Below are 142,715 nucleotides of genomic sequence, written 5' to 3' on the forward strand. Positions count from 1 at the left end.
CTGCCTCTGCTGGCTAACCAAGCAGCTCTTTATTTTCCTCCTCTCACTTGTGAAATCTCCCCACGCCATTTTCAGAGTCCCATTTCCTAGTGAGGCCATACTTGGTAAGGGAGACAGCACATCCCACCTTCACACTGGCAATGGGTCTGTGTGGGCCCCATGCTCTGGGCTGGTTCCCTGTGCACCCCACAGCAAGTGTTGTCAGCAAGCTGCAATCCCAGCACCCCAACACCCACCTTGCAGCAGGTAGACACCTTTTGTCTGCCTGTTCAGGGCACTCGCCCATCGCTCATCCTTCTCCCTCCAGCCCCTCCCAAAGCTTTGGCAAAGGCCCTTCAGCTTCCAGACCAAGGCTTTGACCACAGCAATTAGCAGCTGCCAACCAGCACCTGCAGCCAGGCTGGTCATCAGATAAATTGGATGGAGGTGAGCTGGGTATGGCAGTAGGGTTTGTGCTGCTGTGGGTAGAGTTGCCTGTGACTGCCTGGATTTGTGAGCTGCCATGGAGCCTCAGCTGGGTAAGGGGTCAGCAAGTGCTGTGGGGTCCCTCAGAGCTGGAGTTTGGCTCATGCTCTGGGCTAGGGTGGTTGTGCTCCCTGGGAGGGCTGCAGGGATGAGCAGGGCTGTGGCACCTTGGCTTCTGGGGGCTTTGAGGCTGCTGGGGGTGTGAGTGCCTCGGGACCAGGCTTCAGTCCCAAACAGTCCCTGTTCCAGCAGCCAAGGCCGCCGGCATCGCCCCGCGCTGCCAGGCCCCGCACCCTCCAACCCTGCAGATGGTCAAGGAGGCACTGCGGGCCCATGATGAGAAGAAGGGCGCCTCTGTCGTTGCCATCAAGCGTTTTATCCTGAACAAGTACCCCAGTGTGGACCCCATCCGCCTCAAGTATCTGCTGAAGCAGGCGCTGAGCAAGGGGCTGAGCTGCGGGGACCTGGTGCGGCCCCACAGGTCGACTGCTGTGGGGGCCACTGGCACCTTCAAGGTGAGCGAGGATGCTGGAGCCACGGGGCTGGGGACAGGTGCTGGCTGGCCCTGCTGACACCCCTCTCTCACCTCCAGTTAGCGCACAAGAAACCAGGGCACAAGCAGCAGCTGGGCCAGGCAGCTCCTGACAGAGGCCAGGCCCCAAAGCCAGGACAAAAAGTGAGCACCAAGGACCCCCAGGCCCCCGTGGCAGGAGCACAACCCGGAGGTAAAGGGCTGTGGGTGCTGTGAATGAGCTGGCACTGCCTGGCCGCCCCCGGACTCATCTGCTGCCCCTCCTCCCCAGGTGCCGCCAAGCAGCAGCCCAAGGTGAAGCCCGTGAAGGTGAGCTGGGGCCAGCGGCGGGGTGGGCTGGCTCGTGGCATAGCAGCACCCTGAGGCGCTCTCCTCTCTTCCCTCCAGGCCCAGCCACAAGCAGCAGAGAAGCCCAGGAGCAATAGAGCGAAGCATCCCCAAGCTGCTGACCAGCCCCAGGCTCGTGGCCCGGGGCCTTCAGGGCCCCCACAGGCTGCTGGCCACCGCCAGGCCCCCCAAAAAGGACGCTCAGGACCCAGCACAGCTCGGGCTGCTGAGAAGGCGGGAGGGAGCGACAGCGACAGCTCTGATAGTGCTGGGGCAAAGGCCCCCAGGGGAAAGAGCAAGGGGAAGGTGCCCAAGGGGGCACGGCAGGATGCCCCCAAGGCACAGGGAGGTCAAGACAAGGCAAAGAAACCCCGTGTGACTGCAAGAGCTGGGCAGGGGAAGGCTAGGATGAAGAAGGCAGCCCCCCTGGCAGCAGACAGAAAGGCTCCATAGGGAGTTAGCCCTACCTCAGTTGGACCCAGGCCCTTGGGGTCTGTGCTGGTTTCAGTCCCTAGGCCAGGTTTTAATTCTGCATTCACCTCATCCTAATAAAGGTTCTTTACTTGCCTCATGGAGCGGCATGACTGTTGTGACCCTGTCCCTGAGTTCCATCTCTCAGTGCCAAAATCCCTCAGCCCTGTCCTCAACCTGCTCGGCATGGTGGTAAGCTGATGCTGCAGGCAGCTACCTTGCTGCCTGTCTCCATGGAGAGGTTCTCTCTGTCCCCATGTGTCCCCAGCTGTGGTGCCAAGGGCTGCTGCGCTCGGGGGCTGTGTGTGTGTGCAGGCTGACAGTGTGCCAGGTAGTGGGCAGGGACCTGAGACCCATGGGACACAGAATGGTGACATCCCCAGGAGCAGAGAAGCTCAGGCTTGGCCAGTGCTGCTGTGGAGCCATGGTGCCCACAGGCTGTGTGAGGTGTCCAGCCCTCTGTTGTCCTGGCTGCCCTTGTGGTAATGCCTGGATGAGCTGGGATTACAGGAGCACCAGGGTGGCAGGTCTGGGTGCATGCCATGGGCAAGTGTCTCCCAGGAGAGGTGAAGCAGCCTGTGCTTTAACTACAGTAAGAGGAAGACAGAGGTGTCTTAGGGCTCAAAAATCAAGTTTGGGGTGCTACTGTGGGCTCCAGTGCAGCTCATGCTCTTATTACAGTCCTTGGCACAGTTCCCACCTACAAACTTGTCTTGTGAGCTCCTGTGGGTTGGTGTATCACTCTTCCATTTAATAGCTTCAATTGCCTGAATTTCTCTTGCTCTGCCCAGAGCCGAGCCCTTCTGAAGGTCATGCTGATCATGTAAAGGGTTACAGTCCTCCTGGGTGGGAGAAAATAAGTGGAAGTAAAACTCTTTCTAAAGAGGATTTTATTAATCTGCAACTGGCCTTGCCATTGCCCTCCAAGGCTCCCGGCCTTGCTTTGGGGCTTAAGCAAGAGCTGAGCAAACTAACTTCCCTTAAACTTCAGTCTTGGCTGTGTTGATCTGTCTTTAATGGAGCTGGAACTCGTGTCCCCCCAGGGACAGGGTGGGGAATGTGGCAGCAGTAACTGAGCAGAGTTCACTGGATTCTCAGATGGGGTGGCTCACAGAGCACCACTCAGCCGTGTGGCAGTGTCCCCAGCAGCGCCAGGCAGGGACTGTCCTCCCTCTCACCAGCCACCAGGTGTGAAATGCAAAGCTCCCTTGCTGTGAGAGAGGCCAAATAATTTAATGGCTGGATTTAGCTTTGCAAAGAATCAACTTCCTAGTGGAGGAAGAAAATCCCTCTGGTGTGTGGAAAGCACAGCTTTTACTGGGGCAGGGGGAAGATTTAGCAATGCCACAGTTATTAAAGGCCCTGGGCCACAGCTGGTGTTGGGGTGCTGAAGCTGCAGGCTCAAGTCTGGCGCAGAGAGGTGCCTGAGAGAGGTGAGGGTGCCTGGCAGCAGCTGCTTCTGTGGGGATACTGATCTTCATGTGCACTGGGCAGTTCAGGTGCTGCTGTCCTCATGCTGATTGTCCCCTCCCGTGCCTGGTCCAGGAAGGAGCTGGGGCAATGGCTGTGGGAGTGGTGTGTGTGAGGGGTACAAACCTGTTCCCACTGGGCTGCTGACCCCACACATGGTGTGTCTTGCATGTGCAAAACTTGTCTGTGCAGGTGTCATCCACGTGTGTCCTCCCTGTGTCCTTGGCATGAACTGCACTCCACAGGTTCAGCACCTTGTTTTATTACAAAGATAGGCTTTGCCAGGAGTCTGCCACTTCCACTACACAGCAGGTAAGGGCACTACACCCACAACACGTGCCAAAGTTTAAAAACATCTTACAAAGGGCTTGGAGGTTCAAGGCAACACTATAAACCCTCTGCTAAAGTTGTTTCTTTAAATGGTTGTAGCGACTACTTTTTATTCTTTTTTTTCCTTTTTTTTTTTTTTCCTCTGGAAAATAATTAAATAATAAAACAATAGCCCCAATACATGGCCCAGCCACAGCACCTGGAGGCAAACTCTACTTACTCTTGGCTCACCTGTATTCTTTCCCTGTAATAAACAACATGGGGCTATAGCTCCATGGCCCTTTCCCTGCCTCCAGCCAAACTCAACATTCTCTGCTACCTTGGTCCTTCTCACCCTGGCCTTTCTTGCGCTGGGCCTGCCTACGTCTCTGGCAGCTATTCACAGTTTCTAAGAGACAAAAACATCAAGAAATTTTTGTGAAATCACTTTCAAAATAAAATGTAGCCCAGCTACATTCTTAGAGTTTCTATTCTGAAGCCACATCCTCAGCAAAGACATTGAGACCTCCACAGTGTAAGTACTTTTTCTGTAGTTCTCTTTAAAAAAACCTGTGTTCTTCCCCTTTCCCTCCCCTCCCTCCCCACCTTTTATCATACTGGATAAAGTCTACTGTTTGTTTTAAAATAGATATCTATGTACACATACACAACTCTGATGTTCTGGTTTCTGACAGATGTGGCATTACTGGAAATGATGGAATGGAGACCAGCTGTCCATGGCAGTTAATCACCCAGGAGTTTTGGTGGACAAAGTCATCCAGTGCCAGAATGCATCCTAGCCAGCTGGATGACTACCAGAGGCTCCCTTACACCCTCCTGCAGTGAGGTAGTGACTGTGGTTTTTTTCCTGTGTGGCAGTTGGGGTGGTGGCTGTGGTGGTCAGCCTTGGGCAGGAGCCTTTGCCCGAGCAGGAATGCTGGTTTGAACACGTCCAGCCTCGCCGGGTGCTGTGTGGCACTGGACACAGCTCCCCGGGCTGCAGGAGGGACAACAGCCACCAGGCTGGATTGGTAGGGTGGCACTGGGGTGTCTAGTCTCGGGCAAGCTCCGTTTGTCTGCCACTGGGAGCCTCTCAGTGCCCCCAGCCTGAGCTGGGACACGCTCTGCTTAGTCTGCAGCTCTGGGTGCTGGAGATGCTCTGCTGGCCCGTGTCCCTGCCGGGCTGGCAGCAGCTGGGCCCAGCCCCTCTGCCCGTGAGGGCTGACAGCAGGCTGGCCATGCAGCCCAGCCCCACTGTCCTGGCTGCTCTCAGGTGCCAGCCACAGGGTTGGCCCAAAGCAAGCGGAATAAGCTGCTTTAGGAGACACCTCTGCAGGACTGGCCTCGTGTTTGGAGATGGTCCCAGGGAGAGGCAGAGACAACGCTCTCTGGTGTTTGCCCTGCGTGTGGCCTGAGGCCGCCGTCCAGGGCTGTCAGCAGGCCCCTGGCACGGGCACACACGGTGTTACAGGGGCTGCAGGGCCATGGGCACGTGTGGGGCCAGCGTGGCAGGACTCAGGGCCAGCTCCTTCCCCAGCTGGGGGCTGTGCAGAGCTCACCTCCCCCTGCACCCCAGCACACATGAGCCAGGAAAGGGGAACAGCCCGTCCCGTGCTAGCACACACTGGGCTCCCTGCAGCTCCCAAACAGCTGTCTCCACTAGGGATAAAGTGCTTTCACCTTGCCTTAGCTGCTTGGGAAGCCACTGCTTAGTCTCAGCCTCGAGTTCCCTGTGTTGTCCGAGTCTCAGATGGAGGAGTGGTTATGTTTACACATACAGTACAAAAATTAAAAGGCACAAATATACACAGAATGCAGCAGATAGTGAACAGCTGATAAGAGTCCCTGATGTTGGAAAAACAAGGATGTTGGAGGGATGGAGTGGGAGCTCAGGCTATGATGGTCTTTGCTGTGTGTGGTCATTAGTCCCTGAGGTGACCCTTCTGCTTTGTGTCTGTTGTTCCAGCCTCTGCAGCCCCGTCCTGAGGAACCACGCACAGGGATGCACAGAGTGCTGACGGCTTGGCTGCTGACCAAGGGGAAAGTGGTGAACTGAGCCTGCCACAAGCATCATGACTCCATTTCTGGCTGGCAAGAGCAAATAAATTATGGGTGCCACAGTCCAGACCAGAAGAGTTTTAGCTGCTCGGAAGGGTGTCTTGTGGTTTCCTGTGAAGTGAGGCAAACTTGTGGCCATGGCCAGGCCCACCCCCTCCACAAGGCTGGTTTGAGTATGACCAAGGTGTGCCTGCGGCTGAAGGCAGGGTCCCTTGCGGCACTGTGCTGCAAGAAAGGTCACTTCTAGGGCTGCAGCCAGCCTAGGCTTCACTGCAGGACTCATAGATGTTGTCCTCCATGAGAGCAATCACTTGCTCAAATTTGTGCTGGAGCTGGGTGCGCTTTGTCGTGGGGTTTGCGTCCAGGGCGGCCACGATCTGTGGGAGACACAGGCAGGCAGGGTGCTGAGGCAGTGTGGGGTGCCCACCTGCCAGCCCAGCTCACCCCACCAGACCTATGGAGCCCAAATTCCAGCCAGAGCTCCAAAGGCGAGAGCCCACCCAACCCCACAGCCCCTGTGCTCACACCCCTGCTCTCCTAGGGTCCCTGGTCAGCACGAGCAGTGCAGTGATACGTTTCAAAAGTGCACTGCTGTACTAGAGCTGAGGGTACAGCACCAGCCCGAGGTTGCAGGGGGGTAGGAGCCAGCCAGGCTCACTGGCTCAATGGGGTGGGGTGCAAGTTAATTTTGGGGTGGACCTTATCTGCATGTTTTGCCCTCCTGAAAGGGTCTATACATCTGGCAGCCCTTCTTCAGCCCAGCCAAATGCCATTAAGATCAGCTGGGAATAGCCAGCCTTCTCTTCCAAGAAGTTGCCAGCCAAGGTACAGAGAGTAGGTGCATCTGCATCTATTACATATGTACTGCAATTATGCACACCCCAACAATCCTGCTCTGTGGGACTGGATGCAGGTGTCTGCCTGTGGGGTTGCTGCAGCGATGGTTCCTCCCTTCCCAGGCAGGCCTGAGCCCCTGTGCTGTAATCCCCACTCACCTGGGAGCGGTATCTCTTGGCGTATTTGTATATCTCAGCCATGGCGACGTTGGTGTTGAACTCATTTCGGTATTTCTTTATAAAGACAAAAAAGAGAGGGGACCATATTAGCAGGATGGAGCTCGTGAGTTCCAGCCCAGCCAGCAGGCACTGACTATGGTAAAAACTGACTTTATGGTCACATTGGTACAGCTGGATTTTTAAGGAAGGTGCATTTGCTTGCATCAGGATGGGTTTTGGTCTTTTCAAAGCAAGCTGTAAATACCCACGCTGGGCAGCACACTGCATATCCCTCTGTGCCCAAAGCCATTTCACAGGAGGGGACAGTGCACCAGCTGTGCTGCAGAATATCAACAGAAAAATCCTGCTTGGTGCCCAAAGCTAAAACACCCTGGTGAGAAGGTTTGATTTTGAGGAACCTGTGGTGCATCGCTGGCAGGACTCTGATCTGGAATGTGGCTGCCAGCTCTTGAGGCTGGTACCAGGGCTGGCTGCCTGGGACTCAGGGCTGTCCCTGGCAGTTGTGCCTGGGAGCCAGCTGGCTGGGTGGCTGTGGGACTGCAAAAATCCTTATCCAGACTTCCTGGCTTTTTGGCACTGAGTTTTGCTCTCAATTCCCAGTGGTGCCAGAGCTAGTTAGGCTCAAGCAAACTCATGGGTGTTTACTGCAGTTCTGGCAGTAATTGAAGATGCTTGGAATTAGGTCAGATGAAGTTTGTGTGTGGAAGTTTCAGGCAAAATATCCTTTCTTGTGTGCTCCTTCCAGCATCTAAGCAGTAGCTGATTGTAGCCTATGTGCATTCCCTGCTGTTGCCAGGCTCCAGCAGGACACTGAGCCTGCAGACTCAACCCCATCCTCTCCACCCGCGTACCCGTGACTCCTCGGCGAGGTGGGCGTTCATCTCCTGCTCACTCAGAGGGGGCATGTCGTGGATTTGCTTGTAGTACCTCTGCACTATCTTCCGGTACTCCGGGATCTCCTTGGCATACAGCAATTTGTTGGTCGGGGAGTCCTGGAGTGAGGGTGAGACACAGAACTCAGGCACTGGGTTGCTCCCAGCTGAAAACCTTACCCTGTTTCCAGACCAAAGCACTGACACCAGACAGGGACCTCAGCTACAGCTGGGTGCAGGGAACAGCTTTGCCTTTGGTCCCAGCTGCCACCGGAGAGGACTGCGGTGCTGGCCAGCACTGAGGCACGGAGCAGCTCAGACACATCAGGGATCTGTGGACGGGCACCATGTGCCTGTGGAGACACAGCCCCATCCTGCTGCCCTTGCATGAGCTGAACATCCATCAGCTCAATGCCGGAGAAGAGGTGATGGATGTGTGTTTTAATTTGCACCAAGTGAAGGCTAAAAGCACGCCCGGGGTCAGGCAGGGTGGCTTACTGCTGGGGGGATGCTCTGCAGGTGAGGTAGCACACCTGTGCCAGATCAAACACCTGGGCTCTGTGCTGCTGTGTGTGGAAATTGGCAGCAAGGGAAGGGCTTCTGCATGTCTTCTGCTGGGGTTTCTTGAGCAGCCACATAGCTTTGTTCTTTAGCTTAAATCAATCTTACAAGTTGAACTTTGTCAGCTGAAATGCTGCTTTTGGATTTTTCATGTAGCTTTGATTTATTTTGCATTGGCTAATCCAGTCTGCCTGGCCTAAATTGATTGCACGTAAAGTAATTAACAGAGAATACTGAATTCTCTTGATTAATGTCAGCTTGGAGACAGCAGCCTTAACCTCCCAGCCACACAACTGGGTTGTACCAGTGGAGGCACAACCCTGCTGCCGTCCTTGCAAATACAGCATGAATAATTTTAACCTCAAGGCAATCCTGCCCTCCTGATTTCATTACCCCAGGAATGAACTTGGCTGATGAGCCTCGTGTTGCATCCCCAAGGGGAATGGTCCCAGGCCTGGGGACACCAAAGGGAGTGAGATCACCACGTCCTGTCCTGCCACCCCGACACTGGTGTGTGGGACTGCTCCCCAGAGCTCTGACAGGTGGAGAGGGGAGGGGACCTGCTGATGGCAGGGAGTGGTGGGTTCTGCCCACAGGCAGCATACTTGGCTCTGTCAGGCAGGAATAGGGGAGCCCAGGGTGGCTCCAATCTGCTGCTGCAATCTGTAGCTTGGCTAATACTGCAGAGGAAACAGGAAACGGGCACCAGATCCCACAGCAGTTTATTTTCAAACCCAGTGACAAGGCATTGTGAGACAATGGCCAACTTACAGAGAGCCTGCTCACAACATTATTTTTTTTCCTTGGAAACATGAAGGAAAACTATGCTGCCTCTTTTCTAAGTTATTTTTTAGTTTGTGCCTGATTTGTCTCTATGATGAAGAGATGGGCACTGGTTTCTTAACTGCTTGTGTGCTGTTGATGTATGGACTGAGTCTGCTCTCACATTTGCAGTATCAAGAGCAACGTGCTGAAACCAAGGGAAGAATCCAGTCCAGAAAATGCTCAGTTATACACTGCGTGTACATGCAAACTCATTTTTATGCTGAGGATTTATTCTTCCCACATTACTCAACAATTCATTCACTTATACTATTGTATTCCAGAGGAGTGTTTCCATCTGCTGTCTGACTCCAGCTGACCCCTCTTCCCCTCATCTGCCACTTGACAAGGACAAATTGTAGGTGTTTCGTAACACATGCAAAAAAAAAGACCAAAACCCAAACAAACAAAAAATCAAGCACTCATTAGATCTTCCTCCAGCATTAACCTCTCCCAACAAAGGCTTCCTGCAGCTCTGGGGCTGGGGGTGTAGCGCCCACCCCCTCACTGCAGGGTGTCCCCCAAGTCACACGCTGTCACCACCAGCCTCTGGGGTGGGGGGGCAGTGGGGGTGACTTACAGCATTTCTTAATAAAACTTTTTAATGTCAGGAAGTTTCCAATGTCAGCACTGTGCTCAGCCAAGGCAGTGGGAGAAAAGAGAATACGCACACAGGATGTCTTCCTGCCAGCCAGCCCTGCGGGACTGTGCGTGGGGCCCGAGGGCGGGAGATGGACCTGGCTCCTGCAGCCTTGTGCTTGCTTGGAGCAGGCTCAGCTCCCCCAGCGCTGTGCTGAGCCCAGCCCAGCCCCACGCTGCACACGGCCACTGTGGGCTGGTGCCCCCAGCCCGGGCCAGGCCCACGGCTGCCTGAGCAGGAGCCCTCGCTGGAGGTACCTTGCCCAGCTGCAGGTCGGAGAGCGAGCAGGCGTCGATGAAGGCCTGGGCGATCACAGACAGACAGGCATCGATGTGGTCTGTCTTGTCAATGTCGAACACAAACTGGGGGTTTTTCAGGATGTTGACCCAAAACCTCAGTGGTAGGCTGCAAAGGGAAGGATCCGGGGACACACACGAGATGAATTTTTGTGTACCAGAGGAAGAGGGGCAGAAATGCAGGAAAGATGGTGATAGAAAGGGAATAGTAGAGAGGAAAGCTGAGGAGATGGGTTCTGCCATTTAATCACCCCTGGTACAGACCCCTACCTTGACATAGGGGCAGGGACACACCTTCACCCTCCAGACATTTTTTCAGGCTGGAGGACGTGGCACACACAGCCTTCTCTAGGCACACACATGCTCCTGCTCCTTCGGCAGCTCCCAGCAGCTGCAGGCCCAGAGAGGCACCAGCAGCTTTGCCTGTGTGGGTCTGTTGAGTCAGGCTTCCCCACTTGCTGCTCTTTGGAGCAATGGTGTCACCTCCTTTTCCCTCTTTCCTGACACTAACCCAATCATCTGGTTCTGATAGTGAGCCCCACAAAATGCATTTCGTCTGTCTTTTTTTCTGTTCTCTCATAATTTTCTCCAGTTACTTCACTGGTGATTCACTGTCCACAACACAGCTTCAGTCTATTGCTCACCTTTCCTATCCTCCACAGCAGCTGAGAGGTGAAAACCACTGTAAGTCTTGGCTCTACAGGCCAGTGAAGGTAGTAAAGGGTAGGCAAATCTGTTGCCCAGTGGCTGTATCTGCATGCCTGCTTTCCCAGTAAAATTTGGTTTTAGTTTTCACACATTGGGCTGGAAACAGTTCCTGACTCCACAGTCTCCAATCTGCCGAGCCTCTCGACACTCTCTCCAAGCTCCCTGCTCTCTCCATTTAAATCCTCTGGCTTCTTTCCTGCACTATTTCCCCTTCACTTCAGCTCCTTCACCCCATTCCTGCTGCTCATGTCCCTCAGCACCTCGGCATCTGGTGCCACTGCTGTGGTGCTCACCAGCACTGTCCCCAGTACCTGCTCCCGGGGTCCCCTGACCGCCCTGGAGACTCAGCCTGGTTACAGACCTAAGCAGGAAAAGTGCCACTGAAGAGCTGAAAAGGCAGAAAAGCAAATGAAAAGGATCCAAATATGTGGGTTTTAAAATTTCCATGGCAATTTTAAGACCTGACATGGTCTTGGACTCTGTCTCAGATCTCCAGTGTTTGCAGCTGACACCATTGCTGTCTGCCATCATCCTATTTCTCCTTTCGTTATTTGTGTGTGCCAGTTCTTTTGGCCCTTTGTCTGCCCATGCCTTCTCTTTCAGCTCACTGTTTCCCTGGGCTTCACTTCATATTTGTTCAAAGCTCTCCTATCCTGTGTTTGGCTTCATCTTCCACAGCCCTCTCTGCCACCCTCCCTGTTTTCCAAGTCCCTCTTCTACTTTTAGCAATCTAATGATTAGTGCAGGACACAAGGGTTTTGCAACTGCTGCTCCCAAGAGATGGAAGGAAGAAAAGAAGGATTTCCTTTTCCAAACCTGTTGGTCTTCCAGATGTGCAGAGTGTCAGGGTCTGTGATCCCTCTCTTCTCTGCCTGTTCCTCTAGGAAGTCAAAGAAATACTTCACAGCCACGGGTGGTTTATCGTCTCGGATACTGAGAATGGCTTTGAACAAGTCATCCAGGAACTTCTGGAGTGTCCCCTGCAGGACAAGGACACAGTGGACCCTGGGGAGAGCAGCAGCACCCAAGCCCAGGAGAACAGCAGAGGGGCTGTGACTGCTGCACACCAGGGGAAACCCTTTGCTGCCAGCTGGATAAGTCAGAAGAGAGAGGGGACTCCGAAGCAGGGAGAGAACAGTTTGTTTGTGGATAGTAATATAATAAATTTGTATTTGGGGTTAATTTCTTTTGGCATCGAGATTTTCTTTCTCACTGCTGGGATCTCACATCTGTGCTTGGTCTGTTCACCACAGACAGAGAAGACCAGAGACTGCTGGCCATCCCAGAGACTGCTGGCCATCCCTGTGATCTTTGATCAGTGAGGCACCATGCTGGGATTAAAGATGGGCCAGATCTGACCTCAGATCACACAGACATTTCTCTTGCTCCCACAGCTGAGCCTCTCCATCTCCTGTCCCAGCAGCATCTCCTTCTGGGGAGATGGTCTCAGGTCTCAGCTATGCATCTCAAGCCCTGAGGCAGCCAGAATCCATTTTGTCTGCACAGACCCCAGTCCATTGCAGGGAGATCATGCAGGGCATCACACAGCAGCAAGGATGCACTGGGAAGCTGGAGGGACCCCAAGGAGCCTGACAGCCTTCCTAAACATGCTCCAGCCACCCAGGAGAGGAGTCTCACTGCCTTTGGGGAGCAACCAGCCCTGCAGTGCTCCTTCCCTGGAGCAGGCTTCTCCCTGCAGACCACAAACAATCCCACCTGCCAAGAACAGGGGCAGCCCAGCTCCTACCTTGGTGGAAAGCAGCCGTGTCAGGTAGATCTCTGGAAGAACCTTCTTCCTATGGCTCTGTCTGTGGGACTTCTTATGTTCCACAGACTCGTCAGTTGGGAGAACCTGGTTCCAGAGAAAGCACATGGTCAGAGCACTCTTCCCTGAAAGCGTCCCACTACATTTTCCTTTAGGCATAGAATTTCAACCGCATATAAAATTCAATTAAAAAGCAGTTACTGCTTTATAAACACACCCTTATATGGCTTTTAAAAAGTGATCCATAACACTAATTTTTTATGACATTTGTTTCTCCTGTGCTCTTTATTGCTTCTCTCACCCTAGATGAAGGAAATGAACCCATCCATCTTCCTCTGCATGCTGGCCTGCTTGACCCCCGGGCTGGGCTGCACCTTGGGCTCCCAGCAGCAGTGCACTTGGCTTCTGCAGAAACCAGCTTTGCTTGGATTTGGAAAAAGTATGTAGGAATGCTGGCTTTTTCAAAACAAAAATGAATATTCCACTGGTTAGGTCAGTGAATTATTCTCTATAATGACAAAGCAAGCAACTGACATCCATCTTGGCATTGTTTCACGTGTGAACAGTTGGTTTCCCATCCCTTCTCCCTCCCTGCTCTGCATGTGTGTGTGTGCATGTGTGCTTCTACTTGAGCATGGAAATGCTTGCGGAGAAAAAAAGCCTCAAAGCAGGCTATAAAATATTGTTGTTGTCCATGACACCTTTTTTCATAACAGCTTTTAGCAGCATTTAGCACTTGGCACTTCCAGCACGGTGAAGCAGCAGGAGCCCACGGACCTGCTCAGCCCGGGAAGCAGGCGGGATGCCAGGAGCTCCCAGCAGGTGACAGCCGAGGTGTCAGGACACCTCCACTGACACTGTGCCACGCTCTGACCTCGCCCCTGAGCTCTCTGTGGCTGCCAGCAGCTCGACTGGACACAGCAACTTCTCTGCCATCCCAGCAATTCTTTATCATGTCCCTCAGTTTATCTACAGATAAAGCTTATCTACAGATCACCTTTCTGCGCCTCTTTGAACCCTGCTGAAGAGAACTAATGAGCCCTGATGCAGCTTGTTCATCACATCTGGCACTACAGCCCACAGACATAATTTAAGTTAATATCTGCAGCCCCCACATGCAGCCATCATCCCTGCAGCCAGGAGAGGGATACTTACCAAGTGGAAGTACTTTTCAGTGTCCAAATCCTTCACTGTGAAAAAGAAGAGAGACACAGTGGCTCAGTCAGGGGGGCCCAAACTGAAATCCACCTGTACTGGTGACCTCCATGTCAAGGGACATCTGAACCCCAAGAATCCAAACACCAAGCTGGTGTTCTCAACCACAAGAGATCTCAGCGTTTCTCCTTGTTTTGGGGTTGTTTATGGCATTATCAGGCTCGTGACAAAGTATCCTAGGAGGTACTTTAAGGGGGACCTGAGGTGTCACAAGGGATGTTTTAAGAGAGACTCAAGAGGGCACAAGAGCAGGGTGAGCACAGGGGCACTCCTGCACTGCTGTGCCCCGCTGTGCCCCACACTCCCAGGATTATTCCGAGCCACAGCATCAGGGCAGCTCGGTCCTGAGCAGCTCCTTGCCACAGCAGGCAAAGGACTCCTGGAGAGCCAGGCTCTCTGGAGGCAGCCTGGAAACAGGGTTTGAAATTCCTTGTTTAATGTGGATTTTTGTCTCACTCGGTCTGTTTTCACTCTGCACAGCCTGAAACCTAGAAATGCACTGAATATATGGGACTGAATATATGTAACTGGGAGGGAGAGGACTTTTTCAACCAAGTGATTTCAGATTCTTCCTTTTTCTCACTCTGTCAGCACAGATTGCATGCCAACTCCCAGTGAGGGGGTGAGATGGAAGGTGCAAACACCTTGAGGGCTGGGAGAGCACCCTCCACCCAGTGAGGCAGAGGGAGGAGATTGGATAGCACATGTTTAGAGCCACCACATCCACGGCGCCCAGAACGGGGGCTGGCAGCATCTTCCAGCATCCCCAGCCAGGGACAACCCTCTGGCAATGCAACCATTCCTGCCCAGTCATCACCAGCAGGGAAGAGGTGTGAGATGTTACCTCTGCTCAGCGTGGTGTCCTTCTTGTCCGTCAAACTCATGGCCAGGGATGCCCCTTCAGGGATCTGTGGAGGAAGGGAAGAGCACACATTGATGACAGGGGCCTTATCAGTGCCTCCCTAGACCTGTGGGCATCCCAGGAGCTGGGGGATGCTGGTGCAATCATAGTTCTGCCACAAACACCCCCTGAACCTGCCCTGCCCCATCCCCCATTATGTGGAAAGGGAATTTTCAATGCAATTACAAGACAGTGAGGTTCTCAAACCCGATGGGAATTGGGCAAAGACGTGTATCTAAGGTACATTTTCGGATGTCACCACCAGGTAATTTGAAAAGGAAGGAGAGTTTGGCTGTGCAGGGGCTGGTTTGCCATTCCCAAAGGGGAGAAGGGGGTGGTGGCAGCCGTGGGGCTGGCGCAGCCGCTGCGCTCGGGGCCGTGTGCCAGCGGCACGGCTGCTGCCCCGATAACCACGCCCGTGAGCACTCAGCTCCACTTCTGTTTTCCAGGCACGGCTACACACCAGGGAGGATTACGCTTCCAGGCATACCAGGGAATATGAAAATTGTTAAGTATTTCTGGTTTCATTTAATTTTAAACAGAAAAACAGTCAAGAAAACAACCCGATTCACCATGTTTCCTCATATTTTTGGCCTCACCTCCTCAATGTTATCCCCAGCCCCTGCTCTCAGAGCAGGCACTGACAGTTGTAGCTGCAATTTCAGCAGGAGTGCGGATCAAGAGCACAGTGATACTAATCAGCCAGGCTGGTGGCCCTTGGGAATAAGAGCTTTTTCCCCCCCTCTTTCTGTTGTCAGTAATAACTTGTTTTGCATGAAGAGTGTTAATTAGTTTCTGTGTGTTGCAATATTAACGAGATTCTCGCCAGGGCAGATGTCTATTCCCTGGAAGCTCTCACGGAGCTATGGCAACCTCTCTGCTTGTTCCTGATGATCCCGTTTTGGAGGGGAACCACGGCTCGCCCCGGAGGCCCGGCAGGCTCCGAGGAGGCAGGGCTCCCCTGAGGGGTCTAGCTTTACCTTGTAATGTGCCAGCGTGTTGAGTTTCTTCCTGCCGTCCTCCACCACCGAGGTGTCATCGAGGTCCCGCAGGATGTAGCTGTCAGTGCTGGTGGCGAACCACTCTGAACACAGAGAGGGGAGAGGTGAGCCCCAGCCCGAAGGAGGCAGGGGCCAGGGGGTCTGGGACACAGTGGCTGCCCTGATGTCTGCCCTCCTGTCCGTGCTGCTCCACCCACTGCTCTGACAGGCACCAACAGCTGCTGCACAACTTCAGGCGCTTCAGGTGTTTTCAGAGGGTGGCTGGTCCCCTGCACCTGGTCCTTACCAAGGTCAACGTCTTCCACCCTTGGCCACTGGGAGTAGGGGACATTCTTGCAGAAGGCCTCCAGAATTTTCTCTTTCACTTGACTCAGTGTGTCTGTGTCCATGGCTCTGACACTCAGGGAGTCCATCCCACAGCCTTGGAAGGAGACGTTGAGGTTCTGCAGGGAGAGGCCGTGTTAGGGACAACCTGCCTGGTTCTGCTGGTACCCAAGAATGCTTGGAAGCTGTGGGGTCTGCACAGCTCTGGCTGGCGTGCCCTGGGCCCCGTGCTGATGGAAATCAGGCTGAACTAATGTGGCCATCAATGCTTTACAGCATGGGAAGTAGTGATTTACAGCCCCAGGGGCTGAGGGCTCTGTTGACCAAGCTGGGAGAACACAGGGAGCAACACAGGGCAGCCCCCTCTCGTGTTGTCTTGGTAATGGGGTTTGACCACCACGAGGCAGGAGGAAGGGTCAGCCCCCATTACCAGCTGTGTCCTCAGCTCCTTGGCTCCAACTGGTGATTAACAGGAGCACCAAAGCTCATTGCTCAGCCTCTGAGTGATGCAACGGGCCAAGCTCCACTGCTTAAACCAGCTCTAAGCTTGCTGCAGGATGGATCTGCTGCAGTGCATGGAGCCCTTGAGAGCTCCTGGACAGCGGGACAGGCAGCTGTGAGGGCCTACAGGCTGCCACAGACCCACTCAGAGACCAGGGAAGCACAGCTACTGCCTCAGTTGCAGCCCAAAGCTGCAGAGCCAGGAGAGCAACTCTTTCTATAAGAAACCCTCTCCTCTTTTTGTCTGGGTGTGTCCTCCTCTCACCAGCTGTGCAGACCCAAAGGCTGTGAGCATGGCATCTCCCTGTCACCCCAGCTCTGGGGAAGCCCCAGCACATGGCTACTCACCCTCGGCTTTGCCTCTATGTTCTCCCTCAGCAGCCACTCCTCGTTGAGGGTGTACCTGGCCTTCCCTGTAATGGCATCGATGGAACCCTTGTTAATCTGCTGTTTGATGGCACAGATCAGCAGGAAGAAGGGCTCTCCAACTGTCTCCTGGGGAAAGGAAAGAAGACCAAGTCAGCAAACCAGACCTGGTCGTGACAGGTCCATCAGCAGCACGGCAGGGACAGGCTCTGTGTGGACAGTGAAGGTGCCTCTGCACACCAGGGAGCAGGACTAGTCCACCCCAGGTGCTGCAAACACCTGGTGGGGGCCACTGCCTCCCAACTCCCACTTGCCTCTCTCTGAGGCTGCTCAGAAGTTTTCAGACTTGTGGCAACATGACAGCGCAGATGGGGAAGAGGACACAACAGCAACAACAGCCGCAGGCCGTTTTTGGGGATGCTGTAGCTGTCAGCAGCAACATACCCCGTCCCAGGTCTGCAGCAAGCACTGGAGCTGTGGAATGCCACCGGGGGCTGAGCCAGCCTGTGCTGTCTCAGGGGCAGAGCTGGGGTGCTGCTCAGAAGGCAGGGGCATATGCATGGCTGTGCTGAGCAGGGACCTGCACACATGATACTCAGCAAAATGCAAATGTGCATTAATTTACATGTGAATTACATAGGAGCAGGGAGAATCTAGCATACTGTGCTACAGAGATGCTTCCTGCAATCTGACAGGGTGCAGACTGTACAACATGCTGCACTCAGCAGGACAAGATAGGGCTGGTGTGCACAAAAATCCAAGAACAGTAATGTTTGGGCATCCAGCTTTCTCATGAGCATGTCAGGCAAACCCCTCATTGCACAGCCTGGTTTGAACTGAACTCCATGGAGTGAGCCCACAGACTGGGCCTGTGGCTCTGGGAACCAGTGTTCATACTTCTCATACCACAGCAGAGCCCTCATCACAGCAAAACAGAGGATCAAGGTCAACAAGCTGCTCCCATGTGACAGCAAGCAAACACACCATTTAACTCCTTACATTCATCAAACCTAAGTTCATGGGAGAGAGGTGAACTGTGGCACTCCTGCAGCAAGAACGAAAAATGTAACAGGGAGGATCTATTTCTGATGTAATTCAGCTATGCAGTTTAATGCCAAATTTCTGAGCCACTTCTGCCTGCTGCACTGATGTGCAAGGAAAACATAAGCTATTTTCTTAAGGAACTCTTCAGTGTTAGAGTACATCCCATTCTCCCTAATGTTCACATTCAATTTCCTTCCAAAGAGGCAAGTGCAAATTCTGCACATTTATGTGTTCTGAGCCTCCCCCCTGCACACACAGGCCTGCCATCTGAGAGCCTGCTCAAGACAACAGATACCCCACGGTTTTGATATTTCTCAGCTAGGAACTGCTAAATCCTGTTCAATCTGCTTCTTAATTAAAACTTGGTGATTCTTTTATTCTAATTGCCCTATAAAATTGCTAATTGCTGAAGCAATTAGTTCGATGTCAATTTGGATGCGCTGCATTTGGTGCGGTTGATGATAGGGTGATACAGCAGGGCTGTCAGTGGGCACACGCTGCCTGTGCCAGCAGGGCACTCACTTCCTTGTCAAGGGTAACTTCATGAACACTGGGAAGCTCCCTGCTGCAGGGGTCTAATGATTCCTGCAATGCTCCTGTGAGCGGGCAGCACAAAGTGGGCTCAGAGCAGGGCTGCGGGTGCTGGAGTGCAGGAAGGCATGGCTTTCAGATTGCAGAGAAGGTGGGCAGTCAGGAAGTGGAGAAGCTGAGGATTGCAAGGAGTGAAGAATGTGCAGATGACACAAAGAGAGAGAAAGGCAGAAGCAAGATATAACAAGGGGACAACATTGACATGGAGACCTCCTCGGGCTGCAGCACCACTGCCCTCATACTGCAAATTGCAAGACACCACTGGCTGGCCCTGCACATGGGGTCATCAGTCTCTGACACTGGCCATGCTACCAACAGGAACCCTGTTTGTGTCCCATGTGAGCAGGGACAAACCTGAGGCTAAACTCAGAGCTGGGCTCTGGAGCCTTCCCATCCCTGCCATGGGCAGCTCCAGCCACAGGGAGACTGCAGAGTCTCCAAAAACATTAAAAAAGGGCGAGTCCTACTGATATGGGAGCTGTTATGGGCTGAAATGAGCATGGGCTGCGTGGGTCTGACCCTGGGGCCCCTTCCTGCTCACATGAGGCTGCCCTGGAAGCAGAGGAGCTGGGGGTCTCTCAGCCCACTGCAGGGTGCAGGGGCAGGACTGGCCCAGGCCAGCCCACAGGGGACACAGCTCCACTGCACACAGCGCTCCACTGCCGAGATGCTATTTCTGTTTGGCTTTTTGGCTTTCAGGCTCAGGAACTGTGGGATGTTATGGAAATCTGCAAAAGTGCTAATCAGACAGCGAATTTCAAAGTGGGGAAAGAAGGGCTGGCAGGCAGGGACTAGAGATAAAATGGCAAACTTGTGAAACCTCCAGCATTGTTCGGAAAACTCATCTGGAAAGGAATCAAAACTGTCTTTGGACTTGGCTGGTTAGGAGAAAGGAAGTTTAACCAGAAGAGATCAGTGCTGATTCAGGACAAAAAAAAAACTTAAAAAAACACAGTCTGGGGCCTTTTTTTCCTCCTATTGTGAATGTATTTTAATGAGACTTCATTTTCATTTTTGACTGAACTGTTATGAGCCCTTAAAGCCACCCAGGGCACTGAAATAACTGCAGTAATGGAAAGCACAGTTCAGGCTGGCAGGACTTGAACTGTTCCACGCACACGGAGCGTGGGAGGGCTTCATTTTTATATGCTTGGGAAAACAAAAAGGTTTAGAGCACAGACTGGATTCACATGCTGCTGCCCTATTAACACAACTCTGACAAGTTATTATAGATGTCCTCCCAGGAACACACTACAGCCGTTTCCAAAATGTTTTGGTGAGCCTAGGGCAGGAACAGCACAGAAAACAGCTGCTTATCCCAAGTGCCTGCTAATTTTGGGCCAATTATCTGTTTGCATTCTGTGAAGAACCAAACCTCCATCCCACGTGCAAAACTGGGGTAAGCTTGGACCCAGACATAAAGCTGAATTCCAGAACCCTACTTTTCCTTTAACTCCCCAACCCTGTTAGGAGCCAGGCACAATGGTACCATGGTAGCTCATGAAGAAGGCTTTCTTTTAAAGCTTTTTCCACCAAAATTGTAGCACAAAGTAGAGACGTGGACCATTTCATCTATGGTTCTCATTCAGTTCTGCAGCCACAGAGTTCTGCACTGACTGTGCAAATGCTGCAAGTCACCTCTGAGCCCCCGTGCCTCGCAGCAAGCCCCTGCCAGCTCATCCCAACCCCTCACACACTGAGCCAGCCCCTGCCAGAGAACTCCTTCAGGTCGCCTTCAGGTGCCCTCCACATGTGCAGGCCACGAATGCCTGTGGCCAGCAGCTCTTTCCCAGCTGAAGACAGCTCCTTCAAATCATTTTCCCCCAAAACACAAATGGACGGGCTGTTAGGCAGAGCATTAATGTGAAACAAATGTTTAGAGCATGTAGCGTTGACTTACAAGGGAAAATACAAGCACTTGGAATTTTTCCACTGCACAACGGCGGGGACTTTCACAGCAGCTGTTTCAAATAGACATTGTGATTAATGGGGATAATTCAGGAATGAAAACCAGGCCCATCATCACATGTCTGACAGAGCAGAGCTACAGGCAGGCAGGCAAGCCTTCTTTTTAACCAAGAAATGCCTCTCCGAAGGCAGCAGAGTTTGATCCTTAGGAACACAAGGCACATGGGAGGCCTTTGGCCATCACTGCCATTAACATCACAGCCCTGAGCCGACACCAGCCGTGTGGAAGGAGGTGCTGTCTGTAACACCACAGCAGCTCCATCCTCATTTGTGTGGTGGGGAAGATGCCAGCTCTGCTGATCTGGATCAAGCTCCTGTCCCTTTGCACAGCTGGCTTTGTGTCACCTCGGACAAATTTTCTCTCCAGACACTCCTGTCTGATCAATTATTTTCCCTTTTCATATTGCAGGAGCAGCTCAGTGTCACCTCTGATCCCACCCTCACTGCAGAGCATGTGAGATATCAGAGTCTCCTGGAAATCAACTTCACCTTCATTGTGCATTTGCTTTCAGAGATGGGAAAGAGGCTGCAGCAGTGCTCTGCACTGCCATGGCTGCAGGCTGGACATGGGAGCCCTGGGGGGGACTGCAAACCCAGTGTGTAGCCTTAGCCCCTGCCAAGAACCTGCTGCAGGTGGATGGAAATAGATATTCAGCCACAGCCCAGCAGCTCTGCAAAGGACCCAGTCACCTCACAGGACCTCACAGTCCTGGTCCCACCACATCGTGTTCTCATCCTCCCTCTGCGGGCTGAGAGAAGACAGCTCACAGCTCACAGCAACACTGCCTGGCCCTGGGCATGGCCACAGCCCTCTGGGCATGGCCACAGCCCCCCTGGGCATGGCCACAGACCCCCTGGGCATGGCCACAGCCCCCCTGGGCATGGCCACAGCCCCCCTGGGCATGGCCACAGCCCCCCTGGGCATGGCCACAGCCCCCCTGGGCATGGCCACAGCCCTCTGGGCATGGCCACAGCCCCCCTGGGCATGGCCACAGCCCCCCTGGGCATGGCCACAGACCCCCTGGGCATGGCCACAGACTCCCTGGGAATGGCCACAGACCCCCGGGCATGGCCACAGCCCCCTGGGCATGGCCACAGACCCCCTGAGCATGGCCACAGACCCCTGGGCATGGCCACAGCCCCCCCGGGCATGGCCACAGCCCCCCTGGGCATGGCCACAGCCCCCCTGGGCATGGCCACAGACCCCCTGGGCATGGCCACAGACCCCCTGGGCATGGCCACAGACTCCCTGGGAATGGCCACAGCCCCCCTGGGCATGGCCACAGACCCCCTGGGCATGGCCACAGACCCCCTGGGCATGGCCACAGACCTTCAGGCATGGCCACAGCCCCCTGAGCATGGCCACAGACCCCCTGGGCATGGCCACAGACCTTCAGGCATGGCCACAGACCCCCGGGCATGGCCACAGCCCCCCTGGGCATGGCCACAGACCACCTGAGCATGGCCACAGCCCCCCTGGGCATGGCCACAGACCCCCTGGGCATGGCCACAGACCCCTGGGCATGGCCACAGACCCCCGGGCATGGCCACAGACCCCTGGGCATGGCCACAGCCCCTGGGCATGGCCACAGCCCCCCTGGGCATGGCCACAGACCCCCTGGGCATGGCCACAGACCCCCTGGGCATGGCCACAGACCCCCTGGGCATGGCCACAGACCCCCTGGGCATGGCCACAGCCCCCTGGGCATGGCCACAGACCCCCGACCCCAGACCAGCCTGTGGGAATGGGCAGCTCCCACCCAGTGCTGAGTGTGCAGCTCCTCTCCATTAGTGAGGCGTGTAATGTGCTCAAGCCTTCAGGCCCATGTGATAAGGCTCCACTTTCCTCTTTTTTCTTTTTTCCCTGAGAAAGCCTTCTTGCACAATGTCCATTTTTAGCACAAGCTGGAGCTGGATCAGATGCCTCACATGTGGTCTCCCCTCCCCAAAAGGGAAAATCAGCACTTTTTTTTCTCCAGTGGTTAACTACAGGCACAAAATCGGAAGATTAAAAAAATTTTACTAATTTCCACTTTTCTATCCTTACAGGCTGGATAGCTGGGCTACACTGGCACAGTCATCCTCATCCACTCCTCTAACTCTTCTACTATCAGTTCTACTATTAGATTGGCTAACTGTGTCGGCTTGAATGAAAGATTATGAACTACAAAACCACTGGCTTTAGGACAAAAAGTGATCATCTGGGATCAGAAGACATCACAATATGTATGAAGACAATACAGAATCACTTCTGTGGATGTAGACAACACTTTGGGAAAAGAGATTTTTTCAAAGGCTTTTTCAAGGCTCTTCCCGTGGGCATAATGGGGTATCCTCCAATTAACTGCTGTGGAATCAATTAAGTTATTGCTCAATTCTTCTGGGGAATTCCAAACAGAACTGGCAAAGGCTGGAGATAAAGCACTGAGCAGATGGACTGCTGATGGCTCTGAGATGCCAAACATTTTCCTGCTCATTACCGAGAGAAGACCTCAGCCTTCTGGGACAGACACCCCACCTCTCCTGCTCAGATCTGTGCAGAACCACGGGGATGCCTCTGCCTAAGAGGCCCCACACACCAACGGAGGGGGCACCGGCACAGAGCAGCCCCTGCCGCGGTGCCCTCGGCCCTTCTGAGCCTCGTGGCTCCCGAGGCAGACACTGACTGGTCAGCACGGCTGGTCACAGAAACAGCACACCACCACGGGGGCCCCAAAACCTCCAGCCACTCTGCTTATTTTTCAGTCCCCTATGGCTCCTCTCAAGCACAGGGAAAATGTTGATCCGTGCTCTGGCCTGCCATGAAGACTAAGCTCACCAAAATCCTGGGCAGCAGTGGAGAAGCAACTGAACTTCAGGTTGCTTTCCTACACCTGAATAATTCAGTTTGCCAAGTGTTAGTGACCATCTGACTGGCACTGCTAGCAAGTGTCAGTCCTAGGCTATCCCCCGCATCCCTCATCCCTGCTGCACACAGAGGGGACCCTGCTCCCACCACAGCAGGGACTGGTTCTCTTACTCTGAGATAGCTGTACATGCAGATGGACATCCAGTTGGTGAGCATCTTCTCCACCACAGATTCTGTCCTCCTCAGCATAAGCTTGGGGTTTTTGGAAGCTGAAGCATCTATGAGATCCACCAAGAGGTCCTTCATGATGCTGGTGTAATACTCCAGTTTCCCATGCAATGCAATAGTAAGCAGGGAGGCCAGGTTACACCTGAAACACAGAATGATACAGGACTCAAGCCCCAATCCAATGAGACTGAAGTGCTCACTGGGACTAAAATACTCAACACACAAAGGCAGTCTTTCAGACAATTTTCACGAGCCTTTTTAATGGTGTTAGAAATTTCAACCCTCATTCAGTGCTGCAGGACCTCAGGTCAGCTTGCACACTCTTACTGGTAAGCCAAATCAGTGAGTGCTCTTCAGGGTTTATGGCCACCCATCTCTAGCAGAAATGTGTAGGCAAGTGTGACTCGACCATCCACTGAAACACACAGTCCCAGACAAGTCTTTGGTTCTGAAGCTTGTACCTGTCTCTGACAGCAAAGTCCTTCTGTTGCTCGAGGGCATGGACAAATACGATGAGAAAGTGCTTGTTGTTGAGTAAGGTGGAGAACAGAGCAATTCCTTCTTCCATGTTGGGTCTGCAGTTCTCAGGGATCTGAAGAAAAATTGAGAAGGCCGACTAAGAAAACTCTGCTTGTTGTTTTCCTCCACATTTTATCCCTCCTGATGGCAGGGACACCCCTACTGAGCAAAGAGATACTAAGTAGAAGAGCCCTTCTTCCCTCTACCAGACACAGCCAGCAGCTTTGCTGGCAAGGAACACCAGCTGGGTTGGTGGCAGTGGCCATTCCTTTCTGTTCAGCACACCTGAGGCTACCTGGAGCACTGTGGCCAGTCTGGGGCTGCCCACCATGAGACAGATGGAGCAGATGCAGCTGAGGGCTAACAAAAACTTAGTGGGTGTACAAGGAGAGGTGAAGAGGGCTGGGTTTGGTCAGCTTTCAGAAGCTCTAGAGGGAGACCTTAGTGCAGCCTCAGGGTTACAGAGCCAGGAAGGATCCCAGGCCAACGCCCCTCCACACAAGAGCAGATTCACAGATCTGCCTTCTTCAGCCAGCCAAAGCCGATGCAGTGCTGGTCTGTGTCAATGGTTAGCCACAGCCAAAAGAGTTTGTTTTGTTAGTGGGTTACTCACCTTCCACTCCCCCACCAGGAGAGGATGTGTCTCCTGGACCTGGGAGCCCACCTGCGAGCTGAGCTGCTGGGATGGCAGGATGTAGCACTCCTCGTAGAGAGAGGAACACTGGAACCAAGCACAGCGTCAGGGGAGGGCACCTGGGGGCTGTGCACTCAGGGGAATAAGATGGGGAGACGTGTCACTGGGACTAAAGCCACCCAAAGACATGCACGGGGCTTATGGAGCCTTGGAACACTTTGCAAGAGCCTGAATGAGCAAACACCACAAGGATGGGGGGAGGCAGACGTCTGCTCAGACACAAGGCTGTGAGGGCAGGGAGACTGCAAATAGAGTAATGTGACAGCTAGAAAACTCCCAGAAGAGAAAGCTTTACAGAAGACTATATCAAAATAGAGGAGTTCTGGGTGTTTCAACATATGTAACTTTTAAAACAGATGGGATAAATGTTTAAATATCTAGCATTCATATACCAGCCTGAATCTTAAAGCCTCTAGTGTGCAGAGATATGGAGACTGGGTAACTGAAAAACCTGAGTAATAGCTACTAATGAAACACTCTGCAGTCATAAATCATCATCTCAGTCCTCAGCACTGACACACAACTGCCTCGGGGGTGAAATACAGCCGCAGTGAAGGGCACACAGCCACAGGGCCGAGCAGCCGGGGACGAGAACGGCGGCACCAGCTCGTCTGCTGCAGGACCCCGGGCAGACAGACTGGGACTGGGTGCCCAAGGGACATCTCACTGGGAGCACCACGCACACAGCCTTGGGCAGGGAGGAAGGGAGAGACAGCGGCATCCAAAGAACTCCTGAGGACTGGCCGAGCTGCTGGGAATGCTTGGGGGCACCCTGTATGGGACAAAAAGCCCCTCTCCTGATTGCCAATTCACCCTTCAGCCTCTGCTGAATGGAGTGGGGTGACACTGGAGCCCTTGGGGAGGAGACCCCAGCACTGTGCTTGTGTGAGAGCTCTTTCAGAGGAGGTGTGCAATGGCCCCTAACAGGCAAGCCAGAGCAAATCCTAGGACAGCTGCCGCCAGCTTCTGTCATGTGCGAGCAAGCCCGATCTTGTATGACACCCCAGGAGGTGCGGCTCCACTTTTGATGATAATTAAGGTTGAAATATGTGACAAGTAAATATATAACAGTGGAATGATTTTGTGACACCGTAAAAGCCCTTTAGCAGAGCCCTAAACTGGGTGGGACATATGTGGGAGCACTGAGGTGCCCGTGACACGCGCTGCCTCCTTACTTTGGGGAAGAATGTCCTGGTGACAAAGTGCTTGTACTCCAGGAAGGGGATCCCCTGGCTGCGGTTGAGCTCCTTGGTCAGGTCTGTCATGTCTGTCTGCAGCTCTGCAAAACCTTATACAAAGAGACCCACAGATGGTGAGAGCCCAGTCCTCCACCAGGCGAGAGAGGCTGGCACTGGAAAGCAGGGCACGTCCCATCTCTGCCCCCTCACGCCGTGCCCTCGCGGGGCTGAAGCCGTTTGCTCTGAGCAGCACATTCCCATTGGGGCTTAACCATCAGACTGTACACCCTGCCCCAGCTTGACAGAACATTCTCTGCCCCAGGAGCCCCAGTGCCCTCAGCACAGGATGTCTGTCGATGTGGCAGGATCATGGACCGTGGGGTGGTGGGTGCCAACACCTGGAACACTTCTCCCATTGCTCTACAAGGAGCCTGCTGCAGTTTCTGTTGCACCCAGGGGAAACCACACTGAAGGTTAGCATGACCTTCAAGTAACCCTCTGACACGGCCAAGGGCCATTAGCCCCAGGGCAGAGAAGCTGGTGGCACTGGAGATCAGTGGCTTGCCCAAGCCAGGCAGCAGGACAGTGGCAGGGCCACACTTCCAGCCACTGAGCCTCATTCCCTAACCCTGTCAAAACCCACAGGCAATCACAGAAATTCTCCTACAAATAGTTCTATAAACTTCTACACAGCACAAGGTGGATTGCTTCAAGCCTGCTAACTGACATCTCGCTCCTAGTCGTGGCTCCTCGGCACCCAGGCAGTGACTTACCTTTGCGGATTTCCTCGCGGATCTGCGACTCCATCTCCTCCATCTGGAGCAGGGTTTTCTGCCAGTAGCGCTCAGCTCTGCGGCTCTTTGTGCAGAACACAAAGAGAGCTGGAAAAGAGGGAGAGAACAAGCCTTTTGGACCCGGGCTTAGGACCAGCTGCAGCTGGGATCAGAGCAGTTCCCCCTGACACAAGTGCAGAAAGCTAAATCCAGAGTTGGTTTCACACCTACCAGCAGACTGGTATCTGCTCAGGCAGTTGTCGATTATCTGTAAATAAGTAGAACCAGCTGGAATTTAATGATCGTGCTGTAACTGTCGCCTTCAATTTAGGTCTGGGCTGTCTGTATTCAGCTTAACTGCGTATTAATGTGTTCCAGCTGATTAATGAATACAGAATTGAGGACCTTTACCACCTGTATTACAGTGTTCATATCTGACAGTCTTCCCATGCCTCCAGAAATATGTTCCTAATGATGGGTGATGCATCTAGTAAATAGGGTGCATTACAGCCTTTGTTAAAAATAAATTAAATCCTTACTCTAAAGCCCTCATTTGTGTGAACTGGCAGGTTTCTTGCTGCGCAGTCATTCTGGGCGTGTGACAAGCAGGGACCCTAGCTCAAGGACAAAGGTGTGCAGCACGGCTTCCAGCCAGGTACATACACTAATGTGCCTGCTTCAGATTTGCAGCTAAGGATGCTGGCTCTGCTCTTCCTAGCCGGCCAGGCACCTGTCACTGCTTGCTCCTGATGACAGGATCTTGGCCTAAGAGCACCTTTAGAATGGTGGGACAATCATGCCTGTGACCAAGATCAGTTTCTCACTTCCTTCTTTCTTTTGTATTATAGTAACTACTGAGTATTCGGGGAAAAGGGTAAGTTTATAAATATCACAGGTTCAAGTAATAGAGCTGAGCTGTGGTTTCAGCCAGGAAAAGCTCTGTGCTTCAGGGAGCTGTGGTCCTGGCACTAGCTGTGTGCCATACCTGCTGCACCCAGACGAGCTTCAGGTACTGCACAGCTGCAGCACTCAGAGGTCACACCTCCACTGTAGAGAGAAAAACTTGCCACAGCCTGGAAACACGTTGTTCTTTCCCTTACCTACAACAGAGAGGACCAGCAGGATGCTGCAGATAACGATGGAGACAATGATGGCGGTTTCTCCTCCCCCAAGGTGCAGCATGGCAATTGTGTAGTTGAACTTTCCAACTTGGATCTGAGGAAGGAGAAGGAGGCAGGAAAAGCAGGAGCTGAGCAGCAGGTTGCCAAAGGGCTGGGAGCAGGGAGGGACACAGGGCAGCACTCAGCAGACCTTCACCTGAGGACTCTGAGAGAGCTGGCACAGCCTCCCAGGCTCGGAGGGAGGGAGGCCGGGCTGTGCCTTTCACTGCCAGACCCAGGGCACTCTGTGCTCCTCCAGGGAACCCAGTTCCCTTCCTGTGCTCTGGGGGATGCCACGGCCACACCCAGCAGGCTGTGATGCTGCAGTGGTGCCCATCCCAGCGCCAGAACAGGGCTCTGGTGGCAGAACTGCAGGCCCCATGGCCCCACTGCACCTGCCCCAGAAGAGACAGCCCTTTCCTAGAGAGCCCATGGCACTGTACAAGGCTGCCTGTGCTGCTCTTACTAGAAAATCACTTCCTTTAATCATCAGCTTCTTTATGGCTCTGAAGAGCCTTTGGAGCCCTGCTGCACTTGCCTTTCTCCTCCAAAATCGGAACGGCTGCCACCCAGAAGAGGTAGGGTTAAGAAACTTTAAAGTCCTTGAAATACAAATAAACTAAGGGAATAAAAATAAATGAGACCATAGACGAGTAATGATCTTGTGGCTAAAGCAGTGAAAGGGGTGTCAGAAGGTGCTGGCTCTGCTCCCAGCCTGTACTTCTTGTGACAACAAGCACAAACCCCTAGAGCTCAGTCCTTGGGTCTCCTGATCTCCAGAAGGGAAGAGGCCAGCACACATCACAGGCTGGCAAGTTATTGGGTGCCGTTTACAAACAGCTCTTTGGGCCCTTGGGATGAAAGGATTCCACAGCATCATCTGATAAGGAAAACTCATGACCACACAAGGCTTTCGCTTCTGGAAAAGAGTTTCACTTCTCCCAAGGAACAAGAAGTGAAAGAAACTTGAGAAAAAAACCTTGGATTAGGAAGGGAAGAGCTCCAATAATCTTATGACTTTGATTAATCATTTGATTAATCATTTGATTAATCAAAATTAATCTTGATTTCCCGTGTCATGGAACACCTCTGGGAAAGGTGCCCACTGGGGTGAAATTCCAGCAGCTCTCAGCTGGACCAAAGCCATCCCACAAGCAGGATCTTCCCACCACCTCCACCACCAGACACACAGCTCCATCCTGAGGGAAATCCAGCCCTAGCTCTGGGAGCATTGGTGAGGGCATGGCTACTGCCAGGGGAAGGCTCCAGGCACTGAGAGCTTTGGTCTCTACCCTGGCACATTGTCCAAGAGCCATGGTGATGGCCAGGGACAGGAGCCACAGCACTGAAAGAGCACCTGGGCAGGTTTTCTCAGCAGCCTCACAGCCACACGCCCAGCCTCAGGATCTCCACTTTTTCCTTCTGAAATGCTGCAATGAGGCAGCTCCTTAAGGTGTTTTGAGTCTTTTTTCCCTCACCAGCTCAGCCTTTTGCATTTTTTGGAGAATAAAAATCCCTCGGCTGCTGTTTAATTCAATGCCTAAACTGTTTGGTCATAAACAAAGATCAGCCTGAATGTCTTGACAAGTCTCTCTAGTGTAGCTGGACAGCTCTACTCAACACTCAGTGTGACCCAGGCAAGGCCCCTGCAGATCCTGCCCTGTGTCACCAAAGCCATTTCTCACGTGACAAAGCAGCGGTCACTCGTGGAATGGCAGGCAAGGGCCCCAGCCACGCCTGTAGGTTTAGTAAGGGTGCACAAGAGTGAATATAAGCAGATTAATTAGCTGCACTTTCATTGCTGGTGCACTCTGAACACCCTTGTGATATTTAGGGCTGAGTATCACTCTCCTGCTGCCTGGGGACTTGCTGTGGTTGGTTAATGTCACACCAAGACCAGCAAACTCAAAAATTCCTTTTCTTCCACAAAGGAATTCCCCTGTTTCTCAGTTCTTACCAAAAAAAAAAATTTTTTTAAATTACCCTGTTTAAAATTCCTGTTAAGATGACTCAAGAAATTCTGTTACTTCTGCATTTCCATGTTTCCAGTTTACAACAGAATTTCTTACACCGCAGATTGTTGGCAGTAAACTGGACAATCCTGTCAGTGAACTGGTAGTGCACTGTGCCCTTCTCCTGGGCAGCCCAGCTCCAGAGCTCTGCAGTTGCCTCCAGCTCTCCTTGCCCTCCGTGCCCATGCCCCAGGCTCCCATCCATCCCCTGCCAACACACAGACTGGGAGAGGGCAGGGGGGTCTCCCACGGAGGTGGAGGCATTTTCTCTGCAGATACAAAGAGCCACGGTCACACCCTGCGTGGCCAGGGCTGTGTATGACATGAGGGAAACTGAGGCAAGCACAGCAGTTCAGTCCAGCCCTCTGGAAAAGAGGACAGTGACAAAGGGTGGGCATTTGCAGACATAAAGAGAAACAGCAGCCCTGTGCACTGAACTCTGCAGGGAGAAAGCAGCAGCCTTTGGAAGCCCTGAGTGCTGCTCCCACCCTCCTGGTCAGGGACCCAGTTGGGTCAAGGCTGGGCTCTCATGGCCACTCATAGTGCTCCTGCTGGTGGGAGCAGAGCCGATGGCTTAAAGCTGCAAGGAAATCCCCAAACACATCTCACGAGGAGCAGGGAGTCGGTGCAGTGACAAAACCTCACATGCCTGAGACCTCCGTGTGCCTTTCAGAGCCGAGCAGCCTCCGCGGGCACAGCGCCGGAGCTCAGCGGGCAGTGCTGGCTTGGAGCAGCCCTCCACACAGCTCGGGGCAGCCCCTGGCCCGGCCCTGCAGCCTGCTGACCGCTGCCCCGCCACAGCACGGCCTGCTGTGGCCACTCTTCCCCTGGGCAGGCTCCTGCAGGGTGAGCTGGGGCGGGCAGGAGCACGGTGCCCCCCTGCCCGCAGAGCCCCCACTCACCGTCACCGGCAGCTGCCTCTCCGAGGAGCTCAGCGACTCGTTGATGGAGCAGTGGATGACTTTGTCTGAAACAATCTGGATCTCACACGAGATCAGGCCGATTTTCACCTGGTATTCATTGCTCTCCAGGCCCAGGCTGTCAGGCTCTTTCTAAAGGCAGGAAAAAAATCAGGATGTCAGGCTGCAGCACAGCAGTTAGAATGGCAATCGATCTTCCTGCTTTACTTTCCATATTCCCTGCTGTTTTGCAGACCTGGGAAGACTCTTCCTCACCAAGGACATTTTTCCAGCACGCCACAGGAAAGCCAAAACCAGGCCGTTCCCCATTTTCCTGTTCCCCATTCTTCACTCAGCATGGGGCATAGGATGAACAAGCCCCTCATGGAACCTGGAAAAATCTGCTTTTGATCGGGCCTGCTGTGCATGGAAGATAAGGATGTAAGCACCCATCTGGGAGGGGGGAAGGATGTACAACGGAGGGGACAGCCAGGGGATGCGCCTGCAAAGCCTGAGAAAGGGGGAGCACATTTCTGGAGCATGTTGCAAACCATTAGGATATCCTGCAGCAAACAATGGCCTTTGAATTACTGTTGCTCATTGTCCAGGCCAATCAGCTTCTGCACCCCAACCTCCTTGTGAGCTAAGCTGAATTCAGTAGCCAAAAGAGAAGAATGAATGATATGTTTCTGCAGGAATAAACACCTATTGTCAGGCCCTTCTGCAGCACCTGCCTGGTTTCAGGCCAGGGCACTGTAGCTCTTTCCCACATGTCCAGTATTTCATTTAGCCCCTGGCTACAGCACCCTCCCCAGGCAGGTCTCTGGCATCGTGCCGCAGAAGGCATCCCCACACCAGGCTGCATTTCCTGGGGTGGAGAGATGCAGAAGCTGCAGGCTGAGCCAAAATCACCTGCTCCTGCCTCCCCAGTTCTCATCCAACCCCTTCTCTGTCCTGAGTCTGTGGACAGTCCCTGTGCTGGTGCTGAGGACTGAGGAGCTGCCCAGGGTGGAGACGGCAGCACGCAGAGAGGAGCAGAGAGAACCACCACCCTCTTACATGTATGACCAGCGTTAAGGGCTCGCCAGGATGGTGCTTGATCCACTTCTCCTTCTTGGCTGTGGAGAACTGGGGGTCAGCGTAGTAGCCCAGGCTGAATTTGCTGATGTGCAGGGCCTCCTCGGGGTACATCTCCTCATCCAGGGCCGAGCGCTCGTCAGTGTAGAGGCGCCCGTTGAGGTAGAAATCCACAGGGGCTGGCTTGCTCCCCACAGTGACGTTGGAGGCAGCTGGAGAGGGGCAGGTGATGGCCGTGTCAGTGTGCACCTTGCAGCGCTGAAAGCAGGAGCATGAGCACGTCAGAACCCAGCACCAGAGCGCTCCCAGCCCACCCTGCAGCACGGCCCGGGCCCCACCTTCACAGCTGCACCACAGCTGGGGGCCACAGCTGGCTGAGACACCCACCGTGTGCTCCCTGCCGATGCCGCGCACAGCCATGGACACGTTCTGCACCAGCCCAAAGCCTCTTCCTTCCAGCGTGATGATCCTGCCCCCGCTTTCAGAAGGGAAGAAAGAGAGGGTGACTGCACAGGACAGTGCAGCAGTGGGATGTGAGGGCTGCACCTTCCTCCTGTCATTTTCTCAGAGATGTTTCCAAGCTGCCTGAGCAGAAAATGTGACCCAACAGCCAAAATCTTCTTGCTACTTACAGCAGAAGTAGGAAGCTACCTACACAGCTACCACAATATCATGGAAGAAAGGAAGTAAGGAGGAGTAGATGCTCTGGTGGAAAGGGGGGAGCCTCTTCCAGCATCAGTCAGCTTACTTCCCACTGTCCAGAAGAGCAGCCTCTGCATGCCAGGGTATGCACCAGCATCCTGGCCACTGGACATGTAAGTGAAACTGTAAAGTGATGGCCAGGACACATCCCCTGCCCTTGCCCCTGCCCCTGCCCTGCAGCAACCCACACAGGACTGTGAGACCTGGAGAGGGAAACATCCCTCCTCCTGCATCTTCCAGGAAGTTATGATTTAGATCAAAATGTGAAAATTGCTGTGATTTGAATATGCTTGGGGGGAATGCAACACATGAGCTTCCCACTGTGCAGTCAACTAACAAGAATAAAGAGCAGCCCCAATGTGCACAAGGCAGAGCAACAGCTGGAGAACCATCACCACTCATCTGCACCCTAGATCAACCTTTCCCATATCACATTTGACTTGTTTGGAGTATTTGCCAGGGAGCAGGCAAGACTCACAAGTCCTGTTATCTGAAGAGTGCTCCAGGCACAGTGACTTTGGGCACGAGGCCCCACGGTTCTCTGAAGCCTGGAGTATCACTGGGAAGTTATGATCCAAGTTTCTCACTAGCCTCTCACATCTGCGGACTAGTGCACAATTTTGAACTGGTTTAGATTTTGGTTATATGGATTATTTTATCAATATGGTAAGAGAAATCAGAACCAGCTAAATTTTTACACAAGTTATTGGCACCTCATGGTCAATAGCCCAGCAACATGCTGAAGCAGTCAGAGAGCATGAGCCACGCCAGAGGCTGAAGAGAGGGGCTGCAGTTACCATCCCCGTTCTCTGAAATTTGGGAATGGCTCTAAGTACCAAGGAAGCAGATTAAGGTGACTGAGAAAGACCCCAGTGGTTTCCTTTGTGACTGCAGGCAGGACATTCTTCCCTTGTCTCTTTTTAGACACTGCTCCCGCCACTCAGCAGTTGGAAGCTGGCTGAGTCATGGCTCTGCCTCTGCCCTAACATTCCCAGAGCTTGCAGCCTTGGCATTGTGCTTGGGAACAGAGAGGCAGCTTTGTTCCAAGAGGGTCAGACCACCAGAGCCTGCTCCTGCTCGCCCCTGGCCGTGTTTTCAGTGATGTCTCGCGGCACAGCTGCTGCCCTCCCAGATTTCCTAGTCAGCCCTGGTTTTTCAGCCTCCACAGGTGAGGAGGGTGGTATTTCACCATGGTATCCAAAGGAACAGAAGTCTGAGAACTCCACAGAGATGTGAAGCAAAAAGCAACACACTTTAAAAATTAAATACTGTGACCTCGGGGAAGGTTGAGATCCAAAATTACAAATCTCATCTTATCCTCCAGCAGTTTTACTGCCAAGAAAAATCCTCAGGGTCTCATAGAGCCCCCAGCTGGGCCTCCCCAAAACACTCACCAGGTGTGCACAGCATCCTTACCAAGGCTGACATTTTTCCACTCCTAAATGCATCAAAACAAGCTATGGACAGTCCTGGTGTGTGAGACCTCCTTTTCTCCCGTGCTGGGGTTAGCCTGGAGCACCCCAAGAGGCACCCTCCACACCTGTCCAGCCCAGGGCTGAGAAGCTCCTTTCTCCTGGCAGGACCCTCTCCCACCCTCTCCCACCTGGAGCTGACCTTCTCTTTTCCAGGCTGCCTCAGCTAGGGCAGGATCTCACCTGATCTGGCTCTTTTTGGGGTTGATGTCTGATATAACCGGGTTCTTCTCATACTTGAAAGTGATGTTGTGGCTGGCACAAGACTTGTTCTCGAACTGCACGCAGACTGGCACAGCCGTGGTGAGCTCCACGGCGGGCATGGTGCAGGTGATGCTGCTGTCCGTGCGGCTGCGTGGGGACAGGAGGGGTGAGCTGCAGGGAGCGGCAGGCTGCAGCCTGGCCTGAGCACCCTGACAGGCAGCTGGCAGCACAGATGACAAGGAGCTTTCAGTGACATGCTAACCAGCTGCTCCTAGGCCTGCTAAGGGCAGCTCCCAGCACCCGCTGCTGGGCCCATTCCCCTGCACACAGAGGGGAAGGGCAGGCAGGGGGATGCCATGCCAGCATGCAGTGGTGCCCCCCATCAAAACCCTCACTCTGCTGACTTCCTGGGGGACAATACCAGCCTTCCTAACGCTTTGGCTCTCATCACTACTCCAGTGCCAGCCCCAAGCCCTGCTCCCACCTGAGGTCCATGCACTGCTTGGAGGAGTTGATGAGGACACGGAGCTCTGAGCCGACGTCCAGCCTGCTGCCTCTGATGGTCACTCTTGTTCCTCCTGCCTTCGGGCCATTCAGAGGAGCTATGGACTGCACCACGGGAAGCTAAAAACAAAGGGGAAAATCTGTTTTCTAGTCTGGTAAATCTGCAGCTGGATATTCCACACTGTACATGGGAATTGATTCAGAACTTTGAGTAAGAGTCCAGCATTGTGAGGCTCAAACAGCAGCACAGCAAAAGCTTTTGCTGGCAAGGTTTCAGAAAAAGAGAAGTGATACAAACGCTAAGGAGTAGATCATATAAAACCTCTGTGACTCTCAGAGGTCCCTAAATACTTGCTGTAAATGAAACATGGGGCCAAACGGGAGCCCAGGTTCCCACCATTCCCTTCAGATTTCCAGCAGGAGGTCCAGAGCCAACAACAGCACAAGGTCCATCAAGAATAGGAAATTTCTCACTCATTCCCTCCCTCACCATCTCAGCCCTTCTAGATCCATGTCCTCCTAAATGCAAGGATAATGCTAAAGACCCACTGGAGTTTGGCCTTGAGATCAGTAAAATGACCACCTGGGTTTAGATAATTGAATATCAGACCCCTGCTAAGGAAGCTTCAAATCTGCATCTCTTGAGGCAACAGGAACTGAGGGGGAAGTTACTTTGCCTCTTGCCATTTGCAGCAAATTAGCATGTATGTTATCTGTGTTTGCAGCCCCTGGAAATCTTCCTGAGATTCATGAGCTGGAGGCTTTGATAACTCACGTGGCGCTGAGCCCTCCTGTCTGCTCACAGGCACCCCAGGAGAGGCTGCTGGCAACATCCCTGCTCCAGCTGAGCAGGACAGCCAGGGCAGAGCAAATCATGATCTAGAGACCCTTCCAAAGGGCACTGGTGACTCCCTCTCAGACAGACCCACGGGGGCTGGCCCTGCTCACCCCCAGCCCATCCCTTGCTCGTGCAGAGCAGACCCTTGATCCCTGCAGGTAGGCAGTGGAGTGCAGGCTGAGCCTGCTGTTAATGCCTTGCCTGGCAGTCTCTGCCACGCAAATCTGTATGTTAACATCTACCCTTGCCCTTGTCCTACGCTCAGATGGCTTTGCTCCTCTACTGTCATTTCCTCTGTCTGACCGTCACCCATTTCCACCGTATCCGTTTTGCAAATTTCTGTTTCTCTGGTGTCTGCAGGCAGCTGTCTCCTGGCCTCAGCCCTTAACTCACATATTCATAAGTGCAGCTACAGCACCAGCAGAGAGGATTATTCCTGTTCCCCAAAGCCCTTCCCCATAGCCAGAGCCAGGGGCTGCTGCTCTTGGTGCACTGCCAGCACCAATCACCTCCATTGCAGCTTTGGCAAACCCAGCTCATCCATAGCCTGCTATACTGTCCTGAAGAAGCCTCTCCCTCCTCCTCAGTACAATTACAGCTGAATTCTGTCTCTTCTAGGCATGTATAATGGGGACTTTGAAAGATGAAGCACACAAACAGTATGTGGTATTTCATGAAGTACCTTCTTTGGAAGGGCAGTTCTGAAAGCCTTTTAAACTTTTCCAGGCAACTGTACCAGTGCCCAAGCTCAGGCCTCACCAAGACCAGCCTTGCATGGTATAGGCTACTCCATTTGCATGCCATCAGATGGGAGAGGAGAACCAAGAAAACAAGAGTGCTGCTTGGTCTGCAAATGGTGTGAAAGCTACTTTCAGTGTGACACACCTCCATCATGCAGTGTCCCTCCCCAACACGTGCACAAGGCAGGGCACTCCCTCATATCTGCTCCAAGCTTTGCTAAGACAAACAAGACAAACAGAGACAGACAGAGAGAGCAGTTTTCTACTGTGCCACCCAAGCAGGAACAGCTCCTCTCCCACTCCAGGGAGGAGCCTGCTCCCTAAGCTTGCCCAGGAGCTGCCAGCACAGGGCTGCCATGGACCCAGGCTGAGGTCAGGGCCTGGCTTTGTTCAGCATTGGTGCTTCCACAGGTGTTTCCTGAGAGGCTTTTCCTGGCATGTTAAGAGCTGGTGAAGGAGCTGCCCAGCCCTGTTCCACGGTCGGGGCCCCTCTCCCCCCTCTCAGCCAGCAGCCAGCAGTGGGGGATGTGCCAGCTCAGCACACACATCCTGAGAATCCCCAAACCAAGGGGGGCTGTTGGGATGTGAACCTGGACACCTGGAAACTGTGGAAATGGGATCTGGGAAATCCTGCTGAGACTGGCCTGGCTGTGCCATCACCTCACCAGCCTCTCCCCATGCAGTGTCAGGCCTGGCTCTGCTGGGTGCTGGGGCGTGCCATGCCTGTGCTGGCTGCATGCTCTCAACACCCTGAACTAAACACCCAATCTGTCATTGGCTTCAGGCTGGGAGAATCGCACTCCACGAGCTGCCCCAAATTCTTCACAATGGCCACCAGGCATCAAAGTGTTTTCTGGGGCTCCAAGTCTCCTCCCAGGCCAGCAACTTGCAGCACGGACTGTCCTGCCCCAGCTGAAGCTGCCGTGGAGGCACAAAGGCTCCAAGCACTCCACGTGCCCTCAGCACCCACCCAGCACGGCTGTCCATGAATACTGTCCAAGAAGAAGGTTCATGTTGGGAAGAGAAAAAAAAGCATGGATTTATCTCCAGGTTTAGGGAGATGAAAGCTATCTTTGTGAAACAGCACAGCACAAAGTTATAAAGGGCTTTTCATTGCACAGTGGCATGGGGTTAGCGTCAGTCTAATCCCTACACATTATTTCGTGCAAAAACTAATACAATCTCTGCAGCAAAAATACCAGTTCTAAACAATGTGAGTTTATGGAATGTAACTTACAGAGCACAAAGGGGCTTCACAAGTCTCAAAAAATCTCACAGGTTGTAACAACACTTCAGCAGAAGAGGTAGAAGAAAACTGAGTTCCTTTTTATAACAGGAGAATTGCCAATAGAGGTGGAATGAGACAGACCCCTGCAGGAGCTGAGTCTGGGAGTGTGGCTGTGCTGCCAGCATCCTGCTGTGGTCCTGCCACACCCCACACAGGTAACCACAGGTGAGGTGACACCTCAGCAGCTCCTTAAGGACCCCAAGATGCAGTGGTAGATCCTGTTTCTCAGCCAGCTGGGGAAGGCGTGGGGAGCTGCACACCCACTTTAAGGAGCCCAGGATCACCAAAGAACACTCAGGAGGCAGCCACTCACCACATAGGAGTACCGCTCCCTGGACCTCCCCTCCCGGCTCACGTTGACCGTGACCACGTCCGAAAACGCCTCGGGAGCCGCTCCGGTCTGGCACACCACTCTGTGGATGGACGAGGCAGATGGCAGCGGTGCCAGCGGCCAAGGGCAGCAGCAGCTGGCCTCTGCCTGGCCACAGGGACAGGGAGGGACGGCCACGGGCCAGGCACATGCAGGGCCGTGGTCCCTCCTCCCCGGCTCCCCCAACTCACGTCTCAGAGACGACGTATCGGTGGGGCAGCGGGGCGCAGCGCACGGCGCCCACGCGCACGGCGCCCAGGATGTCGCTGAAGCGGCGGCCCAGGTTCCTCCCGTGGATGGTCAGCAGCGTGCCCCCCTCCAGGGGCCCCCGCAGCGGCTCGATCTGCAGCACCAAGGGGCAGCGCATAAAGTCAGAGCATCACAGGGTCCCAGAACGGTTGGCTTGGAAGAGACCTCAAAGATCATTATGATTCATGTCATTGGCAGGGACACCTTCCACTAGACCAGGTCAGGGGAGAACCAGGAGCTTCTGGCCTTCATCCCTGAGCCAATCCTGGTGCCCAAGCACCACCTGAGCAGACAGAATCACTCCTCACACTCCTGCTTGCCCAGTGCACCCAACAGAAGAGTCTCCTCACTCCGGCTTGGCAGAGGAGAAACCATCACACTTCTCTGCTGTGCTGGGCAGTGGGGTTTAGTCAAGGATCACTTCAGGTGCAAAGACATCTGAGAAGAAACATGCTTTTGAAGAAGACCACCTTTGAACCCACTCCTACACCACTGGTTTCACCTGACAGCTGCTGCCCCCAGCACTGTGAGGGGACAGAGTACTGGTCATGACAACATCCCAGTGCTGCGAGAGGACAGGGGAGGGGACTGGCTGTGATTGGGCTGCTGTTGTTTTTCCCTCTAACATGATGAAGACTGGATCCTGTCACTAGCGAGATGTCCTTGGCACCAGGTGACTTGACAGCATAGAAAGTAGTGAATAATTCAGTGCTGGTCTTGACCCCATGCTGTGTCAGGGACAATGTGCAGATCCTCCTCTGCTCCAGGCAGCACAGTGCAGCCAGTCCCAGCCAGTCCCAGCCCTTGGCACCACCCGCCACCTCACGGCACACTGCCAGCACCCTCTGAGCTGCCTTCGGGTCTTACCTTGCGAATCTCAGGAGGTGGGCAGTCCTCAGAGGCCTGTGGAGGCTCGGTTTGCAGCCTGCAGCTGGAGCTGCTCTCACTCCAGAGGCAGCGGTGCCCCAGGTCCTCCCTCCCCAGGCACTGGGAGCAGTCGGCACTGCCGGTCGCACAGTTGTACACCTCCACTGAACCACCAGAGACAAAGACAGCGTGAGCTCCAGGCCTGAGGCTCTACAGCTTTGCTTAGCCTGAGGCAATCCAACCCACACGCCCCCTCCCCGCTCCCACCACCTGCCTGCTGCGGTAATCCCAGGACAATCTGAAATCCAGCGGATGAGCAGAGCAGCCTGCGCTCACAGCGAGGTGAGGCGGCGCTTGGCTACCATCCTGCAGATTTCCCACAGGGCCTGGGCGCCTGTTCTCACTACAATATAATTTAGCACTTTCTTTTCCTTTTTCTCCCCCTTGAAAAACAAGCAACACCCAAACTTGGAACCGTTTGTCAATTAATGCTACATGTTTCCAAATCTCAGCATCCACATGGGAAGCTGCTTGGCAAAGCTGGCTCCATCCTCCCAGGAAAGCAATCTCATTGCTTCCACACTGACAAAAAATGGGGTAGTTTGTGCTTTGTACAGTGTTTACAGTTCTTTCCTTCCCCCTGTGACCACAGACCCCTTTCATTGACTTCTCCCTTCAGATCTGCTCAGCTCAACTTCCATGTTTTTCTTATACTGCCTTCACATCTGCAGTAGCTGGTGCCCTGAGTTACATTTCCTCTCCAGCCTCAAGACTTCTGCCACTGAAGTGGGGGTATCCATGGAGGTAGCAGTCAGAAATGCTCAGGAAACATGGCTTTCACACCCTTTTCCCCACAGGAGACTTTGCAGGAGCACATAAAACACAGAAACAGACACATTTGGCACTTCTGCTCACAGGAGCATCTTAAGGCACTTCCTGAGCAACTAATGAGTCCCTCAGCCTCAACGCTCTGCTGTGCTGTGCTAATGAAACTTCATCAGCCCCAACACTCTGCCTGTGCCATGCTAACAAAACATCACTGGTACTGGGGGTCTCTCCTATTCTCCACAAGAAAAAGCTCATTCCATGTCATCTGCCATCTCCCCAGGGGATTACACTGGGTGGTTTTCCAGCCAATAGCAGAGCTTGTATTCCTTCAATGGACTATCAAAACAGAGTGTAAAATAAAAGCTAATAAACATTGAAATAATAAACAATAACATCAGTGATTTCATTAAAGACATTTTAAAAGATGCCCATGTTTGTCTAGCAGATCTCTGATGCAAGGCAGTCTCTCTAATGTGACTCACACCAGCCTGAGCAAAGTGAGGAGGAGCCAGAGCAGCATAACAGTCCCGTGGGAACTCCAAATATTCTGGCCAATTCCGATGGATGCAAACATGGCCTATGTAAACGAGCTCCTTCTCCATGCAGGAGGAGGGGAATTCCACCACGCTTTTTCTGCTGTGGTTCCTGCTCCCAGTGCCACCCACACAGAGAACTGAGTCTTCTAGACAGCCAAAACCCCATGTCCCACCCCCCTCCTCAGGGTTACCACTGCATTGCAAAATTATGCCCTCTTCTTTCTGCAGAGAAAACAGCTCTCACTCCTGCCCATGCTGGTACTTCCAGGTATTTTCACTTTGCAAGATAATCCTCCTCCATTCACAGGGGTTTATCATGGGGAAACCTTTCTATCCTGGTCACTGGTTGCTGGTGCTCGTGTCTTTGTCCCCGTCACAGCTATCCTCCAAAGGAAAACTCTCTTTGGGCTCTCCTCCTCCTCTGCACCTCAGATAAATCAGCCCCTTCTGCCACAGCTGCTGACACAGTGTTGAGAGGCAAAGGAGCTCGAGAGTGCTGCCTCCAGCCAGAGCCCTTGGCAAGGGGCACTGCCAGACCTGTGGGCACGCTGCTGTGCCAGCCTCGCTCCCTGGCCGACCCCTGGGCTCGTCCTGCCTGCCCACCGTGTCTGTCTGACTCATTTCGAGTCTGCCTGCCTGCCTTCCTCAGTTTGCTGATGTAGCAAGGGCTTTTTTGGGAATCCAGCCACTCTTTGCAGAGACAGAGAACAGGCCAGGGCTGAAATGTGCTTACACATTTTATTCCTTCTCAGCAGAGGAAGCAAAAAGAAGGACTCAATTTCCACAGCACGTGGAACCTCGATGCCATGCTCCTGTGAGAGCTGAGGGAAGAGCCCTGCCCCATGCCTTCTCTCCCTGGGAGGAACTCCTCTCTAGCTCATACCCTGGCTGGGAGCACCAGGTAACCTGAGCCATGCACCGCTGGCAGGTGACACCTGAGCTGCCTGCACTTGTGGGCAGGGCTTGACTCTGGCTGGCTGTAACAGGGATGTGTGGGTGCCAGTCTGGGCTCTGGGCTCACGTTCATGGAGTGACTCTGGGTAAATACGCTTTTGGCATGTGCCTGAGAGAAGGATCTGCAATGTGCCCACTGGAGCCGTGGTGCTTCTCCTGCAGCCATAAACTCTGCCCAGGTTTGAGAGTCATTCAAGCCAATCAGATGAGAGAAGCATAAAAATATTTTCAACTCAGACCTGTCATCATCTCCGGACTGTCGATAAATCTGTCTGGTTTGTCCTTCAGCTGGAGGTTCACTGGGAAGCGATGGCTTTTCTCTGATGTGTGGAGCTGCACACAAAGAACAAACAAAAACTTATGAAATTTAGTAAAATAGGAGGTTACATACACACACACCCCCCCCCATGGATTGACCTTTCTTGTGAGCATCTTTGACCACTGCTCCTCCAGACACAAGGGTCTTATCCTTAGCAGAAGAAGTGGGACAGCTGTTTTGTTTTAATCATTTTGCTGAAGTCCCAGTAAAGGGCACCAGGACACAGGGCATGTTGTGGTGAGCACAGAGCCCTGGGTTGCTGCTATTTTTAGCAGAAATGGACAGGAAAACGAGCAGCCTGGACTGTCTGCACATTCTCAGTGTGGGGCTGTGATACAGGTGACGTGATGGGAAAATGCTCTTCTCCAGCTTCCACTTGCAATGTTCCTACTGGTGAAAGCCCAAATGTTTGCTGCATTTTGCAGGTGCAGTTTGCCCTCCAACAACCACACGCTGCTTTCCAGTGAGCAGCACAGCATTTTCTCAGGCCAATTCCTTGTTCAAAATAAAAGCTACGGAAACAGCAATCCTGAAAGGTGGCCAAATTTTTTGTCTGAACTAAACTCTTCCCATCTAGAAAGGTAAACAAGCAGCTCTTTCCCAAGCCCCAGGGGGACCAAAGCCACTGCACGGAGCTGGGAGCACAGCCCTGGTGACGTGTGTGTGCCCTGCCAGCACCAGCACACGCAGAGAGCCCAGAGGGGCAAATGCAGGAGGGAGAGATGGAGGGAAGAGAGCAAGTGGTGTCCCACTGCCAGGTGGGAGGTTGGGGGTGAGACCCTGGCTGCCCTCAGGCAGCACCTGATCCTCAGCCTGGGGGAAGCAGGGCTGGCAGCCTCAGCTCTGGACTCACCAGCACATGTACACACTCCACGGCAGAGGAGTTCACCCACCGGGCTTCAAACGTCCCGTCTGTCCCAAAGTGGCACTCCAGAGCTGTCTCCTAGGAGAGGGAAGACAAGGGCAGAATGGCTGCAACAACCAGTTCTCTGTCTGTCAGTCCATCAGCAGGGTCCATGTCCCACCTTGATTCTGCCACTGGCACCTGAACTCTGCCCAAGTCAAACAGGAGATCAGTACCTGACACTTAAGGTGCACACCAGGAGCTGGGCCTGGCCCACAGCACACACAGACCAGGTGTGCCTGGCTGGCCTCTTGTAACCCCAACAGCTCCTCTGGGCCCAGGTGTGTAGAACTCATGCTGCAGCACAGACTGAGAGCCAACGTTGTCCCAGGCCACCTTGTCCAAAACAGCCCAAACCAGTCAGTGATTTGGGCTCAAAGTCACCTTCCTCCTCCTCCTCCCAACACCTACACTGAGCAAATCTCTAATTCAATCAAGGACCCAGCCGAGAACAGGTTCAAAGACAGACTTCTGTGCTGTTTTCCTGATAACACAAGGATGATAATCCCACACCAAATTATTGCCGTGCCTGCATCCTGCAGGAAAAAATCCCATCTCCAAGCAGTTGATGCTACAGCACTACTAAGGTCTAACTATCCTTTGAAAACTGGCAGATCTGATAAAAGACATGGAAGGAAGCACCAGGCTCCTGGCAGGCAGCTGCTGGCTCAGCAAACACACAGCAGAATCTTGCCCAGAGCATCACCTGTGCCCAAGCAGCCCTGGCTCTGCAGGCTGCCCACAGCCCTAGCCTCATGTCCCTGCCCCTGCAGTGCCCCTGCTGCAGCAAAGGGGTTGGGGCACAGGTCTCTGAGGCTCCCAGCTTCAGCAGCACTCATGAGTTCCTCCAGAGAGGGAAGGAGAAGAAATCCTACCCGGCACCCTGGGACAATGAGCAGAAGGTGAGGGAAGGAAGTCAGACTGCCAGAGCCTCTCCTGCTGCCCCTTTCCTGCTGACTCCATTTCCTGTGGGTTCCATGCACTATTGCTTCCTCCTCAGCCACCTCCAGCATCCAGACAGGAAGAAGGATTTCTCACCCTGTTTTGCTGATTGCAGAGGTCACAGCCTCCTTCCTGGAGGCTGGAGCTGTGCAGGAAAAGGCCACCCCATACAGGCACGAGGGTCTGCTCTGCCCCTGTGCTAAAGGCAAGGAGGTGTGGTGGGAGTGGTGCCTCCACAGCCTCCAGCACCCTCCAGCACACCAGAACAGCTCCACCAGCACTTCCAGAATTCTCCTCTCCTGAAGAACAAGGATGCTTGGCTGCCCAGGATGCTGGAATCATCAGCAGGGGCAAGGCAAACCTGGCCCCATGAGCCCTGTTGGTCTGAGCCAAGTTACTCAGGGCAGCTTTCTACAAACACCAGAGCTTACTCAAGCACTTTCCCAGTGCTCAGCCTCTTCGCCCCAAATTCCTCTGGTTCTTTCTGGCATGCAGCACATCTCCAAAGGCAACATTTGATGTCCACTCCTGCTTTTTGCTGTTAGAATTAGCATGTCAGAAAATTTCACAAAAAATACTTTTTCACATAAAAACAAGCTCTGTAGTGATGTCCTGAAGGATATTTTCACACCAAATGAGCCCTGCAGTGACAATCTGATGTTAAACAATGCTTCCATGCTGTACTCAAACACTGTGGCTCAGACAGGGCTCCCTGCCTGCCACTCAGAGCTGTGTCCTTCACTCCTCAGTGCGGGCACTGGGGCAGGCTGGATGTGGGGTTGGGAGAGCTGACACCAGCATGCTCTGTGGGGGAGCAAACACCCACAAGGGAACAGGGAGTTTTATTTCCCCCAAACACCTGTCCAAACCTTCCCAATGCCTTCAGGAACTCATTTACCTCAGAGAAAGTTGCATTGGCCAGTGAGATCATGATGTTCCGAGATACACCCGTGGGCATTGGCTCCAAAGGGGCAGGTACTATTTGAGGACAGTCAATTTTCTTCTGCTAGGTACAAAAATAAGGAGAAAAAAGGGGTTAGGTGGGTGCATGCTGAGCATCCTCAGCAACAAGGGAAGAGGAACCATCAAAGTCCTTGATAAGATTCACTGCACCGGGAAGTGGGTACTGCCAGGTGCACAGTGACCGTGTACCTGCACCTCAGCTGCCACTCTGGCTGTGACAGGGCCAGAATAACTCTGAAAGGAGGCACTGCCTCCTCCAATGGCAGATGCACCAGTGTGACCCTCTCCCTGCCCCTGTGAGCCGCGCTGCACCCTCTGCCTGGCTCACTCCTGGCAGCACCTGCAGGGTCTGTGCCCCAGGGTCTCCATCCTGCACAGGGCACAGGCTGCGTGTGCCCGGACAGAGGCTGCCTGGCAGGGCCTTCAGTGAGGGGCTGCAGTAGCAGGGCAGCTGCAGGGAAAGGCTTAAATGAAGCTGAAAAATTATTTTAAAAGGTCATCTGTCTCCTTACTTTTGTTCTTGTTTTAAATTGATGTCTCAGACACTGGAGCTGACTCAGAATTCCAGTCTATGTGACAAACCCGTCCTGTTCTCTCATGAGACGTAAATCACACTGCCAAACTACAGCAAAAATGGAGCCAGATTGTGCATGGCCCCAGGGTACATCCAGAGTAATGCCTGTGACAGTGGAGCCATTGGGGTAAAAGACAACAAAATACTTGGTCCATTATGCAGAATCATTTGCAGCAGGCAAGATTTCCTCTCGCTTGCATTAAAGGTTATTCTGCCGTGGCTCCACTGATGCCAGTGCTGCTGCTGCTCCAAGGAGAGGCTGAGCCTGCCCTCCCAGTGCTAGGATGCCTGTTCAGACACATCCCTGCAGCTGGACACATCCCTGGGACCGGACATGCAGTGACGGGGAGATTTCTCTCCCGCCCTCCAGAGACCTAGACAGGGATCAGGGAACTACCTGGAAGTGCCTGTTTGACTGTGGAAAAAAATACTTCACTTCTGTCAGGACACTCATCTAACCAAGCACAGTTGGTGCTGCCTAAACAAGGAGACTAAATAACAGAGATGAACGTGATAAGGGAAGAAAAACAGCAAAGCAAACAACTGGAAAGAAATTTCAGTCCCAAGCCTCTTCCAAGGAAATAAAAAGAGTTAAAATAAAACCAGCACAGCTACAATTTCAAGCAAAACCTCCCCTGGCATGATGAGTCCTTGCATGTCACCAGAGCTGGCACAGCTTCCCAGAGAAATACACTTTAGAGGACTGATAAACTTGTCATCTTGCAGCCCCTTCTCCTGCTGTTCACCAGCCACCAGAAATAGAGCTTCTGGCTGACTATATCCTTCACATCTGGATCAGAGGAAAAGGGCAGAATGTCCAAGATGCTGCAGATGGAGGCGGTGGGATGCAGCTTTCCCTGCAGAGCCATGCTCAGGTGCAGCTGCACCAGCGATGGTTTGTTTACCAAAAGCTCCAACTGCACGATGAAAGCACCGTGTTTCCAGGGCTACAGAGCCCCTCTGCTGCTCACGAGATCAGCAGGAGGCTCAGAGAGAAAACAAACATGCCCAAGCAGGTCAGCATCCAGCCCAACTGCACCTCTGGAGCAGGGGATCCAAGGAAGCTAGTCCTTTGTTAACCCAGGACTAACCCAGGGCAGTCCCCAGGTGACCCCACAGCCCTGATGTCACCCAGTGTCACTGCTGGAACCGACACCCCCAAGTCCCTGGCATGAGCAGCACAGCAGTGCCCAGCAGCACACTCAGCATGAGCACCCACTGCCCCCACAGCCAGTGTGTGCCAGACCCCTGCAGGGCTCCCCAGGCTCTGGCACAGGACAGACACCCAGCAGGGCACAAGCCACGGCCAGCGGGTGCTGGCCACTGCTGGAGGAGGCTCGGGGCCCGAGCAGCCCTGAGCAATGCTCACCTCCATCTGCAGAGCATCCTCACACTGCGAGTGGTTAGAGACACAGCTGTAGGTGGAGGGGCACCAGTGACACTTCCACCTGGCTGAGAGGCAGCTGGTGCACCTGAAATGGCAAAGGCAGGGTGAGGAAAGCAGAGTATAGGTTGCTCAGAGAGGCCACACCTCAGCCCTGCAACCCATCTTCACACTGTTCACTTTTTAATGGTGCCTAGAAAAACCCATGGCAAGTGCTGGATTATCCTCCCCTCTCCCTGGCAGCTGGCAGGGAATGTGGTGAGAGCCCATCACCCCCGGGCATCCCTGCCTGCCCTCAGGCACGGCAGACTGAGAGCCACCTTCCTCTGCTTAGCGAAAAACATTTTTCCCAAAAAAATGCTCTTTCCCCTCATCTGTCTCTCTGAGGAGCCTGGCATGCTGGACCTGACTAAGACTCTCCCTGCTGTTTACACAGACATGGGAGTGCTGGCAGGCCGTGTGGTCAGGTCCTGGTGTCATGATCCTGAGAGGTGGATGAGTTTGGGTGTGCGCCACCAGAGCCCCCTCAAGCTGATGGGGGCATGTGACTGCTCCCACCCAGGGCTGGAAGGAGCAAGAGAGCATGACCCTCCCTTCCCCAGTGCCCACAGATTGCTGGGGAGGCCACCTCTGCTGCTGAAGGGTTAACAGAACAAGCTTTACATAAAAATATCATTTATGTTTAAAAGAAACCCAACATGTCCAGATGGCTTGAGGACCCTCCTCTGGCACCACATCTCCCACAATCCTGCCAAATCCTGCCCAGGCCCCAGCCGCCTACTCTCAGGAGCTGAGCTCCCCCACTAGCCCCACACAGGAGAGCTCTGTGCTGGCACCCTCCCAGCTCCAAACTGCCCCACCATTGTCACCCCTGTGCCACCCACACCCTGCCACCACCTGCCCATGGCGGCTCCCTGCCTGCACAGTGGGGCACTTACGCTCTCTTGGGGTAAATGTTCCCAATCCTTTTGCAATCATAGATGGTGAAATTGGCCCGGATGATGTTTTTGTTGTTGACCCGGAGAGAAGTTTCGACAACCACATGGTCTGAGAAAATCAAGCCAAAGAATATTGGGTTGCAACAGCCCCTTGCTCGCACTCACACAGCAGACAAGAGAGACCCTTGGGAAAACAGGGGCTAAATATGATTTGTTTTCTCTAGGGCTTCCTCCGAGCTGCATGTCAGAACTTGGACCAGTCATCCTTTCTCCTCTGACATTCAGCTCTCCCCTCCGAAATCAGCACTTCACATTACTCTCACAAAAAAGAACATGGTGACTTCCAGCACAAAATTCCAGCATGTTATGCAAGTGTTAATTAGCAGATTTAATTATTGTCTTCACGTACAGTGGGTGCTAAACTATAATTTTTAAAATGTGGTAATTAAAACATGTTAGTTATCATGTTTTAAAATCCCGCTCACTTTCCCTGTGCCAGCAAACCTGCAGAGAGCGGAAATCCCTTTTTTGGCTGCTCAACACACCACATTACCTTCCCTCCCCCCAAAATTGCCTATTTTTTTTTTCATTGCAATTTTGCCATATAAGCACCAGAGAGAAGAAACAATGCCTCTTTCAGAATACAGACAATAAATCAGTGCACTGGATTCCAGAAATTCATTTGGACGTTGCTGAAACCAACAATACAGAACAGTTAATGATCTCCCATTCTTTGGATAGTTTGGGAGGAAAGCAATGCAGCTTTATGGGCCTAGGAAAAGTGGAATTTTCAAAAGGACTAGCTAATTCTGCCCTTACTGAAGTCAGCCCTCTTCAATAGCACATTCACTCCAGGCTTGAAGGATGAAAACTTCACAAGCACTCAAGCCTGGACTAAAGCATCAAACTTCTCCAAAGGCACTGAGAGGGGCTGACTGCATCACTGAGTGGCCAGCTCAGGTCTGGTCAGCTCAGCCAGCAGCTCAGCTGACTTCAGCCTCCTCCGCAGGTGCTCATCTCCTCTGGAGGCTGCCCCATGGAGCCCCTTTGGCTCCTCTGGCTGGCTTTTGATTGCAAAATGGGCCTGAGAGTTCCTGAGCTCCTTTAGGTACCCACTCGCTCTTCCCTCAGAACTTCTCCTGAAAGGCAGCATGTGTTTTGGGGGGAAATTGAACAAAGCAGTTGAAAATATCAAGATAAAAACTGCATTATTTGACCAGGGCTAGAACATTTTTGGCTTAGTACATACTAAATCTAAAGCAGAAGCTCAAACCAGATAAAAATAAGTATGTGAACTGGCATTTAAATTCTGATGTTTAAAACAAAAATTGATAGATCTGAAATACTATCAATTCATGTAAAGACAGTGGAACTCCTACACTTCAGAGTCATATGCCCTGTAAAACAGATGCACCTTCAGGCTTTTCTTCCCTGTATGTCTTAACTGCACATACAACTGAAAAAATAAATAAAGCCTATTAAAAACTATGTCCACAAAAGTGGTTAGAAGGAACGTATCTTGTTTGCCTTTGCATACCTTGGTCATCAGGAAATGCTGGATATTTCTCGTGTGGAAGCAAATTGCAATAAATAAATTGGTTTACATAATCCCCAGCGACTCTGGCTACCGTGTGGATGTTGTTTCCATAGTCACATGAAATATTTGTTCCATTCAAGTTCGGGATAGTTCCATTTATTTGTATTATTAGGGCCTACATTAGACAAAAAAGTCAGCTATTATCACAGAAAATTACATTTAGAAATTGTCAACATTTTAGAAGCTTTTCAGAGCAACTCCAAAACAAGCCCACAGACAGGGTCTGTCTTGAAACAAATAATATTTTGATAAAAAATCCTTTAAAATATAATTAAAATACTTTAAAATAGTAACAATACAAAACCAGGAAATGAGTTGATTCAGCTGTCTGCAGCTGATTGTGTTTGAAATTTTGCGGCCCTCCCCTGTGTGTTTGGTGCAGCAGCTCTGGGTGGGTTTTGCCTGCAGGCTCAGCTCTGGGTGCTGCTTTCCTGGAGCTGGCCTCCAGCTGGCTCGGGCTCCGCGGTGCAGCAGGTCACCCCGAGAGCCTTGGCCTGATGCAGCAGCATGCAGCAGAGCTCAGCACCAGCACCAGGAGCCGTGCTGCCCACGGGAGGAGCAGGGGTGGTTCCCTGCCCTGGGAGCAGGCAGGGGCTCTGCAGGGGACTGATTTGTAACTGGCAGCAAACGCACCGGGTTCTCCTTGTCAATATTGATCTCGGGCTCCAGGATGGTCATGGAAGGGCACTGCTGCGCTCCGCCACTCACACTCGCCCAGAAGTTGGCCCCTGTGAAGTTGGTGCACTCATGCTGCAGAGAACACCTGCAACGAACAGAGGAACAGCTCGTGGTTGATGAGTTTTAAAACAGGTGATAAAAATGTTAAATTCCTTGTGAGGGAAGCTCCTGAGAAAATCTTGTGTCTGTATCTCTCTCCTTCATTCATGCAGCTAAGCCTTAACATTTGCTGCTATGGTTAAAGTGTTTGCTTGCCATGTTAAAAACATGTACTCCCACAGCACCAGTGGAGCAGCCCGATTGAGGAAGGCAGGAAAAGGCCAGGCTGAACCCAAACTCACGAGGAGAGGATGACATTTTGTCCAACATCTTCAGTTTGCAAATGTGGAATCTAATTTTGAATATTCCCTTTTGCATGTGATTGTCTTCTACTGATAGATGAGATCTGCAGGGGCAAATGGACTTTCACAGGGTGTGGGTTCTCCCAGTCCCATGGTTTGACACCTGCAAGAGATTCTTTGCACTGGCAGCTGCCTGTGGCATGACAATGCTGCTGTGGTGAAATCTTGGCAGCCAAGGACATCCCAACCCTTTGGGCCAGATGCAGTAGTTTCTAACAGCACGTATTTTGTAAGGAATGGAAAAAGACTGCTGATAGCGTGACTGTGGGGAAATACAGAGGGCACCAGAAACTCTTGCCCAGGCTGAGGGCCAAGGACTGAAGCGCAGCGGGGCACGGCTGGGGCTGGTCCTACCTGGTCTCCATGGTGCACCACCCGCAGTAGGCGTCGGCGGCGGCCAGGCACTCCGCGCACGTCGAGTACTGGCTGCAGGCAGCCACCTTCACCCGAGTCATCTGCACAACAACAGCACAGCTGCTCCCAAACGTGGCACAGCCCCACGGGACCCCCGCCCGGCCACGTGCAGCTGGACACAGGACACCAGCACCTCGGGCTGCCACCCCTTCCCCTGGAGCAAGCACGCCCAGCACGCCACAGGAGCAATCCCTGGCATGGCTGGGAAGCTGGAGCTGTTCCTTGGCCACCTGGCGTGGGGACGGGACCAAGAAGCCACCTGCTGCCCACTGGGGGCCCCTGGAGCCTGTCCAAGCCCGGGGCTGCGAGCCCCAAGACAGGAATGATGCCCCAGGGCTCGGGAAACCGCAGGGTTTCAGCCAGAGCTGAGCTGGGCTAGGCTGGGCTGCTCCTTTTCAGCTGGTGCCATGGTAGGAGCCATGTGAGACCAGGCTACAGAATGTGACACTGCACCTTTCAGAGGTGTCAGATGGACATAGCTTTACAGCTTGTCCCTCTCTTGTGAAAAGCCCTCACCCAGACCTGCAGAAAGCTCCTCTCAAGACACAGCCCAGCACTCTCTGGCTGTTTACACAAAGATCAGAAAGCAGCACCACTCTAGAAACCTTGATTTGTGAAAAAATCAAAGTACCTCTGGGGACTCACTTGGCAGGAGCAGTTGGAAGGGAAAGCATGTGTTGGTTTCTGCTCTCTCCTCCTTTGATCTCTAAACATTTGGGAAGGAAACCTGAGTGGTTTGGAAGAGTGGGGACTGAAAATGTGAGGTGCCAAGAGCCCTGAGCTCCCGCCAGGCAAGCACACTCCAGGCTGTAGGCTCCTTGGCCAGAGCCCCACTTCACTCACAGCACCTTGCTGTTCCCCAGCCCTGCAGGGCTCAGCAATCCCACCCCAACCCTGTCAAGCTCCTGGGGAGCTTCCCAGGATGCTCTCTCCACCAAAGAGAAACTAACTCATCAGATACATTGGAAAAGAAGCAGTCAGAGGAGGCACCATGAGCACCTCACCAGTTGTTGCATCAGCCCAAGCGGAGGGCACAGCGCAGCCAGGGGCTGAGATGAGACAGTCAGAGCCATCAGCTAAAGAGGCTTCCTGGGAGGGGTCTGTGAAATGCTAATGACCTATCTGCAGGGAATTAGAGCTCGGAAAATACAAATGCAACATGTAACATTTGGGGTTGTGCATCTGTTTTGACAGATTAAAATGTAATTCAGGACAAACCCTCAGTGCCTGGAGCGCTCAGCTCTCATCTTCCTACTCTGTTAACTTGATGGAGATGGGACCGTCTGTCTGTACCTGCTGCATCTCTCCAGGTCTCTGCAGAGCCCTCCTGCCAAGCACTGAGCAGAAACCTCCCCAGGGACCACTTCTGACAGGCAGACTTTTTGTCTGTAGGATCTCCTAAAAGCCTCCCTAAAAACCATGTACCGTCATTTTGGGGTTTTTCTACAGGAACAACCTTTGCCTATTTCTGTGCTTATTTCTGCACTCCCATAAGTGCAATCCATTTCAGTATCTTTCACTCTTCTTTTTACCTGGCCACCACAAAGACCTGATAAGCTGGGCTGCATGGTGTTGTCACCCAGCACAGGAGAATGGATAGGCACCTCCCCAGAAAGCCCAGTGACAGCCAAAGCTCTGAACATCTCGGCTCTCACCATTAAAGAAAACATTACTGTCCCTTTCTGCTCCCAGCTCTGAGCTAAATCAAATGCATGCTGTGCTCCAATAACTGGTTTGTTGAGGACTGAAGATCTCACCTGGTAAGAGGTCATCAGGTAGAGGTAAGTGGAATCAGAAGGGTCAAACTGCATGATGGGGTGGACAGGCTCTCCGTAAGCCACCGAAATGGATCTCCTGCTAATAACCTTCATCGTGCTGTCCAGGTTTATCTGTAGAGACAAGAGGCCACTCACTGAGATCATTTTCAAACACTAAGGGCAGAAGATTATTTCTCCTTGGTTATAAATAAAAACCAGAGTGGTATTCAGTGGTGCCCCAAGTTGTCAAGCACTGTGAATCTCTGCACACTTTGCAGGCTTGCACACGCAGAGCTTTCCTGGGAAGTCAGCTCTGTGTCACTGGGCAGACACGGCCCAGAAAGGCCCAGCCCTGCTCAGTGGTGCAGGACCCTCACTGTCCCTGGTCCTTCTGAGGGGCTGCCTCTGGAAAGTGTCTGATTGGAGGCTCTACCCCTGCACAGCTTCATCCAACAGGCACAGCAGTGTTTGTGTTACCCTCACGCAAGTGGCACCAGCCTTCAGGCCTCAGCACATACACACTCACATTCTGTACAGAGAACACTGAGTTCCCAAAACTTAATGAAAAACAGTGAAAATCAGCAACAGGGCTGTACAGCATGGCATCTCCTGCTCCCTGCATATTTGAAAAATAAGTGTTGTCACTCCCAGCCAGAAGAAGCTTCTATCCCTGCTGACTCCAGAAGACCACGGCAGCTGCCACGAGGGTGCCAAGTCCTACCTTGCCTCATGAATCACCAGCTGAAGTGCTGGCAGTGATGGAAGAGGCTGCACAGCATCAGCCTGCCTTTCAGTTCTCTGAATGTCTTGGCATTTGACTTGAAAATTCAGTAAATTAAATGTGGCATTGCTGAGAGGAAATAACAATGGGGCTACACAATTTCTCGTGACAGTCACTTTTCAGCTTAAAACAGAAAGGGAGTGAGGAAAATTCTGGCCTTCTTACTAGCAAGGGAAGGCAATAATTGTAATGACCAAGTGTGCCTCTCTTCTCTAAATGTGGATTAATTAATTAACATAGGTTAATTAATTCTTACACTAGAGCAGCACTGACACACCCCAGTATGACAGCACAGGTTCAGGCTTCTCTCTGCCAAGAAACATAGCACAGAGAGCTATGCAGAAAAAGGGTACTATTGCTGTGTCCATTTTAAAAGCTCACTAGCCAGAAGCTAAATTATTTCCCTGGTGTCACCCAAGTAGTCCATGAACCGAGCCCTGACATTCCCCACTGCATCCTCTCTCCCTCGCTACTGAGATGTGCACCCCGTGGCTGTTTACAGACACCTGTGTCTGCCTCCCTCTGCCTCCTGGGCACGCTCACCCTACACCCTCTTCACACAGGCAATTTCCCTGGATTCCAGGGGGCTGCAGGCTCTGGGGGAGAGCCCCCACAGCAGCACAGAGGGGCAGCAACCACCAGTCCTCTTGCAGCAGGGGAGTAGGCTGGGGTGGGCTGGAGGGAGCAGAGCATGTGCGGGGTAATACCACAGCACTCGTCTGCTTCCACATCTGCACACATCAGGAGAGACCCCTCCCTTGCTCATCTGCTCATCTGCTTGCACACTGCACTTCCACATCTGCACACATCAGGAGAGACCCCTCCCTCCCACCGTGGCCCTTGAGGGCACTGCACCCTGGCACGCCTGTGCTGCCCAAGCACTGCTGACCCTCTCATGATGGCTAGACTGGTCCTCACCAAATGCCTGTCTGCAGCCAGAATTGCATTGATTCGCCATACATGCCCCTGGTAGCCCTAACTGCTGCTGGCAGGAGCTGGGCAAGCACTGTTTCTACCCCTCTGCTGTCTTTTCTCAGGCAACAAATCTGAATGATTTGCTCACGCCAAGCACCTCGTGTCCTGTGCCAAAGAGCAAGGAGCCCCAAAGGTAGAAGGGCTTCTGGTTATGCAGCTGTGTTGTGGAATTAGATTACAGCTATCTGAGCAAATTATCCCAGCACAGGGTAGCCAGGAGCCTCTCCCTAATGGAGGCACTGCAGATAAGGCTGGTCTCTCCGAGATGATAATGGAGCAGAGCTGTTAATGCCGTGTGAACAGGCTGCTCTGCGTGTGGCATGTGCCCCCCAGCCTGCTGCGCCTGGCCCAGCGCCAGCTCCCTCCCACCCTCACAAATTACCTGCCCCTGGGGGCAAAACTCAAAGCAGGGAGCCTCTCTGTGATTGTTCCCACATTTCTGCCAGAAGCACTGAGATGCAAGGGAAAAAACTGGGTAAGTTTTCTTCTATCCAAGTATTTTGATCCAGTATTCCACATTATGCATCAGTCCCCCCAGGCAGAGGTAAAGCAGGTATCAGCTGTCACTGCTCCAGGCCTCTTCCCCCTCTTCTCTATGGACTTTTGATATTGGCAGTTTACCAGACTGCTGCGGCTGCCTGCAATCAAAACTTTCTCTGGCAAATTACAAGCACTAAGGTTACTGAGAGCTTGGCCTTGTGTCCTGTCTTCAGAACTGGGGCATTGCATCACCCTGCATCACCTCTTACATGTTATTTAGAACAGACTCCTCCATGGCTTCACACCTGCTTTGGATTCAGCTGTGAAGAAAAATCTCTCTGTGATTCCCCTGTCTACATGGAGTCTTCAAAAGCCAGCACCTCAGAGGGAGAATTTATCAGAAGAGCTTTTAATAATTTTAATAACTTCAACAATTAAAATGATAACAAAACATTGTAATTAAAATTATATTACGTTGTGCATATAACCATATTGTTTTAATATTATATTAATAAAATTAATAAAATAGTTTAATAAAATTAATTTATAATTCAATACTGCACAAAAGCATTTTCAGCTTAGGGTTTATCAAAAACATCCTGCTCACATGGCAGCCCTGAGCAGTGATTAACAGCCACCAGTCATCAGGCAGCGTGTATCACTGCCCAGGCCACGGCAGTACCCCATGACTTCTTCATCGCCTGAATGAAGCAGGTGCTCAAACCAAGGAGACAAGATGTCATCCTCTGGGCAGAGCAGAGGTGCTGGAAGGGGAGCCCCGACACCCACCCACCCCAGCTGTGCTGCCCCATGCTGCTGCTGCTGGACCCCACTTGCCTTCAGGAGTCCTCCACTGGCCGTGCCCAGGAACACGACTGTGTAGTTGTTGACACTGGCCACTGCCACGGCGGTCAGGCCGCTGTAGGTGAAGATGGGGGTGGCTGTGACAGGGCTCAGGATGGCCAGCGGGTGCTGCAGGTGCGCGGCTCCACAGTCCAGCTGCTCCGGCTGCAGCTGGGGAGAGACACAGACATCAACAGGCTGCACAAACACCAGCGTGCTCCCTTGCCACCCCCTCAGCAGCAGAGACAGACTGCTCAGAGCCCACTCTGCCTTCCTAGAGCCCTTCCTAGAGCCCCTCGCTGCTGAGACACGGAAAATGCAGCTGGCCCTGGCTGCTGAGCTGACCCACGAGGGCTGGCACGTGGGGCACGACGCTGACAGCAGGGCTCCCACATCCATTCCCTGCCAGGGGCCAAGGCAAAGGCAGTGGTTAAGGACTTGTCATTGACCTGTGTCTGTGAGCAGGCATTTGACTTGTTTGGCCAAAAGCAAGACAACAGACTTGACTCTCCTGTGCTAAACTAATTAGTGCATTTGCTGCATGACAGCCTCATTTGCAAGTGGAACTGATGCCTCATATTCCTACTAAGATTCCTGCCAAGATGCACCCAAGATTTATGACACCCTCACTCCAAATCCTCTGAGATTCTCATGTAACTTCGGCTCAGACAACTTGGATGGATTCAACAATGCCTGAACACCACAACAGTCTCACTGCCAACAATTCACCTGCAGTCACCCCTGCAGCAGCTTTTCTGAGCTGCAGCAGGTGCAGCTGGAGCCCCCCAAATGATGAGCACGTTTCAAGGGCCATGACCATGTCATCCACAGTGCCACCCCAGGTTTAGCCCAGGGGACACCGTGACCCCACTGTCACACTCCTCGGCAGGGCTGGCATTCCAGCAGCAGCAGGCACCCGCAGGGCACCTGGGCACCATCCAAGCCCCAGCTGCGGGAAGTGCCTGTACAAAATTCCAGAAAGAGATGCCTGCAAGGTTGCAGCCCACACCCCAAGGACAAGGCGCGCTTGTGCCTTTCTGAATCCATTCATAAGGCAGATAGCACTGCCACAGCAGCTGACAGAATTCTGAATTTAAGCAGAATAAACACAGGGATTTGTGGCTGTATCTGTAAGGGAATGGGAATGCGGTTTCCACCAGGCAGAAGGTGACCACCAGCCTGTTCAGCACAGTCCTTCCTCCCTGGGCTACACCAGGGCCTGGATACTAATTCACTAGTCATCATCACTATTTCATTAATAGAACCAGGCTAGAGATTGGGCTCTCTCCAGAAAAGAAGAAGATTAAGCAAATCTTTAGGCTTTGCAACAGGAGAGTGAGACTGGGCAAGGTCTCTCTGCAGGGTCATCCCACTTTGGGGTGCAGCTCTTGCCTCATGCCCATCTGCCCCCAAGCCACCACCGTGCCTTGGGTTGGTGCCACACCACAGCAACACATTCCTGGGGAGAAGTGGGGAAGAAACAAGCTAAAGCCCAAAGGGAATGCAAAGCGATGGGGCTTTGTGTGCATAAGCAAGGGATGGTGCCCCTGCACCAGCAAAAGAAACGAAGCCCCAGGCAGACACCCACAGGGGGTCAGTGACCTCCCGGTCATGGCCACGACTGGTCCAGAGAGCAGTCAGCAAGGGGACTGCAGGCCATGGCACTGCCCACTCCTCTTCCTTGCAGGGCAGAGGACAGCAGCAAACCTCACCAGGAGCTGTGGGTGCCAGCCAGCCCTTGGTGTGTTGTAGCAGCTGGTCAGCAAACAGCTTGGGCTGCCCAGCAGAGCAGTCACACCCTGCAGCAAGCTCTGCACGAGAGCACGCACCCCTGATAGGGACAGGGATCCTGCTGCTGCAGGCACAGCCAGGACTCATATCTCTGCTGCTGGGCCAGCACAGCCACAGTGCCACTAGAGACAGGGCTGGGTCTTCTCCAAAAAACCACCCTGACCTTGGTCCCCTGTGCCTCCCCAGAGCCCATGGCCACCGCTGGCTGCGCCAGACACGGAGTAACAAAAGCCTGATGTGAAAAACTTCCTCTGCTCAGATGAGTGCCAAATGGGGCAGCACATTCAACGCTGTACCTCTGATCTTAGGGGACCAAGACGAAAGGATCAAGTTTGTGGATGCAATGCTAAATGCATTTTGCAGTTTTACTGCATCTCATTCTAGTAAAATCACAGCCCAAGTTCTTAAATGTGTATGTTTTCTCTGTAACTGGGCCACACAACTTTTTTTATACTATACAGAGGACATGGCAAGCCATTCATGCTTCTGATTTACTGACTCCTTCCCTTCACAAACAGCTATTTAAAAATTCGCTTAGGGTTATTTACTTCTCTTAGGGATGATTATTTCTGGCTCTTCTTCATTACTCTTTAAGAATATCACCACCTGAAGCTTACAAGGATCTTTCCTGCAGGGAAACGGAGGCACAGAGGCACCTCTGGCCACCTGGGACCTCAAGGGATGATCAGCACCTTCTCTCTACGGCAGCTGCACAGGAGCTGGGACTAGCATCACTGCCTGCCAGCCTGAAAGACTTGGCCCTTCCTTCTCACAGGTGGCCAAAAATCACAGGAAGTCCCTTATCTGCAGCGCCTGCCTGCGTATAAATCATGTATTTCAGAGCTCATATCAGTGCAAAGTGTTTTCCATAGTAAACAGGATGTAACTATTCTAACCCAGGCCGAGCTTTATTTTGGCTGCACACATCCTCCCTCTGAAACACCTTTCTTCAAATGACATCAGATCTTCCAACAAACGGATGGGTAGGAGACATATGGTATTTCCCTCTCCCGGGTCCAAAGAAGGGATGACATGCTGTGCTGCTGCTACCCGTACCCCACAGCACCAAGAGGACAGCTAACTCCATCACGTTACAGTAAACAGGATACAGCCAAGTCACATCCTTCTGCAGGCACCAGGCAATCACCACAGCTGGGGAATTGCACTGGAAGAATGGAATAGGCCATCTACAAGTGGAAGGGGTTAAATCTCACTCCTTCCTAAATCAAGCTGCCCTATCCTGGAGTGGAAAAAGAACAAATGTTAAGTTTTCTTCCAAATCCAATCTCTTTCTATAATCTGCATTTTAAAGCGCCCCGTGGGCATTTACTGTATTGCCTCTATTTTTCTTTGACACGCTCTGGGTACTCAGTAACTCACAGGACTGTGGGCTGATTCCAGATCAAAACCTCCTGCCCACAAGACTCTGCCCCTCTGTCGCTGATGAGGAGCCTCTTGGGCAAGGCTGGGGACAGCCACGGCCAGCACCAGCTGAGCAGCTCTGCCACCCCCATGGCCAGCACCAGCTGAGCAGCTCTGCCAGCCCCCATGGCCAGCACCAGCTGAGCAGCTCTGCCACCCCCATGGCCAGCACCAGCTGAGCAGCTCTGCCAGCCCCCATGGCCAGCACCAGCTGAGCAGCTCTGCCAGCCCCCATGCCCTGCCAGGACAGGGGAACACGCTGCTGTGCCCCTGCACACTGCAATTTTCGCTATTGCTGCAAAACTTCACAAGTGATGCAAATGAATTCAAATCAAGGGGCCACAGCTAAGAGGATGGTAACTCAGATTAACCCCTGAGTGTGACTGCAGAAACAAAATGGGACAGAGATAAAAGATTTCCAGCCACATCAGAGCTCAAGAGTTCAGCTGTCTTCACAGTGTGAGTTCAGTTCTTTATCCCAGGCCTATAAGGAGCATAAAAAGCGATTTCCCAGAATTTCCATTACAGCTCCCCAGCCCTGGGCATGCAGGATGTCCCTTCGGGAAGGAAGTCTGTTGGAAACAGAAGGAGGAAGAGGAGTGGTGAGGCAGCTCTCAGGAAAACCATGAAATGCACTGATTTCTGCATCCTGTGTTTGTGACCTTAAAAATAGTTCCCAAGCAAAGCTGGAGCTAATTGGTGACTCCGAAGCTGCGGCACAAGGGAAGCCCAGAGCCCCTGCCCTCCACGAGGCCACGCTGGCTGCGCTGCAGCAGCTCCAGAGCTCGGGAGCAAGGAGGGGAGCCCGGCCCCTCTCTGACTTCGTATCAGAGAGGATTAAAGTGTTGGCTTCCAGCATGCCTGGAGTCCTGGGAAAATGACACAGCCAGCATCGGATAATCCGCTCCAAACTTGTTGATTTGTGGGACTTAGCCATCATCTTCATAGGCTCAAAATTTGGCAGCTGCTCCCACACAACTGACATTTTCAGGCCATTAAAGGCTGTGATAAAAGGGCTCTAGTTTTATCTCTTGCCTTCCTCAACATAAACCATTAGGCTTTTATTAACATTTAGGTATGACTCAGGGAAATTTCTGACTGCAGAGCGAATATTCAGAATAATTAGGATACTGTCTGAAGAGAATAGCAGGACACAGACTTGCACTGAACAGTAGGGACAGGCTGAAAACCAGTGGGGAAATATTGCACAGGAGAATGGACACGGCCAGTGACGCCAAGCCAGCCTGGCTGCATTATGCTAAGGGAGAGTACAAGCCCTGCTCTGTGTCGGGCAGAGCCCAGACCAAGCACACACCCCCAGCAGTTTGTCCACACAATCACTCGTTTATCTGCTGCAGTGTCGCAACCAGACCTGTCAAAACCAGGCTTTTTGGAATGCCTGGAGGAAAATGTCATCCTCAGAAGAGGACTCCACTGTTGAGGCACTTGAGATGTAAGCAGTCTCCAGCTGCAGTGCTGCTCTAGGGCAGGCATTAGCACAGAGCTCCTCAGACTTCCCATCATAATTTTTAGGCAACAGGAGGCAAATCAATGTGCACTTGTGGCCAGTCAAGGCACTCAGGCTGAGAATCTCTGGCAAAATAAATATGGACAATTTTTTCTCAAGAATTACCAACAGTACAGTATCCACGCAGCAGAGCAGACATTCCTAAAAAAGATCAAAAAAAGGCTTAAAGTGAGACTTGCAACCTGGTTTCACTGTTTGTTTAGACAAGTTCCTCAAGCAAGGAGGTGGGGGTTTTGCTGTGTTTTGCCCACAATGCCAGCCCTGGGCTAGGGTACTTTGTGAGTCACTACTGTGACACCAGTAATGGTCTATCCCAACAGCCCTCTGCTCCCAGCAGCCACCTAGACCTCGTGCCTGCAGGGAGCTATCACTCCTAGAAAACTTATTCTTCCCTCTCTCTCCTCTTGACTTCAAACTTTTCTTTCCTGCCAGCTCCTACATTTCACTCTTGGCAGCCTCACATGGGACTGTGGCTGAGGTAAGGAAGGGGACAGAGCACAGAGGACTGCTAGAAGGCAGGACACAGCAAGCACAGGACTGATGGCTGGGCAAAGGCACAGCTGGGTCAGACCAAAGCCCTGCAGCTCAGCAGCAGCAGCCACGCTCACGTCCACCGCAGCCACAGACCTCAAACCACCAGAGGTGTGAGACTGTGAGTGCTGGAGGAGGCTCTCAGCATCTCAGATCATCTCAGAGGGCAAAACCCAAGCTCCATTGCTGCTCTGGCAGAGGCAGCCCTGGGCAGGCAGCACGAACACCCTCCTGGCTGCTGCCTGCCAGAGCCCACGGCAGCAGGAGGACACAGAGACTGGGACAGCACCAGGGCACTGCAGGGCTGCAGGCACAGCCAGTCTGCTACAGTGAGGCCAAGGCCTGACAACAGCTTCAACAACCACAGGTTGCCATCCAACCATCTGCTGCTGGGGGTCCTCAGAGGCTCCAGCCTCAGCTCCAGCAGGGGCACCAAGGCTGGATGCCTGCAGCTGACAGTGTGATTCCCCTCCAAATCTCCTCTGCTCCCTCCTCCAGCCCCAACTGGCCCAGCTCCTGGCCACCATCACTTCCAGCCCCAACTGGAAAAGAAAGCTGAAGGCAATGTGGATGGGTGACTGGCAGACCTGCACAGCCCTCCCCCAAAACGCCCATCCCAGCCCTGGCAGCCCAGCATGGGACCCCCTTCCTTGCTCCACACAAGTCCAGGGTCTGGCACCCACCAGTGCTTCCCCCAGCAGGGCACTGAAACAGCAAGCACAGCAGCATGGGGAGCTGCTCAAAGTGGAGAAACATGAAAAAGAAGCACTTTTTAAACTAAAATTGCACATCCTTCATGCCACCAGGAAGACTGGTCAAGCTTATTATGTTAGCCTTCACCGTGCATTACATACAATGCTTCAGATTATACAATCAAATCCACCAGAAATGGGCAAGCAGAGGGATTAACAAACAGGCTCCAGAGGGGTTGTCACAGTCAGAACAGCAAGTGTTTGAGCAGCAAGAGCTTGTATGTCCTTTAAATTCACCCCTCTAGGAAACTCAGCTCCTCTTCCCACTCCCTGGGGACAAGGGGCTGAGCAGATCAGTGTGCCTCATCTCAAGGACACCCACTTCTGCTCAGAAGCCCAAGAGACGCTCCCCCCATCAAAACTGCTCAGAGAAAGATGCTTGGTTTATTTAGACTGCACTTTCTTGGCTGTGCTTTCCTTGTTACGCCTCCACCACTCAACCTGTGTTTCTCATTTTTGTTAAGCTGTGGCCTCTGTAACCAACCCCAGACCATTCAAACTCTCTTCCACAGGGAAGAGTCCCTGATGAACCATGAGTCTGGCTCCTCGATCTTTGGTCGTTACTATTTTATTATTGCTAGACTAACACTTAGCACTTCACATGCTCAAAGTGCTCTGAAGGCATATCTGTGCAAGTCAGGGCTGAAAAAAGCATCCATTAAAGTAACAGCTTCTTACCTAGCACAACTGGTCTTTTGCATGTGTCAGTTCAAATCTATTTCATTTAGGAATAGTTTATAGTAAATGTTTTCCTGTATTTTCCTCATTAGTTCTGCTGAATCCATCAAGCCCCGAGATAATGAGCACAACTCTACCCTTCTTTTACACATCCTAAGTAAAACCTGCCTCTGAGAAGCAACACTGTGCTGCAGTGCTGTCCCCCTCTGGGTACGCCCCACACATCACCTGCTCCACAGCCTCAGCACCAGAGTCCAAAAAACAAACCACCACCACTTGCTCGAGCACCCAGCCCGCAGAAGAAGCTTGCCACAGAAAGCTTAATAAAACCCTTTTTGCTCATTAACTGAGCACTCCAAATGCAGATGCAACCAAGCTACACAGATGTAGTGTACAGGAGACACACTTCCCTGGATCACCAGTGCAGCCTTCCTCCACTCTAACCCCTGTCCTCATTCTGGGGGCAGAAGAAATTCAAGCAAAGAGAATTATCAGTGCAAAGGAAGTGCAAAGGATGAAGGTGTAAGCCAGGCTCCTCTGGCCTGTGGCCAGCCCTCACACTCACAGCCTGTCTCCTCCGGCAGACAGCACCTGAACAAAGCAAAAGGTTTTCAATAGCTCCTTTAATTTAGGGGACCCACCAGAGACAGCAGTGGCCACAAGCAGCTCACAGCCTGCTGGAGGTTGGCAGCACGCAGCAGACAGGGGATGAAAACCAAATAACCAATGGGCTCCTGCTCCAGAAGGGAGCCGTACACAGCAGCAAAATACCTTAAACACAGATGAGACAGAAATGGAAAGGTAAGTTCCAGACTTCCTTCAAATAATAAATGTACATGTTTTCAAAATCCAGACTTTCAGGCAATTTTGCTTCTGGGTTAGAATTGAAAGATTTGTATTCCAGTTCCACTTAGAATACATAACCTGCAGACATTTTGTAGCAGCAGCAGCCCTCCAATGGTTCAGGCCCTAAATAGGCAGCCTTGTTCCAGTAGCTGGCACAGCATCAGCTAGGTTCTGTGGCTGCAGATGCAAACGTGAGCCTGCAGCTTCACTGGACACTGGGACTTGCACTGGGGTTTGTGCCTGGGCTCAAGCACTCCACCAGAGCTCCACAGCTCCCACAGCAGCACTCCTGGGAGCCTGGCAGCAAACCCATGATTGTGGCTCTGGCCATGTTGCCTTCAAAGGAGGGGCACAGCAGAACAAGCCCCCTAACATGGAAAAGAGCTTAACTATCCAAGCTGACACCTATCACGTTGCCCACTGGAGAAAAAGCCCATGCTGAGGAACCTCTTGTCCCACCTTGCAAGGCTGTGCTCATCCACAGGTCTGATAAACGGGAGAGGGAGGTACAGGAATCAGCAACACAGGTCAGAGCATGTGCCATCCCTGTGGCTGCAGGATGCCTCAGCCAGCACATCCCACTCCTTGGAGACATCCTGGTCCCAGCTCCCACAGGCCTGCACAAGGAGCCAGCATGCACTCTCTGTGCTGGACAAGCCCTGCTGACACTCAGCAGGTATCAGGGCAAGATCACCGTGGGCTTTGCTGCCCACCCAGCTCACCAGCACATCACATCTGACAAGGGCTCATCTGGGCCCAGTCTGATCTGGGCTTTCCCAGGCACAAGTCCTCCCACGCCCCTGCAGCCTCGCTCTGTCAGAAGAGCAGAGCTGCTCTCCAGATGTCAGCAGTAAGTTCTGCTCCCTCTGCTCGAATACCTCAATCAATTCTACTGGCCTCTCAAGTGAGAGAATGCCATAGACAGTCTGCCACCTCCTCCACCTGCTGCAGGGTGTTACAGCCCAACTTGAAAACAACAACTTAAAACCATTTCTTTACCAGCCCCACAGGAATCAAAACAAACAAACAAACAACAAAAAAAAAACCAACAAAAAAAACCCACAACAACAAAAAGCCAAAACCCACAACCAAAAACACTCAATCAAACAAAAAAAAAAGAAATAGCAACGCGGATCCCTCATGTTGATCCCCTGTAACACTGTGGCCCCAGGGATGTGTGCTGGGGGCAGTCACATAGAAACACTTGGGACCTCAATTCAAATCCTGACACTGCCCCTCTTCTGACCAGAGACATCCCTCAGGGGACCTGAGCACCCACGTCCCCACCAGGAAACAAGGACAACGATGCTGCCCCAACACAGCAGCTGCACTGTACCCAGGGCTCACCAAGGCAAAGGGACCTTGAGTGCATGGGGTTGCTGAACACTGCCCTGTGGCAGGGCACTGGGGACAGCGTCACCAAGCCGCAGTCACCCACCCCTGGAGCCATTTTTCTTCCTCCTGTCAAGAATGCCAACCCCCATCCAGGCCATGCCTGATACAGAGGAGCAGTCACACCCCAAACTATCCCATTCCCAGCACAGAGTAGCAGCCACATGCCCCATCCATCCCTCCTCCCTGGTGCAGCTGAGGGGCTCAGACCCTGCAGCTGGGAGCTGCTGGCAGCCACGCTCCACCCTGGCACACGCCGGGCACAGGCCTGGCAGGAGGCACAGCCATGCTGGGCCAGGCAGGTGTGCTGGCACTCAGGTGCTGCAGGCAGTGTATGGTGGCACTCGGGTGCTGCAGGCAGTGTATGGTGGCACTCAGGTGCTGCAGGCAGGTGTGCTGGCACTCGGGTGCTGCAGGCAATGTATGGTGGCACTCAGGTGCTGCAGGCAGGTGTGCTGGCACTCGGGTGCTGCAGGCAGTGTATGGTGACACTCAGGTGCTGCAGGCAGGTGTGCTGGCACTCAGGTGCTGCAGGCAGGTGTGCTGGCACTCGGGTGCTGCAGGCAGTGTATGGTGGCACTCGGGTGCTGCAGGCAGGTGTGCTGGCACTCGGGTGGTTAGAACATTGTTTCCAACCACCGCAGGTTCCAGTTTGCCTGGTGCTTGCATTAAACCACCGCAGCCAGGGGCTCAGACAGTTTCCAACCCCTCGCTGGGAGAGGACATCAGAGTGTCCCAGCAGTGCCACTCAACAGACACCTGCTGGGATTTACAAGGTGTAGTAAGGTGTTTCTACAGCATCCCTGGGCATCCACACACATCTCATGGTGCCTTATTCACTTCTCCAGGTGCCCTCAGTCCCATTTGCCGTAAATGAAAATTTGAAACACCAGAAAAGAGATGGCAAATCCCTTCATTTCCAGCCACCGAGACCCTGCAGCTGAGCCTGCAACCACTGTGGCTCCTGGGGAGTGGGTTCACATTCACATGAAGGAGTCAAACACCTGCCCTGGAAAACCCTTGGCTTTAGCCAAAACGACCCTTTTCCTGTTTCCCACCTAAACTGTTATTTAGTTACAGGGGATTTGATGAGCTCAATGGATCAAATCTAGTCTGAGCATCCAGGTACCAGGAGTTAGCAGATCTGTACAGCCAGCCGCTGGCAGAGCTCTCCAGAAACCAGCAGCATGCCCGTGACCCCCCTGCCTGCCGAGGGATGGCAAACACTCTGCCTGCCCAGCCAGCAGCACTGGGCCCCCAGAGCAGGCAGGCACGGTCAGGAGCCAGTTTCTGTTCCCTAAAGCAGCACAACTTCCCATTTCCAGGCACAGAACCTTTTGCCACTTTGGCCGAATTTCCCTTTGCAATTTGGGACCTGTTTGAGCTTGAGATGCAAAGCAGGGATGAGCCCTGGGGCCCCCAGGAAAACATTCCCACCACCCACCCTCAGCTCGGGGGCACCGACCTGCTGCTCAGGAGACCCCCCTGCCTGGCACGGAGCACAAAGGCCATGCCAGCCCTGGCAGTGGGAGAGCCCCCGGGCACTGGCAGCCCACAGAGCTGAGCCTGCCTTCCCAGGAAGGATGGTGTTCTCACAGCTAGCTGCCTGTGTGCACCCTGACACAGCTGCAGGTTGTACTTTCACATAAATTCCCAAGGAAACCTAACAACAGCTGACCACAATGCACTAGTACCAGGTGAGAGACAGAACAGGAAGACAGCGCTCTGGTCTGGATCCAAAGCCAGGCAAAGCTCACACTGTGGCTTAAACCTCTCACCAGGGCACCCTGGGTTCCACTGGCCCCTCCACGAGGGTCCCACCTGAGCCCTCACCCCCAGCCCTGGCAGGGCAGCTGAGGGACACCGACCTCCCACCGTGTGGATTGCCACACCCCAGAGCAGAGCAGGTGATGGTGACAGCCATGGTACAGCTCTACAGTACCTGGGCAGTGACACCTCAGGGGGCTGCCAGCAACTCCAAACTGCCTGCACTGCAAAGCACAGAAATTAGGCATGCTACAAGAACTCCTGCCTCATTTTTAATGAAGAAATTAAGTGTAAATTCCCAGTTTCCTTTCTGTGGCTAATCCTCTGGATTTATTTGAGTAGATGTAGGGTTAGAGCACATTTAGTTTCATGTTTGGAATTTCTAAATTAGTATAAACCAGCACTTCAAAGTAACTCAGCTCCTATAAAACCCAATCCCATGGAGATGCCACAGTATATTTGGACAGTAAGTAGATGCTTTGTCATATTCCCACGTGTATATGAGATTTTTTTCTTTGGGAACATTTTCTGACTGGTTTTAAACCACATTTCCATGCCCAGGAACACACATATACAGAGATTGTTTACATAGTCTACCCAAGGAGTTCATTTTATTTAACAACCCATTATAGTACAGCTCACTGGTGGGTATCTCATCATTACACCCCCAAACACAGTGTTCAGTGACCATGCAGGATCTGACACAAAGCCACGAGAGCCAGAATCTTGAGAATTAATGCTGAAACATTTCATTATCCCGTGCCACTATGCCTATGGTTTTCAGCAGAGGAAACAAACTGGATTTTCAGCCTTTTTTGAGTTGCAGGCCCCAAAATATTTCCCAAGAGGGATGTAGTTCCCTGGCCAGCAAATCTAGGCCTAATGAATATATCTGCTTTCTGTACCTCTCCAGGAGATTTTAGGAGACCATGGGGCTCATGCAGAACCCACAGGAGACACTGAGTTTGGTGCAGCTGTGAGCATGGGATGGGGCTTCCAGTGCAGCTTTTCCTCAAATGAGCTTGTTCATCACAGCAAAATGTGCACACAAAGGTCCCTGACTGTGTCCCCTGCCAAAATAGCCATTGAGAGATGGAGCAGTGGCAAGAGGACACTGTGGGGGCATTGCTACACTGGGACGTGGCTGTGATGCCCAGCTGCTCCTTTGTGACCAAAGGAACAGCCAGGCAGACCTTTGTTTTCAGTGGCACTGAGGGGGACACTCCTGGGATCTCCCACTGCTCTCGAGCCAGCCAGAAGCTGGGGATGGGCTCTTGCCTGCTTTGCTTTCTTATGAAATGTCTATGTGGGATGCCTTCAGCATCCCACAGCTGTGTCACACTCCAGCCATGCAGCCAGCATAACCTTCAAACCCACTGGGCCACGATCCTCCCGGGGTAGAATAGCTCAAATAGGAGGTATCAACCCACACAGCGTCCCAAGAATTTGATAAGCTCTGTCAGCACACTGCTGCAAATGCCGTTACAGGCAGTTTGCTCCAGGGAGCTCCTACTCCTCTTCCCCTTCTGGGGGCTTGAGTCCAAATTCCACATGGGCTTTGAGTGGGCAAAACACCACAGTGGTTCCATGCAAGTATTCCAATTTAGCTGCATTTGACACAAAATTCATTATGAAAAACTATTTCTGTTGAGGGGAAGCAATCCTAGAGCTCACCCACTCACTATCGGTGCAAGAAGCCAACCAACCTAAATCCTTCCCTCACATATCCTCCTTCCCCTCAGCTGCCACTGTGAATTCATCTCCTGGTACGTGACTTTTCAGCAACCCTCATTGAGAAGAACCAACAGCCCCCACGCCTGACCTAGACCATCCTCCTCTGCACATTTTCTCCTCGTCTGACACAAAGCTGTTAAGCATGTGCTTAATTGCAAGTAAGCATTTCCATCGAAGACAGGGCTGTTTCCAGGCTGAGCTGGTGGCTCCACTTCCCCAGCCTGGGGAATGCAGGCCAGCAGGGCAGCTGGCAGATCCACCTGCCTCATCCACCCTTTACAGCCCTCTCTGTGCCCAATCCCACCTGGTCAAAACGGGAGCCAAACAAGTGGCTGCCACCACCTCGATGTCCCCGTCCCATGCACATGGACAAAGCCCCTCGCTCTGTGCCAGCCTGCCTCAGACCTCACAGCACTGAGTGGTGAGAAACCGTGCCTGGGCTTCAGCCAGCTCTGAGCAGAAATGCTGTGGGACTGACAGGGATGGCTGGCATGCTGAGTGCCCACTCCCCAAACCCCTCACGGGTGGGTGAGTGCTGGAGCTCCCTGGATGAGTCAAAGCAAGCGCTGCTGGAGAGGAGCATTCAATTAGACTGGGAGCACACAAGGGGTCAATGATTTTCCTTTCACACTGCATTACACCTAACAGCCCATGGTCCAGACTTGTAACAACTGACTACTTCAGCTGAACACATGCTTGGAATGAATCAGGCCAATATCAGGGTTTTTTCCTTCCAAAAGGAGATTAAACCCCAAGTATTTGGTCCTCAGGAAGAGCTAACAAGCCACACTTACTAAAACCAGAGCCCCTATCAGTGATGCACGGGATGCAATGGGAAAACTGGAAACCCACTAAGAGATACTGATCTGCTCTGCCAGAACAGCTGCTGCTTTAATACATTTTCCTGCTGCCTTTCCATGTCTGGGACACAAAACATATTAGAATAGTTCACTGTCTTGAAGGTGGAAACTGATGTTAGATTTTTATAGCACAAAGAAACACCCTATTACAACTCTTCTCTTGACACTGCCACTCTGGGACTTGAAAATAAAAACAGCTTGATGTTAACTTGTTGGCAATTCTAACAATTAAGGAAAAGGCAAAAAAAAAAATTAAAAATAAAGGCTCTCCTGACTAGCAGGATGGCTTCCCAGCAGGCTCGATCAGCGGTTTTAGAGGAATATGCTTCAAATAAGTGGGAAGTGTAGAAATATTAGGCATGAACGAATATTAATGTTATGCTTCATTTATATCCTGCTGTACTTGACATCAAAGGATCTCAAAGCAGCTTTACAAATGCAATCTGACACTACACGACTTGGGCTTCTGAATAACAATAAATACGTGGGAACGTGGGAAACTGAGGTACCTCAGGTTCAACGACTGGTTCAAGGCCAGTAACACAGCAGCAATGTCAGCTGGTACTAGAACCCATCTCCCTGTCCATCTTATATCACCACTGGCCTTACTGCTGTCTCCACATGAACAAATTTTCTCGCAGCCTGATCTTGCCACGGTTGCAAACACGGAGGGTTCCCACTGACTCCCAATGGCTTGGCAGTGCTCAGTTATTTTAGCTCATTCCCCTGACCCTCATATCCTGTTGCTCATCCCTTCAAGAACACAGCATCCTTCTCAGCCTTTATGGCAACAGTGACAACAGGCTCCTGGTCGCCCTCCCTGCCTACCCAGGTACTTGGAGAGGAAGGTGCTACCAGGAACACACATTACAGTGGAACAGTGTGACAAGCCAGGACCAAAGATGGAGTGAAATCTCATCTGTGCATAGTCTCCTTTGAGTCACTCATTAACTAGCTGTCTAAATACCTTACTGGATACAGCACTTGATACTTGCCACATCAGCACACTGGTGATAGTCATGATTATTTTCTTTACTGAACAGAAGTTAGAAAAAACTGTACCTCCACAGCAGTCCTGGAGTCCAGGGGAAGCTCTGCCACTATGTTTCAGTTATGACCAGGCTGTTTGTTCACTTCCCAAGCGCCTACAGCAGCCCCAACCCCGATGCTGCTGCTTGACCCGCCCTGGCAGAAACAGCTCAATGCCGCCCGGGGCTGAGGGGCTGCTCCACAAGGATGCTGAGCATCAGCCACAGCCAACAAGAACTACGGGTGCCTTCACATCCTGTAAATAGGATTCCTGACTCCCAGTGAGTCCTCTGAGAGCCGTGACCATGCCAAGATGTCAGGACTGAGCTCCCACTGTTTAACACACCCAGTCTTTGTGGAATTAGAGCCAGCTACTAGATTTGCTGGCTGTCAGGCAGCTTGTACTTTGCCACCAGGGAAAAACTGTTCAACTTTGCTAGAGGAGGTCTATGAACCAAGTGCATTAAGACTACATATTTTACCACAGAGTGGAGATGCCACACTAAACACTCCGGTTACCATGGGAAACCTTTCTCTCTTTGCCACTGGCATTGCACAGGGAAGCCCAAGCCCAAATGCTCTATCTCGCCTCAAATCAAACAGATGTTTTTACAATCTTTGATGGAGCCGAGCTGTGCACTCGTCCCAGAGGAAGGGAAAAAATGTAGCGTTAAAGCAGCCCTTTCCTCTCTCTTCTTTCCCAAGCATCGTATGTTATTAGTGAAAAGGGAAACAGGCGACTCTGTCTCGCGCTAACATTTACGGCCACTCGGCAAGAAATTGTGACAATAGCAAACTTCTGCCACGAACGCGGGGAGACAAGGCTGCCTGTGTGCCGCCCCCGGCAGGGCTGTGCGCCGCGGGACAAGGGGCGAGCGATGAGGGCGCGCAGGGCAACCCACGAGAAGTGGGGCACCGACGACCAGGTTAGGGGAACGATGCTGTCCCCGAGCAGGCGGGAGGGTCTCCGGGGAGAGCAGGGAGGGCAGCCGGGTGTGAGGCTCAGCCTCCCGCCCGCGGGAAGCGGGGGATGCGCTCCAGCTCGGGAGAGGTGGCGACAGCAGCGGCTACGGGACGGGACACGACGAGATGGGGCCGCTGCCCACCGCCGGCTACCGCGTCCCCGCGCCCCCTCGTCCCGGCAGGTGCCCGCCGCCCACCGTACCTGTATATTTCTTTTCTCGCAGGCCGGGCCGGTGCCCTGCACCACGCTGTCCAGCACGGTAACCATGCCGGCGGCCGGGCTGACGAGGCAGGAGTTGCGGGCGGCCCGGATCGTCTCCTCGATCTCTGCGAAGCGGAAGACGCAGAGCGCGGACTGCGGCCGCCCCCGGCCGCCGCCGGCCCCGGCCCGCTCGAAGACGCCGAAGAGCAGCTCCTCGGGGGGCGGCGGGGCCGGGGCCGGGCCGTCAGGAGCGGCGGGGCTGCGCCAAGCTGCCCGCGCCGGGAAGACGGAGACGAGGCGGGTGAAGGCGTCGGCGGCGCCGCCGCAGCGCAGCCCCAGCTGGATGTAGGACTCGGTCAGCTTCTTGGTCTCGCCGCTGCCGTTGAGGGTGGCCTCGGCTGGCTCGCCCAGGCAGATGCGGGCCAGCAGGCTGTGCGCCGGGCTCTCCTTGTCGCCCGCGTTGGCCTCACTGTTGAGCGCCAGGTAGGCATACGGGCGGCGGGCGGGCGGCGTGGCCCCGTGCTGCAAGAAGGCGCGGACGAAGCTGAGCTTGTGCCGCGCCTTGTCGCCCGCCTTGATCTTGAGGATGTTGTCGTCGGAGGGGTTGATGTCGAAGGTGAAGAGCTTGGCCAGGTCGCCGCGGGCGTTGAGGGCACGGATAGCGATCTCGGGCGTGTTCTCGAAGCGGTGGTCCTCCAGGCTGTTGTTGCGGGGGAAGAAGGGGCTACCGAAGCCAGTGTAGGTGGCGGCCACCAGCAGCCGCGCCCCGCCGCCGCCGCCGCGGCGCAGCACCAGCCCCACGGTGGAGGCGTTGGGGTGGTTGGCCGCGACGTTCAGCATGCTAGGGAAGACAGCGACCGAGTCGCTCCCGCCCGGCGGGAAGCGCACGGCCACTGCCGAGATGTTTGCCATGCTGCGCAGCTGGCAGAGGCCCTGGTAAATGGAGCCGCAGACGACAAGGACGCCCTGTTCCGGGTCGGGCTGCAGGATCTTGTTGTAGTTGTTGGTGAGCACCCTGGGGTGCTCACAGGAGGCCTGCGGCAGCTGCGGTGCGTGGCACAGCGGGCTGTCCAGGACCGGCCCCACCGCCGCCTCCGCCTCCAGTGCCAGCTCGCCCCCCGACAGCTGGAACAGCCGGTTGACGGCCGCCAGGTAAACGCGGGAGCCGGGGCCGTCCAGCGCAAAGTTGTTGGTGAGGGTGGGCGAGAGGAACTTGCGCTGCACCTCCAGGCCGGCGGCTCGGCTGGGCAGCAGCAGCGGCAGCAGCGGCAGCAGCAGCGGCAGCAGCGCGGGGGGCCGCGGCTCAGCGCCTGCCGCCGGAGCCGGGACCGGAGCCGGAGCCATCCCGCCGCCGCGCCGCACAGTGCATGTGCCCGTCGCCGGGCGCGGGAGGGGCGGGCGCGGGGCCGCTTCCTGCGGAGGCAGCGCCCGCCGCCGAGCGACGCCCGCGGGAAGTGGCGGCCGCGGCGGGGGGCGGCGGGGGGCGGCGGGGCGCGCGGCCGCGCCCCCTCCCTGCCCCCGCCCTCCGCCCGCCCCCGCGCCCGCCCCCGCCCCGGTTCTCGCCGCGTCCCGGTGCCGCGGGCCGTCTTGTGCGTGCGGTGAAGTTACCGATGTCTCCCGCGCCGCCGACCGGGCGGCACCGAGCGGCTCCGGGGGGCTCCCCACAAGGCATCCCCCCGCCGCGTGAGGGGCTGCTTCGGGCTGTCCCCCTCCTCTCCTCTGCCTCCTTCGCGTTTTCGAGCAGGACAGGCCGGGGGGAAAGGGGTGGGGGAAGAAGCACTTTTCCCAGCTGCAGAGCAGCACGGCGAGCCGGAACAGGCCCCCCCCAGAGCCCCCTCGCCACCCCCCGCAGCCCACACATCCCCCCCGCAACACCCGCTCTCTCGCTCCGCGGGGACCGGGCGGGGGACGAGGCCCCACCCCTGCAGCGGCTCTGCCCGCACGACTCGTCAAAAGCGGAGCACCGAGCGGCCTGCGCGTCTCCTCTGCCCTCCAACGGGCGCCGCTTTAAAGACCCAAAGTGATTTCCCAAATTACCCACGGGGATGATGTAGAGGACAGCCCCTGAACCACCACCCCATCCCTTGGGGTCGCTCCACCTGAGCGGGTTCGCTCCTGCTGCCTTCCTCCCCGTCTGCAGGTGTGTCAGCTGACTCCTCGTCGCGAGGGGACACGTCCGAGACTGAGGAGCCCTCCTGGGCAAGGCTGTACGGAGAGCCAGGGTCCGTCCCGGGATGGGGGTAGACGGGGCCACGCATCCTGCAGCAGATACTTTGCCCATGTATCTGACGTCCCTGCAGGCTTCATGAACCAGCCCTGAGCAATTAACCAGCCCATTACCCAGCTGGCCTCCTGCCATAGTATCGTGACATAGGGCACAGCCATAGGTCGCCCAGGGTCTTGAATCCCTGGGCAACACAGCCCGGTCCCCATGCAGGAGGGGACGCGGGTGTGCTGCAGCGCATGGCAAATAGCAAGGTCATGACATGCTCAGCGCTATGTGCATGCTTCAAGCTGAAGCATTGGCAGAGCTAACAGGCAAGAGGAGTGGCTGTGGGATGTGGGCACAGCATCCTTGCCTCCAGCCTGGGTTTCCGCCACAAGCAGAGCACCTGGCTGGAGGAAAGTCAGCGCTTGGTTTTGCAGTGCAGCTGCAGCGGTTGTATCACATAAGGGCGAGGGTCGAGCATGGAGGCATCGCACCATCCACAAATAGCCAGCAGCCTCTAAAACAAGGGTGGGAAATGGAGGCTGGTGTTGGTCACAGCTGCCTGGAAATGCTGCACAGGCGAGCCCTGGAGAGCTGTCCTCCCTCTCCCCCTTCCCAGGCTGTGCCTTAGTCCCCTGCCCATTCTTGTGGCATGGAACTTCAGTTGTACAAAACATGTTAGCGAGGCTGATGGGGATTCTGCACGACTTCTGTTCTGGAGAGAAAAATCCTCTGTTATTGTCTAATCTCATTTCTATACCTGCCAATTTTCCTTTCCCCTTCCTGTCTCCTCACCCTCTTCAGAGCACTAATTAATATACAACTGCCTTGGCCATGCCATGTCCACTGAAAATCTGCATTGAATTAAATGCTGTGCTTTCTTGCTATCTAACTCATTGTCTCTGCTAATCATATCCTTAATTAAGAATTATTAGCTGTTTTTAAATGTGGGACTCCCAGTTGTTAGTGGCTTTTTTTCCTTAAACTACAAGTTAGCAATTTTTAAATGTGATCATGTCTTTAATTGCATAGAAATAAACCCACATGATCCCAAACCCTTAATCTGCCTATTTTAGGATTTCTTATGGCTGCTTACCCTGATAGCAGAGCATCTTCCATGTGAAATCAGCCTTTTAAGGCATATCAAATTACGTTTCAGATTACAGCGAATTAAAAAAAAAATAGGCCAAAGAACATTGAAAAATGTGTGACTTACCCAAAGGTATCCAGTACTGGCTCTGTCAGAAAAAATTCCCCAGGAATTCTGACTCCTATTGCCTATGCCAAACATTTGTCTACACTGATACAATTAAAGACAAAATATTTGTGGTATTGAAGGATTATTTGACAAAGATTTTATTGCTATTGTTGTTGTTAGGAAACAATTTTCTGGTAAGATGCTTTGAGGGGAATATTTTCCAGAAATGATTTCCCACCCCTATTATCTGGGCTGTTATAAGCTCCAGTGAGTATTTCAGGATAATGCTCCTAATGGAGTAGTAGAGGTTTTTAAATCTCTCATACACAGATCTCAACATTATTTTTTGCTCAGGAAGAGAAAAAGGTCAAAATTAAACCACAAGCCTCTTGTCATAGAGCAAAACCCCCTGACAAAATCCCTTCCTCTTTGACTCCTGTGCAGGTTTGAGGATACCAACCTCTCAGCTGGGGCAGGGGGAGAGGGGCTGTGCACACAAGAACTCAAAACTGCCTTAATTATTGATAAATATATTTACACAAGAACACTTTCCCTTTAGGGGAAACATGAGTTACTCATGCAATTACTCAGGTTATATTGACTCAACACTGTCAAGCCCCTGGATTTCATCCCTTTAATACAGAGAGTATAAACACCTGTTTATTTAGCAGGGGATATCTGTGAAGTGCCCATAAGGTGCCCTGTGGATTTGGGAAGGACATCCACCCTCGCAGGCAGGCGTGGCCAGGTTTGCCTCAGCAGCTCTTGGCCCAGCACAAGCAGCCCAGGGCAGGGCAGAGGTGCTGCTCACAGGGCAGGCATGCAGGACCACCTGGATGCCTGGGGTGACAGGGACCCCCAGGGACCTGGGAGTAGAGCAGCGTGCTCCATGCCTTTGTGTCTGACACTGAGTGCATGGGGAAGGCCTGGTCAGGCAGCACATGCTGGCACACGGGGCAGCTGCTCCTCTCTGCCCCGCATGGCATGCAGAGAGAAGCCCAGGCTCAGTCACCACAGAAGGCCTACAGGGCACCCTGGCAGAGGAGCTGCCACCCCAGAGCTGCTGTGGGAGAGCCCTGGCAGTGCAGTGGATCAGAAGGTGCTCTGACTCAGGCAGCCAGTCCCCTTTTTCTCATTTCCTTCACTCCCTGCCCCTGTGTGCAATTTGGGTTGCAGAGCAGATGGGCAGTCGACCGCAAGGTGAATTCACAAACACTTACAGACAATTTTTGAGTCTCTTTAGCCACTTGCTTTCCATCTCAGAAACCTGTACTGATGGCAAATGGCCACTGGATAGCTGTATTGCATCAGAGCAAGGGTCCAGTCCTTGTCTTCTCCCCATCCTGCCAGAGACCATGAGGGGTTATCCTACAGGAGAAAGTAACAGGTAGGAGAAAGTGGAGTGGTCCCAGCCCAGAGACAGCCAGAACAAGGCTGTCCCCAGAGCAGCATTTCTGAACAAAGAGCCATTCACCAGGGAAACACAAGGCAAGATGAGGAGGAGCCGAGAAGCACTTGGGCACAGAGAAAGCGTGGCCTGAATTAGAGCTGTTCCCTGACCACCACACTTCCCAGATTCTCTCCAGCCATGCCTGTTACCCTGCCCTGATGCTCTCAGTTGTTAGTCTCCTGAATCATCAGGCTGGATACATCAGCAAGTGCTCCCTCAGGCGTTTCAGGGCACTCAGAAATAACAGTGGGCTTGGAAATAGACTGATTAGCAATCCTCCATGTATTTTTGGATGAGCGTGGACCGAGACCCCATTTTATTGTTACTAATCTGTGTTGCAGGAACTGCTCATAGATGAGGCCAGACTGTCATTACTGTTTTTACTAATGATTTAGCACACTGGGAGTCTGCTAGGTGCTTAGCAGAAAGACTAAGGCAAGGTCACTTCCCCAGCGTCCTTTAATCCAAACACACGCTCCGGTGTGGTCCCGGGCTCCGCTGCAGACGGCTGCAACAGAACTGCAGGGGCACAGCACGCTCTGCTGCCACCGTGCTGCTGGCCTCCAGCCCTGCCTGAGGAAGGCTGAGAGGGATTTATGGGGACCTCAGCCACTTTCTGAGTAAAACCAGCCTTTTCTTCCTCGAGCCTCTTTGTTTTCAAAGATGAGCCTTTCCCAGTGTAATATAGAGCCGTGCTCTCCTCAGAATGTGTAATGCAGTCATAACCTTGTCTGCAGCATGCAGCCAGCTGACGTGTTCACCATGAGGGATTTGCCTCCTGAGAGGAGCTGTGCAGACAGAGGTTGTGAGCACAAAAAGGTTTCTTTCTGGGTTAATGACAGATTTGGTGATGGTGAAAGTTCACACACACAATAATGCCAGGACTTTCTGGACTGGGAGGTTTATCACAAGGCAATCAAGATATGTCTTTGGTAGCCTGTGCTGGGTTTGAACTGGGCCCTGTGGGAGGACAGAAGGTCCTTCACCACCTGGACCCTCACTGGATGCAAGAGTAGCAAGTTTCCCAGTTTTCCCCAGACCTCCTTGGTGACCTGTTGCTTTTATTTTCCTTAGAGGCTTAGGGAGGACTCAGCACTCGCTTATCCCAGCTTCACATTGGTCAGGGCTGGAGATGTGGCTCACGAGTTCAAATGCAGCTCCAGTTCTGATCCATGGGAAGCTCAGCCTGTGCTGAGGGGGTGGCCAGGTGAAGCACAGTCCCTCCACCCCAGCTACACTGACAGTCTCTCCTCCATACCTGTCTCTTGTAAACAGGGGCATCATAGGCAGGCATGGGTGCAGGTGGGCATGGCAGAGGAGGGCCCTGGCCCCAGCCAGCACCAGCCTCAGGGGGTTTCTCTAAGTAGCAATGGTGTTCACACCGTTTTGCCTGGGCTGGCTGAGCAGGGGCTTGCTAAGCCCCCCAGAGCTGCGGGGCGCTGCTCACAGCTCTGTGGCACAACGGGGGCCATCCACGTCCCACCCGTGCCGGGCCCTGCGTGTCCTGACGGCCTGCCAGCCATGCAGGGTGCAGGACTTGGCTCCCAGCAAAGGAAACACATTCAACATAAAGCAGAGCATCCCTTCATGGGAATCCCAGCAGAGGCCAGTGCTGATTGCTCAAAACAAAGCTCTGCTGCCTTGGGAGGCAGCTCGACTCCTACCCCAGGGTTCACACATGGAAGCCCCAGCTGACCCATACAGCAAAGCCCTGCGACAACAACCAGCAAGGCTGATCCTACCAGCTTTGTTCAAACATTCTCCACCAAAGCCTGGAGGAAGTTTTCCTTATGAAGTCAGGCAGGATCGTGCTGCATGCTCTGCAATATGCTAACTTCCCCGTGAGCAGTTGCTCAATACGTGTTTAAGTAGACAGGCCACCACCACTCGTTAACCAAAACAAATGGGAAAAGGGGAAAGCTTACAACACAACAATTGCTTTCAATTAGAGGATATATCTATTGCCAAAATATGTCAGTGGGATTTGACAGACTACATTTTTAACTGTGTACTACTGAAGAACAGGCTGCACTAAAATGCAGCCTAAACTAAACAGGAATTTAATCCCCTTTCCTTCCTTCCCACAGCATAATCATCAGCCTGTAAATATATTATTACAGCCCATAGTACCCTTGTTAATTCCAACCAATTTGACTTACCTCAGTGGCTTCAGTGTTATTCTCTCCCATGTTCACTGAGCTTATTGAGCCATCAGTGTTGATGCTCATTTTGAGCTTTGAAGTGAAAGGGTTAACTGTGGTTAATTGTAAATTTATTGTTTGTTTTGCATGGCTTAATACAATCCTAAGCATTTTGGTTAACATTTCATGTTGCTTTAAAAGATATACCATGTTGCACTGAGCTGGCTTGTATGATTTTGGATGTGTTGTATGCAGACAGTGTGATCTTGCTCCCAACACTTCCCTGGTGACCCCAACAGTTTTAAAGGCTTCCACATTGTTTAGGTGCAGGAAACATATCCATTAATTTTAGAGATAAGTAAAAGTCAAACACACACACGCATGTCCTGTGCCCACACACACATTTAAAATGCTGGCAAGCCCCATGCTGGACTTGGTTGCATTTTGAATTTTTAGGACAGAAGGAGAGTTCCAAGACAGTTCCAGTTCAGCTTGCAAAGATGTGGTCCCTGCACAATCCACATGTTTCTGTGAACAGATATGTATTGGTGCTTGAATTCATCACAAATTCAAGAATGTAAAATTCATTATGTTAGAAGTGTGCTGATGGAAACAGTTACATGAATCCGTACACACTTGAAACCAGTTTTTTATCCAGATATCCCAGTGGAATGGGCACCCAAAGTATTTTACCCACCAGTGAATGTGATCCTGAAACTAAGCAGAAGTAGTGGTAAAGCAAAGGGAGATGAAGCAACCTCAGCTGATATACCTGAGGAGAGTGGAAAAGGCAATCAGACTACCTAAGTAGTAAAAATGACCTTTTAACACTGTTTTAAAATATAGAAACCACCCAGTTAGAGACTGGGGTACTTTTATCACTTGAATGCCAGCTCAGCTGTTCCATCTGTCTAAGCAGTAGTGCTTGTGCTATTTCACATCTATGTATTACACTGTACCCAGCTGTGCCATGTATTTCAGGAGTCGTGGGTGTCCCTGGTGTCCCTTTTCTCAGCCTACTCTGTTCCACAGGGGTAGAAGGACTCATACAAGTCACTCTGCAATCCTGCCGAGCTCTGTGCAAGTGAGTCTGCTTACACAGGGTGCAGAATGATGTCTCCAGTGAACAAAATGACCCATTAGCCCTGCAAAGGCTGGGCAACAGCAGCAACCCTTTGCTTCGTGGTGCTTGTCTGGAGAGCAGTGATGAGTTCTAGTAAGCAACAAGGACTGATGAGCTGCAGGTGCTGCACTGCAGGTGACAGCCTGGGTGCTGAGCTCCTCTGTGGATTGGCAGGATTTGTTCACCAAAAGCTGGAAGGAGGCAAATCCTGTGACACACCGTCAGGTCAGATTTGGGCTCTGTCAGCTTTTGTCTCCTCCAAGACCCAAACCTGGGATCCCCACCTCCTGCACTCACCAGCATAACCTCCAGCCAGGGCAGGACTGGGGTCATCCCAGCCCAGGGCTGTTTAACTTCTCCCTGGTAAATGCTGGCCAGGGGAGATGGCCAGGAATCTGTCAGGGGTCACAACGGGAAAACACACATTTCACTAGGTGCCTTTAGGATGAAATATGGGATCTTTCTCCTCCCTAAGAATAGTCCTTTCAGGCCAGGCAGCTAAATACCAAAGATTTGTTCACAAAAAGAGAGCCACTGGCATGCAGGAATTAGCTGAAAGGCTTGGGTCAGTTCTTGGAGAAAGGGTATGAGCAGCACCACAGCCAGCAGTCATTAGCCTCTCCCCTGCAACCCATGCAGAGGTGCCCCAGATGGACAGAGCCACACAGCCTACAGAGATGTCTGTAGCCTGGAATCTGACCTCCTAATCTTCTCATGTCCCTCTTGGTGCTCTCTGTCAATGTTCCTCTTCTAAGTGATGTCTTTTAAGCCTAGGATTAAAAAACCCCAGCAAAACTTACTTCCAGTTTCAGTCAAATCTGTCGATCCATCACCTTGCACATTGCAGCCTTGCTTAGCAGCATTCAGACTTCCTTCTGCAGCACTCACAAAGCAGTCTGGGGGCCAGTCTCTGAGATCCTGGCACACATGGAGGCACTTCCTAGCTCACAAACGACCCCACTGACTTTATCAAGCTCTTTGCTCAGCAGTTCTGTAACCACTCCTGGTAGGCACACAGAGCATGGCCCATAGCAAACTGCATCTTTGTTCTAGCTTGTTCCTGGGACTAAAAAAGGGTGTGCATATGGTTTCCAACACCTCTCACTGTTCTGGGTCTCTCAGTCGGACATCCACATGAGTCAGCCACCAATTCTGCTTTGCAAAACGAACCACAGTAGCAGGTCCTGGCCTTGCTCCTCTCTCACTTGCAGGAAACTTGCAGAGCAAGCATGGCAGCTAGAGTGCAGGATCTAGCCACGGGGCTGTTCAGATGCAGAAGGTTGAATAAATATTAGTAATTAAACTAGTAGTTAACCCACCAGCTGAAATAACCAATAAATTCTGTGTTTTTCTCGCAGTTGATGCAAATGAGAGTTGATTGTAAACATCTCATGCCTAAATTATACCTTAGGGAATCCCAGTGACACAGTTGGCCTTGCCTGAATTATTTCAATGCCAACAAGGCAGACAAATGAGTGTAATTGTCCAACTCCTTTGACTTGCTGGCTTTCACCCTGCTTGGAAACTCTTGCAGCTGGGCAATAGTGCAAGTTTTGGAACATAAAAACACCTCGGCTCCCGCTCTGGGATTTTGAACAAACCTGTTCTCCTTTCATTCTTTTTAAGATAGAAAGAAGTGGGGTTGTTTAAAAATGAGAAGACCCTGTTTGTGGTCTTTATTTCAAAAGAATATTCCACTCCAGCTCCAGAATGACCATTAAGAAACTGGTAGCCAACGCTTTTGTTATTGTGCTGGGTCTCATTTGCTACAGATCTAGCAGCTCTGATCCCATGCAAGAGATGGGGAACAACAGCATGTAAAAACTCATCAGTTTCCATGTGCCACTTCACTTGTCACATGAAACTTTGCATCTGTTTCATCCTGAGACCTAACCAGACCAGCTCCTGGCTGGAGCTTTTTTGTTTCAGAATTGGACAAAAAATAAAAAGTACCAATGCCTACTTCCTCCCTAAGAGGCCAACTCTTCCTTCCTTTCATGTGTGCATCCTCCACACAGTCTTTGGAGGAAGGGGGGAGGGAAGCATCAGAGAAACCAACGGAAGAGTGGATGGATTCAGGAAATACAAAAAAAGCGAGGAAGTTGGTCCTTTGGGCAGCAGTAGATGTGTATGGCACGTCTAAATGCCTGCTGCACACAGGCAGGCGAGCACAGCAGCCCTCAGCACGAGGTGCACAGGTAGCACAGGTGCGCTGTGCCGCGGCAGGAGCCGCCCCGGCGCCACTCGCAGCTCCGGCCCCTTGCGGGGTGACGTTATTCCAGTTGAGGGGTGATGTTATTCCAGTTGAGGGGTGATGTTGAGCGGTGTTGTTATTCCAGTTGCAGGGTGATGCTGCAGGGTGATGTTATTCCAGTTGCAGAGTGTTGTTATTCCAGTTGAGGGGTGATGCTGAGTGGTGATGTTATTCCAGTTGAGGGGTGATGTTGAGGGGTGTTGTTATTCCAGTTGCAGGGTGATGTTATTCCAGTTGAGGGGTGTTGTTATTCCAGTTGCAGGGTGATGTTGAGGGGTGTTGTTATTCCAGTTGAGGGGTGATGTTGAGGGGTGTTGTTATTCCAGTTGCAGGGTGATGTTATTCCAGTTGAGGGGTGTTGTTATTCCAGTTGAGGGGTGTTGTTATTCCAGTTGCAGGGTGATGCTGAGGGGTGTTGTTATTCCAGTTGCAGGGTGATGTTATTCCAGTTGAGGGGTGATGCTGAGGGGTGTTGTTATTCCAGTTGCAGGGTGATGTTGAGGGGTGTTGTTATTCCAGGGCCCGTTCGCGCCGCCGGGCGCTGGGCTCTGCTCACTCCAACAGCAGGCCTGTGGCTGGTGGGGGAGCCAGAATCTGGAAGAAGCAAAAGTCTTCACAGCAGCTCCAGCAGCTCGTTCTCACATATGCTGTTTACCAGGACTGCAGCTCACATGAACAGCATGCTGGCCAGAGCTGAGGGCTTGGCTGCCTGGATGACCAGGACGAGATGCAGCTCCTTTTTCAGCCTGATGTTGCCAGGTGCCCCCAGAGCCACAAACCAGGCTCTACAGCAGCCACACAGGTCCCTGGCTCTGGACACACCTGGAGAGGAGAGGCAGCCTGCTGGAGAGGAGAAGGGGAGCACTGGAAAAGGCATTTGGTGCTTGGATTGCACCTTTGCACTCACTGCCCCTCTCTAGGGAGCAGCTGTCTCTCAAGATGTCTAAGATGGCACCACTCTATTGAAGAAAACAAGTAATTTTTTAATTTCAGGAGATCTTATTGTGAGCTTAAAGCTAAAACAGACAACCAAACACTTTTCTGATTTGAGAAAGGAAGAGATCAGGGCATTCATTTTCCAGCATCATAATGTGGGACCCTTTCCACTTAGGAAAAACAAATCTCTGTCTCCTTATCTTTTCCTTTGCTGCAGATTCATTGACTAATGAATTCTTACCAGCTGTAACATTCATTTGCATGCCTAAAAATCAACCTTGTAAAAGGCTACTTGCCCACAGTGAGTAATTCTTTTGGTGGGTGAATAATTTATCTCCATAGAGGGGCTTCTGTTTGGTTTATGCTTTTGCTGCTTTGGATAACATGCAGTGGGAATCTACATGTTTTGTAAAATTCTGAACTTTACCTTAGTGTGGAGGGAACTCAGTCAGGAGGGGGTAATTTTATTTTTATTGTCCTTAACAGCAACTGAATAAATAAAAACAAAATAAAGGAAAAATAAAATTATTATCTGAGTCTTTGATTTTTCTCAGCATTACCCCAATAAAGGATGCAGGAGACAATGGGATGGCCAGGATGGGAAATTTCCATGGCAGATTTTCAGGTGCTTCCTAAAATGTTTTCCATTAAGTGTCCCTAGAGGCCCAGTATTTGTGTAATTATCTGAAGAAAGAGGTCTTGACTTTTTTCGCCTTCTTTGGTTTCCTTCATCTAATGGCTCCTTAAGGCTCTGCAACTCACATTTTTCTTTACAGAACACCAGAAACAACATCCCTTATTTTCACACTTCAGAGAAGAGACAAAAGAGACCTTTTGGCAAAATGTCAGATTGTGTGACTGATAACACCCCCCATCATTACAGACTATGACTTGTGGCCACCTTAGGCTCAGAAGTGAAAACAAAACACATACATTTTATATTGGCCACTTCTCTCCATGTTATTAATTTAGGACTAGTCATTAGCTGCTGGAGAGGGAAAATAATTTCCATCAAGAACCTGGTGGGGGTGGGGGGGGGGGGTGGGTGTAGAAGAGTAGGGTAGCATCTGACATTCCCCCTCTTCTCCCTCCCCCAGTTTTCCAGCATTTTCCCTCCAGAGATGCTGGTGTGAAACCTGCTCACATAACAAATTAAAGTGATTCATAACCCAGCTGCAGTCCCTGCTGACAAGCCCCAATGCAGAGCAATCATGCAGATTTTATGCACCTAGAGCCCAGGGAAGGGCCTAGGTCATGGCACACGCCACACTTCAGAGCAGTCTGACACAACTTGGCTGAATTCATCCACAGCACATGAAGGCCAAATGGCCTTCACTTGACAGCAGTTAATAAAGTGGTTTTAGAAGGGATATTTTCTCTGCTAAATTAAATTTTCAAGACACCATCCTGCATCTTCAGCCCTTATCTTTTTGTCCGGATTTTTTTTTTTTTTTTTTTTGGCACTCCTGTCAGTCTTTAAACACACAAACAGGGATTACACAGATAAGCCTGCAGTGTGGCTCGTTCTGGCAGTGGCTTATTAATCACAGGTAATTTACTCGGGGATCCATAAACTGGACAATTCAGCTGTGATTCTCTTGTCACCAGAATAAAGTTAGAAGCAGCTCAGGGCCCATTTCAGAGGTGGAACTGCAGCCCCAGGTGGCACCATGGCAAGTGGAGGAGAACAGCAAATCCCTCCCACACAGAGCAGGGAGAGCAGCACTGGTGCCCCCACACTGGCACAGCCAAGGTCCAGGGGAGCCCTCAGGAGCAAAAGCAGATGGGTCCATTGACCACAGGCTGCTGAGTAACAGAGACCTGGCTGTCCCACGTGGTGACCAGCAGCCACAAGAGACACAGGATAGAAAGTGCTGTGAGCCTTGACCCTTAGGGAACGATTGTGGAAAGATTGAGGCCTGGCCAGACCTGCTAGTTGAAGTTTTATCCAACCTGGGATACTGGTGCTTCTGCTCACACCACAGGAAGGTCTAAACTCTGGGGAACACCTTGTCTGGACCTCAGTCATCCAGGTCACGCTGACTGCGTGATGGTTGCTCTGGGAAAGCCCCTCAGAAAGAAATATTTGGAGGTGTTTCCACTGATGCCTCTTATGAGGGAGAAAAGCTGCAGCAAAAATGCAGAGCAGGAAAATGAGGGATTTCAAAATAATGACCTAGGCTGATTTCAACTAAGAAGTAGACGGAAGGAATGGAGCTGGGATCCGCTCCCATCAGATGGAAACAAATTGGACAATTTCCCAGACAGCTTGGCCCCAGCTGGGAAAGAGAAAGAAGGCAAAGAGGGAAGATGGTCCAAGTAGGAAAACAGAAGCTCTCATATATTGGGCATTTTCAAGAAAGTCAGATTAGATATATTATCAAATCAACAGCATTAGATTCAGCTGGCAGTATCCTGGGAGCTAGGAGACAAAGCTTGTCAAAGCTGATAGTAATTCAAGGTGGAAAAGCAACCATGCTTTGTGATTTTTTTTTTTCTGACCATGACAAAAACTGATCTGCCCCTCACAGGACAGAGGGGCTGCAGTGGAGGACGGCAGGTGCTCCAACATCTCTCCCAGCTTGCCAAGAGACCTTAGGGAATACCATCAGAGACCTTGTCATTTCACCTCCCCACGCCTGGCTGGATGAGGGCTGGCCTCCCAGGCTGCTTGGCAGGAACCCTGAGTATTGATTAACACATTCTTAGCCAGAGTTCCAAGCCTGTGCTAGAAACTTATTTGATGAAAATCTTCAGCCCTTCACAGAACCTCCCCTGAAAGGACAGAGATGGGGTGTCACAGTCTGGATGTTGTGACAACTTACCTGCACAGGCAGAAATTCTCTGGAGTTCCAGATGCTCCAGGAAAAAAACCAAACCAAATCTGGGAAAGAGCCCCCAAGCTGAAAGCCAACAATAAACAAAACAAACTCAATCACTGATTAGCGTTGGCTCACTGCTGCTCAGGAGGCCATGGGGGGAACAGTGATTAGGGGAGCCTGAACCTCAACCTGTGCTGTGACCTGAAGAGTTACTGACACTGCTTGTGCTGAAGGAAACAGAGCAAAGCACAGCAGTCCTTGCTTTGCCAGCCTCCAGGATGGGAACAGAAGGACATCCTTCAGCATTCCCAATGGCCCAGCAGTGGGAAAGGAAGTGAGTCAGGGCTGGAGCAGGCTAACAGAGAAGCAAAACCAGCACCCTTTAAAACCATGGTCTGGTCTCAGACAGGAGGGATGGCCACAGGCAGTGGAAACAGGAAGCATGGCAAGAAAAGCCCAGCCAGTTCCTGCTCTGTTCTGCCCCCTCTCCCTCCCCAAAGCCTGCACCAGACCTCCCACCTCTGGGAGCAAACGGGAGCTCCCCCGGGGGGCCTCGAAGTGCTGCTGCCAGTGGAGCTGGCAGTGAGTCTTAGGGCCCCCACTGGCCATCAGAACTTTCCTGATGCTCAGTGTATGCCTGCAGCCTGGATGTGGCCTGGTGTCACTGGGGAACCGGCACTATCCACCCCACTCCTGCACTGGCTCTCTGAGCTGCTGGAGGCTGACACAGCACTGGGGCTGCTGGCTCCCTGACTATGCAGGGGTACCCTGGACTGACCTCGTCCCACTCTCTCCCCAGTCTCAGGAGATCTCAGCAAGGGGAAACCCCAGTGTGATGCCTCTGGTCTGAGTGGTGTAGCCAGGAGGATCATTACAGTCCTGGCTGGCCTTGGCTGTCTCTGGGCCTGTGACCTTTCCCAATGCCTCCATCTCAGAGGGAGGCAGTGGTCTACCAGCAGCTGGGACAGCACTGCCATGATAAGATCTGCAGGGACAGCAGATACTCCATGCACATGCTCCAAGGGGAATCCTAAAAACAGAGGGCAGCAGAGTGTGGACCATCTCTGTCAGGTGCCACAGGCACAATCAAACCAGCAAGAGGTGTGAGCCAAGCCATCTCGGAGGGCCTTCACTCACCCACTGTCCCCTGGAAGCTGGTTGTCATGTGAGGAGCCCTTCCTCACTTCTGTACTGAGCTTGGGCTTGATGCCTGCAATGACTCTGCCCCAACCACCCCAGGGTGGTACCTGGGCAGCTCTCCGGGGTGCAGGCACCTGCTGCCTTGCTGGTGCCTTGGGGCTGTGGGCACTGGCGAGCCCTGCACCAGAGCAGGAATTCAGTCAGGGAAAGAAAATTGAGCATAATTAAATACAAGCCCTTCGTAATGCAGATAGCAGCAATCCATCTACCCCACTGCCATTATCACACCTGCTCACCGGTACATCCGTGTGCAAAGCACGCTCAGGTTAGCCTAGCGAGGGCGATTGTCCGGACCTACCAACCGTGCCTGGCGTGTTTCTGTATCAGGCAGGGGGTCCCGGCAAGGCCAGCTTCGCTGCGGCTTTGCACACACCAGGTGCGCATCAGCCGGCAGAGAGGAAAAGCCGAGGCTGCCCCGGTGTATCAACCCTCCCGAGCAGCTGGCTCCGGGCTCGCTGCGAACACCGCGGCAGGAACGGCTTCGCTCACTGGGTGATCCTCTGTGCCCCCAGCCCGCAGGTGCCTCGCACACCGCCGTGCCCGGCCCCGGCCCCGGGCTCCTCCGCCGTGCCCGGCCCCGGCCCCGGGCTCCTCCGCCGTGCCCGGCCCCGGCCCCGGGCTCCTCCGCCGTGCCCGGCCCCGGCCCCGGGCTCCTCCGCCGTGCCCGGCCCCGGCCCCGGGCTCCTCCGCCGTGCCCGGCCCCGGCCCCGGGCTCCTCCGCCGTGCCCGGCCCCGGCCCCGGGCTCCTCCGCCGTGCCCGGCCCCGGCCCCGGGCTCCTCCGCCGTGCCCGGCCCCGGCCCCGGGCTCCTCCGCCGTGCCCGGCCCCGGCCCCGGGCTCCTCCGCCGTGCCCGGCCCCGGCCCCGGGCTCCTCCGCCGTGCCCGGCCCCGGCCCCGGGCTCCTCCGCCGTGCCCGGCCCCGGCCCCGGGCTCCTCCGCCGTGCCCGGCCCCGGCCCCGGGCTCCTCCGCCGTGCCCGGCCCCGGCCCCGGGCTCCTCCGCCGTGCCCGGCCCCGGCCCCGGGCTCCTCCGCCGTGCCCGGCCCCGGCCCCGGGCTCCTCCGCCGTGCCCGGCCCCGGCCCCGGGCTCCTCCGCCGTGCCCGGCCCCGGCCCCGGGCTCCTCCGCCGTGCGGGCAACCCGCGGTGGGGCTGAGCTTTCCCCGCTCAAGGACCTGACTCACCGGCTCACTCACCTCTTACATTCCTTGAATTCCCGCACGGGGGCCCACCAGCAGCTCCCACAGCTGTCCATACACCAGAGCAAAACAAAATATTATCTTGGACAGCAGAACCCCCAATTTCATTCTGTTGATGGGGAGAGGGGGAAGGATTTCAGCAGCTCAATTAAAAGCCCATTCCCAGACAATTCCCTGCATTTCCCAACTCACAGTTGTACCCTGACCCCACAGCCCTCACGCCACAGCCTCCCCATTTTCAGATGGAGCCACACCTTGCCCCCAGTAATTAACGATGTAGGTAACACCTGGGAAAAGGTGCAGCTCTTGGCAACTTCTCGAAGGGGAATGTGGCACAAGGATGATGGGCATTTTGCTAAGTGGAGGGAACACCTTCAGGCTGAAAATCTGCAGGTTTATCTTTCCCCGGGGCCACAAGCAGCTTGTGCTTGCCAGCTCTGTTTGCACTACCATGTGCTTGCTGAGCTGGCCGGTCTGCCACCTCCAGCCCTCATCACTCTGCAGTCCTGCCACTGCAGGGGTCCCTCCTTCCCAGCCTCTGTCAGGAAATGGGGAATTTATCAATTTAGCCATTGCTGTTATGTCCTCTCTGTCCTGTTCTCAAAGAACCTCAAAATTTCATATGATTTTTCAATTTCCTTTTCTCTTAGGAAGCTACCCTGCATCCAAGAAAAAGTTCCTTTGTGTGTGAGCTTTGTAGGTGGGGACACCACTCCAATAGAGCAGGGCTGAGGCTGGTGCTTGGGGAGCCTTGATCAGCATGGTTTCCCCTTTTTTTCTGGGACAAGCCAACAAACAGGACAGCACGTTTCCTGGGAGCCAGAGGAGACACCAAGCCTCTAGAGCCAGAACTGCAAGCAAAGACATCACAAATGGGAACAGGAATGGGAACAGAGGAGCCAACAGCAAGAGATCAGGTCTGTGTGCTCAGCAGAGCTGCAGTGGATGAAGCAGGGAGGAGTTTCTCAGCAAATCTTTATAAACTCCAGCTCCACTTTGAGGAGAAGAGAGGAAAGGTCCAGATTAAACAAATGACTAATTTTCACTGCAATCACAGACCTAGCCATGCTTAACAATAGAAGCAGAGCATTCAGCCTTATGTGACTGCTGGTTTGAGAGCTGTCAAGCACGTCCCATGAACAGTTACCCCTCGGAATGGCTCACTTCAGAGCAGGGAGCATGAGGCATTGCAGAGATGCAGTCTGTGTCTGCCTATTCCCTTTCCGGGTGGACAGCGGAGCCGAGCACCCGCCTGGCTGCCCTGTGCAGGATCGGGAGAGGGCCTCCAAGGCCTGAGCAGGGGGGGAGAGGCTCTTCCTCATCTGAGCCAACACCATGCAGGATTGCATCCAAGCAGTAATGACCACTGAGTTACTGCTGTAATGATGCTGAGCCATGGGGGAGAGGGGTCTTGCCCAACAGAACCGGTACAGGGACTTCGGTGTGCTGCTGCAGCTGCTGCCCGTGGCCCGGTGGTGGAGCGGCCGGGACATTTGCATGACAAGGCCGTTTGTACTCCCGGGATGCCCCGGAGCCCGGGATAGCCTCGGCGAGCTTTTTGTGTGAGCGAGCAGGTCCGGGTCTGCCGTGCCCTCCCGCTGCACAACGCTGCCCCGGGATGCGACAGCACCGACCGAGCAGTCAGCGGCACAGCGGGGGCGCTCCGGCAGCGCCTGCAAGTGGGCGGGCTGAGTTGTGCCAGCTGCCCCGCTCCCGGTGCCCGTTCCCATGCCCTCTGCGGGCCTTCCCGCCGCTGCCGGGTGCAGCCGGGCCCCGCGGGGTGCAGGGGCACGGCGCTCAAGCCGCAGCCGCCGCGGGCAGAGCGCCGCGGGTCCCGGGCCCGGCCCGCTGCCCGAGGGCTCCGCCCGCGCTGCCGGACGTGGCCGCCAGGGGTCGCCTGAGACCGCGGGCGGCGCGCACGTGCAGTGCCAGGCACCGCCGCCAGGCGGCCTCAGAGCCGAGGGGGTCGCGAGTTCCCTCAGGGCACGGCGGGACCCGCGTGGGTCACTCGGGCCGGAGCCGTCGAAGCCGTCAGGGCCCCTCCGTTAACTCCGAGATCAAAAGGGTTCCCATCAGCCGGTCCAGATCCCGTCCCTATAACTTCGCGGCAGCAGCGCCCCAGTGCCGTGCAGGCGGTCCTGCTCCTTCCCGGCCGCCCCAGCCGCTGCTCCGGCGGAGAGCACGGGTCTCCCCCGCCGTTCAGAGGGGCAGGTTTTGCCGGCATCCACTCGCAGGCCGGGAACTGCCCCCGCCTGAGCTGCGGGAGCCGCCGGCCCAGGCACTCCCTGGCCCGGCTCTGGGCACTCGGGGTAGCGAAGACTCGGCCCCGCCTGGGCCAGTCTGGCCGCTCCCAGCGACAACCGGCCTTTGCCAGCTGGGAAAGCAGTGGACGGGACAGATGGAATACCAGCTGATACCTACCTGCCAGTCTGTTTCCAGAGGTGGAGGGAAATGCCGATGTGCCCAATGGAGGTGGAGAACCGGTCTGAAAAAAGTGAACGATCTTTCAAAGGAACACTTTTGGAGGAACATAGCCCAAGTTCTTGAGCAGTGTGGGACAGGACTATTTTACCCATGCCAAGGGTCACAACTGCTTCAAGATGCGTGGGACAACAATCAGGAGGGTCGAGGGATGTTGCTTCCTTGAAGATGCTTTCTGCTGAGGAGTGTTCCATCAGTGAAACGTCACCTGCTTCCTCATACAATCCCTGTTCTCTTCTCAGGATCCTTTGCCCAGGTAAGCAGGATGGGATATTTGTAAAATATCTTGTTTAGTTCTCAGGGTATGTCTGAGACAAGCATGAGCCATGCTTTCTGGTCAAAGCTCCTTCCCAGAGCAAACCAAGCAGCTGCCTCCCCCTCAGTCTGCTCATCTGTGTCAGCACCATCCCCTTCAGCGACATGCTCAGCAGAGCTGAGGAGGAACAGGAGCTGGCTTGGCCCAGAGCTCCTGTTCACCCTCAGGGACTGGGGAAGCGTGTCGGTGATATGCAGATGTGTCAGTAGTGCCAGAATCAGATGGAATTGAGGAGCTGACTGACCAAATAGCGCAATGTGGTGTCACACTCATCTGCTTCTCTATCCTGGCCAGACAGGCTCTCAGGCATTCTCCTCCCTGGAGATCACAATTAGGATTAGGCGTAAAGGTGTTCTTCAAACAATGATTTGAAGCCAGAGGTGTCCTCAGGCTGTCGCAACAGAGGTCTGATAGGTGACCCCAATCTGAAAACACTGGTTTTTGTGTACTGGAGGAACTTTTGAATGCCTTCAGACCTCTTGGTTGTAAGGCAAGGAGAGTATCAGCTGAAAGCAGGCAGGACTACAGGAACAGCTGCACTGAGGAGGAGGGCAGAAAACACACTGTATCTTCCCATCCTGCTCTGGCCCTTCTCAGGCAATATTACTTATTTATTCCCCTTTGGCCAGGGTTGGCACAAGGCTGGTACAAAGGCCAAGAACACATTCAAGGTGACTCTTCTTCCTAATTTCAGACGGGATCTGGCTAGAGTACGAGCCACTCAGCAGAGCTGGTTTGCCCTGGGATATTCTATTTCATGCTAACTCAGGCAGCAAAGAACCCTCTTCCTATTTCTAACTCCAGTCAGTGAGGGAGGATCCACTGAGGCTGATGAACCACTGCCCAACACTTAAACACCAGTTGATTTGGTGTTAAGGGAACAACTTAAAGACAGGTATTTTGTGGAAGGGAGCTGGCCGTTAGCAAAAAAATTCCACTATTAGCACATCAAAGTGATGTTATTTGGCCTGGGAGAATGACTGCTCCAGTGAGAAACATCAGCCAGTTCCTCACCTCCACTGCTGCAACCCAGCATGGCTGTACCCTTGCCATATCCCTGTTTGTTCCCCAGGAGCTGGGTGGAGCTATCAAACCACTTCCCACAGACTAACCAAAAAGCTGAGTAACACCACCTAATCCCCTACATTATCAGATTAAATCTGTTGACATGGGATTAGAAGGCCAGTGCTTTCACCTTTGGTCATTGTGGCTCCCTGCTGCTCCTGAGCCACAGCCAGCACCTCTCAGGTGACCGTCCCAAAAGAATGCAGAACCATTTACCCTCACAACCGTGTCCCATCCTGAGCCAGACAGCTCTAGCAAAAGCAGCACCATGCACTCGCTTCATCCATAAACTGCTGGAATTTGCATTCTGGTTGTGAGGAGATTACAGGGGGAAAAATCCTGCAAAAAGCTGCTTTTGCTTTTTGATCTCTTGCTGGTTTTACAGTACTTGCATCTCTGTGAAAACAGAGAAAAGGACTCAGTACCTTTCTCCTTAAAATATTGTTTCCATTCCCTTCTTGGTTCTTTGTTCCTGATACCACATGACCAAAACCCAAGAGGAACAAGTATCACACCAGTGAGGAATCTGCTCACTTTCAGTTTGTACAAATAATAAAGGATTCAGAAATTCTTCTATGAAACACAGAAGCCAAAATACCTCTTGTTTACAGCAGGGACTCAACTAATACTGTGCAGTCTCTTGCCTCTGCTCAGGGAGAGGGAGCTTTCTGCTGAGTGCTGTCCTGGCAGCTGCAGCCTTCCTCATCCAAACTGAGCCAGGCCTGGAACTGCTCCATCACAAGAGACACATCCCCGAGACACATGGGTGATGCTACAAGCGCACCTGCCTCTACGTACGCATGTCACACTGAGTGGGCCCTGAAATCCCCTAAGAACAAAGTCCACAGAAGCAAGGGCTGTTCTCATCTGGGATAGGGCAGGCCACAGACCAGCGGTGCAAAAATACAGGACCAACTTCTGGTCCAAGACAGACACTTCTTGGGTAAGTCTGACTGAACCGACCTGCAAACTGAGTCACACTGTGGTGGCAGGGACCCTGCCAGAGGCTGTCCCAGGCACAAGGGGGGTGAAAAGGATCAGTGAGGACGAATGCAATGCTGCAGCTCCTTTCCTCTACCTGCAAAGACCAGACACTGACACCAGCTTATTTTCGTTGCACCCTAGTGGTGGTGTGTGGCTGGCTGAGTGTAGGATGAAGTCTGATGATCAGAGCTATGGAAAACTTGCTCACATTTTGAGCTCTCAAGGCTCAGCAGTTTTGACACACCCCTCTTCTTCTCCATGACAGCACCTCCCTTCCCCTGCCCCTGCCCCTCCGGAAAGATCCAAACTAGACTGGTGTTAATAGCTGAGGTCTTTATTTAAAGTTTTTTATATACAGTAAAATTGCCACAGATAAATCTGCGACAATCAGACAAGACAAATGTAAATCTCTCTCAACAATTAGCAGCTTAAGATCTATAAACTACAGTGTTACGTTCACAAGTGTCATTTCTGTACTTTTCAACCCGTGCAAGTGAGTTTTTCTGCTTATTTTTTTACACTTTTAAAACACACTTACAGCTAAGTCAATTGCCTACGACTATACCACCTGGCATACACAACACAGACACACAGGGTAACTCTTTAGCCACTTTCAGAATTCATTTAAAAACTGGCAAAACTACTCAATCTTGAACTCTTTGTAGCTTGGCTTCTTTTGTTATAATGCCTTTTCTTTTTTTAATTTAAAAAATGCATATTTTCAAAGCTGACAGACAGTGCTTCCCTGTAACACGCACGAAAGTCAGCAGTTCATCTGATCCCACCTAAGCACGCATGGGATTGGAATAAACCAACAGAGCAACTGCTGGGAGCATGCTGAATACCCTTGAAATAAACTAATGAGGATGAGAGAAAAAAGTACTTTGTAAAAGTTTTAAAAGTATTTTTTTTTTGCATCAAGATTTTCTTTGTTCTTTATATTGAAGGAAATGGGGGAAATAGATGAACTTCACTTGAACCCTCAAATGTTAATGAGGAGGTGCTGCTCTTGGAACTTATACAGTCCATTATACTTTTCCCTTTTTATTTGCCAAGGCTGTATGTGCTGAACACATCTAAGCAATTTCTAAATCACTTCAACTCCGAATATGAAATGTTTTGGGAAACATTCTGCAACTCAGAGATGGTCACTAAAAAGTTTTTATCTACAAAGGAGGCTATTAAAGGTACTCACACACGCACTCACATCCACAGCAGAAACTGTCTTCTACGCGTCATCCAGAAACACTCCATCAGGAAAGCAAACACAACCATGTACAAGGAAAGGGAGCTTTAAAGCTAGAATCACATTTCCAACAACATCATCATTAAGCTATTAGAAATCATCACAGACTTTCAAATTGAAGAGGGAGGAAAACCCCAAAATGTTCTGCTAGTGCAAAAGGCAAAACACATGGCAGTTGTGTTAGGATATGAGAAGTGGATGCAGCATCATACATGACTTTACTGCAGACTACTTTCTGGAATGGAAGAAACTGTTGAGAGAGAAAGAGACAGACACTTTGTCCAGACCCATATGTATATGGCCTTCACTAAAGAGTTCTGAGATGTCAGTTTCTATTAAGCCTGCACCTTCTGGCAAGCTAGCAAATGGTATTTACTGAAGATGACAGAGTTGAGAAAATAAATGAAATTAGGATATAAAGAAGAGGGACAAACACTTCCTTTAATACTACAGACACTGAGTGTCCAGAGCCACTGGCTTTTAACTCCTTCCTGATTTGACCACATGAAAACCTACCTTAAGCAATTCTAGTGTCAACAAGACTGAGAAAAAGAGGCACAAAGGCCAGGTTTCAGAAAAAAAAGGCAACAAAGTATTTCAGTTATGTGCCAAATCAGTTCTTACTGTTATTCACACATTTGTTTCTGACAAAACCTGCATAATGGCCAGATGATAGTTAGCCAAGAAATGTGAGTCACTAGAGAAGAGCCTCACTGGAGCCAGGAGCAAGGGAGGGAATCGCCACGCACCTCTGCTCTGGCTGTGGCACTGCAGAAAGCACAAGCAGTTTTGGCTTGAGTCAGCTGTAAATGTCAATCTTTGTTTTAATTAGGACAGGAGCAGATTAGTGCACATGGTGACAGAGAGGTGTACTGGGATCCCTGGGGGAAGGGCACCTGAGTTTCCTGTGACTACAGAAAAAAAGAACCCTTGGAGGAAGAAAGATGGTTGGACAGTGAGGGCTTGCCTTTGGTGGCAATCAGAAAACACTCAAAGTATTACCCTTGTTTGAGGGAATTTCTCAGAACTCAGAATCTGTATCATAGCACAATGCCTATATATGTGTGTATATATTTGTTGTACATGTCTCATACATGCCCATGTATGATTTTAACTGGATTAGGTCACTTGGGCAACATCTGATTCCTACAGGGAAGTTGATCCTGAAATGAAGGAAAACAGTAAGACCTAACTAAACACCATAAATGGTTTTGACAGAATCCTGGAGGTTTTTTTAGATTTCATGAAGACAAAAGATGAATCTTGGCACTGTTATGGTAAAAGGGACAGCAGTGAAAAATCAGCACAGAATGAACACAGATTCCTTGGACTTGAGGGCTGTCTGCCTGTACCAACAGGTCACCAGTAATGGCACATTGTGAAGACTTGGGTTTACACTTGAAGCTGGCATTGCCTTTCAAGATTTGCAAAGGTGTCTGCACCAAGTGCTGGCCCCTGTGGCTGAAAAAGAGGATGGCACACCACAGATACAGACACAAATAATCTTACCAGAGCCTGACAGGAGGAAAACTTTGGTTTCACTTTTCAGGGTTTGTTTGTTTTTTTTAATTAGAACTATTTTTGACATAACTATTCTGTTAAGTGAACTGTTGAGTCAGTATTTCTTTCCTCAAAAGAACCTGTCTTTTCCCTAGGAGGAGATGAGCAGAAATTCCTTGCTCTTATCCTGAGGCCTGGAATGAGAGATGACATGCAAACAAAAAATACAAACATTGCATCCTTCACATGTGGAAAAAGGAAAAAAAGTCCTGCATGACAAAAAAGTGTGGAGAAAACAGATGTTTTCCATGATGCTGCATCTTTAAGCTCAGGAGGACAGACAAATGGCATATGGACAGTGCTGCATTTGACAGGCTGACACTAGAAACTACTCTCTGCCCTCAGAACTGCTTCAGGACAAGACGGCTCACAATTATTCACGCATTTCTTCATTTAAAAACATCACTTCTTTATTTGAAAGAAAAAAGTAATGACCCTCCCAACCCCTTCAAAAAAAAAAAAACAAACCAACCCAATAATAATAATAATTATAATAAAAAATCCTATTAGAAACAATAAGGAAGCACTGAGAGTTTGAGTATTACACTCTTCAAGTATGCGGTTCGGATTTTTTTTTAATCTGTGAATATACATATATTAAAAAAAAACCTTAAAAGTGCGACCAAGGGCTTCTGCTTAAAGAGTATATGTATTTCAAGGACTACTTCAAAATACTGTAGCACGACTGTGCAGTTACTGTATATGGCATGAGGCTTCCACTCCATATACTCAGCCAAGTTAGCCAGCCTTACAGAAAGTTACTGAAGTCAGGTTAACACAAACGGCGAACCCAGATGCTGAGCTGGGAGAGGGATCCACACGTTGTTTTTCTCTTTTTAAGGAAAGAAACCACTCAACGCATACACTCGGACATGGAATGTGAGCAGACTTCACAGTAAAAGTTTAGTGTTACAGGTTTGCTGTGGTACCATCATTCAAGGCTGTGCACTAGATTGAGCTTTGCTCATCTTAAGCTAACCACGTTCTCTTCTTCCTGACAGGTTTAGTACAGTAGTTCAAGCCACAATTTAAACTGCCCATTGGTATGCTCCAAATTTCTGTATTTTATTCTTTTGTACACTTTAAAGAATCTTAAGATTTGCATCCAAAGAGAACCATGCTACATAAAAATTATCCAGGATTCTTGCCAAAAGAGTTCTTGAATAAAATCTAAAAAATACTATTGCAATGCATCTTGCAGAGAAAAAACGTTATTCTAAATGTAAACAAATTCACTCGGACACTTTAAAACTTCAGCAGAGTAGTCGCTGACTAATCTTTGCCACACTTGCTCACCAAGAGCGCCAGGAGGGAGCGGCACAGCCCATTCCTGCCACCATCATCTGGGGGGAGACAAGAATCGTTCCAAGTAGCCGGTGATGGCATCCCAGTGCTTCCACAAAAAGGCAATGAAAACCACTATTAATAAAGTGCTGAACGTCCTATTGCGAGTCTTCATCAGGGGCACAACGCAGTTGGCCACAGTGGAGACAAAGACGAGGAGGACAGCCATGACAGCCAGCAAGATGTTGATGAACTTCCCCAGTAGGTTCCTGGCTGTGGCATTCTCCAGCCCCTCCAGCTGCACCACCTGCTGCTGCTGCTGCTGCAGCTCCATCTTGGAGATGCGCGTCTGGCATGCTTCCAGTGCCTCCTGCGGGCAAGAGCACATACTGGGTTACTCAAGTTCACATCTGTTACCTCAACAACCAGGCCAAGTCAGGACCATCCCTTCACCTCACACTGCTCATGCACAGAGCTCCTGCCCTGCAGTGCGAGCAGAGGAAGCAGTGCCATTTCCCATATCTGAGGTGAAAAGCCCCTTGCTGACTGGGCACTGCAGCCTGCAATACACCACGGCACCTCATCCACACCCAAAAGGCTTGACATGGAGCTGCCAGGCTGGGAAACCCCACAGCTTCTGCCAGAAGGGGGCTACCCAGCCACCTGGTCACTTCAGCTTTGGTTCCAAGAGGCTACTCAGAGGACAGAGGTGCTGTGCCTAGCCAGAAATCTTCATCTTCTTCTGGGATGTGCATTCCCAGAACCTCAACTTCCATCACCTTCCTTGGACTCACTTGTGCTTATCTGACCCCTTTGCAGAAAACTAGGCAACCCTGCAGAAAAGTACATCAACAAAAATAACTACCAAAGGCTCAGCTGTGTTCCGCTTGCTTAGTGAGCTGTGAGCTCAGAGAAAGGTGTGAGGGGCACTAGGGCTGGGACTGCACAGCTGCCATTGCAGGAAGGATATCTTCTCCAGACTGCAGCAAGCTGTGGCACTGGCATAGCTCCAGCTGACTCTGTGAGGGCTGGGGAAAGACATCTAGAAGGGTAAGAAGCATGAGATTTATGGAACTGCCTGCCTACAGGAAGAGGCAAAATGAAAGGAGGTGGAAGGAGAAGACTACCCTGCACAAATCCACCTCTTTAAAGCCCCATTGATTCAAGGGGGATTTGTCAGACCTTTTCACCGGGCTGAACCCCAACTGGACCAACCCAACCTGCACTAAAACACTGGTGACATGCAATGCAGGGGGCTAGGGAGAAGGAGAGAGGTTTTCAGGCAATTAACACCAAGAGAGACTTCTGCTCTTGAAAATACCAAGTTACAATATTTCCACTAATCTTCCCTCAGAGTCACCTTTTCCAGACACACAGGCAACTGCAAATATGATATACAAGTCTGCAGCAGTCCTTCCCAGACTGATCACCAAAAAAGGAACTAGGACTGTTTCTCTGCAACAGTAGCCCATGCTCTTAAATAGTTTTTAGACAACAAAACACTTCCCTCTTCCCCAGCAGTGCTGAGAAACAGGCTGTCCCAACTTTTAAGTTTACACTAAAAGTACTGAATCATACAATGAAAATTAAAAAAAACTGTTGAGAAATCCCCACTTCAATTCAATCTTCCTGCCATCTGAATTTAGAGAGGAGAACAAACACAACCCAACTGTTGTAACACTCGCCCAAGGGAAAGCCTCCTGTTTACACTGCCAGGGGCCATTGTACCACTGTCCACAGACACTGATTAAATTTAACTTAAAGGTCATTGTCACCTGTTACATTTCTCACTGCATCATGTCTGTGGGGATCAATGAAACATGAATGCCTCTCCTTGGTTAGGACCCCTGAAAGCACAGGGCAGAATTGCTCAGCTGCCCCAAACAGCAGTGACCAGGAAGAACATTTGACAACCGGAGATGCAGCTGGTGTGTGAACAGCATAGCCTGCTTGGTCTTCAGAGGAAATCACCTGGCTGCAGTACCTCGGCAGGAAAAAGGGAGAACTCTTAACCTTCAACTCTCTGCTCACACTACAAATATCTCCCATCAGCAATCAGAACTGAGATATCTGTTAAAACTACCACAGCAAGTACTTACAATAGTCAGGAGACTTGTTTCTGAATAGGCCTTTCTCTGTAAGGGTCAGCACCTGCTTTGCTTTGTAGAAGGGCCTCCAATTTCAAGACCTCTGTTTCACAACCTTTTTTACATACTAAAAGAAACTTTTCTTTTAGAAACACCTCCTTATTTCTTCAAAGCCAACAGAAAGAATTGTTTCCTGACTCAATGCAGTGCACACACAAAGCCATTTTTCCTTAGATGTATGTGACCATTGCGGTAAAATCAGTGACACAACCACACCCCAGGACCGTGTACAGGGAACACGACTGTAAAAAAGTGTTTGGGTCATGGCCCATTGAGTGTCTAATACAAAAGCCTGCACAAAAAGTGGGCTCTGGCTCCTGCTCTGCTGCAGCTGAGCAGCAGGTTCCCTTTGTGTGGGACACAGCCCTGCTTTACAGAGGAGGTTACCTGGAGAGATACCCACAGGTCAGAGACGGAAAAAGGACCTTTTCAAATGCAGCAGTTTAGCAATAAAGCTACAAGGATTAAAATCAAATATTGAAGTGCAGGCATACTTCAAAAGTGAATGAGTTCCTGAAAGAGCAGGCAAAGGGCAGGACTTGGGTCATTGCTTCTGTCACCCACCTGGATGTCCCGGGCTCGCTCGTAAGACTGATAGGCAATCTTTTCCTCCATGCTGGCCAGCTCTTGTTTTAAATTGAGGATCTCATTCTGGTGGAGCTCAGTCAGGTCATTTAACTGCTCTTCAAGTCTTTCACATCTAGAAATGACAACATGTGGTACAATGGCTTTAATGAGAAGAGGATGGCAAAATGACACCAGTGACAAGCAAGCAATGAACACCAGCATGGCTGCCTCAGCACACACCACACTCTAGCACTAATGGCCTCTTGCTAGGAATTACTTTTTTCTACCAGGTGAACTCTGTGATACTGTTCCTAACCTGGAGAAAACACACAACTGCATGGTAACTGTTAACTGAAGCAAGAAAATGAGGACAGAGTAAGAAGAGAATGAGGTATTCACCAAACTTCTGTGTAAACCAAACAGTTCCCTTCTATAATACCATAACTCCTAAGCATTTTAATCTACACTTGGAACAGTAATGGGCGTAAAAATTACATGGAAATGACATGTGACTGATGCCTCAGAGAACATGGTGTTACTGTCTGATCTCTGCATGAGGTCACATGGATCTTTGATTTGCTTTTCCTTTATCTCCCATGAATGATGCAACTTAACAAGCAAATACCATCACATTATTTGTAAGAAGGCCATGGGAATCACTAACCTGCAGGCTTATTTTTCAGTTTGCTCCTGGTGAATGAACCAGGAGCAGTTCCAAGGAAGAGGGTTGCTTAAACAAACTGAGTTATGACAATTCTGAGAGATAAAGTTTTGCTTCTTCCTAAGAGAGTTATAAATTAACTGAAATGGTAGCTGTGATGGTGACAAAGGTATGGGCACAGCTGTGGTGGCCATTGGGCTTTTTCCACTGTCTGCTCATTGTAGCAGATGGAAAAAGCTTACCACACAGTCCTTATCATCTGAATCTTGATACTAATAACCAAGACATTTCTAAGGAATTAACCACAGAGATAATTCCTTGTTTAAATTTTGGTTTTCTTTTGACTCCACTGAATTTAATTCCTACAAAAAAAAAAACCCACAAGATAAATAAGAAATATTTATCTAGAATGAAGAATTTAATTGCAAGTTCTGAAACTAAGACACAAATCCTGCTTTTCATTTTTTTTCAATTTTTTTTTTTGTGTTTTAGAATCTGTAGTCAAAAGCTAGCCTTTAAAAACAATCTTAGGGTTTTGTTTTTGATAGACAAGTATGAAAAGAATTTTTGTTTACGTTCCCAATGCAATATTACTTTAAACTAAGAAGGAGTCAGACACAGCATGACAGTTTGCAGCAGTAAAACACATGTGGTCAACCAGCAGTGAAACCAAGACAACTTCCAGCTGACATGGCTGAGCCCAGAAAGGTGCCAGAAGAGTGCTGCAACTGTGCTGGGACACACCAGAGAACTGGTTTCCCAGGACTGACAAGGGAATGGCCATTTGAAGACCGGCTAACAAAGAAGGATCCCAGATAATTAATATTGCCCTTTGTTCCCACACAACTTAAAACTGACAACAAAACTTGCCAACAACCAAAAAAATCACAACTAAACTCACTCCAAGCCCCAAAGGTAGTGTCAATTACTTGAAATATATTCAGTTTGTTACTCTATTACAAAATTCAGCAGTGTGTTTATTACACAAAAAGAAACTTAAGCATTTTTGAAAACAGCATGATTGTATTTTTTAACCTCCTCTCACATAAGCACCTTTCATAAAGCAGCTGTTGCCAAGGAGCTTAAATCCTGTTCTCTAACAGGAAACAATTGTATTTTAATAACTTCAAAACTACCTCAATCTACAGGAAACATAAGGAAACCCTGCTAATCTGTATAGTTAAGAGTTTAAACAGAACATGATTAGCAGAAGGGTTGGCTCCAATCTTCCTGCCCTGAAGACTGCAGAACAACCAGCTCGTTCCCAATCCACACTTCACTCCCTGCTCAACACCAGAACTGCTGCAGTTTGCATCCAAGAATCACCTGCACTTCCAGAACTCACTGTGTCAGGCAACTGCTAGAATTAGGTTATTTTAAAAAAAACATATCCTTGCCCCCACTAACCTACCCTGACTTATTTTTTAAATAACACATCCTCCATTCAGCTTCTTTTCACTTCTTGTCCCAATATCTACAATTTCGAAAATAATTTTTTCCAGCTGCTTTCTACTGGTGTTCAAATTTAAAAAGCACTTAGGGGCCCAGAACCAGGGTTTCCCTATTGAAAGCTGGTTTGTATTTAAGTGGGAGTATTACTCAAATAAAAGGGATAGGCTACCTGTCAAGAGGGTTAAGATGAAATACATGCCTCTAATCATCAGTGCCAGGGTCTACTGAACAAACTAAACTTGTCTGTGAATATAGCAGTGCCCTGAATAATCAAATCCCACTTCACTTCATGTATGGAAAATGCCTCAAGAACTATTTTCTTACTATTTAAAATGTGAAATTTCTCCTACAAAGAACAAGGTCTAGCCCAGAAACATCTGTGTGCAGCAGACCAATGCTGCCTGTCACAAGTATCACAGAGATCATCAGAGCTGTTCCTATGGACACAGTAAAATAGCTGGGGTGCTTGGCTCAAGTGTGGGATATGGGAACACTTCATTTCAAATAGCCATGTTGTATTTCCACGTTTTCTGAGGCTCACTGTGTGGGAATTGCAAAAGTGGTCTGAAAAAGGCTCAGAAACACAATTATGACCATCTCATTTTTGAAAAAAAGCTTTAAGGCATTTTAAAGTAATAGTTGCAGAATGCACAGCTAACACAGCATATGGAAAGGAGGGATGTGATAAAAAAAGACATTTGATCTGCACTCAGTGCTATGGTGAGTAAAGAAACTCTGATCAAAGTGATGCTACAAAGATGTCTGCAGTAGACTGAATGAAGTTTAGTACCTGTCTTCAGATGTCTCTCAAGATGGACCTTTTTATAGCTATGTCATACAAACCTTCATGTAATCTTTATTTGTCACTAAAAACATCTTTATGCTACTGAACACACTGCTTCCAATAGTGGAGTACACAGCTAAAACCAGAAGTTATTTGTAGTATGCTCCAAGTCTTCAATCTAGAAGGATACACGAAGGACAGAGCTTGCTCCAAACAGGGAGCACAAGCTGCTCATGACACCTGCACCTATCCCTGTACTTCCAGCTCCGAGCCTCCCTGGAAGGAGGACAGACAGCTTTGCAGGGATGTTTTGGTGCTGTCCTGGCTGGGTGAGCACCAGCATGCTGCCTCCACTGCCTGGCCACAATCCAGAACAGCCTTGCCAGCCCTCTCAGACCTCAGAGGTTTAGCTCCTTTGATCTATTTTAAAACACATCATGGGGACAGACTGAAGTGTGACAATTAGACTACATTAGAACCCAGACAAATAGAAGCACCAGTGACTAGCCTTTCGGCTGGAGGTTTTCTTCTGACAGGAGCATGGGAGACCTAAATGCCCTTTCCAAGGTTGTCAGGCTTGGGAAGAAACCCAAAACCTTAGACTGGCCACACTCCAAATATGTGAGCTTATGGTTTTGCCATGTATGAACAGGTTCCTGAAGGGACAAGGAAGACGAAAATACTCAGCAGGAACTTTATTTCAGTCTCGATAGCACAGAAAGTCCCTGCTCGTACCAGTAAACAACTGCCACCTTCCAATAATGAGATTAGCAAAAAGCCATTTCAGCGCCTGCTCCCAATGCAGAAGAAAACAATGATGGCCAAGTACCATCAGACTCTTCCTTCCTCAGTGGCTCAGCCCCAGCAGAGCAGAGCAGTGCTCAGGGGCCAGCACGTGCTGGGCAGCACAGCCCACCCTGGCCTTGCCACAGTGCTGCCAGGCCTGCACCAGAGCGGGAGAACTGGAGCAACTGGACAGGTGAGTCCCTGCCTCAGAGACTAGGGTTAGCAAACTGGCAGCCACATGGATGGTAGACAAGATTTGGAAGCAGGGAGAGGGGAGGGAGGAGATGAAGGAGGTCATGGAAAACCTGTAAGGCAAGCCATGGCTGATAAACAGAAACTGCACAAACAAAAATGGGAAAAAAGATCAGAACCTACAAAACAGTAGACAATTTAAGAAAGAGGAAATGGATTAAGACCAGGTAAGATAATGTCATGGCATGTTCTTTGTCCACCTTCCAGGTACAATGCAAACAGTGTCACCTGACAAGAAAAAGACTTCTCCAAAAACTTTTTTTTAAGCTCCAGCTCAACTCTGTGTTTGTTTTTGAAAGCTTCCCATAAACAGAGCAGAATTAGGAGATATTTACAACTTTTAAAGCCAGTTAGGATTAATCTGAATCCCCAGCCTGCCAGCATTAAACCACAACTTCTTTTCCCTTCTTTTAGCTTTTTCCTGAAGAGAGCTGAGAAGAAAGAGGGGTTCCAGTTGGAAGAACAGGTGCCACCCCTCCCTGCCAAGGCAGCAGCACCCTCTGCCCTTGGACACATTACATCACCGTCCACTTCTAAGGTGATGTAGGCTTTTATCATTGTGATAGTTCAAAATACAGAAGCTATAAAAACAAGAATCTACCTTTGTACAGTCCTGTAGTCATCTAACCATGATTAATCCATGAGCTCTTGCTGATCATGCAGTTACCCACACAGACAAGGGCACAGAGTGTGGTTTAACTGGTCCTCTTTAAAGGTCACACCTTTAATTAATTTGCATCAACATTCCAAATGACAGGTCTAAATTACTGTCTTAAGCTTTTATAAGCCAAATCAGAATCTCCCTGCTTTTCACTCCAGGCTGCCTTGGTTGGTGCTTGGGGTCTGGTCTAACCTCAGGGGAGTGCTCTGCAAAGGATAATGGCACATAACAGATATGACTTCATGGTGAGCTAGTATGGGACCTATGTGAACCTTGCTCAGTGGTGTTGGGCAGTAACCAGCCCGCTTAGCTGACAGCACACATCAGTCCCCAAGGTCTGCTATTGTACTTTCAGGCCACTCCTTCAGCTAGGCCGTGCTTGCATTAGCGTTCCACCATGAATGGCTGCTGCTGTATGTGTGAAACAACAACCTACACAGCAACAGACAACAGCACCTCTCTGCTGAGGAGCAGAAGATCCAGCTCCACATTGCTTTGGGATGACTTGATGACACCAAAGCACTAGGAACCAAAGCTGCTGTGCTGGTTGCTGGTTTCAGTCAAACTGCTGACTATTGCAAAGCAAGATTAGAAAGTAGTGTTGGTCTGGCTTTGTTTGCCCAAGCTCTGCAAAGCACACTGAAAGCCTGCTGTCTCTACCAGATCCTAGCAGGTTAGCCTTTTCCAGAGTTCTTCCAATGTTTTGGCATAAGCATGTCTAAAGAGCTGTAGGGCAACTCCATGTTACGCTGCACAAACCAGTGCAGCAGGTGGCACAGGGCACTTCAGCAAGCCTGTACACACCCTCAGCAGCTCTGCTGTGCCTTTCAGGTTGTGTTTCACATCCTGGCAAAGTAATGAAGGCCATAAAGAACTTCATGACAACAGTGTACTGTCCTTCACCAGAACGAGGGCTTGGGCTTTGCATTTGTTATTTAAAGTTTAAGAATCCTGTCCAGGATGCCTGCAGAAGGGCAGCTAGTAACTCTCCCCTTCAGAGCCTGGAGTCAAGCCCTTGCTCCCAGCATGCGCGTGGGGGGATGTCAGGACAGCACAGGGCAGTCTGCAGAGAGCCTCTCCCACCCAGCAAGGAAAGGGAAGTATTCCCTCAGCACCTCTCCAAGGGCAGCTTTCCACAGCAGGGAGGTGGGGGCAGCCGGTCTGGCTGCCTTATTGAAGGCCACTGTCACCTTTCCCCTGTGATTTCATCAGGGACCAGCAGTACTGCAGCAACTGCTTCACCTTTTCATTCCCTTCCAGTGAGGGGAAGACTGATGGAAACATGGGTCACCTGCTTCCAGCACCCCATAATCTCCCCGACAAGAGCATTGTCAGTATCTGACATTTAATTCAACTTCATTTCCCTGAGTGCTGCCACTGTGGACTGAGCAGAGAAGAGAAGGGGTATCTTAGTTCTGGCACATGGGCAAGATCATGTATTTTCAGAGAACCTGAAGAAAGCTGGAATGTTTCTTTCTCTGGTAGATATGGATCTGAGTGTTGGAGAAGGCAGGGTCAAGTCACGTCCACATTAGTTCCCTGTCATTTGCTTTAATCCAAATATTTTCAGGATTTTTTGCAGGGCAAAGCACTGTCTGATAACAGTAATTGCATCAATGTACTCCTGGGTTTGGGACACCTTATTAGACCTCTTCAGCTTCACTTTTTATCTTGAAAACATTTTGAAATAACCTTTTTCCTTACAATCTCTTTCTTGTACAGAGAGGGAGGTGAGTAGCAAGATAGAAATATTTATAAAAGGCAGAACTGGGAGGGAATAGTCCTGAGAGGACCTCAGAACTATCCACTTGAATCAGGCTGCTGGGAACAGCCTGCTGAGCACTACCATCCCCAACTCTGGTGCTTTGCAATCACAGCACTGGATTGTCAAATGAAGTACCACAGCACATACCTGTACCGCTCCTCCTGCAGGGTCTGCATTATCATTGTGTAATCCCTCTGGTAGCGAACCTTAAGGTCCTCAAATGATTCTTCCAGTCTTGCCTGAGTCTCTCGAATTTCTTGTATCTCATGCAGTATTGCATCAAACCCTGAGCTCTGCATATCCAGAGTGTTTGTTTTGGAGCTGGAAGCTCCCACAGGGCCCCCTGTTGTACTGTTGGCTCCCACCGAGCCTGATGTGGCACTGGAACAATCCTCTTCACTGCCATATTTTGGGCTAGACTGAAAGTTCTGAATAATACCTAGAGCCTTGCCACCTGTCCCATCTTCCTGGCCTTCTTCTAAGGAGTCTTTTAGATTAGCAATATTGTCTGCACTCCCAAACTTGTTCCTTATAAGGGAGGCAATCTCCCGGGGTTTGGAAACCACAGCTCCTGCTGCTGAATGTGTGGCCTGGGAGAAACTGGAAAGTCCACCTTTTACACTGTCGACCACTCCCTCACTGAAGCCAGTGACTTTTGCTCCAACGTCTTTCAAACCCTGATGCATATCCCTGAAGACATCCTTTGGCTGCCGAGGGATCCCGTTCTGTTCAATCTCTCGCAGCTTGCGATGGTAATGTTCCAATTTCTTCTGCAGCTGCAAGATGGTCTGGGCTGACTTTTGATTTTTCTTCTCAAACACTTGCTTAATGCGGGCACTCTGCTGCTTGTCTGCATTGTTGGCCAATTTCAGGTACTCTGCCACGTTGTCATCACGGGCTGTTTGTTCAATTTTGATCTGCTCTGTCAGCTTCAGTATCTTCTGCTGCAGGTGTGTGATGGCCACTTTTGTCCGCTGCGGATCCGGGGTCCCATCAACAGAGTCTGCATTGATGCTGCCATCAGTGCTGGAGGCCACGGCACTGGAGGTCTGCGCCAAGCTGCTGACTTCCAATCGCTCAATCTAAGAACAGAGAGAGAGAGAAACATGAGTGCTAATCAGCAGCTTCACCAACAGAAGAGTTTTCCTTTTTTATGCAAACCAATTCTGAAAAATTGTACCTTTTTTCAGCTGGCCAGGGGACAGTATCAATCAGGAGAGTTTCATATATTTTACAGAGATCCAGCAAAAGTTTAAAAAAAGCAAAACCTCTCATACTTGACTCCACTTAATCACCTCAAACAATTCAAAACTCAAGCACAAATGTGCAACAGGGGACCTCAGTTTGGCAGACCAAGCACTCCAAAATACCAGTACAAGGGTAGGGGCTCAACTAGCTAAAGAGTGAAGAGACCAAGAAGGTAATTGAGAGCAGAAGCCACACGGTTTAACTGTACAGTGCAGCACACCCGAGTCATTCCTAGTGCTTCACCTGTCTGAACAGCAGCAACAGTGAAACCTACAACGGATCTACTACGGTCAGTGCTTTTAACAGAAAAATGGAGCGTGAGAGGCACCCAAATGCACACCTTCCCGCGGCAAATCCTGCGAGAAGGTGTCTCCGAGTGGGAGGAAAAAAGTGAGTTTCAAAAGACAACCCCACGTATGGAGAAAAAAAAAAAAAAAAAGGTTACAGGCTGTTTCAGCGCAATCCAACCCGACAAGTACTCGCCGCGAACCCACGAAGGACCGGGCAGGTGCGGCCGCACCGGCGGCTCCTGACCCGGACATTCCTCCCTGGAGCCGACCACGCTCCCATCCCGGCCAGCCCCGGGTCACGGCCACGGTGGGTCCTCCGGCGGAGGAACGCCCGCGGGCCCCCGCCATACCTTGTCCCGGCGGGGCAGCAGCGCCCGCTCCCCGTGCATGGCTCCGCCGGCCGCCCGTGCCCGTGCCCGGTGCGCGCCCGCCGCGGCGCGGCCCCGCCCGGCCCCGCCGCCCCCTCGCGGCAGGGAGGCCTCGCCGGGCCGGGCAGCCCGGAGCCGCAGCCACCCGCGTCCCGCAGGGAATCTCCATCCATGAGTTTTAAATCGAGCGCGTCGTTTGGATGCCGTGGCCCCTGTCCCAGCGAGGAGCTGGTGAGCGGCCGCGATTCCTGCCCGCACGCTCCGCTCCCGCCCCCTCGGCTCGGCGGGGACCAGCCGGCAGCTCCCCGGGTCGCTCCACTGGAACAGCTCCCAGCCGACCCACCGCTACTGCCCAGCCGCAGAACCATGTCCGTGATCGTGAATATGCGCTTTACAAAACAAAAATGCTGTTACACTTAACTGTAACCTCTCATGATTCATCATTCCATATTTAATGCAAAAAACCACGCAGGCTGCAACACTGGCCAGCGCCGGGGGTTACCTGGGCTCCTTCCTATAACCCTAAGGTTCTCTGTTGTCCCATCAACAGGAAAACCAGACACCTGGGGAAGCAATTGATTCATTTTCTAGAGGAGCTCAGCTGCTGGAAACCAGAGAATATAATTTCTTGGTCTGTTGTGACTCCTCAACTGCTTTCTTAAGAAGGTTTAGGTGTAGAAACCATGGAACTCTGGACAGATCAATGGAAAATTGGTGCTAAGAATTAATATTAATCAGTGGGACCAACACTATGCATTATATGAGTGTCGCACAGCGAACTCTGAGATGTAGAGACATGCATTTGGAAGTAATACACATTTGTAAAGATACCTCTTCTTGGAATTTGTCATTTCATTAAGATTTTTCCAGGGCTGTCAGTGATCAGACTTCTCCCTATGGCCTAGACGAACACAAAGACCCTGCCTGTGCAGGGCATGCCTGGCCTGAGAGCATCACCCAGCACCCATGGCACAGCTGGTCTGTGCCTCACCCAGAGAGCAGCCCTGCCAACCAGCCGCCACCCCAAGAGGAGCAGAGCATCTGTGCAGCACACCAAGACAATCATATTACTGTTAACTGCCTATGAACCAAGGGCTTCTCAATCCATTCTTAACAATCTCTACCTCCTCCAGACCAAGGACATTTTAGTATTTAATGGCAGATGATGAAAACCAGAAAGATCCAGTTTTAATGCAAAACTTCTACAATTTAATTTAATATAACTTATTTTTTTCTTTTTCTTTTCATAATTTTTTTTTTCTGGGCAGTGGTAAGGGTGAGTGAGCATGGTACTGACCCAGTGTCTCAGAACCAAACTGCTCATCGCCAGTTTTTCTGCAGCCCAGAGGCACTGAGCTGAAATCTGCACAGATCAGTGTCATAGAACTACTGGGGCTTCAACACTACTTTGGAGTAAAGAGTTTCTATCAGCTTAATTTACTCCAGGTTTGGTACAATTAGTGTGTGTGTATGGATAATTACCATAAATTACACCAACAGTACACTCTTCCTGTCATGACACAAGTTTTGTGAGAGGAAAAATTTGGTAGAAACTTTCTCTTCCCCTCCTCCCCCCCCTTTTAAAGTCAGTTGACTTCAGCAAATCTGCCCATGTTATCTCCCTACACCTGTGGTAGAAAATGAACTAGAACAGCAGTAATAGAATAAACCAAGTTGGGATAATTGCTTTATAATTACCAGCTGTGTGGATATTATTCGGAAATAACAAAAAGGGTTCTTTCCAATTCAAAAGGAAAAGGCTGACTAAGTGCAGCTCTGGAACACAACTGAGATAATTTAAAGACTTTGTCCATATCGACAAGGCTTTGTAAAGGGAAGACTTAGCACAAACTGGGTCCCTGGGAAATGCTGATGACATGTTATTGAATTTGAGATGACAGTCAATCTGTCCTGAAAAGATGCTGGTAAATTAAATACTATAATGATAAATGTTTGTATAAGAATAGGGGTTACAATTTAATAGTCAATCTCTCTTGCAATACAATTTTCCATTATATTTGACAGTCCAGTTAAGGGGAGCTGTGTGCCCTTCCACCAGGAGGTACACTGAGAACTGCTTTGGCATTATGCCACAAAGCAGGTGAAATCATGTGGGGGCCTTATGCTTTCTCTCTCCCAAGATCTTACCAAATTCTCAACTGTTAATGCTCTCAGGCTTTTCCTCCTGTACAATCTTTCCAGTGCCTCTATTCTGCAGCACACAGCCCAGAAAGCGCCTCATGATTCTGCCTTTTGGTGCTGCTGAAGATTAAATACAGCAGTTCCTTTAAAGGTATTTCACCCTCCTAAAACTCCTCCAGTAAGAGCATATACCGGTCATTCACCAAGAAGATGGATTGTTGCTTTTAAACACTCAGGGCAGCTGGCCTAAGCAAACAGCAGCTTTCAGAGCAAGCCTGCTGCAAGGGGGCAACTCCTGCTTCCTCCACCCTCCCCTTTTGTGAAGCCTGGAGCTTTGTGAAGTGTGACTGAAAATTGTCATGCTACTTAAAATAAATACATAGAGGGCAAAGTGAGACAGGAGAGCTCAGAGTGAGACTGCCCAGCCCTGGAAAGAAGCTAACAGCACCTGAGGTGCCTGGGTTAATCACCTTCCCAGTGACTGCACACCTGACTGGCAGCTAAAACTAACCAGGAAAACATTCAGAACTTGTTTTGCTTCCTTTTCCCACTGTGCTGAAGGCAATACAGTCATACAGACAGAAAATCGATGAGACTCATAGAAAGTCATAGGTTTTAGACTTCCTGTTTGGAAACTCCACTCAACAGCATCATTAGCGCGTGGCAGGTGCAGGGATGGGCATAGGGACTTGGCCAACCCCTCCACACTAGATGGACAGATGGTCTCCAGCCTCAGACAGGCACAGGAGCAGAGACTCAAAATCTCTGATGACAATTACAAGGGTATTGGTTTGTTAGTAAGCAAGATCTCTAATCAACACCTCAGAGGAAATAAAAATCACAGGGGAGGAAAAAACCCCATCATTCTTTGAGTCTGACCACATCTGCAGAGTAAAAGCCCCCCCAGGCCCCATTTCATTGGATCTGCATTAAAACACCTAAGTGCACATTTGAATAAACACACACAGAATCCCCAGCAGGTACAACGAAGAGATACTTAAACATCACAAATTACTACGAGGTACCCTTAACACATTAGATTAAGTGCCATCAACAGCCACAAGTCACCTCCCTGCATGCCACCTGCAGCACATGACTCTTGAAACACATGGGTTAACATGACACCAGCCCCACTGTCTCATGAGCAGTCAAGTCAGTGCCCTGTTCCTCTGGATCCAACACAGTCATTGTATATGGCACAACTTACCACAGGTCCCAAAGGAAACAAAAAAGTGTCACAAACTCCCCTGCCTCATCCACTTGGGTGATGCAATAAGCTCTTTATGACCTACACCTGATCTAGAATTAAGAGTATGTTTTTCGAATGCTTTGCTTTGTAAAGGTTGTTACTGAATCACAGATCAGTTGGAGTTGGAAGGGACCTCTGTAGTTTACCTGGTCCGACCTCCACCAAAAGCCAACAGTTGCCGAGGACCATGTCCAGAAAGCTTTTGAGTATTTCCCAAATACTACTTCCACATCCTGCATTTGTGGATCTGTCTGTAACAGAAAGTTGGATCTGTCTGCTGCAACACTGCCACACATCTGATAGCAGCAAATCTATGGGTCACTATTTATTTCTAGCTGCATATTTCTGTGATTCCAAATCCTGCACAACAGCATAAGTAAGGGAGAATATTTCTGTTCATTCATCTCTCAGGTAAATACAGACAGAAGATCTAAACACTGCTGCACTAAACCATCCCTAGAAACAACTGCTCACTCACATGTGGATTCATTTACAAATCCACCTTCCACCTTCCTTCAGCAAGTGCTCAGGGTGCATACATGCTCCTGCTTTACAAGACATCTGCCTTGGATTTACTGTCAAGAAAAAGAAAAAGCAAAAAACATGTCCAGTGTGATTCCTTGTGACACACTGCAGTTATCCTGAAAAACTGTATTGACCAATTGAATCTTCAGAAGCTGCAGCAGCTTTGCTTTTTAACAGGCTCCAGCTACTCACCCACAGAAACCTAGGGTCCTTCTTGACAGCAGCTGTACTGAGGTGTCTCTAGCATGCTCCTAAATCCAAATCCAAATTAAACCTGGATAAGGAAAGCACATAAACAGATGGACAGCTCAAGGAAGTCTTGCTGTGTGTTTTTCACAGCACAGCCCATTGTTTAGATTATAAAATGGGGATTTCTGAAAGTTATACAGCCTTTGCCTATGAGCAATTAACCCTCAAAATGATGGGAAGATCACCATGGTTATGGGTTAAAAAAAAAAAAAAACAGTGAGAAAACAAAAAATGAAAAATTACTCTGAAAAATTACTCTGAAAAATATTCAAGAAAAAATTCCAGTACAATGCCTTTGCCTGCCTCAGACAACAGCTTGAGCAGGAAACCAACACTGTGACACCAAGAGGAAATGGCTTTACACCTTACTCACAGTAGTTAAACAGTCATGAGTGATGACTGCTGCAACAGGAATGCACAAATGGTACATCTGCCAACACAGAGCCCCACAGGCCTGCTTTGGAGAGAGGGGAGAGGGCAGGCCCCTGCCCTGGACAGAAGGGCTGTGGGCAACCACAAAGGGGAAACATTTCACACATGCTGCATGGAATTGGGCATTCCCTTTCTTTAGGGGTGTCCAAGCCAAGCAGCTCCGTGCCTAGCCCTGTACTGGCACAGCCTGGGGACAGACAGGACAGCAGCTCCCTCTAGAGCCAAGCTGTGAGTTCACTGGGAACCAAGTGATAAGGTGCTTGGGGATGTTCTTACTCTTTTCCCAAATGTGGTTCACCATCAGGCCCAAGACAGCAAAAACACCACTGGAGGAAAAGATGACCTGGGACTGCTTCACTTGGCACTGGTGCCAAGAGCAGCATCCCTCAAGCAATGGCCTGAGGCACATTAACAAACCCTTGGCTTGGGATTTGGTAAAGCCAGCTGCAGGGCAGCTTGCCCATGGCCTTGTACCTAATTCAGTATGAAATGGAGATGTGACTTCATGTGTCACATCAAGTGCCAAAAATAGTTTAGCTGTAAAGCAGCCAGCTGTCTTTTCCTCAGAGCTGTCAGCAGCAGAAATTCTTCCCAAAGCAGACCAGTATTCAGCTGCAGCCCTCCCTGGTGTTGGGAGCCATGATGAAAGATGCTGCTGCCACACAGCATCATACTCGCTGTACCAGAGGCAGCTTCTGTCACAACCAACACTACTCATTCCACAGGGGAGCTCCAGCGAAGCCTTGTCAGTGAAGGCAACTGCTGGTCACAGATGCTTCCCCCACAGCACCTTGCTGTCAGTGCAGGAGAGTTCAGGGGGCTCCACATGTTCCCCCTGCTTGACTCCCCCTGCCCAGGTCCCTGGCCTCTCGGGAAGCAAATGTTTCGCTTACTAACTGGTAAAGAGGTAGCTGAAGCTACAAAGCTGACCTCCACCTTTTCCAGCTGTGGTTCAGGCATGTGCATCTCTGACACCTACCAGCCCAGTATGGTGGGCTGAGGCAAGGAACACTGCACAAGCAGTTCCCTCAAGCAGGACTGGAACATGTGGGACCAGGCACCAGCTTGGCCTACAAGTACTTACTGACATCCCAGAGACAGAAGGGATTGACACAATGCAGTGTAAAGTCTCCCTTAAGAGGTTGTCTACAGCCCCATTAATTCCTTTTAAACAACATTGCTGCCAAAGACATCACCTTTTTGACCTCAAATTTCTGAAATCTTGAGAAAAAGATATTTTTGAGCACAAAAAAGTAAGGCTTGCTGGCCCAATTCAGTAGAGGTTTCCTAAAGCTAGACTGATTAAGCAGAAAATCATGGGTGCTGACTGAATAAACAAGGCAACATTGAGGGTGAGGGAAGTCCAAGAGAATGGATACAACAATCTGGTCGGAAAAATAGGAAAGAACTGAATTATACACAAGAACTTGTAGGAGGTGATAAGGGATGACACAGCAAAAGATATGGCCAAAATAACAACCATGGATGTTTATTTTAGCAGCTCCTGATTTGTAGTGGTGAGTGCCAATCAGGCTAGAAGTTACAAAAATAAGGACAGGAAATGAGGTAAAGCTGAGCAAAAGTACAGGAACCAGCAGAAGAGGGTGGATTAAGAAACAAATTTATACAAGCTTTTATAAGAAAGTGACTATGTAAAATGATGTGTGAATTTTTTGTTTGGTTCTGTTTTTTTTTTAATCTCATCCTATTTTCCCCAGTGTTTGAGTCACATCTCATTACCTGAGAGACAAAATTTTTGTTAATACTTCCCAGACTTTTATGCTTCAAGCTGCTATCTGATGAACAGAGATTATTGTTGCATGTTATATATCAATTTGTAAAGAACACAGTTTAATTTTATAGTTGCAAGTTAACTTTGACTTGCAAAGCATCAGAGCAAACTGGGTCTGAAGTCTGGAAGGACAAATGCCTCTGCATGATCCTTCTGCAAGGAACAGCCCTGTGCAAGAGCAAAGATTCTCCCTTTTTCAGGGGATGTGCCTCTGCTGAGGTTTAACATGCACATCCCCTCCAAGTGTTTATTCTGAAGGGCTCCAGCAACTATACTTCTACACTTCCTGCATTTATTTAACTGTAGTATTTTTTGCAGGTGCAACACACAGTGTGACCATAACCAAAACTCCTGCCTGAAGTTTATCCAATCAACAGTTCATACAATATTATGTAATTCAAAGCAACAAGATTCGTGCTTCCTGTGAATATACTGCTTTGCCACTGCCATAGAGCATTTCTTGACATATTGCCTTATTTAAAGCCTTTGTAGTACAACATACACATAGTATCAGGTAAGATCACACTTGTCACAAATGTGCAGTACAGCTGCTTCAAACTCCTGCTTCGTTCAAAAGCAGCTTGTTTACTCCAAGTGCTGCAGGTGCTCCTGCATTAGCACCAACTAAATCTCTAAGATCCCTCCAAGTGGCAAACACAGCTTGTAAAGGACAAGACACTGTGAGCAAGGGCAGTCCCTTCAGCCCATGAACATGCCCTCCTCAGGGCCGCTGATGTGTGGCATGGATGCCTTCGGAAATCTGGAAAAGAACAGCAAGCAACAAGACATCAGAGAGGAAGACGTGTTCAAGGGATGATGAGCACCTGTCAGGATCAGGCAACAGGGCACTTGTCCAGAAATCCACAGGGAACACTGAATTAGGTAAATACTGAAATCACTATGCGGCTTTCAGTATTCCTGCAAAAGCTAAGAATCCTCACTGAGAGCTCCATTTAGAGATAGCCCTCTGTGCAGCATCTCCTCCATACACGGTAGAAAGCTGTTCAGACTACCCTGACCTGGCCTAGAGAGCACAGAACATGGTATCCTGTGCTCACTACTCCTCTCTTCAGCTCTCAAGAGGTGATGCAGTAGCCTCAGGTTAGGTGTGACAAGATGCAAAGCACGAATATCTATCAGCCTAGGATGTGGAACATCTGTAACCCCCCGGGCTTTCCTGCTGCCCTGTACCACCACTGTCTGTACCTCTGCAACTTAACAACAGGCATTTTTCCTGAGAGCCACCTGTGTGTCACTTTTATTATTAAGAATAATTAATGCAGTAAGACAAAGTACACATATAGAAGGTATTATTTTCCTTTGGGAAAATCTAAGTTAATGAAATAAATATATTAGACATATGTGTTTCAAACACAACAGGAATACTATTCAACCTTTCAACCATGTCTTCTGCAGACTGTAACAGACCCCAGGTAAACCATCAGCCGTGGCAAAAAAAAACAGTTTGGATCCCAGGTTTTTTTTTCCTCAAACACTGGACCACAGAGCATGGGAGAGCTAACTGCAACAATTCAAAGAGAAATAGCTTCTATTTTGTGTTGCAGATCAGAGCATCAAAGACCTTACTGTCTCTCTTTGGTATTTAATAAATGGGGGAGGAGGGGAAGATACAGTTTACTGTTAATGCAGACTGAAAAAGGGCACTGCTGAGCTACACAGCTCAATGAAACAGAAGAAAAATACTTAATCATTTCTGAAGGTCGCTGGGTCTATGGGAGGCAGAACACTTACTCTTTTTTTACCTGGAAAAGAATATGGTTCTGCAGTTTGTTTACTACTTCCTGAAAATACATTTTGCACAGCTAAAAACAGCAAAACAAGAGGTCACATTAAAAAGCTACCGATGCAAATACTTCTCTTTGACACTGGGCTGCATCTGCATCTCCCATCTCTTTCATCACTCACTGTATCATACAAGCCAAACCCCAAAACAACAAAAACAGAAAATCCCAAAAAGCAGCACCACATTTGATCTTGTTTATGGATTGCAACACTCACTCAGACAGGAGCCTTTTTGCACTTCCCAGCTTCAAAAGCAAAGAAAAGCTACATTAAAAAAAACAACCACTGAAATTCAACAGCAGTGCCCAGAGGAAAAATGGAGTGCTTCCAAGGCTGATGCACAAAATGAGGTCAAGTACTACTGGAGACTTAAATAAAACAGCCAAACATGACAGCTACAACTGTTCCCCTACCACCTCCTCACCTTTGCGGGCTCGCAGAAGTCCCTTTCACAGCACACGCAGGTACAGCAGCACCACATAAACATCACCGTGCAGCCATGGGCGGCCCTGGCGCTGGGCACTGCCCGGGCAGCGCCGCGGCCATCGGCCGGACCGAGCGCCGGCTGCGCCGCCCGAGCGCCGCTGCCGGACGAGCATGGCTGAGTGCCGGGCCAGGCTGAGCGCTGCTCCTCGGCGGGGAGCTCTGCTCCAGGCTGGGAGCAGCACCAGGACACGGGATTTAAAGCTACAGGGCTTCCCAGGCGCTGTGCAACGCCTGACACTATTTTTAAAACTATACTTTGAGCCAGAGAAATAGTTCAGGATAACAGACAACCAAATCAAGAGCAGATCAATAGAGTCTAAGTGGCACAGTTTCTCCTCAGCAACACAACATAAGGGACCTGGGAGCGAAGGCCAAGCAGAATTGACATTGGAGATTCAAAAATGCACAGCAGAACATAAATCCACCTATAAACTATAAGCTCTAATTATAGCAGTGCTGAAACGCTATTTAATATTCACTAAACAAAATTTTCTGAATATTAGCGTGATCTCCTGGAAGGCTGAAGCTCTGATTTTGTCACAGAAGGATTACAGTACACAACAGAGCCAGTACAGCACTGTGACCACAACTGACTCTGGGGCATGAAGAAACCTCAGCACCTCTTATCCCCTACCCTCAATTTCTTTATCAAGGAAAATGTGTTTTACTATCATATTTTGAAGAGGTAAAGCAAAGGCTCACCACCCTGTTTGACAGCTCTGACTCACAGCACCTTATGCCACCCAGCCCCACTCCTTCAGACACATTTGTAAAAAGCCATCCTCACCCCGACGGCTACTTCTCCCTTTGCTCTTCTTTGTATCACCGATATTCTGTTTGTAGCAAATATTATCACTCACCAAGGACAGAGACAACATGATCCCAAGACAAGCCATACATAATCTAAGTTTGGGATCTTCAGAACCATTCTATTTAGAGTATGCAAGGTGCTCCCAAGGCTGAAATACCAGGAACAGCCCAACCTGACAGGAATGGATTGGCCTTTTAGGAGCTCTCCACTGCATGAATAATGCAGCATGTCTGCCACCAGTATCAACACAAGGACTGAACCTTCCCATTTTAATTTATGTCTGTCTCTTTGAGGCAATGACTCTTTGAGACTCTGACAGACATCACAGTGCAAGGGTTTGGTAGGTTTGTGGTTTTTTCCAATAATTTTCTTCACTTGCAGTAATGCACAGGAAATGTGAAGAAATTCTGCACCAAAATGTTAATTCCTAAAATACAAATTTCAGGAATGTAACAGAGGAGAAACTCCTGACTGACTCAGATCACAGGTAATGTGGAAGAAAATATTCCTATGTGCAAAATTCAGTTTTCATTAGGAAAAAAAGAGAAGAGAAATTAAAACCCAAAAATGTATTCTGTAAGAACCAAAATTAGAGGAAGAATAGCTGAAAATACATTGTCTCAAATTATATTGGTACATCAGGTGGCATTTCTAAAAAAACATTATGATGAAATGGCAAGGGCATTGTACAGGAACTGAGAATGAAAACACTCCCCAGGGCAGGAGAGGTAACATCTGATTCATGAAGGAGACAAGCCAGGTTGGGGTGGAGATGTTAAATGATACAGCCCTGAAAGCATTTCTGTGGTCATTTCTGTGGCATCAGAGAACAGGACATGAAGGACAATGGATGAGGGAAAAGGCAAAAGGAAGGTGGCTCTCAGAAGAGTCTGTGGTGCAATTCTGCAACTGGGTCACCTGCAGTCCCCATGCCCCATCGCTCACAGGTGCCTGGTGTACCTGGACCCTGCAGAGGGGAACTGAGGGAGCGGGTACCAGCACTGCTCCCAGCAACACCGCTCCCACCCTGCTCTGTCGGGCTCTGCCACAGCACCGGCTCCCTCAGAGCCACGCCTGTCAGCGGGTCCGTGCCTTGGGAAGAGCCCAGGAAGCAGCACTGCAGTAACTGAGGCCAAGATGTGCAAAGAACGCGAATGAAAATGAAACTACCGCAACCGACCATAATATCATGGATTGCAAACTGCAACATACTGACGTGAAAACGACTGCAAACCCCAGAAACTACAGGAAATCTAATTCAACTAACATTTGCATTACTATTTCTCTGTGGCTATTTTCAGGGTTATATGGTAAAAGGATCTCTAAAAATTTATCAACTTATGGGAGTATTAGATATTGATATTCTCTGACTATTGAGTGCACTAACAAACACATTCAAGCTGTAAAAAAGGCCCTTATATAGAAACATTGGTATTAGTCACTGACCTGCACCAAACAAGGATCCCAGCCCACATCTGTCCCATCTCTGTGATCCCCCACTCGTCCAGGGCCTGCAGCAGGGTCTCATCACAAACACCCTGACCCCACTGCACAACACTGCAGAGTGCCTGACTCCATCCGTGTGCCGCAGAGCGACAGGGAGCAAGAACCAGGCTAAGAGGCATCCACTCTATTGCAAGAGTCTAGTGAGAAATGTCTACTAAAAAGCCACTGTCCAGGCTAAATGCAGAAATGGAATAATTTCTATTCTTGCACAAGTTCTGAGCACACACTGCATTTGGAATCACAATCTAACACAACAGCAAAAAATTTAGAGAAAAAAGAAGAAAGTCTCTTTTTCAAGGAGCTGTTTCAAATTCATACGGCAGATTTCCCTCTCAGAAAGCAGTATTTATACTGAGAAACCTCCAGGTGACCAAGACATTTTTTGTGTTAACAACAGCAGATCTGACTTAATAGGGGTGAGAGGGAAGGACGGTAACATTGCTTGTGCAGAAAGAATGCCATTAGACTTATTTAGGAAGCAGCTGATGTTGGGTACAACCTCATCTGAGTCACATGAATTTTACTACTATTCAGATAGATCATTTCACCACATAAAGCAATAAAGACATCCATGAAAATATGCTAATTAGACTTCTTAATATAATCAGAGAGTCTTCAAAAGTTTTATTGCTTCAGAGCAATAAAACCAAATCCAACCTACCAGGCTGAATTTCACCACCAATAAGAGGACTCTGTCTCAGTCATCCAAAAGGAACGCATGCTTTCCTCAGTGACTTTGATGGCAACAGAGCACTGGTGTCCCATGCTGTAAAAAGGAGACATCTAAACCCACAAAGAAATAAAAACATCATAAAGAGCACCAACAGGCACTCTTCCATGCTAACAAAACTCAAACAGCTCTGGCATGTTGTAATCCTGCAGCAAGTCTGTGCAGGTCTCATTGCTGCAGGAACTCCTCACCTCCCTTCTGTGACATCCTGACAGAGCAGGAGACAGTGGCCATTGCAGCTGGAGCCAGATGATGGCATCAAGCCTCAGCCATGTGGGGGAAGACAGACAGCCAATAACTAAGTCTCCTAATTTGAGCCAGCACTGAGAAGAGCAGGGAAGGGATGGGGCACTAAGCACCCTGCTACAAGGGTTCTCAGTACAGGGATGTAGCCAGTGGCAGCTTGTAGCTTGCTTACATTCTAGAGTATTTATTTTCTGAAGTTACTCAGTAAAACTGGAAAGACGACTAATTGCAGGGGTGGGAACAAATGAGCTTTGATGGAGGTTAAAAACTTACGGAGATTAGATGATCATATGACCCCTGTAACAAGATGAGAACTCTTTGCAGGACCCCTTAAAACCAAAAGGTTTTGGAAAAAAATACAGCAGGGGCTAAATCCATTTACAAGGAAAAGTCTGAATGCTGCCAAATATTAAGTAATGCAGAACATTAAGTGAGAGAGTGAGAAACTAGCAGAAAATTCAAGTTCCAAGTTGCCTTTATTGACTAGAACATTGTAGAGCCAGTGAAGACTTAATATCCCAATGGCACTCCTGGATCAATAAGCTCAGTGATATGAGGCCTCTTGCATAAGGCTTCCTGCTTAATTCTGTGGTGATTAGTAAACTCCTGCAGAGTTGCAAGACCCCAGTCACAGGTCCCTGGTCTTGATCCATACTAATCCCCAAACTGAAACCCACCAGACTATTTCCATGCTTACTGCCCAGGACAGGGGCTGAAGCCACCTGAACATTCTGCTGGCATATACAAATTATGAACCTGTGTGTGATTATAAATGCTGCAATAGCCTAATTGTATGAGGTACCATTTGGGCCAGAAGCACTTTAAGCTAATATATTATTTATCTTCTAATTTAAGATCCTAGACTTCAAAGTCATTGCACAGAGCTGGAGTTCCCCTCCTCTGTACACACTCATTGGAATAAAGCCAGTTTTGACTGTATTTGTCTTTTGCAGATTTCCCTCAGAGGATGCTCTGCACACGACTTGGTTTCTTTTTACTAGTCATAGATTCTTGCCCCAGTTTTAATCACCAGAAGAAAAATATCCTTCCCTTTCTCCACACCTGTTTCCAGAAGTATTCCGAATGTTTCCATTAGCACTTGGAGTGGGGAGGTGGGGAAATGAGAGAGAGAAAGGTTAATTCATAATTCCCGCATCCCATAGCACTGATGTGAAGTGCAGCCATACTGATGGGACTTTTCATAACCAGTTCAGCACAAAACCACCACCGTGAGTCTCAAGGAACGACCATGGCAGGCTGAGACATGCAGCTCAGGACTGGGGTACCAACAAGGGCAGCCCACAGCCAGAGCAGCTCTCACTCGGCAGATGTCCCCAGGGACCATGTTGGAGAGGGAATGGCTGCATGGATGGGCAGGTCACCCTTCAGGAGGTATCAACATCAGGAACACTTTCCAAGGGCATTCTTGTGATCACAGCTGCATCAAGTTGACTCACTCACAGTAATAATGAAGGAAATCCAGCTGCTGCCTGCCAGATTGCTATTAGACCAGATCTGCATACATAGTTAAATGATGTCTAGTTAGAAATGGATTTCTCAGTATTTATAACTTAGTCTCTCTCTATGGGAGACTAAACAGTTTGTCTATTCTGGCTACTCATGTGATGATCCAAAGCCTCACTTTAATCTGTTACTACTGGTTAAGCTCCACTTTTAAACATAGAATGGAGCTTTAAAGAATTACATCCAAAGGACATGCAAAATGGCACTAAATTCTGGTCCTGTCTCCTTTCCTTTCTGTTTCTCCAGGTACAGGAAAAACTGACAAGTCCAAGATAATTGCCTACATCTCAGTCTGGCACCAGCAGATGAGGGCTCACCAATGGCTGCTGCTTCATGATCACTGGGATCTCCTTCCAGCCACAAGGGAAAGCAAGGGGAAAACAAAGTTAAACTTCAGCAGACCTGAGACCTGCAGCATGGGTTTTAAATCCATGCTTGTTTTGTCCAGAAACCATAGTGCTGTTTTTGTAATAAGCAATGGATTGGTTAATCTGTTAGAAATCTGCATATAAAACATGATCTTCCTCCTTCATGATACAGAAAATTAAAAATAAAGACACTTAGCACACTATCCAACATGGCTCCAGTTCAACAGAAACCACAATCAGGGCAAAATGCCCAGTCTGCATAAAGGATTAAGTTTATCAATAAAGCAACCTAAAAACTGCAGAGTGATGAAATGGAACATTTTCAAGAAGACTTGGTTTGTCATTTCTCCATATTGCTGGCATGAACATTACAACAGTGTTTAATATCTAAGTCTAACTGACACACAATACACACACTCCCCAAAAACCACATTTCTTTTAGTCTTAATGCTCTGTTTTCTCCAATGACAACTTGGGAAGGTACACTGCTGTGGTTGAAATTGCTTGAATTTTCTACAAATAGAATTTAACTTGCCAGTTTTTAGTTTTGCTGTACATCTGTATATCAAATTGATAACTTTTGGTTAGCATGTAAAGCTTTTTGAGCTACCAAACTTTACCCTTTCACATTTTCATTTTATTAAAGTATTAGAAAAAAAAAAAATCACAAAAAACCAACCAAAGTTCAAACCCACAAAAAACATCATCTCACTCTTCAGCAACTGTCTTGGTGGTTGAGTTTTGCCATTCAGTGACTGAACTTCATTAAAGTGTCAACACTGAGCCCACAATGACACGCAGAGCAGGCTGTGGGTCCATCACCATACCTGCAAGCGTGAGTCATCCTGGTCACCCCATGTGTAAGACAGGATCCAAGGTTTTGTTTCTACCTTGCAATAAGCCCAAAGTGTGCAGCAAGCACAGGACATGATGGGTTACTGCAGTTTAGCTGACACAGGCTTGTTTGTTAATTCAATAATATACCTGAGGCCTTATGCTCACTAAGGTGGCTTGGATACATTGAATTTGACAGCTCTCCTCTCAGTGAAACCCTCTTCCCTTTAACCCATATTTCCTTCAACTGCTGGAATATGAAGAGCAGAAAATCTGATCCTTTCTGGCTTTGTTGGAGAGGTATTGAAGTCCCAGATACTTGTAGCTAAGATGACAACAACAAGAAAGCTGAATTTTTAAAACCAAAGTATTAGTCATTGAAATAGAGTACATACCATAAACCACCTGGAACCAGATTGACTAAAAACTGTTTCTTCCTTTTAAACAGATCAGTTAACACATATCCAGGCATCTTAGCCTGACACTGATAATGTCCCCTATAAAAATATAAGAGCCCATCATTGAAAACAGCAAAAAATCCAAAAAGCTTATGGTTTTCCTTCTACTCCCAGCTCACCTATGAATTCTGCCAGTGGTTCTACACGCTGGGCTGGCTGCTTTGCAGAGCTCCACAAAAGGCTCCCAAATAAAAAGAAAATAGTTTGAATGCTTTTAGTATTTCCACATTTCGGTGTCCCAACAATGCAGCTCTGTCCTCTGGGAAGGAGCGTGCTCAGGCTGAACACAGAGTGTTTTTTTGCCCATCCCATGCCCACGGAGCAGCCCGGACGCATGGCACTGCCCTGGCTCTGCAGAGGCACCCGCAGCCCACCCCTGCTGCAGCCCGGGACAGGGCCCATCCCCGCACTGCCAGAGCCACACCCAGCAGAGCCAACGCACAGGCGACAGGAGGGGGACATCACCGAGCTCAACCAGTGCTGATGACAGCAGCAATCCCAGCAGGGACTGGATTTCCTCTGCACCAAGGGGAGGGAGCTCTTGGGGGGTTCACCACTGTTTTCTTCATGAAACACCCCATTTTAGTTGACCAAAATATTTCCATTGAAATATGCAGGTAGACTTTCAAAGACCAGCAAGCTTCTCTCCTGAAAAACAGGGAGTTTCCTAGAATTTTCTTACTGTCCTGATAAAATGCAGCCTTTATATGCTAAAGAGGTCTTAAACACTACTAAAACTTAGCCATGTTTCTTCTGCTGTTCATATTCCCTCTTGCTCACTGAATCTGTACATGGCACTTTCTGACAAATCCCCCACATTCTGTGCTGTTTGGGACAAATTCCAGAAGACTTTGCAGAGGATTCCCATGAGGAAGCCAGACCTCAAAGCTCCCTGGAAGAAAACACCAGACCTGGAGAAGTATTAACCATACTCCTGAAACGGACTTCTGGTATTACAAACCTTTTCTAATCACTAAACCATTCAAACCACAGATTCTTTGCATTCATAGGGAGTCTCCCAATGAGCAATTTTCATTGCCACATTCAGAACAGATCAAGCATTTAAAACAAAAACAGCATCTCAGCGGCACAAGTGGGTTTCCTTATTTTAATGTTGAGCACAAGCTGGGCCACAAACATTGCTTGCTGTGGAGCAGAAAAACAGCAGCAGAAAAACCCTAAATCACTCAGATGAGAGGATGGACAGGAGACACTTGATTTCATTCCCTTGGTGTCACAGCACACAGCACCTTGCTGACTGATTTTTTAAAAGCAAACTCCAGCAGCATCAGCAACAGCAAACAGACATGCAGAGCCTGGCTGTTCAAAGGCGACTCAGGGCTCTGCCCAGCAAACCAGCCACATCCACAACCCCAGTACAGCTGACATCCAAGAAAGGAGAAAGCCCCAGGACATACGGTTCCAGAGGCAGGCAGCAAGTTCTCCATGCTGAGTGTGCGGCGAGGGCAGCACGGAGTGTGAGCCCCAGCACCCCTCCTCTGGCTAAACACACGATACCACAGCACTATGCTGGCAGAGCCCAAACCCAGCCCTGTCGAGCTGAGCTCTGCCTGCACAAAGCAGGACCTTGTAACACGACGCTGTAGTGCCCTGGCTGTCTTGGCAGGAGCCCCAAATGCATGTTTGAAAAAGCAACTGCAACCCTGAACAAGCAAGGCATGAACGCGCTGCAAGTAGAGCTACTGAGCCTGCTAAAAATACTTTCTCCCTGCCACTGTCAGGAACACATCTCAAGTGAGAGTCTGAAGAATAACAAAGTTTTTTGAATAACAATAAAACCGAAAAGCAAAGTAGCTCTGGTGGCTACCATCTTGGAAGCTTATTTAAAAAAACAAGCAAAACCCTAACATACTCTTGAACAGGAAAACACCTTATGTTTTATTTCAAGAGGAATACTACTGAGTTGAAGGACATGCTTTACACCTCTTCTAGAGCTCTGGGCCAAGGTGCAGCCTAAAGATCTCCTCCTCTGCAACCTGCCAGAGGAGATTGTTGAGGCTCCTGTTACAGGTTATAGAGTCAACTGCAGACAAATTGAACCCATGCTCTGCTGAAGAGGGCACAGATACCTTGTGCACTGTGCAGTCCCATGTGAGATAGATGAACACCTGTCAGCTGGCTGGTATCCTGCAGTAGGTGCCCTGTACCAGTCAGGAACCAGAGAAAAACAAAAAGAGCTGTCAGACTGGAAAGAGCTAAAAAACACACTGCACCTGCTCCATGCCTCCAACAGGACAGGTACGAGGCTCTCCCAGGGACAGGAGGAAACCACATGCAGAACCACAAAGCACAAGGTGCTGAACAGATCCCAGGCAAGATCCGGGGAAAACATTGCAAGATGAGGCTTATACTTCATGCCTCTAGTAAGCACAGCAAACAGACCCTGTATGTTTTGAGAACCGTTGGGTGATGGTCTAAACAATGTATTCTTCTGGGAAAGAAGTGAGAGATTGTCCTCTCACAGCATACTGCCTTGCAGGTAGACAACTGTGTTCACCATCTACTCATAACAGATATAGCCTCAAAGAGAAAGTTAAAGACATGTGAATTTATTCATTGAGCATGTTTTCACACAGATTATGTTCTGTTAATTACTAATCAGCCTGACTGGCTCTACGTCATCATTCAAGAAATGCAGAGGTGAAAACCAAGTCTAGGGGTCACTCTGCTGCATTTCCCTCATGGTTCCTAGGTCACAAACACGGATAAGCTACATGAGTATACTTTCTGGAAGTGTAAGAACTATCTGCTTAGTAGCAATCTACCCTGATTATGAGAGCGCTGTTTCAGGGGCAGTCTGCTCTGTCACATGCTGTCCCAAGGGTGGCCCACCTGGATGCACCCCCCAACACCCATCTACCAACCACTCCCACTGCTGAGTCCTAAATCTACCCAGCAGCCCTGCAAAACAGCAACATCTGCAACGGCCTTCTTTAAAGACAGGACAATGAAAAAGATGCAAGAACTGCAGAAATACTTCAAAAAACTGGTAACAAGAAGAGATGGTTTTAAAAAGGACAAATCTTGTACTCCTCCTTCTGCCCTCCCCCAAAAGCCAAAATATGAGCTTGGTTTTCTGACTCAGCTGCTACGTCACTTGCGCTTACTGTTTGGGGAAACAAATGCACTTCCAGTTTAGGTAGTGAGCATACCTTTTGTTCTGACAGCAGTCCCTACCAGCTGATCAGTAACTATTACCAGTTTTTAAAGGGACTATCTTTTCTCCTATCTTTTTGCTCAGCAAGAGCACAGGTAGTTCCAGGACTCATGCTCTAAATCCATACTTGGAGTGTGAACCTTTGCAGAAGTCACCATAGTGGACAGCTTACTGAAAACCCTACAATGCATCAGAATTATCATATTATTTCTTCCTTTCACACTGTTTTAAGCTTTTACTCTGCTGAATATTTGGAAGACAAGTCCTTTCTTGTGACCACCACTTTTCCTTTCTTTTTCTTCACTAAAATTTAAAAGTTTCACCTGTCTCAGTCTAGGTTAACTCTAAGCATGTTCTAAAAAAATTGGTAAAAATTATTTCGGAAGGCTCTGGTTGAACTCAGGTTGGTACATTTCTAAGGTTTACTGTAATAATGCACTGATCCCAAGACATACTCATTCATTCTTAGTTTCAACTCACCACACAGGCCTGCCTAATATCTGGTCTTGATGACCACTCAGATGGACAGTAAGGTCCCACCTGAGTCACAACAAGGCCACACAGATTGGGTCACCTCCCCAAATCACCACTAAACAGCATTCACAGCTGCAGAGTCCTGCCAGACCACCCCCAGCCTGGCTGGGACGCCAGTCAGTAACTGCCCACCAGGACAGCACGCTGCCAAACCCCACCTGCACCAAGGGCAGCTCCCTGTGCACATAAACGCCCTCTGCATGGGCTGCTCCAAAAGGCTTTGTGGCTGCCTGGCAGTGCCATGGACATAACCCAAACTAACTAACACACAAGAGTGGGGCAAGAGAGAAATTTGTTGCTATGGCTATTAGCTTCCATTCCTTCTAATCAATATCTTAGAAACAAATGGCAAAGGCAGCGTCTTCCTTGGCCCATGGCTGCTCCTTCCCCCCAAGCAGCACCTTTCCAGCTGACCCAGCTCTGTGTCACTGTCCTGCTTACAGCTGCTGCCTGAGCCATTCCCTGAGCTTTCAGTAACATCACCCAAGGTAAGCGAACAGTTCCAGTAGAGCATGTTTCACTAACCCAGCTCACTGGAACTAATGTTTGGCAGCTAAAGAGTACAGTAGGAGTTACATAGCAAATTCCACCAAAAGCACCACCTCTCTTTTCCAGCAGTGCAATCCCTGGCATTGATCTCACAGAGGGAATCACACACAAACACAGCAGGAACGTACTGACAGGCAGCGCTCGCTGTTCTGCCTTCTCTGTCCTGACTGCTCCACAACTCTCCCCATCCCAAAACCTGGTCTCAAAGTAGGCAATAAAATTTTTCCAAAAGTACCTAGTTGTTTTCTGCTTCCTGATTGGAGTATTCCCACACATTTTTAATGACAACTGCCATTGGTTAGCTGAAAAGAGCTGTTGTAAGACAACAAAGAGTACCCACAGAGGACAACACATAAACCTCACCCAGAAGACAGTCCAGAGCAGTGGATGAAAATACCCCCTCATAAACAACTCAGCCGAATAATTGCTGAAAAGTGTCTCAATTTGTTAAAAAGAGAACCAATTTCTGCACTGGCAGATGGAGTTTCAGTCAAAATATCCGCTGAGCCACTTGAGTAATTAAGCGTTCCTTCTCCATGGCATAACAAAGTAGCTAAAGCAATTTACTGCCCTTTCTGAAAAATGGGATAGAAATACTGTTAGATAATTTTTCAGCAAAGAAATGAACAACAATAAGGTTTACAACACTGAGCAGCAAGCCTCCAGCTGAAATGCTGCCAAGTCATCAACACCATTCTCTCCATACACAGAATTTAATCTCTCAGGTAATTACCTCCTGGAACAGAAAAGTAATTTAATCTAGAAATCGGGTTTACTTAGGGGAAAGCAGCTAGAACTCTAGGCCTGGAATCCTCAGTGACCAGAAAGACAGAGTTAGACAGAGGGACGCTGATGGACAGTGACGTTTTTAAAAAAGTATATGTACAATTTTTGAACAGCTATATGTAAAATTCAGTCTTCATGACAATACAAACCCTGTATTATTGCCCAAACTGCTTATACTTCACAGGGTCAAGTTTCTTGTTTCAACTCTTCTTAGTATTTCATAGAATCACAGAATGGTTTGGGTTAAATTGCATATTAAAGACCATCTAGTCCCACTCCCCTGTCAGGGGCAGCTTTTCTGGGCAACATGTGCCAGGTCCTCACCACCCTCACATTCAAGAATTTCTTCCCCATCTCCCACCTAACCCTGTTCTCTGTCAGTGTGTAGCCATTCCCCCTTGTCCTGTCACTTCATTCCCTTGCCCAAAGCCCCTCTCCAGTTCTCTTGGAGCCCCTCTGGGCATTGGAAGGCTGCCCTTCAACACATCTTAATAACCTTAAACACTTTTCCTCTCTAAACCTGAAGTTAATTAATGTCAAATTTCCCTTTACTTTGCTAAAACTATTAATTTTTTAAGTTAAAAAAAATCCAAGGTCATATTCCAGACGGATGAATTAACAAAAACATTTTGTAACAAACACTGTAAATGCAAACCTGGCCATGCTGGGCCAGGACATGAGCAGGTAAGAGGAGGATGATCATTGAGCCATGTTCAAGCTACTAAAAATTTTCCATGAGATGAACTGTGACAAGAATTCAGGCATGACTTCTAGCAACTACAGAACAGCCTGAGCAGTCAGGCTGAGAGCACGGCAGCACGTGTGTGCTGACTAACACTATAAAGCCCTGGCACTGCAAAGCTGCACAAACTCCACCCAGTGCTCATTCCATGCCACATCAGTCAGAGCTTCTCAGGTTCTGCACAGAGCAGCAGACAAGCAGCTCAACTGGCACTCGGGTCTCTCTTCTCCCCAGCTTCCCCCAGGCTCACCAACCAGCCTCACCGGCAGGAAAGGCACATCATCTTCCCAGACCCAAGCAGCTAGGGCCCATGGGAATGAACCTGGTAGCAGCAGGGAAAGCCAAGCTCCTTGGCCTCTGCTGGAGCATGCAGTCCTAGGTAACCCAGCCCCATCCAGCTGTCAGCATGAACCTGAACACGGCCCCATGAGCACTTCTGCAGCATGGCCAGGTAATGGGTACCCCAAAACCCCACACAGACAAAGGGCAACAGCAGCAAAGCACCACACACAGATTGCACAGTATGTAGGGCAGGCACTTCCTCAGTTAAAAGCAGAACAGCATTAAAGTTATCCCTTCCATTACCCTGTTTTCACCAATATATACTTTTAATCTGGATTCTGAAAGGATACAATTTCAATATTTATCAGTTAAACAACAAACATTTGGCTGACTAAATTCCAGCAGCTCTTCAGTGCCACCTGCAGCAAGGTCCACTCTCTGCATTTCTGAGCAGTAGCAGCAAGTTCCATATTTCCCAATTTTTATCAATATTAGGATAACATGAAACCTAGCACAGTCCTGACTTCCAAATATAATTAAGTCTAGGCTCATGTAAAAGGATCCTCTTTGAATCTTCACTGTTCTCCTGCCTCCATCAGTACAGAAGGATGATAAACCCACTGGCACAGGGTGTCAGTGAACTGGGAAAGTTGACCTACTGTCCCTCCCAGTTATCCACAGCTCTTCCCACACAATGAATGAAGGCATTCTCATGGTACTTTACATAAGAAAACTCTCCAAGACTATGTAGAAATTAAGTAATTAGTGAAGAACTAGAAAAGATCAACATATCTCAATTGTTTTGATAACATTTGTAACAGAAGAACAAGTGCCCCTCCAAACCAGACTCTACATGGGAAGAATTTCCCTTTAAAGCAGATGTTTTTAATTCATTCAGTGTGGAAAACAGTTGAGCAACAGCTGATGAGCTCTGAAACCAAATACCTGCAGCAACCAGCTTTCTGGTTTCATTAGCCAGCCATAGCACAGGCATTTGCTTGGAGAAACCTGTAGCACTGAGGCCACAGAGCTCTGCAGTGCCCAAGTCCTGCCAGTATTCCATGCGGCATTGCAGGGTTGAACCTATCCAGGGATTCCTCACCTGGGTCTGGAAAAACAGGAGATTCAGCCACACTACGTGCACTGTGACTGAACTTCAGTGGCCAAGGAAAGCTCCTTGCCCAGCAGTTTGCAACCTAATTATTTACATCTATAACAGCACAATGACTTCTTTGCACAATCTTTAGCTTTTTTGCTCTCCTCTGGCATGAAAAGCAGTATTTTCTTCTTCCTCTTTACTTTTCAAGCAAGCTGGTAAAATCCTATATTCTTCCTGGTGGGCAGAAAAGAAACTTTAGTCCCACTCCAATACATCAGTTCCATACACTGCTGACCTTTGAGCAGCAGTTCTGCACCAGTATTGCACATGCTTTGCAGTTCAGGCTCCAGTGAAACACTGCCTCCCCATCAGCCCGAAACTCTTCCTTTCTCTGCTCCTGTTGCCAATGCCAGCAGGCTGAAATTATTTCTTTCTGATGATAGAAACATATTTTTCCCCTATAAGTTTTTGTCCACTATCAACAGGATCTGGGACCTCTCACACCACAGTGTAGGCAGTGGGTCTCAGTGCACTTCTGAGGCAGACGTGCCTGAACAAAAACAAACTGTGCCTGCACAAAGGCCATCCTGTGCTAACTGAAGTACTCCAACATTTCCTTTTCTTTGGGAGAAGTTAGTGATTCTAGAATGGAGACTTTTACAAGTTACAGACTTTCCAAACATGTCTTCAGTGTTCACAGGCTTCCAAGAGTTAAGTAAGACCACAAAATATACAGATAACACAGAGAAAATATTTTGCTGCAGTTGAACATTTACCAAGGGCATGCCAGGAAAAAAACTCAACAAAACCCCTCTTGTAGCAAAACTTCAGTTTGCATTCTGGTGATCTTGGATTCTGTTCTTGCTAAGTGTGTGCTCTTTGAATGCCCTATCACAAAGCTCAAACAACAGTACTTATGCTGCTAAAATATTTTATTACTTATATTTCAAATCCAAATAAAATTTTTTATTTCATGCATACTAAAACCTTCACAGCAAATCTTTGAAGGACAAGAACCTTGCTTCCTTAGCAATTCATCTTATCTATTTTAAATTGTATCAAAGTTGAGAACTCAAGAAAGGAATGTTTTCTATGCTGACCTCCCTATTCAAATACCAGTCGATTTCAGGGAGATCCAAACTGTGTCTCAAGTTAGGAAAAACCAAAACAAACAAACAAACAAACCCAACAACAAAACCAACCAACCAAACACCCAAAATCAAAAAGCCATTTTGCTCCTTTACTCTTCCTGTCCATAGGAATAGGTTGCTATAAGGTGAGCAAGTCAGCTCCCTCCACTTTGGGAACACTGAGCAAATATGACTGAAAGAACAGGCAAATCCCATCTTTGAACAACCAAAATCCTATGACTGAAACCTCAACCTCTTCTCTGCTCAAGCACAACTGTTCACAATTAATCTTTGATAAGAATTATTTTGGAGGCCATTGTCACATTCTTTGTCACAAGAGGGAGACCCAAACTGGATATCATGTAAATGTTGAGAACTAACTCCACTTGCACCATTATTTCATTTCCCCTGAACTTCCAAGGCCCTCTACCAGAACAAGGACTTTTCTGTCCCTTCTGGAAAGGACCTAGTTTACACGTGCACCTTTATCACTGACTGTCACATCCAGAACAGAAAGACCTGCAAAATGAGAGCAAACGTTTCTCTGCCCCTGAAGAAATACTGGCTGAGGAAACAGCCAACTGGTTTGTCATAAGGAATTGAGGGGGCAGGGGCACATTCTACACAAGCCAAAATCTCTACAAAGAACCCCTAAAGGTAACTAATTCAGAGTAAAGATGCCAACACTTGTAATGCTTCTTTTGATCCCTGATGTATGATGATCTTCTGTAAACTGCCATAAGCTGCAGAATTTCATTATTACAAGGGAAGATGCATTTATGTAAGCTGAATTCCCCTATAGTCTGTGTTTACAGCTTTATACATTGTAAGTCTATTTGGCAATGAACCATTAGATGCAAGTTGCCAGACCTCCAGCTGGTGTGGATAGGGCTGATTCTCTGGATTATTAGTAGTGCTTTCTTCACAAAGAGAAGTTCCCAAATCCTACCTCTAACATCTCTGCAGATGTAGTTTTACAGACCCTGTTAATTACCATTGTGAAAAATGCTTCAAGTCTATTTCACTTCCTCACTATCATGGCATTCATGGAGCTGTCACACTGACACAGAACAAACTCCTCAGGAAACCTGATATTCCAACTTGTTCAATCAATGCACTAGAAGCCCATTTTCCTTTCGTAAAATTAATGTAGTATCTCTGTAACATTTTCCCACACATTTCTCTGAGCAAGATGATGCAGTGGAAGCTTCTTGAGAACCCATTATAGCTAGAAAAGTTCACAGCATTTCTAGTCACTCATTCCAAACCAGCACAGCCAGCAATGCTTAGAGACCTGTTTGCTCATTGCCGCCTCTCAGCTTTGTGCACACAAGCCTTTTGCCCTGTACACCATGCAAAATATCTCCAAGAACAGATTCAAACCCAAGTAACGTGAGGAGCAATACACTGCAATGCCCCAGTTGGCTTGTATATAACAGGGCACTCAAATGGCCAACACAAGCCAACCTAATGCCACCTTTCCCTTAGAAGCAACAGGAAAATTCTGAAAAACTGCCCTTGCACTGACTGCGAGAAGTTCATTCCCTGCATGACCCAAGCAAGGGCACACACCTGAGTTATGGTAAGGTGTGTCTGGGACAGAATTGCAGCACACCAAAAAGTCTGCAGTGAGAGTGAGCAAACTTCTATCAGATGCCCCCAGCAGTAAGTTGCATCACGTCTATCAAGAGAAGGTAATCCACTGAGCTACCAATGTGGTAACAAATATGTCCTTGTAGCTCAGATGGTCTCATTAGATCCAACTACCCCACTGGCCTTGTTCAGCCACGGGTACAACTATGCCATTCCAGTTCCACGAGCAGGGCAAATTTGAAGAGCCACAGGGAAACTGCATGCCTGCTGCTCTGTTAAACATGAGAATCATGTCGATGCATAAAATTTCCAAATCCTCCTCTTATTTCTAACTTTTCCTCACTATTTAGTGCAGGCAAGCTACACCAGATCTCTCTCTAAGGACGGTTTTAGCGAGAACTCTGTGAGAGCTATTACTTGGTAGCAAACAGATACAACAGGATAGAGTGTATCTGCCCGACACCACAGGCGACTCAAGAGCTAAGAGACCTGAGGAAACTGGGGCAACACGGCAGGAAGAAGGTTTTTTACCTGTGTCAGTGACAAGGAGAAATGCAGCCTGTGCTGTCAGTCACCCCCTGTCACCTTCACACAGGCAAGCTTCTTTTAGCTCAGCTGTTCTCACGCTACTTCAACATAACACACTGAAGTTCCTTTCCCATAAATAAGCTCCACACACACCAGTGGCAACACAGAGACAGTTCAGATGCTGATAAATCCAGATTGCACTTGAGAGCAAAAGAGTTTGGCTGAAATTATTAATATTTTTATGTGCTGCTTAAATGAATGGAGTATCAATCACAGCTCACAAAAATACTTCTTTTTGGCTTTTTCTTTCTTTAAATTGAACTTAACTACTTGGCTCACTGGAATCTTTCCCAGGAAAGGAGTACCTTTTGAAAAAGGGAATGCATGACAACTTAGGAAAATGCCCTCAAATACAGTTTGATCTGTCTCCATTATTCTCCTTTCATAAACCCAGCTAAAACACCTGAACAAATTCAAGCTGTGTAACCAGTCGTGTGGATACAGTTTTGTACTATCTCCCCAACAGTGAAGGATTTCTCCAAATGCAACACACCAGCAACTGCACTTCTTGAGATCTTGGGTGACAGTAACTGCAGGGCCTCCAAGGACTTCCAAACAGTACAAGATAGAGAGCAGTTGGAACCAAAATACTTTAAAAACATCTTGGATACTTAAGGAGGAAGGGAAAACATGAAAAAAGAAAGGAAGAAAAAAAAAAAAGGCAAAAAAAAAAAAGGCGTGGAGACCTCCCACAGAATCAGAAGATGACAAAGTGAACAAACCAAATTTGGCCAGGGAAACTGGTTATCAAATGCAAACATTTCATAAATTAAGATACAGTTAAGTGCTTATAGAGCCCTTTCCAGAACAGTATTTTAAAACTGGATAGCCATTATGTAAATAAGAAAAAGGCATTAACCTCATTCACAGAAGGAAGATGGAGACTGGGAAGACTGAAATGATTTGATGGAAGCCATGCAGTGCAAATAGCCCCGTGGAAAACCAGATCTTGAAGATTAAAGCCTGGATCATGAGGCCATATTTCTCCTTCCTGCATGAAGTCCTACTTTTTCTCTGCTCAAGTTTTATCAGCACCGGTGGCAGCATTTTTCAGTTTGCAGCTCTCAAATCTGCACATTCCCACTCTGTTTGAAGCCTCCACCATTAAATGTGGTTAGAAACTGCAATTTTGACCTTGCAGCTGCATAACACAGGCACGCCACATAATAATGCCCAATTTCACACAACAAGTGGACACACCCTAGGAGCAGGTGTGTCCTACAAAAGGATTTGCCAACTCTGAAGTGTAAGTCACCATCCATAAAAGAACCAAGGTTTTCACAGAATAAATACTAATAAAGTTATGGTTTATTTTGATACAGTCTGGCAGTCATTGCATGTCAGCTGATAAAGGTATCAGCAAAATCACACATATTTTCTACGCTTTCCTTCCAGCAAACAAAAGAAGGTTTTAGCACAATTTGCCTCTCCTCCGCCAAGGTCTTCAACACACAGGGATTTCCCAGTCCCATCTAAAGCACGGTGAGGAGACAGAGAGATGCAGTTCTCATCCTACCTCCAAACGGAGATAAACATAATCCCTTCCAATTGTTCACACAACTATGCTTTTTGTTTTGATAAACACAGACCAAGCTTTCATTTTCTCCTTCAGTTCACCATACTATAAGAGTTGTGGAACTTCTACAATTAAAACAGAGAAGTCAAGAATATATCAGGGCCGGACAATTGCATAAAATAGGTTTGATACAATCAGAGCTAATGCAGTGCAAGACACAATTGTGTCAGGCAACACAAAAATGACAGAGCCAGAAAAACAAATTGAAAATAATTCTCCTAAAGTAAAAAATCAGTGAAAACATTTTTCCAAATCAGCCTGCCCACCTAGAAAAACAAGGATTAAAATGGAGTTATCCAAATGGGTTTTAAACTATTTTCACTGCCCTACATAAATAAAGCTTAGATACAAAGTTCATTACTAACTAGATCAAGTCTCTTTTGAGGGGAAGATTAAACTACAAAGTGTCTGTGGAGACTTCTACTGCTTGCAGACACAGCTTGACACGTAAAAAGGCAAACCCTTAAAAGATGCAAATTTCACATTTCCCTGAAATGGCCGCATCAAGATGAGGAGGTAGTAAAAAAAAATATATATATATATATAAATTAATTAGAAAGATACCACATTATTTTATTACAAAGCTGTAGCTTTTCCCAAGACAGTTTGCAGGATGTGAATTCTGACCCATTTTAAATGCTGATGACAGCATTTTAGAATTCTGATGACTGCATTTTAAAACCTTTACAAATACACACAAGGGGGTGGGAGGGATGGAGAAGAACAACTTAAATGTAAAGTGAAAGTTCAGCTTGCCTTCTAAGAGTCCAATACTGTAACTCCTATGTCCAGAGTCAATCCTGCTCACTGGGAAAGGTGTACAAATGGTGTACAAACAGGGCTGTGTTGGCAACTCTAGAACAGTTCATACCTGCAGCGTCCTACACAGACTCATTTTTATTCATGGATGGATTTTTCCAAATGTTTTTGCAACTACATGGATTGGATTCAGTGACAATCTGCAAGACTACTTGGATTAACTATTCTCGCTTAAGGCAGCTTCCTGAAACGAATTTGAACACTTTTAATTAATAAACAGCAAAACCTGTACACGGCAGCTCCTTTGTTCTGAAGCCCCGTGCTGCCAGTGAGGGTTACTGAGCCTGCACAGGGCAGGGCGTGCTCCCCCGTCCCTGCAGGTATGTCACTGGGACGGCTCACAGCTCTAAGGACCTTCTGCCCAGGACAAAGCACACGTGTGAGCGCTCTCACAGGCACCTCTCGGGCACACCCGTTAGCTCCGCTGTCCCCTCTCGCGTACCCCCGGCACAGCGTGGAGGCTGCACTGACGCCCACAGCCGGCACCGCTGCGGTATCCGCGCCACGGCGGACCCCCGCCCGCCCGAGCCTTTGTGTCCGTGCCGGCGCGAACAAAGGCGGAGGGGCTCCTCGCCCGGGCGCGGCTCTGCGGGGACCCGCGGCTCGCACCCACCTTCGAGAGCTGCCTGCGCAGGCTGAAGCGCTGCACCATGGTCCGCCGCGGGGCCGGGCAGCGCGGGGCCGGGCAGCGCGGGGCGCGGCGGGCGAGGGCGGCAGCCGGCGGCGCTCAGCGGGGGCTGCGCATCCTCGGGCGCCGGGGCCGGCACCGTGTTCTGGCCCAGCGCTGCCCCGAGGAGCCCGGCGCTGGGCCGGCCGGGCCGTGCAGGCAAGAAGAGGACCGGGCAGGGCAGGGCAGGGCAGCGCGGGGCGCGGCGCTCCCGCCTGCCGCTGCGGGGGGCGGGTACAGACACACCCGGCACCGCCCCGGCACCGCCCCGGCACCGCCCCGGCACCGCCCCGGCACCGCCCCGCCGCCGGCAAGGCCCGGCCCCGCGGGGCTCAGGCGAGCGCTGCGCCCGCCCCGGGGCCGCCCTGGAGGGCGAGCCCGTCCCAGCGCTCCCGCCGAGCCACACCGGACGCGGGCCCCGCGCAGCTCCCGCTGCATTCGCACACTGTGGCACGGGAGTGTCAACTCTGCCCCGGGAATTAGCACAGAAGACCCCGTTGCAATCACTAGAAAATAATTCAAGAAAGTAATTCTCCCTCCCGGCCATAAATATGCAATAAAGATGTGTGATATAACAGGTACATTTGCAGTTCTTCAAATGCCATGACAAGAGTAGCTTTCGGATGCTCAAAGTGTTCTTCCTCCTCACGGCACTGGTGAGTGAGGGACACAGTACAATCTTGCAGAACAGGGGATTGCAGGGCTCTAACCTCACTTTGCAGCAATGCTCGGAGGGGTGCAGGAGTCCAGCAGCCGGGACACACACATTGCCAGCCTGTGCTGTGCAGAGGGGGACAGCTCTCAACCCATGCGCTCGGGCAGCTGCCAGGATATTCATACACGAAGGAGGTAAACCAAAAACCCCAAACACAATGAGGAGCTCAAAATCTCTGGAAACAAATCTATTTCTGAAGTAGTACTGTCCCACTATTTTAGTTTTGGACTTCTTAGGATTTTATTTCCAACTCATTTTGTAATTGCCTCCTGCATGCAACAGGAAAGGCTTCCTTTGCGCACTACACTGAAATGGCCATGGCTTGATCACTCCAATACATGGTCTTACACAGAAAAATAGTTTCTCAGTAACTATCAGCAAAACTACTGGATAAGGAACAGCTCCCATGCCAGAGCATGTCTCTGACGAGTCTTGACTCACTATCAGTGCTGGATTATCCAGGACTGTGCTGCTCACTAGCACTCTCCTCAGACCTTAGCTTCACTGGGTACCAAGTACTGGCACAGTGGCGAGAAGGGATCCCATTGCATGCCTCAGCTAGGACAAATCTGGGGCTCCAGACAGTATGGGTGGTTATGGCGTGTACCTGGCTGTTAGGAGTCAGCTGTGCATGGACTCCATACAAAATCCCTCCCAATGGCAGGTACTAGGTAAATACAGATTACTGCCATGCATGATTGCATAGGTCTTGTAAAAAAAGGAAGGTGTCTTAGGCCAGAATATTTGCCTTGTTAAGTAAAATGTTTCTAGCCTATTTTTAAGGTCATCAGGTGATCTGGACACTAGAGATAGAACAGACATTTGCAGTTGGGCCACGGATGGTTATGAGAACAGCCAGTGTGGTTCCTTAAATAGAACCTGAAGGGAAAGTTATAAGAATTAACAGAGGTGTTTATTTTATAACTGTCATTCAAAAGTAACATCAATAGATGCATTCTTCAGCATCGAATCCCAGCTGTGAAATGAGAGCAGGATTCAGTAGCATTCTGCCCAGTCAGGGGTAACTCAGGGGTACTGAATGCAGACACATTCTGTACAGGGAAAGTATTCCCTGACTTGGGACTCCTTTTCAAAATGCTCTCCTTTTTTTGGAATATACGGAAAGTACATTACCCAGTTACCAGGCCTCAGTTTTGTGATGACCATGGAGAGCTGACAGCACAGAAAACTAAAAGGACTGGGACACTAGAAGCACCTCCTTGTACTGGCAGAGGAGACACCAGATGCTAAGGGGATTCAGCATCTAGCAGCTGCATCCTCCTCCTCCCTGAACTGGGTCAGTACTTTTTGTTCTGCAGTTTGGCTATATTCAGAAGCCTCATGCACACTGTTCAATTCTTACAACAGAGAATCCATACCACCACCTTGAACAGCTGTGCACCAGGGAAAGCTCATGTGCCTACCACTGCAGAGACCAAAAGGACAAGCGTGAGATGAGAATGAGAGTGTAAGAGTGAGTGAGATGGCATGGGAGTGCGAGAGCGTGTGAGAGTGTGAGTGTGTGCACATATGCAGTCGGACAGTGATGCAGTGTGGGAGTCCACCATAGCACTGGAGCCTGGACAGCCAGCTGGTCACCTTATCTGCTGCACCCAAACCTCCCTGCTTCCATGCTGCCTGACAGCAGATACCAAGGGCTCTGGGTAATCAGCCCACCTGCTGGGCTGGGTGCCCAAGGTGCTGAGGACTAGCCACTGTCCTGCACCTGGGACACAGAGTGCCTAATTTCCTCCACAGACACTCAGATCTCCCTTCCCCAACAGGCTCCTGTGGCTCAGAGTCTGGATCACAGAGATAGAGATAAGGAAGGGAGCCAGCTTGGCTGGGATATAATCCACATCAGACCGAGATGGGACTGCCAGATTAGCAGAACTGATGGTAGCAACATTCTCCTTTGTCTCTGGAGCCAAGGCCTCACATTCAGCATTTTCAAAATGATGCTTATGATCTTCACAGTTAATTAATGGCTCCTGCTCTGAACACATGCCTTAGTCCCCTGTTGCTGGGCTATTGTCACTTTTTTCCCTAATATTACCTTCCTACAGCAATTATTTCCTGTGCAATACCTTAACTGGTGAATTCTTCTGTTTTTATTCAGAAAACATGATGGAGAAAAAGCAAGATTTCAGTAAAAGGCACCAAATTTTATTTTCAAATTTAAAATTAACTTGACATAATGAACTAGTGCCTCTGCCTGATACCCTTTCATGAGAACACAAAACACAATTAGAATTAATCTCTGGTACAAAATATCTTGTAAATCATTTTCTTTTTAAAAATGCTCAGTAAAGAAGAGAATTATTTGTTTTAATATCCCTCTCATGGTGATCTTATACAGCTTTTTACTTTTATAGCAAATACAGAGTTTTTAGCAGTTTTTTATTAAATTATCTTTCAGAACCATAAAAAGCTAGAAGAAATATGTATGTATGAATGTTACATCAATGCTTGACACATGTAAATGAACAGGAAGGCATTTTCCTGATAACCTCTTACAGAGGGACCTTTTGAGATAACCAACAGGAGAGACATTTTCTTATTGCAGAAGGTTTGGAAGATTAAAATTTCATATTTTGAAACCTACAGGATAAACCCTTTCAACTTATTTTATGTGTATTTCAAAATAAAACACCTAAAGACGCCTCGGTGCTCTGGATTCATGAGAGCGAGCCCCAGGTCTCTGCGTGCAGCAGGTAAGGGCTGCTGTAGGTCTCCCGTGAGTTCTCTCCCCCGCGGTATCAGACACCCCCGGATCAGTCCCCGCTCCACGGCGTGGCCCCGCGGCGCCCCCTGCGGGCCGGAGCGCCGCTGTGCGGCCCGAGCGCCCGGGAGCGCCGGGGCACGGGCAGAACCCGCCGCACCTGCGGCAGAGCACCGCACTACCGCCACACCTGCACCTCCGCCAAAACAGCCCAGCACCTCTTCCTGTCTCTGATTGGGCTGGCATTTCACAGATCATCTCCTTCCACCCCGCTGCTGTGGGCAGGGATACCTTCCACTAGCCCAGGTTGCTCCAAGCCTCATCTAACCTCACCAAGAACACTTCCAGATTTGGGGTATATCCAAGCCCTTCACATTTAAAGATCGCCAGAAACTCACATATTTAAAAGATGCCATGTCCTCCTAAGAAAATTCTCAACAAGTTCACAAATGAAGTTGATTGAGAGGAAAAAGAAGCCTGCATCCTCCACTGCAGCACCTTGGCTGCTGACGGGCTGCAGCCACCATCAGCACGACTTCGCCTCTCTCAGCCCCGAACACTGCTGACCCAGGCCTCTGTGTCCACTTTAGGTTAGGCCATCTTACTTTGTGTAAGACTCACCTGTCCTGGCCACATTCAGTACTCACAGAAAGTGGGACATGGGTATAGCACTGCACTGCTTAAAAATTACTTCAGTTTTTTCAGGGACCCTATTTCTGTTCCTGGCCAGCACCGGGTTGCTGCTCGAGTACAGCAGATTTCCACTTCTCACCAGGAAAGTCACAGCATTCCCATAAAATATTTGAACATGCCCCAGTAAAATATCCTTCCTTCCTGCACACCATTTGGAACCGGGAGATTAGATTTCCTCTTTTATTCAGGACTTCCATCTGCAAACTGCACAAGGCAGATAAACACACCCAGTGGTGCCACAACCCTGCCTAATCCTAGCACCCTGGTAGAGTGTCATGGTATCACTCAACATCTTTCCTCTCTGCCATCCACTTCCTATATGGGCCACTGCAAAGCAAAAGCCCAGGTTTTATTATTTTAACATTAATTTCCAACTAAATTACACTTAGAATTTCTACATAACTGTTTCAGAAAGCACTCATGACAACTTTGCAAAAAGGATGACAAATAATATATATATCACAGTCAAATCTACAATTAGAAATTACTTAAAATGTTTTTGAGTTGCCATGAAATTTGATACTAGCACCGTAACTATCACAGACAGTGTTGTACAATGAGTAACAGGCAAACAAAGCATTTATCACTTTGGTGACATCCCCGCAGTTAAAGACCACGGGGATAAAGATGGTGCAGCCCCTTTCCCAACGGCTCAAAATCATTATTTTTTTGAAATTGACCCCAGTCCTGAGAGAGATTTGGGGATGATCTTGGATGGTATTCTACTGTGGTAGATGCAGACCAGTCAAAAACATCGATGACATACCTGCTCTGCTACCTGCTGTAGCACGCACCTGTCTACAGAGCTTGCTCTATCATGGCTGAACCATGTCAGCAGAGGATGCAGCACTGAGTTTCAACAGCACTGCCTAGAGAAGGTTACATTTTTAGCCTTATAATTAAGCAACCAAGTAACCTCCCAGTGAAGGAGACTAGTTGTTGACAACTTGAGGTGATAACACCTCCACCCTGCCCAGAACAACATCACCTACCATAGGACCTGAGGAACACTGAAAGGGTAAGTGTAAACTGAGGGGAAGGATTATAAAATAAGAAGTGTGTGTATAACATTTTAACACCAATAATACTTTTCCTTCTGTAAAAAATTAGATCTGGACTAATAATGATGAGACCCTTCAGATTTCAGTTATACTAAAATTCTTGGCTCTTCCCATATATATAGAGTGAGTGAGTATGTGAGTGTGTGTGTGTGTACCCTTTGCCCACAAGACTTTGAGCCTAATGCCCCCCTCTCTGCTGCACAAAGTCACTGCTCCCAGAGAGGGAAAACAGTGCCAGCTGCAGAATGGGCTTCTGGGGCAATTAAGCAACTGAAGACTAATTTCTGAGCTTGTGAAATAACCCTCAGCCTACTCCTGACCTGCCTCAACTTGCAATTAAGCCACCCCAGTGATCTGCCAGTGTTTCATCTTGCTGCAAGACACAAACAGTGCAACCCTATCACCCTGCACTGCACAAATGCTGGGCTGACTTTTCCACTGGGAGCCAGAGCTGCCCTGGAAACAATGACACAACCCCGTTCAGATATGCTGGAAGCCTGGATCTGCAGTTCCAGGAGTCTACAGGGCTACTTTTATGAAAGAGATAAATTCCTGATGTCCTGAAATGCTCCTCGTGCACTGTTTATTGAGGTTCTTGTATACCTGGCTGTCAGGGTAGCCCTGCTTCACCCTCCCAAAAGAGCACAAGTTCTTCCTTCACAGGAACTGTGCAAGTTGGTGCTGGCTGAACATGATTCAGCTGCAGATGCTGAAAGTGAAAAATAATTTTTAGCATTTCCAGTCCCTTACAGCCAAAACTACAAATATTTTACTTCAATCAGTTACCAAAAAAAAAAAAAAAAATTACCAAATGCTCACTACCAATGTAAGCTGAACAGAGAGCCAACACTAGAGTATGGTGCTAAGACTGCTTGTTGTTTGGGGAAATGGGTTAAAGCAAAAGTCATCTTTTAGAGATCAGGACATACTGTTCACAGCCACAGTAGACTTTCCACACAGTTTTAATGTTATAAAAAACTCTTTTCTTTTGCCTTTTCACAGGTGGTTCTCCCAGATGTATTGCATGGTGTTTAGGACAGAAGAATTTGCAAAAAATATCTGGCAAATAAGTTACCACAAAGACTATTTACAGTTGGAGAGAAACTGTTCATTCTTTCACAACTGATCTACATATACTGAAAGGATGGCACCTTGCTGTCTTGTTTATGTTATCATGCAGTGTTCAGACCAGTGAGAACATTTGGAAGGAGTCACTGTAAGTATTTAAGAAAAGCAAGCTTATTGCTGGTAGGTTTGTGATACCCATGGGATCTACATTATCTGAAAAATATCGATGCCGCTTCAAGTTGACTGTAAACTTATGCCAAAAGTATATGTAGTAATTTCCTAAAATGAGGACATTAACAGAATATAGATTTAAGTTGATAACCAAAACCCAAAGATATCTGAAATATTTATGAAAACTTATTGTCAAAACTGACAAGTGGATGAGCACATGTGAAGTTCTGTCAGGATACAGTAGGACTGAAGTGAGTGGAGCCTTGCAAAGCTGCTCTATGAGAATCCCAATGCAGGACAGTAAATTCTTTCTCTCATCATTCCTGCAGCCCTAAGACAAGCAAATGGCAACCAGAAAATGTCTGGGCCTACGGAGGCAAAAAGCTGCAAATCCACCAAAAGGCTTTGTACTAAATTAATCCAGATGGTGTCAGCCAAGGGCTTCCACCAAACATTCCAAACCAATTCCCTGTCCAGAACCCAGACTGAATAACTGGACCTCACCACAGCTACGCTCCAACACCAACACTGGTGT

At 50.0% G+C, this 142,715-nt stretch overlaps 3 protein-coding genes across 11 annotated transcripts in view; 1 reads left to right on the forward strand and 2 right to left on the reverse strand.

Annotated features, from left to right (window-relative positions):
- The first annotated feature begins 502 nt into the window (after nucleotides 1-502).
- On the forward strand, nucleotides 503-1,777 carry LOC132332072 (histone H1.8). The gene is made up of 5 exons (XM_059856002.1): nucleotides 503-518; nucleotides 703-980; nucleotides 1,058-1,190; nucleotides 1,269-1,306; nucleotides 1,385-1,777. The coding sequence occupies exons 1-5, from the start codon at nucleotides 503-505 to the stop codon at nucleotides 1,775-1,777; spliced, it is 858 nt and encodes a 285-aa protein (XP_059711985.1).
- Nucleotides 1,778-3,511: 1,734 nt separating this feature from the next.
- PLXND1 (plexin D1) lies at nucleotides 3,512-71,984 on the reverse strand. Of its 2 annotated transcripts, none has more exons than XM_059856898.1 (36): nucleotides 70,609-71,984; nucleotides 55,108-55,284; nucleotides 52,035-52,166; nucleotides 50,218-50,318; nucleotides 49,418-49,547; nucleotides 48,725-48,899; nucleotides 47,188-47,296; nucleotides 46,235-46,337; nucleotides 44,227-44,331; nucleotides 42,336-42,425; nucleotides 41,403-41,496; nucleotides 38,846-39,009; nucleotides 37,921-38,072; nucleotides 37,673-37,772; nucleotides 34,474-34,613; nucleotides 33,969-34,136; nucleotides 31,999-32,089; nucleotides 31,594-31,869; nucleotides 30,538-30,687; nucleotides 27,564-27,678; nucleotides 26,464-26,571; nucleotides 25,688-25,800; nucleotides 24,432-24,539; nucleotides 23,761-23,891; nucleotides 23,243-23,441; nucleotides 16,603-16,749; nucleotides 15,716-15,872; nucleotides 15,409-15,512; nucleotides 14,372-14,435; nucleotides 13,468-13,502; nucleotides 12,295-12,399; nucleotides 11,364-11,527; nucleotides 9,801-9,948; nucleotides 7,500-7,640; nucleotides 6,628-6,702; nucleotides 3,512-6,009 (listed from the first exon to the last, which is right to left on the reverse strand). In XM_059856898.1, the coding sequence occupies exons 1-36, from the start codon at nucleotides 71,950-71,952 to the stop codon at nucleotides 5,893-5,895; spliced, it is 5,832 nt and encodes a 1,943-aa protein (XP_059712881.1). In that variant the 5' UTR covers nucleotides 71,953-71,984; the 3' UTR covers nucleotides 3,512-5,892. The 2 variants fall into 2 exon arrangements, with proteins under 2 accessions (XP_059712881.1, XP_059712880.1); XM_059856897.1 differs by having other exon boundaries at nucleotides 44,227-44,334.
- A 20,315-nt stretch (nucleotides 71,985-92,299) lies between these two features.
- The window catches only part of TMCC1 (transmembrane and coiled-coil domain family 1), a 74,099-nt gene continuing 23,683 nt past the window's right edge, over nucleotides 92,300-142,715 (reverse strand). For 7 of the 8 annotated variants that reach the window (XM_059856908.1, XM_059856905.1, XM_059856903.1 and 4 more), the window contains 3 exons: nucleotides 105,294-106,228; nucleotides 98,783-98,918; nucleotides 92,300-96,441 (listed from right to left, as the gene is read on the reverse strand). In XM_059856908.1, coding sequence (XP_059712891.1) covers nucleotides 96,127-96,441; nucleotides 98,783-98,918; nucleotides 105,294-106,228 — 1,386 coding nt within the window. In that variant the 3' untranslated portion in view covers nucleotides 92,300-96,126. Of the gene's footprint in view, nucleotides 96,442-98,782; nucleotides 98,919-105,293; nucleotides 106,229-107,034; nucleotides 107,117-142,715 lie in introns of those variants that run through there. The other variant, XM_059856906.1, reaches the window with a different exon arrangement.

This window comes from Haemorhous mexicanus, chromosome 11 (genome assembly GCF_027477595.1).
Source record: "Haemorhous mexicanus isolate bHaeMex1 chromosome 11, bHaeMex1.pri, whole genome shotgun sequence".
Taxonomy (NCBI): Eukaryota; Metazoa; Chordata; class Aves; order Passeriformes; family Fringillidae; genus Haemorhous; species Haemorhous mexicanus.

Excerpts from the sequence above, each read along its gene's own strand:
- LOC132332072 (XM_059856002.1), top strand. Across the intron at positions 981-1,057 it reads GGGCCACTGGCACCTTCAAG|TTAGCGCACAAGAAACCAGG; the intron begins GTGAGCGAGGAT and ends TCTCACCTCCAG. Across the intron at positions 1,307-1,384 it reads CCAAGGTGAAGCCCGTGAAG|GCCCAGCCACAAGCAGCAGA; the intron begins GTGAGCTGGGGC and ends TCTTCCCTCCAG.
- PLXND1 (XM_059856897.1), bottom strand. The coding sequence starts at position 71,952 with ATGGCTCCGGCTCCGGTCCCGGCTCCGGCGGCAGGCGCTGAGCCGCGG. Across the intron at positions 49,548-50,217 it reads TGGTGCACCATGGAGACCAG|GTGTTCTCTGCAGCATGAGT; the intron begins GTAGGACCAGCC and ends TGTTCGTTGCAG. Across the intron at positions 42,426-44,226 it reads CCAATGCAACTTTCTCTGAG|GAGACAGCTCTGGAGTGCCA; the intron begins GTAAATGAGTTC and ends TCCCTCTCCTAG.